This window comes from Coregonus lavaretus (assembly GCF_964263955.1).
Source record: "Coregonus lavaretus genome assembly, chromosome: 11".
Lineage (NCBI taxonomy): Eukaryota > Metazoa > Chordata > Actinopteri > Salmoniformes > Salmonidae > Coregonus > Coregonus lavaretus.
The window spans coordinates 23,898,937-24,043,115 of record NC_139998.1 but is presented as its reverse complement, the minus strand read 5'-3'; the positions used below and the strand labels follow the sequence as shown (position 1 = coordinate 24,043,115).

At 44.3% G+C, this 144,179-nt stretch overlaps 2 protein-coding genes across 2 annotated transcripts in view; both read right to left on the bottom strand.

The window, feature by feature from the left end:
* LOC311137046 (uncharacterized protein) overlaps positions 1-18,611 on the bottom strand; it is a gene marked incomplete at its 3' end in the record, with an annotated part of 50,147 nt that extends 31,536 nt beyond the window's left edge. The window contains exon 1 of the mRNA XM_084171356.1: positions 18,375-18,611. Coding sequence (XP_084027482.1) covers positions 18,375-18,441 — 67 coding nt within the window. The 5' untranslated portion in view covers positions 18,442-18,611. The remainder of the gene's footprint in view (positions 1-18,374) is intronic.
* Positions 18,612-59,990: 41,379 nt separating this feature from the next.
* On the bottom strand, positions 59,991-135,506 carry pdhx (pyruvate dehydrogenase complex component X). The gene is made up of 11 exons (XM_084171879.1): positions 135,118-135,506; positions 129,538-129,621; positions 114,281-114,381; positions 107,470-107,672; positions 106,191-106,289; positions 95,679-95,835; positions 90,614-90,761; positions 81,285-81,343; positions 74,880-75,038; positions 67,705-67,769; positions 59,991-61,061 (listed from the first exon to the last, which is right to left on the bottom strand). The coding sequence occupies exons 1-11, from the start codon at positions 135,251-135,253 to the stop codon at positions 60,806-60,808; spliced, it is 1,467 nt and encodes a 488-aa protein (XP_084028005.1). The 5' UTR covers positions 135,254-135,506; the 3' UTR covers positions 59,991-60,805.
* Positions 135,507-144,179: the final 8,673 nt, after the last annotated feature.

Below are 144,179 nucleotides of genomic sequence, written 5' to 3'. Positions count from 1 at the left end.
CACAGTGTTCTACAGGAGCACCATCGAGAGCATTCTGTCGGGCTGCATCACAGCCTGGTATGGCTACACCACCGCCGTGAACCGCAAGGCGCTAAAGAGGGTGGTACGCTCAGCCGAACATACCATTGGGTGCACACTGCCTGCCCTCCAGGACACCTACAACACCAGGTGTCACAGAAAGTCTAAGAAGATCATCAGGGATCCCAGCCACCCGAGCCATGGCCTGTTTTCCCCATTTCCATCATTTAGATGGGGGCAGTATAGGAACATCATGGCAAAAACTGTAAGACTGGCCAATAGCTTCAACCTTCCCACCCGGACATCCTTGATTATATCTTTCTTGTTTTATTTGTCTTGCATTGTTGGAGCTCGTTCAAGACTTTCACTGTACCTTGTAAATACACCTGCGCCCCTGTACATGTGACTATTAAACTGTCTAATGCAGAGGTCTCCAACCTTTTCTAGCATGAGAGCTACTTAATAAAAATGTAACATGTTGCGACCTTCTCATTTTTTTTCATATCTCTCAGAGATATCATTGTTCTCCAGAGGGAGGTGAGAAACACTGGACGCTCAAGAGAATGGGGCCTTTTAATTAAAACCTAGATCATATGTGATTCTTGACGAATCATCATCAACAGCCACACACTTAATTCTCTTTTTAATTCATTAATGTTGCGATTTGTTACAGATCTGATACATATCAATATGGAGCTAGAGAGATCATCATATCAATGACAAGGCTAACTGAGTACTCATCCCACTACAGGCACGACATAACGTCCAGTAGCTGATATTCAAATGATACTCAACTGTACCCAGAGGGGTAGGAACGCCTGAATGTTGATGCTGTTCAATAACTACAGTGGCTTGCGAAAGTATTCACCCCCCTTGGAATTTTTCCTATTTTGTTACCTTACAACCTGGAATTAAATTTGATTTTGGGGGGTTTGTATCATTTGATTTACACAACATGCCTACCACTTTGAAGATGCAAAATATTTTTTCTTGTGAAACAAACAAGAAATAAGATTTTTTTTTAACAGAAAACCTGAGCGTGCATAACTATTCATCCCCCCAAAGTCAATACTTTGTAGAGCCACCTTTTGCAGCAATTACAGCTGCAAGTATCTTGGGGTATGTCTCTATAAGCTTGGCACATCTAGCCACTGTGATTTTTGCCCATTCTTCAAGGCAAAACTGCTCCAGCTCCTTCAAGTTGGATGGGTTCCGATAGTGTACAGCAATCTTTAAGTCATACCACAGATTCTCAATTGGATTGAGGTCTGGGCTTTGACTATTCCAAGATATTTAAATGTTTCCCCTTAAACCACTTGAGTGTTACTTTAGCAGTATGCTTAGGGTCATTGTCCTGCTGGAAGGTGAACCTCCGTCCCAGTCTCAAATCTCTGGAAGACTGAAACAGGTTTCCCTCAAGAATTTCCATGTATTTAGCTCCATCCATTATTCATTAAATTCTGACCAGTTTCCCAGTCCCTGCCGATGAAAAACATCCCCACAGCATGATGCTGACACCACCATGCTTCACTGTGGGGATGGTGTTCTCGGGGTGATGAGAGGTGTTGGGTTTGCGCCAGACATAGTGTTTTCCTTGATGGCCAAAAAGCAATCTCATCTGACCAGAGTACCTTCTTCCATATGTTTGGGGAGTCTCCCACATGCCTTTTGGCGAACACCAAACATGTTTGCTTATTTTTTTCAATAAGCAATGGCTTTTTTTCTGGCCACTCTTCCGTAAAGCCCAGCTCTGTGGCGTGTACGGCTTAAAGTGGTCCTATGGACAGATACTCCAATCTCCGCTGTGGAGCTTTGCAGCTCCTTCAGGGTTATCTTTAGTCTCTTTGTTGCCTCTCTGATTAATGCCCTCCTTGCCTGGTCCTTGAGTTTTGGTGGGCGGGTCGCTCTTGGCAGGTTTGTTGTGGTGCCATATTCTTTCCATTTTTTTATAATGGATTTAATGGTGGTCCGTGGGATGTTCAACGTTTCGGATATTTTTTTATAACCCAACCCTGATCTGTACTTCTCCACAACTTTGTCCCTGACCTGTTTGGAGAGCTCCTTGGTCTTCATGGTGCCGCTTGCTTGGTGGTGCCCCTTGCTTAGTGGTGTTGCAGACTCTGGGGCCTTTCAGAACAGCTGTATATATACTGAGATCATGTGACAGATCATGTGACACTTAGATTGCACACAGGTGGATTTTATTTAACTAATTATGTGACTTCTGAAGGTAATTGGTTGCACCAGATCTTATTTAGGGGCTTCATAGCAAATGGGGTGAATACATATGCACGCACCACTTTTCCGTTATTTATTGTTTAGAATTTTTTGAAACTGGTTATTTTTTCATTTCACTTCACCAATTTTGACTATTTTGTGTATGTCCATTACATGAAATCCAAATAAAAATCCATTTAAATTACAGGTTGTAATGCAACAAAGTAGGAAAAACGCCAAGGGGGATGAATACTTTTGCAAGGCACTGTAAGTCAGATGATAGAACAGAAAATAGGAAAGTGTGCTGTTGGCAATGCAGATTCTGTGGCAATGTGAAAATACTCTTGAATACATTTGATAATGAGCTGGTAATAAATATAATAAATAAATTGTCTAGCCTTATCATTAAAAAAGAAAGTAATTATCACTCTTAGGACTGCCAGATGTGCATTCAATTCAAAGTCCACACTGACAAGTCATTGTTTTATCATTTGATATGTATGTCATTATAAGATGAACTCTGACTATCGTCAGCCACGTGACTGTTTTACTTTACTGTCATGATCTATTTGGTGTGTGTCAGCCATCTTAATAACGTTTGACCTGTCAGGTGACTCTGCAGCCATCTTGCTTGGGACTTGGGCTGCAGTCCAAACTCAAAGTAGACAGCCCTCGGCCCTAAACACTCAGACCTTAATGCCGTTTTACATCACCATATCCGAGTGTACCTTAAATGTCCCTTGCCCAAGCGAGAGAGAGTGATGATCGGAGAGACAACATCCTTGATGGAAAGTTGAGCTTAAAAACAACCAACCTAAAGCTATTAATGTACAGTGGGGAAAAAAAGTATTTAGTCAGCCACCAATTGTGCAAGTTCTCCCACTTAAAAAGATGAGAGAGGCCTGTAATTTTCATCATAGGTACACGTCAACTATGACAGACAAAATGAGGAAAACAAATCCAGAAAATCACATTGTAGGATTTTTTATGAATTTATTTGCAAATTATGGTGGAAAATAAGTATTTGGTCAATAACAAAAGTTTCTCAATACTTTGTTATATACCCTTTGTTGGCAATGACACAGGTCAAACGTTTTCTGTAAGTCTTCACAAGGTTTTCACACACTGTTGCTGGTATTTTGGCCCATTCCTCCATGCAGATCTCCTCTAGAGCAGTGATGTTTTGGGGCTGTCACTGGGCAACACGGACTTTCAACTCCCTCCAAAGATTTTCTATGGGGTTGAGATCTGGAGACTGGCTAGGCCACTCCAGGACCTTGAAATGCTTCTTACGAAGCCACTCCTTCGTTGCCCGGGCAGTGTGTTTGGGATCATTGTCATGCTGAAAGACCCAGCCACGTTTCATCTTCAATGCCCTTGCTGATGGAAGGAGGTTTTCACTCAAAATCTCACGATACATGGCCCCATTCATTCTTTCCTTTACACGGATCAGTCGTCCTGGTCCCTTTGCAGAAAAACAGCCCCAAAGCATGATGTTTCCACCCCCATGCTTCAGAGTAGGTATGGTGTTCTTTGGATGCAACTCAGCATTCTTTGTCCTCCAAACACGACGAGTTGAGTTTTTACCAAAAAGTTATATTTTGGTTTCATCTGACCATATGACATTCTCCCAATCCTCTTCTGGATCATCCAAATGCACTCTAGCAAACTTCAGACGGGCCTGGACATGTACTGGCTTAAGCAGGGGGACACGTCTGGGTCGATTTGAGTCCCTGGCGGCGTAGTGTGTTACTGATGGTAGGCTTTGTTACTTTGGTCCCAGCTCTCTGCAGGTCATTCACTAGGTCCCCCGTGTGGTTCTGGGATTTTTGCTCACCGTTCTTATGATCATTTTGACCCCACGTGGTGAGATCTTGCGTGGAGCCCCAGATCGAGGGAGATTATCAGTGGTCTTGTATGTCTTCCATTTCCTAATAATTGCTCCCACAGTTGATTTCTTCAAACCAAGCTGCTTACCTATTGCAGATTCAGTCTTCCCAGCCTGGTGCCGGTCTACAATTTTGTTTCTGGTGTCCTTTGACAGCTCTTTGGTCTTGGCCATAGTGGAGTTTGGAGTGTGACTGTTTGAGGTTGTGGACAGGTGTCTTTTATACTGATAACAAGTTCAAACAGGTGCCATTACTACAGGTAACGAGTGGAGGACAGAGGTGCCTCTTAAAGAAGAAGTTACAGGTCTGTGAGAGGCAGAAATCTTGCTTGTTTGTAGGTGACCAAATACTTATTTTCCACCATCATTTGCAAATACATTCTTTAAAAATCCTACAATGTGTTTTTCTGGAAAAAAATTCTCAATTTGTCTGTCATAGTTGACGTGTACCTATGATGAAAATTACAGGTCTCTCTCATCTTTTTAAGTGGGAGAACTTGCACAATTGGTGGCTGACTAAACACTTTTTTTCCCCACTGTACCTACTAAGCTAACGTAGCTTGCTAGCACTCCTGTCAGGTAGCTAGCTACAGTTACCCATATCTGATTAGCTAGTTTTATAGTTTGGTAAATGATTACAATAAATGTAAGAATTCCCCAAAATATGTTTATGAAGCTAGTTAAGCTTTATAGGCTCCTCACTACGAGACTAAGCCAATTTGCCAACGCTAAAATCAATGTCATCTATACAGTGACGGAAAAAAGTATTTGATCCCCTGCTGATTTTGTACGTTTGCTGACAAAGATATGAGCAGTCTATAATTTTAATGGTAGGTTTATTTGAACAGTGAGAGACAGAATAACAACAAAAAATCCAGAAAAATGCATGTCAAAAATGTTATTTAATTGATTTGCATTTTAATGAGGGAAATAAGTATTTGACCCCTCTGCAAAACATGACTTAGTACGTGGTGGCAAAACCCTTGTTGGCAATCAGAGGTCAGACGTTTCTTGTAGTTGGCCACCAGGTTTGCACACATCTCAGGAGGGATTTTATCCCACTCCTCTTTGCAGATCTTCTCCAAGTCATTAAGGTTTCGAGGCTGACGTTTGGTAACTCGAACCTTCAGCTCCCTCCACAGATTTTCTATGGGATTAAGGTCTGGAGACTGGCTAGGCCACTCCAGGACCTTACTGTGCTTCTTCTTGAGCCACTCCTTTGTTGCCTTGGCCGTGTGTTGTGGGTCATTGTCATGCTGGAATACCCATCCACGACCCATTTTCAATGCCCTGGCTGAGGGAAGGAGGTTCTCACCCAAGATTTGACGGTACATGGCAACGTCCATCGTCCCTTTGATGCGGTGAAGTTGTCCTGTCCTCTTAGCAGAAAAACACCCCCAAAGCATAATGTTTCCACCTCCATGTTTGATGGTGGGGATGGTGTTCTTGGGGTCATAGGCAGCATTCCTCCTCCTCCAAACACGGCGAGTTGAGTTGATGCCAAAGAGCTCGATTTTGGTCTCATCTGACCACAACACTTTCACCCAGTTCTCCTCTGAATCATTCAGATGTTCATTGGCAAACTTCAGACGGGCATGTATATGTGCTTTCTTGAGCAGGGGGACCTTGCGGGCGCTGCAGGATTTCAGTCCTTCACGGCGTAGTGTGTTACCAATTGTTTTCTTGGTGACTATGGTCCCAGATGCCTTGAGATCATTGACAAGATCCTCCCGTGTAGTTCTGGGCTGATTCCTCACTGTTCTCATGATCATTGCAACTCCACGAGGTGAGATCTTGCATGGAACCCCAGGCCGAGGGAGATTGACAGTTATTTTGTGTTTCTTCCATTTGCGAATAATCGCACCAACTGTTGTCACCTTCTCACCAAGCTGCTTGGCGATGGTCTTGTAGCCCATTCCAGGCTTTGGTAGGTCTACAATATTGTCCCTGACATCCTTGGAGAGCTCTTTGGTCTTGGCCATGGTGGAGAGTTTGGAATCTGATTGATTGATTGCTTCTGTGGACAGGTGTCTTTTATACAGTGGTCCTCTGTAGCTCAATTGGTAGAGCATGGCGCTTGTAACGCCAGGGTAGTGGGTTCGATCCCCGGGACCACCCATACGTAAAAATTTATGCACACATGACTGTAAGTCGCTTTGGATAAAAGCGTCTGCTAAATGGCATATTATTTTATTATTATACAGGTAACAAGCTGAGATTAGGAGGACTCCCTTTAAGAGTGTGCTCCTAATCTCAGCTCGTTACCTGTATAAAAGACACCTGGGAGCCAGAAATCTTTCTGATTGAGAGGGGGTTAAATACTTATTTCCCTCATTAAAATGCAAATCAATTTATAACATTTTTGACATGCGTTTTTCTGGATTTTTTTGTTGTTATTCTGTCTCTCACTGTTCAAATAAACCTACCATTAAAATTATAGACTGATCATTTCTTTGTCAGTGGGCAAACGTACAAAATTAGCAGGGGATCAAACACTTTTTTCCCTCACTGTATATTCTTTTTAGCAAGCTAGCTTCATTATTTTGGCTGACATGCCGGAAATACAGCCCTGTTGATTAAATTTGACACGTGACTACAGTTTGCATTGAATTGTGGCTCATATTGTATCAATCTCAGAAGTGATCAAAGTTCTTCACTCGTTCCCTCAAGCTAAATCGAGGTCCGAGGGGGCACTTAAGATGGCAATCAAACTGCATCTGGTTTTGACATGGATTCCCCGAGGGAAAGTGGCTAGCGTGAGGGCTGAGGGGGTAGAAATAACATCTTTGGACTGCAGCCTTGGCCACTTTGATAGTTGGTTTTGAGATTTAAATTGCATAATTCACAACATGTAGTCTAGGTAAGGAAAAAGGCCTGAAATTGTCCATGAACTCAAGTTAACACAGAAAAATAAGACATCAGCTGATTTTATATTGTTAAATTGCTGACAAATTACTGTACCAGAGCAAAATCGTTTTTGTAACCAGGTTTCCATCCAACCTTTTTATGCGAGTAAAGTACATGTAGATTTTTTTTTTTTTTTACACAGGCCCGATGGAAACTGTATATTTCTGGTAAACTTTCCAAAATACGCTAGATAAGGTGAGAGCTTTTTGTGTCTGTAAAATTAATTATGCGAGAAATGGTGGCCATTATCAACAAATGTTGATTTAATAACCATCATATCGAAGTAAACTTGGAGTCACGCAATGATTTGTTGTGTGGTCCTCCCACTACGACTCGGGAAAGCATGCAGTTTATTAGGCTACAGAAGTTTTGATGAACTTCACAGGATGGTGAAAGTGCATGGTGATGAGCTTGATGCTTACCTGCCTAAAAATAATCTTGCTCTTTTGTCCATAATAATCTCATCAAGTAGGTAGCCTACCCAAACTGTATCTGCAAGCTGTTGGATAGAGCGCACGTGCCAAGAATAGAGTGGGCAAATTCGCTATATAATGCAAAATATTTGTGACAAAATGATCAGAACAGTTAAAAATGCAATGGAAACCAATTTTACTTGTATGTTTTATTCGGTACATGGAAATTTAAAAGTTATTTTTATAGAAACACAACTCTGTTGGGAAAATGTGCATCTAGTTTTTATGTGGATGAACAAAGATATTTGCATGAAAATCTATCACCAATTGGATGGAAACCTAGCTGTCTGCACTATTTTACAGCTCTCTATGTTTTGATGTAATGATTCACCACAGTTCAGCCTGGTCTCATAGACTAGGCACAACATAGTAAACATAAATCCGGCACCCTCAAATTACACTGAACAAAAATATAAACGCAAAATGCTAACTTTTCACTATTTTTACAGAGTTGTAGTTCAAATAAGGAAATCAGTTAGTTGAAATAAATTAATTAGGCCCTAATATATGGATTTCACATGACTGGGAATACAGATATGCATCTGTTGGTCACAGATACCTTAAAAAAAAGAAGGGGCGTGGATCAGAAAACCAGTCAGTATCTCATGTGACCACCATTTGCCTCATGCAGCGCGACACATCTCCTTGGCATAGAGTTGATCAGGCTGTTGATTGTGGCTTGTGGAATGTTGTCCCACTCCTTTTCAATGGATGTGCGAAGTTTCTGGATATTGGCGGGAACTGGAACCAGCTGTCATACACGTCGATCCAGAGCATCCCAAACATGCTCAATGGGTGACATGTCTGGGGAGTATGCAGGACATGGAAGAACTGGGATGTTTTCAGCATCCAGGAATTGTGTATAGATCCTTGCGACATGGTGCTGTGTATTCTCATGCTGAAACATGAGGTGATGGCGGCAGATGAATGGCACGACAATGGGCCTCAGGATCTCGTCACGCTATCTCTGTGCATTCAAATTGCCTTTGATAAAATGCAATTGGTTCGCTGTCTGTAGCTTATGCCTGCCCATACCATAACCCCACCGCCACCATGGGGCACACTGTTCACAACGTTGACATCAGCAAACCGCTTGCACACACAATGCCATACATGCTGTCTGCCATCTGCCTGGTATAGTTGAAACTGGGATTAATCTGTGAAGAGCACACTTCTCCAGAGTGCCAGTCGCCATCGAAGGTGATCATTTGCCCACTGAAGTCAGTTACGTCGTCGAACTGCAGTCAGGTCAAGGCCCTGGTGAGGACTACGAGCATGCAGATGAGCATTCCTGAGACGGTTTCAGACAGTTTGTGCAGAGAATTTTTGGTTGTGAAACCCACAGTTTAATCAGCTGTCCAGGTGGCTGGTCTCAGATGATCCCGCAGGTGAAGAAGCCGGATATGGAGGTCCTGGTCTTGCGTGGTTACATGTGGTCTGCGGTTGTGAGGCCGGTTGGACATACTGTAAAATTATCCAAAATGACATTGCTTAAAGAAAAATAACTCTTATGGTAGAGAAATTAGCATTCAATTCTCTGGCAACAGCTCTTGTGGATATTCCTGCAGTCAGGATGCCAATTGCACGCTCCCTCAAAACTTGAGACATCTGTGGCATTGTGTTGTGTGACAAAACTGCACATTTTAGAGTGGCCTTATATTGTCCCCAGCACAAGGTCCACCTGTGTAATGATCATGCTGTTTAATCAGCTTCTTGATATGCCTCACCTGTCAAGTGGATTATCTTGACAAAGGAGAAATGCTCACTAACAGGGATGTAAACAAATTTGAGCACAACATTTGAGAGAAATAAGGTTTATGTACATATGGAAAATTTCTGGGTTATTTTATTTCAGCTCATCAAACATGGGACCAACGTTTACATTGCCACATGCGCCGAATACAACAGGTGTAGACATTACAGTGAATTGCTTACTTATAAGCCCTTAACCAACAATGCAGTTTAAGAAAAAAATTCAAATAACAAATAATTAAAGAGCAGCAGTAAAATAAAATAACAGTAGGGAGGTTGTGGTCCTCTGTAGCTCAATTGGTAGAGCATGGCACTTGTAATGCCAGGGTAGTGGGTTCAATCCCCAGGACCACCCATACGTAAAAATGTATGCACACATGACTGTAAGTCGCTTTGGATAAAAGTGTCTGCTAAATGGCATATATTATTATTATTGTTATATACAGGGGGTACTGGTACAGAGTCAATGTGCGGGGGCACCGGTTAGTCGAGGTAATTGAGGTAATATGTACATGTGGGTAGAGTTAAAGTCACTATGCATAAATAATAAACAGAGTAGCAGCAGCGTAAAAGAGGGGGTTGGGGTGGGGGGGCAATGCAAATAGTCCAGGTAGCCATGATTAGCTGTTCAGGAGTCTTATGGCTTGGGGGTAGAAGCTGTTAAGAAGCCTTTTGGACCTAGACTTGGCGCTCCGGTACCACATGCCGTGCGGTAGCAGAGAGAACAGTCTATGACTAGGTTGGCTGGAGTCTTTGATACGTTTAGTATGGTTACATGAGACAGATGGTTCCTTAAGGCAAAAACTAAAGTAGGGTGGTTGGTCGGGGTGGAAGGCTGGGCGTATAATAGTTAGCTTAGACCTTCTAACTGTCTGACTGCAGTTTGCTTTGCCACCCACAGCACAGAGTTGTGGAGAGTGAACGCACTCAAAGCAGTTCCCACATCAACCCGGTACGTTAACTGATGACATATCACATTTAGAAAATAAACCAACATTTAGGTCACCAGTTTAACTGCCTGGCCCAGCCCTTTGGTGTACACTAGATTCCTAGCAGAGGCAGGAAGTTGAACAGGAAGTTACTTTAGACACATGCACACACACCACGCACACACACACACACACAACCACAAACCCCTCCCCACACACACAAACATACACACACACACCACAATGTCCCTAAACTAGAGAAAAACAACCCCTGGCCTCACAGACCTGCCCAGAGTGGATCAAAGTGAACACAGCGTTTGGACAGCTGAAAAGAGAGGGAACCCATGATTCAGAGGTGTTAACATTAGCATGCAGGGAGAGTGGCCATGAGCTGCTTTGTCACTCCAAGATCCTGCTATTCCAGGCAGTGACACTAGAAAAGCTGCCATTGTCAGTTAATGGAGTTGAAAGGGCCAGAGTCCAGGGAGGGTCTGGATATACAGAGGCTGCTAGCTGGGAGAAAAGGGAGGTTTTACACAGCGCATGCCAGAACCTCCAGCTGCTCTGACTGGAAGAGATAGGCTCCTCTCTCTCCTGTAGCTACAGTGAGGGAATTAAGTATTAGATCCCCTGCTGATTTTGTACGTTTGCCCACTGACAAAGACATACTAATAACAATAATAATATGCCATTTAGCAGACGCTTTTATCCAAAGCGACTTACAGTCATGAGTGCACACATTTTTACGTATGGGTGGTCCCGGGGATCGAACCCACTACCCTGGCGTTACAAGCGCCATGCTCTACCAATTGAGCTACAGAGGACCACAACCTGCCTACTGTTATTTTATTTTACTGCTGCTCTTTAATCAGACTATAATTGTAATGGTAGGTTTATTTGAACAGTGAGAGACAGAATAACAACAAAAAAATCCAGAAAAACGCATGTCAAAAATGTTATAAATTGATTTGAATTTTTATGAGGGAAATAAGTATTTGACCCCTCTGCAAAACATGACTTAGTACTTGGTGGCAAAACCCTTGTTGGCAATCACAGAGGTCAGACGTTTCTTGTAGTTGGCCACCAGGTTTGCACACATCTCAGGAGGGATTTTGTCCCACTCCTCTTTGCAGATCTTCTCCAAGTCATTAAGGTTTCGAGGCTGACGTTTGGCAACTCAAACCTTCAGCTCCCTCCACAGATTTTCTATGGGATTAAGGTCTGGAGACTGGCTACGCCACTCCAGGACCTTAATGTGCTTCTTCTTGAACCACTCCTTTGTTGCCTTGGCCGTGTGTTTTGGGTCATTGTCATGCTGGAATACCCATCCACGAACCATTTTCAATGCCCTGGCTGAGGGAAGGAGGTTCTCACCCAAGATTTGACGGTACATGGCCCCGTCCATCGTCCCTTTGATGCGGTGAAGTTGTCCTGTCCCCTTAGCAGAAAAACACCCCCAAAGCATAATGTTTCCACCTCCATGTTTGATGGTGGGGATGGTGTTCTTGGGGTCATAGGCAGCATTCCTCCTCCTCCAAACACGGCGAGTTGAGTTGATGCCAAAGAGCTCCATTTTGGTCTTATCTGACCACAACACTTTCACCCAGTTCTCCTCTGAATCATTCAGATGTTCATTGGCAAACTTCAGACGAGCCTGTATATGTGCTTTCTTGAGCAGGGGGATCTTGCGGGCGCTGCAGGATTTCAGTCCTTCACAGCGTAGTGTGTTACCAATTGTTTTCTTAGTGACTATGGTCCCAGCTGCCTTGAGATCATTGACAAGATACTCCTGTGTAGTTCTGGGCTGATTCCTCACTGTTCTCATGATCATTGCATCTTGGCCAAGATAAAGCAAAGCAGTGCGATAAAAACAACAACACCGAGTTACATATGGGGTAAACAAAACATAAAGTCAAAAATACAACAGAAAATATATATACAGTGTGTGCGAATGTAGTAAGTTATGGAGGTAAGGCAATAAATAGGCCATAGTGCAAAATAGTTACAATTTCGTATAATACTGGAATGATAGATGTGCAAAAGATGATGTGCAAATAGAGATACTGGGGTGCAAATTAGCAAAATAAATAACAATATGGGGATGAGGTAGTTGGGTGGGCTAATTTCAGAAAGGCTGTGTACAGGTGCAGTGATCGGTAAGCTGCTCTGACAACTGACGCTTAAAGATAGTGAGGGAGATAAGAGTCTCCAGCTTCAGAGATTTTTGCAGTTCGTTCCAGTCATTGGCAGCAGAGAACTGGAAGGAATGGCGGCCAAAGGAGGTGTTGGCTTTGGGGATGACCAGTGAGATATACCTGCTGGAGCGCAGACTACGGGTGCGTTTTGCTATGGTGACCAGTGAGCTAAGATAAGACAGGGATATGCCTAGCAGTGATTTATAGATGACCTGGAGCCAGTGGGTTTGGCGACTAATATGTAGTGAGGGCCAGCCAACAAGAGCGTACAGGTCACAATGGTGGGTAGTATATGGGGCTTTGGTGACAAAACGGATGGCACTGTGATAGACTACATCCAATTTGCTGAGTAGGGTGTTGGAGGCTATTTTGTAAATGACATCGCCGAAGTCAAGGATCGGTAGGATAGTCAGTTTTACGAGGGCATGTTTGGCAGCATGAGTGAAGGAGGCTTTGTTGCGAAATAGGAAGCCGATTCTAGATCTAACTTTTGATTGGAGATACTTAATGTGAGTCTGGAAGGAGAGATTACAGTCTAACCAGACACCTAGGTATTTGTAGTTGTCCACATACTCTAGGTCAGACCCGCCGAGAGTAGTGATTCTAGTCGGGTGGGCGGGTGCAAGCAGAGTTCGGTTGAAGAGCATGCATTTAGTTTTACTAGTGTTTAAGAGCAGTTGGAGGCTGTGGAAGGAGTGTTGTATGGCATTGAAGCTCGTTTGGAGGTTTGTTAACACAGTGTCCAATGAAGGGCCAAATGTATACAAAATGGTGTCGCCGCATAGAGGTGGATCCGAGCGTCACCAGCAGCAAGAGCGACATCATTGATATACACAGAGAATAGAGTCGGCCCGAGAATTGAACCCTGTGGCACGCCCATAGAGATGGCCAGAGGTCCAGACAACAGGCCCTCCGATTTGACACATTGAACTCTATCTGAGAAGTAGTTGGTGAACCAGGCGAGGCAGTCATTAGAGAAACCAAGACTATTTAGTCTGCCAATAAGAATGCGGTGGTTGACAGAGTCGAAAGCCTTGGCCAGGTCGATGAAAACGGCTGCGCAGTACTGTCTTTTATCGATCGCGTTTATAATATCGTTTAGGACCTTGAGCGTGGCTGAGGTGCACCCATGACCAGCTCGGAAACCGGATTGCATAGCGGAGAAGGTACGGTGGGATTCGAAATGGTCGGTGATCTGTTTGTTAACTTGGCTTTCAAATACTTTCGAAAGGCAGGGCAGGATGGATATAGGTCTATAACAGTTAGGATCTAGAGTGTCACCCCCTTTGAAGAGGGGGATGACCGCGGCAGCTTTCCAATCAGGTTGAACAGGCTAGTAATAGGGGTTGCGACAATTTCGGTGGCTAATTTTAGAAAGAAAGGGTCCAGATTGTCTAGCCCAGCTGATTTGTAGGGGTCCAGATTTTTTAGCTCTTTCAGAACATCAGCTGTCTGAATTTGTGTGAAGGAGAAGCGGGGGGGGGGGCATGGGCAAGTTGCAGCGGAGGGTGCAGAGCTGGTGGCCGGGGTAGTGGTAGCCAGGTGGAAAGCATGGCCAGCCGTAGCAAAATGCTTGTTGAAATTCTCGATTATTGTAGATTTATCGGTGGTGACAGTGTTTCCTAGCCTCAGTGCAGTGGGCAGTTGGGAGGAGGTGCTCTTATTTTCCATGGGCTTTACAGTGTCCCTAAACTTTTTGGAGTTGGTGCTACAGGATGCAAATTTCTGTTTGAAAAAGCTAGCCTTTGCTTTCCTAACTGATTGTGTATATTGGTTCCTGACTTCCCTAAAAAGTTGCATATCGCTGGGGCTGTTCGATGCTAATGCAGTACGCCACAGGATGTTTTTGTGCTGGTCAAGGGCAGTCAAGTCTGAGGAGAACCAGGGGCTATATCTGTTCTTAGTTCTGAATTTTTTGAATGGGGCATGCTTATTTAAGATTGAGAGGAAAGCACTTTTAAAGAACAACCAGGCATCCTCTACTGACGGAATGAGGTCAATATCCATCCAGGATACCCGGGCCAGGTCAATTAGAAAGGCCTGCTCGCTAAATTGTTTTAGGGAGCGTTTGACAGTGATGAGGGGTGGTCGTTTGATCGCGGACCCATTACGGACGCAGGCAATAAGGCAGTGATCGCTGAGATCCTGGTTGAAGACAGTGGAGGTGTATTTAGAGGGTAAATTTGTCAGGATGATATCTATGAGCGTGCCCATGTTTACAGATTTAGGGTTGTACCTGGTAGGTTTGTTGATAATTTGTGTGAGATTGAGGGCATCTAGTTTAGATTGTAGGTTGGCCGGGGTGTTAAGCATATCCCAGTTTAGGTCACCAAGCAGTACGAACTCTGAGGATAGATGGGGGGCAATCAGTTCACATATGGTGTCCAGGGCACAGCTTGGGGCTCGTTACCTGTATAAAAGACACCTGGGAGCCAGATATCTTTCTGATTGAGAAGGGGTCAAATGCTTTTTTCCATCATTAAAATGCAAATCAAGTTATAACATTTTTGACATGCGTTTTTCTGGATTTTTTTGTTGTTAATCTGTCTCTCACTGTTCAAATAAACCTACCATTAAAATTATAGACTGATAATTTATTTGTCAGTGGGCAAACGTACAAAATCAGCAGGGGATCCAATAATTTTTTCCCACACTGTATACACAGCAAATTACACCACACACACTAGTAAACACTGTACACTGGCCACCACCACCACACACATTAGTCAATTTGCAGTTTGTGCTCTCCTGGCTGTCTTATCAGACTTGAAAGCCAAACAGCTCTTTCCCACCTATGTCTGAATTTATCTGATGCATCTCTCTCTCTCTCTCTCTCTCTCTCTCTCTCTCTCTCTCTCTCTCTCTCTCTCTCTCTCTCTCGCTCTCTCTCAAATATCAACTATGTCAGTACTGTATATGTACAGTTGTTAAAGAAATACCAGATAAATACTAAAATATTTCCATGGACAGTAGGTACAATTTAAAACATTCTCACACCTGTCTTTTTAAACGGATCAGATTACTCAAAATCCTGATGGTACAGTTTAAACACTGAGGTAAAGACTAATGCTCAGGCACTATTTAAAAGAAAGAAAAATGTTTACAATAAAAAAGCTCCATCTCCTCTATCTCCCGCCTTAGTAGAAGACGGTGCAGTCAGCATGTATGTTGTGGCTAGCCCTCACAGAGCCAATTGTGGTACAGGTGAAACATGAGATCCCCTCACACAAAACTCACCCAAGCAAAGTCACCTGAAGGACTTTATTTTTCTCTTCCCCTTCTTCCCCCCTTTCTCTGACTCTCCCTTATTCTGCCTTTCTTCTTCTCTTGCTTTTTTGAAGGCTTGACATGAAGAGGGTCTGCCTCTCAAATCTCAGTTACCCGTTCATTTGACCCCTTTAATCTTCCAAAGACTTCCAAAACCCACCTCTTACATCCAAATTGAGAAAACATTTGAGTGATTACATGATTACCGACTTGCAGTTAAAGCTCACAGAAATCTCATAGAAAAATACACTTAACTACAGCCACTGTATTGGTCCCAGATACAAAATGTAGTCTGGTTGGATATTTGGCTGGGCTTGCCTCATGCATTAAGGATCTGTATACATTACAGAGAGAGGACTTTGGAGCAGCTTTCCCTGGGCTACAAAGACTTCAGTGTATATGAGCAGAGAAGAGAAGGCAGGGGAGGGTGTACAGCCTTGCTACTGAGGAGCCTGAGACTCACAGAGAGGCTTTACAGCGTAATTAATAGGTTTAACAGCGTTCTGGGAGATACAGTAGGGCTGAAATACAAGGTGCTCCCCTGTTTAAGATCAGTTTAAATGAAGATCAGCTTCTGACTGAGGGAAGGGGCCACCAAAAGCACTGAAGAGGGAGATGAGGCCAAATGAATAAGGAAGAGAAGAAATGGCTCAATTTAGTTGTGGCCAGGCTGTGACGCCTACGGGTGGTTGGTTGGTAGAGAAAGCTAGAGGAGGGTAGGACAGGGGACAAACACGTGTCCATGCAGATCAGATGGCAGGTGACGGTAGTCCCAGCTTGCATGGGCACAAGCTCTCTTTGTGAGGCCCTAGTGCTGGTCCACAGGGGCCCCTCACCGCCACTCAACTTGAAATGTGACACCCACAGGTACGGGAGGGGTAGTTACACTAGGGGAGCAAATAAAGGCACACAGACTGGGGGCCGGCTGGCCTCGGTGGTCAGATGTGAGTGTATGTGTGTGTGTCCAGCCTGGACGGACACAGTCTGCTCTGGCCCTGTGCATACCTGTAGCCAGGATCTGATCAATCAGGCCTCGTCTAACGTGCTCTGAGGAGTGGAGTAAAGCTGGCCAATAGCCAAGTCACCCTGAGCAAACAACCCAGCGATGTGAACAGCCATCTTAATGCCTCGCTCATATTTGTTTAACATGGACATTATGCATGGGTGTTGTTTTGTGTCTAAAGCAGAACATTCTTTTGAAAAAGTGTATACATTAGGAGGCCTCATTAACCAAAATATTTTCTGAAGGTCAAATGTCAAGGTACCTCCCTATTGCTTTGGACATTTACAGAACCACATGTGGACTGGATCCACAGTCATGCGAGAGCCATTGTAAAAAACCTCCACTAATAGGATCTTGGTTTACATGGATGTCTGTACGAAACACATGTCCATGAGTCCTGCTGTTAATGATGTGCTTTAGGGGGAAAGACTGCAGCACATTTAGGGTTCAAAGACAAGGCCATGGTAGGACGAGCTGTAACCACCCCAGGACTGCACTCGCCAGACACCCAATTACTGTAAACGCGTGCGCGCGCACACACGCACACGCACACACACGCACACACACACACACACACACACACACACACACACACACACACACACACACACACACACACACACACACACACACACACACACACACACACACACACACACACACACACACACACACACACACACACACACACACACACACACACACACACACACACACACACACACACACACACACACACACAGCTATCAGCTTCTTACAACACTGCATGCCCTAAGCTTAAACCATGGGGCAAACAAATGTACAGTAGGAACACATGGGGGAAATGTGAGCACACACCCCTCTGTTTCTAAACCTTTAAACACACACACATACAACACACACACACACAAACTACCATATATTTCCTCTCTTGTTTGCCTTTAAACCGTTCATATTTACAGCTGCATGCTGGCTGTGCTTTGGCACAGAGCCAGAGAGGAGGCACAGCGAGACCCCCCCCATCCACCCCTCCCCCTCCTCCCACCCAGCCAAGTCAAAGAGAGCGAGACTAACCCAGACCTGTTTGATTCAGCACCAACTTCCCCTCCTCAAAAAGATGCCCCTTTGAGACACAAAGAGAGAGAGAGCAAGGCAGAGGTTGATTAATTTCAACCTTTGTGTTAGAAAATGCATTAAAGCACGTTGGCATTGCCCTAAGCTGTGGTCAGACAATGAATAGAGCTCTTTCGTATCCTCACATTGATTGAAGAGCAGATAGATGCTTTATGAAGGCTACAGTGGCCATACAATACCAAGATAATTGCCTGAAAGCATGAGAAAAGAGCAGCTGCTCCTCGTTCTCTTCCGTAACACATTCTCCGGTAAGTGTGTGTCTGAGTGTGTGTGTGTGTGAGAGAGAGCACGAGCGACTGTCTCCTTTGTGTCTGTGCTGTCATGAGTCTCAGACTGCCAGACGTAAGCTAGTGTAGCCTAGCGCACGTTGCTTTACCAGCATCTACTCATCCATTTGGCACTGCCTCAGCCTATCGTACCCTCTCCTTATAAACATATATACACACACACTCACACACTATACATACTCATCAACTGCTGAGAAGGAAAACAACAATACTGTCTCGCCATTAAATCCACCAACAAAGGAGAGTGTTTCCAGGCTGAAACCAGAGGGAAAAAAAACCAGACAAAGAGGCGTCCGCTGGGCAGAGAGAGGTGCAGCGCCCTCACCTTGAGCCGGTTCCGACCTGGAGAAGGCCAGTAATCCAAAGGTGACCCCCAAGAGCAAAGTCCACATCCTGGGCTTAGCGTCTGACGATGGCTGGGTGAGTGACTGGAGGAGGAGGAGGTGTGTATGGTCTCTCCAGTGGTCCTGTCTTCTCTGTGCCAGGAATGAGGGGTGGTGGGTGTGTGTGAGAGAGCGATAAAGAGAGAGAGAGGTTGTTGTGGGTGTCTGGTAGCAATTGGAGCTGAGACAGACTTTGGCCAACTTTTTTATATTCTGTGTGAGAGAGGGTTTCAGAGCTTAGTGACACACAGGCAGAAGGGGGAAGAGGGTGGTGCGTATGTGTACACACCCTTCTGCTTCTACCTCTCTTGCTTCCGACTAGATGGATTTCAGCCTTATTCATATTATAGATCAGTGGCCAATGAGAATTCAAGCTGTGCCTATATGAAACAGAACCATGAACTGACTGTACATACAGTGCGTTCAGAAAGTATTCATACCCCTTGACTTACTCCACATTTTCTTGTGTTACAGCCTCAATTAAATATATGTTTTTCTCACCCATCTACACACAATATTCCATAATGACTAAATGAAAACATGTTTTTAGAAAAAGTAGCAAATTTATCGAAAATGAAATACAGAAATATCTAATTTAAATAAATATTCACACCCCTTAGTCAATACTTTGTAAAAACACCTTTGGCAGCGATTACATCTTTGAGTCATCTTGGGTATGTCTGTATCAGCTTTGCACATCTGGATTTGAGGATTTTCTCCCATTCTTCCTTGCAAGCTCTGTTAAGTTAGATGGGGAGCGATGGTGAACAGTAATCTTCAAGTCTTTCCACAGATTTTCAATGGGATTCAAGTCCGGGCTTTGGCTGGGCCACTCAAGGACTTTCACATTGTTGTTCTGAAGCCATTATTTCGTAGCTTTGGCTGTATGCGTGGAGTCATTGTTCTGTTGGTCGTTTGCACTCTGAAGCAGGTTCTCATCAAGGACTAGCCTGTATTTGGTTCCATTCATTGTTCCTTCTATCCTTAGCGGTCTCCCAGTCCCTGCCACTGAAAAGCATCCCGATAGCATGATGCTGCGAACACCATACTTCACGGTAGGGAGGATGTTAGACGGGTGATGAGCTGTGCCTGGTTTTCTCCAGACTTAGCGCTATGCATTCAGGCCAAAGAGTAACATTTTTGTCTCACGAGACCACAGAATATTTTTGCCTCTCAGTCTTTCACATGCTTTTTTGCAAACTCCAGGCGTGCTGTCATGTGCCTTTTTCTCAGGAGTGGGTTCCGTCTGGCCACTCTCCAAAAAGCCCAGATTGGTGAAGTGCTGTAGAGACTGTTGTCCTTCTGGCAGGTTCTCCCATCTCAGCCAAGGAACTCTGTAGTTCTCTCAGAGTGGTAATTGTGTTCTTGGTCACCTCCCTGACCAAGGTCCTTCTTGCCCGGTTGCTCAGTTTGGTTGAACGGCCAGTTCTAGACAGAGTCTGGGTAGTTCCATATTTTTTCCATTTCCCAATGATGGAGACCACTGTGCTCTTGGAAACATTGAACACTCTAGAAATAGTTTTATACCCTATTCTATTTCGGAGTTCTACGGACAGTTCCTCGTGGTATAGTTTCTGCACTGACTTGCACCGTCAACTGTGGGACCTGATATGGACAGGTGTGTTTCTTTCTAAATCATGTCCAAACAATTTTTTGGCCACAGGTGGACTCCAATGAAGTTGTAGTGACATCTCAAGGGTGAGCAAAGGGAATTGGATTCACATGAGCTCAATGTGGAGTGTCGTAGCAAAGGGGTGTGAATTTGTTTGTAAATGAGATATTTCTGTATTTCAAAAAAATAAAAAGAATGTGGAATAAGTCAAGGGGTATGAATACTTTCTGAAGGCACTATAAGCATGACAGGAAATTCTACATTGATGTTCATGTAGATTTATTACAGCTCTAGTGTCAAATGTGAAGGGCCAAACAGCTTTGACTTATTGTTAGATGGAATCTACAGGTAACTGCCAAAATAAAGGAAACACCAACATAAAGTGTCTTATTAGGGCGTTGGGTCACCAAGAGCCGCCAGAACAGCTTCAATGTGCCTTGGCATAGATTCTACAAGTGTCTGGAACTCTATTGGAGGGATTCGACACCATTCTTCCACAAGAAATTCCATACTTTGGTGATTTGTTGATGGTGGTGGACATCGCTAACTCAGGCACCGCTCCAGAATCTCCCATTAGTGTTCAATTGGGTTGAGATCTGGTGACTGAGACACACACAGGAAAAGTTGGTGCTGCAGTGGATAGCTGCCGTCTTACTGGCTCCTGACCAATTCTGCTATTTTGTGTGTTTTTTTATATATAATGTTTCCGGCATAATTTCCTATGACCAAAAACAGCTTCTGGACATCAGAACGCGATCACCAACCTCGATTTGGATGATGATGTCAACTTCAACGAGTCGGCAGCAATGGATGTTATGCTTACCCCGGACCAGGACCTGATCCCAGGGACTCGAAAGAGGAAGCGGCGGCAAAAGAGAGGCCGTGTTATGACTAGACTATGTCGGTGAGCATTTAGACTGCCATTGCCCTCTGTTTTGTTGGCAAACGTACAATAACTCGAGACCAACTGGATGAGCTCCCTTCGAGATTATCCTATCAACATGACCTGAAGAACTTCAATATGTTTCTTAGAGTCGTGGCTGAACAAGGACATGGACAATATACAACCCCCGGGCTTTTCCATGCATCGTCAAGATCAGACTGCAACTTCTGGAAAATTGAGAGGGGGAGGGGTGTGTCTCTTTGTTAACAACAGCTGGTGTGCAATCTCTAATGTTAAGGAAGACCCAAGTTTTTGCTTGCCTGAGTTAGAATACCTCATGATAAGCTGCAGACCATACTATTTACAGAGTTTTAATTTATATTCTTCTTAGCTGTCTATTTCTCACCACAAACCGATGCTGGAACTAAGATCACACTCAATGAGTTGTATAGGGCCATAAGCAAACAAGAAAATGCACATCAAGAGGCGGCGCTTCTCGTGGCGATTTTAATGCAGGGAAACTTAAATTCGTTTTACCTCATTTTTACCAGCACGTCACCTGTGCATCTAGAGGCAACAAAACTAGATCACATTCACTCCACACACAGAAACGCATACAAGGCTCTTCCTAGTCCTCCCTTTGGAAAATCTGACCATAACCCCCTAGAGTCAATGCCCGCCCCTGTGGAAATCTAATTAGCATTATAAAACAATCCCCATAAAAATCTGTCATTTAAAGCTAGAGATCTTCTCATTAAATCGTCTGCAGCATCCAAACTATTATGAACCCTCTATGAAAAGATGAGATTCTCACAAACACACTGGAGTTCTCCATTTTGCTTTAAAACACAATCATCTTGGGACTCGTCTGAAGTCGGTACAGCCGATCTGCCAACTTCTGTCTGCAGCATCCGAAAAGTTTGGGCTACACACTAATATGTTGAAAGGAGAGACTCTCACGAACTAGTACATGTAAGTTGTTTCGCTTTAGGATGCACGCGGGCCTCACAAGACTCGTCTGAAGGTCACCCGGTACCAGTTGAAAAAATTAATGGAAGTATATATGGAGACTGTTAAGTGGCAAAAATAAGGAGTTAAACACGTTTTTAAAAAAGTACAAATTCCTGATCTTTCTTATATCTCTCATATATACACTACCAGTCAAAAGTTTTAAAACATCAACTCATTCAAGGGTTTTTCTTTATTTTTACTATTTTCACCTGGAATGCTTTTCCAACAGTCTTGAAGGAGTTCCCACATATGCTGAGCACTTGTTGGCTGCTTTTCCTTCACTCTGCAGTCCGACTAATCCCAAACCATTTCAATTTGGTTAAGGCCGAGGGATTGTGGAGTCCAGGTCATCGACCATGAAGGCTTGATTCACACAGTCTCCTCTGAACAGTTGATGTTGATATGTGTCTCTTAATTGAACTCTGTGAAGCATATACAGTGAGCGAAAAAAGTATTTGATCCCCTGCTGATTTTGTACGTTTGCCCACTGACAAAGAAATGATCAGTCTATAATTTTAATGGTAGGTTTATTTAAAATGTGAGAGACAGAATAACAACAAAAAAATACAGAAAAACGCATGTCAAAAATGTTATAAATTGATTAGCATTTGAATGAGGGAAATAAGTATTTGACCCCCTCTCAATCAGAAAGATTTCTGGCTCCCAGGTGTCTTTTATACAGGTAACGAGCTGAGATTAGGAGCACACTCTTAAAGGGAGTGCTCCTAATCTCAGCTTGTTACTTGTATAAAAGACACCTGTCCACAGAAGCAATCAATCAATCAGAATCCAAATTCTCCACCATGGCCAAGACCAAAGAGCTCTCCAAGGATGTCACGGACAAGATTGTAGACCTACACAAGGCTGGAATGGGCTACAAGACCATCGCCAAGCAGCTTGGTGAGAAGGTGACAACAGTTGGTGTGATTATTCGCAAATGGAAGGAAAACAAAAGAACTGTCAATCTCCCTCGGCCTGGGGCTCCATGCAAGATCTCACCTCGTGGAGTTGCAATGATCATGAGAACGGTGAGGAATCAGCCCAGAACTACATGGGAGGATCTTGTCAATGATCTCAAGGCAGCTGGGACCATAGTCACCTAGAAAACAATTGGTAACACACTACGCCGTGAAGGACTGAAATCCTGCAGTGCCCGCAAGGTCCCCCTGCTCAAGAAAGCACATATACAGGCCCTCAACGTCAGCAAGACAAAGGAAAGGAACTGTTCGTGGACTACAGGAAACGGAGGGCCGAACACGCCCCCATCCAAATTTACAAGGCTGTAGTGGAGCGGGTCGAGAGCTTCAAGTTCCTCAGTGTCCACCTCACTAAGGAATTAACATGGTCCACACACACCAACACAGTCGTGGAGAAGGCACGACAATGCTCTTTCCCCCTCAGGAGGCTGAACAGATTTGGCATGGGCCCTCAGATCCTCAAAACGTTCTACAGCTGCATCACTGAGAGCATATTGACTGGCTGCACCACCGCTTGGTACGGCAACTGCTTGGCACCCGACTGCAAGGCGCTACAGAGGGTAGTGTGTATGGCCCAGTACATCACTGGGGCCGAGCTCCCTGCCATCAAGGATCTCTATACTAGGCAGTGGTAGAGGAAGGCCCTAAAAATGGTCAGACTCTAGCCACGGAAAGCGTTACCGATGCACAAAGTCTGGAACCAACAAGCACCCTACCAATAAGACCACTATTTGGAGAGATTCACCCATTCTTCTCTGCAGATCCTTTCAAGTTCTGTCAGGTTGGATGGGGAGTGTCGCTGCACAGCTTTTTTCAGGTCTCTCCAGAGATGTTAGATCGGGTTCAAGTCCAGGCTCTGGCTGGGCCACTCAAGGACATTCAGAGGCTTGTCCCGAAGCCACTCCTGTGTTGTCTTGGCTGTGTGCTTAGGGTCGTTGTCCTTTTGGAAGATTAACCTTCACCCCAATCTGAGGTCCTGAGTGTTCTGGAGCAGGTTTTCATCAAGGATCTCTCCGTACTTTGCGCCGTTCATCTTTCCCTCGATCCTGACTAGTCTCCCAGTCCCTGCCGCTGAAAAGCATCCCCACAGCATGATGCTGCCACTACCATGCTTCACCGCAGGGATGGTGCCAGGTTTCCTCCAGATGTGAAGCTTAGCATTCAGGCCAAAGAGTTAAATCTTGGTTTCATCAGACTAGAGAATCTTGTTTCTCATGGTCTGAGAGTCCTTTAGGTGCCTTTTGGCAAACTCCAAGATGGCTGTCATGTTCCTTTTATTGAGGAGTGGCTTCCGTCTGGCCACTCTAACATAAAGGCCTGATTGGTGGAGTGCTGCAGAGATGGTTGTCCTTCTGGAAGGTTCTGCCATCTCCACAGAGGAACTCTGGAGCTCTGTCAGAGTGTCCATCGGGTTCTTGGTCACCTCCCCGACTAAGGCCCTTCACCCCCGATTGCTCAGTTTGGCCGGGCGGCCAGCTCTAGGACGAGTCTTGGTGGTTCCAAAATTCTTCCATTTAAGAATGATGGAGGGCACTGTGTTCTTGGGGACCTTCAATGCTGCAGAAATTTTTTGGTACCCTTCCCCACAACTGTTGTCGCGATCGTCTTCAAAATGAGCGGACCAAGGCGCAGCGTGATAAGCGTACATACTTTATTATAATAAAGCGCACACACGAAAATGAAACAAAAGACGATCGTAACGTCCTCAGTGACAAAAACACAGAACACTGGAACACAGGAACAACAGGAACAAAAACCCACCAACACAAGGTGAAAACACACAGAATAAATATGGCTCCCAATCAGAGATAACGAGCCGACAGCTGACACTCGTTACCTCCGATTGGGAGTCACCAGACCAATCACCACAAAACACAAACAAATGAAACACACCCATACCCAACACCACCAAATGAAATACACTCTGGCTCTAATTACACAGTCCCGGAGCCAGAGTGTGACAGTACCCCCCCCCAAAGGCGCGGACTCCGACCGCGCCTAACCCAAAAAATGGGGAGGGCTGGGTGGGTGTTACTCCACGGAGGCGGCTCTGGCACTGGTCGTGGTCCCCACCCCACCATAGTCACTACCCACTTAAGTAGCCTCCTCCTACTGACCACCCTACCACTTAACCCCACTGGATTAAGGGGCAGCACCGGACCAAGAGGCAGCACCAAACTAAGGGGCAGCACCGGACTAAGGGGCAGCACCGGACTAAGGGGCAGCACCGGACTAAGGGGCAGCACCAGGATAAGTGGCAGCACCAGGATAAGGGGCAGCACCAGGATAAGGATCAGCACCGAGCTAAGGGGCAGCACCGGACTAAATGGCGGATCCTGGCTGGCTGGCTCTGGCGGATCCTGGCTGGCTGGCGGATCCTGGCTGGACGGCTCTGGCGGATCCCGGCTGGACGGCTCTGGCGGATCCCGGCTGGACGGCTCTGACGGATCCCGGCTGGACGGCTCTGGCGGATCCCGGCTGGACGGCTCTGGCGGATCCCGGCTGGACGGCTCTGGCGGATCCCGGCTGGACGGCTCTGGCGAATCCCGGCTGGATGGCTCTGGCGTATCCCGGCTGGACGGCTCTGGCGGATCCCGGCTGGACGGCTCTGGCGGATCCCGGCTGGACGGCTCTGGCGGATCCCGGCTGGACGGCTCATGGCTGGCTGACGGATCTGGCTGCTCATGGCTAGCTGACGGATCTGGCTGCTCATGGCAGGCTGACGGATCTGGCTGCTCATGGCTGGCTGACGGATCTGGCTGCTCATGGCTGGCTGACGGATCTGGCTGCTCATGGCTGGCTGACGGATCTGGCTGCTCATGGCTGGCTGACGGATCTGGCTGCTCATGGCTGGCTGACGGATCTGGCTGCTCATGGCTGGCTGACGGATCTGGCTGCTCATGGCTAGCTGACGGATCTGGCTGCTCATGGCTAGCTGACGGATCTGGCTGCTCATGGCTAGCTGACGGATCTGGCTGCTCATGGCTGGCTGACGGATCTGGCTGCTCATGGCTGGCTGACGGATCTGGCTGCTCATGGCTGCCTGACGGATCTGGCTGCTCATGGCTGGCTGAAGGCTCTGGCTGATCCTGTCTGGCGGAAGGCTCTGGCTGATCCTGTCTGGCAGAAGGCTCTGGCTGATCCTGTCTGGCAGAAGGCTCTGGCTGATCCTGTCTGGCAGAAGGCTCTGGCTGATCCTGTCTGGCGGAAGGCTCTGGCTGATCCTGTCTGGCGGAAGGCTCTAGCGGCTCCGGTCTGGCGGATGGCTCTGATGGCTCATGGCAGACGGGCGGCTTTGCAGGCTTTGGGCAGACGGGCAGTTCAGGCCCCGTTGGGCAGACGGCAGACTCTGGCCGTCTGAGGCGCACCGTAGGCCTGGTGCGTGGTGCCGGAACTGGAGGTACCGGGCTGAGGACACGCATCTCAGGGCTAGTGCGGGGAGAAGCAACAGGGCATGCTGGACCCTGGGGACGCACATACGGCCTAGTGCGTGGTGCCGGAACTGGTGGTCCCGGGCTGAGGACACGCATCTCAGGGCTAGTGCGGGGAGTAGCAACAGGGCATGCTGGACCCTGGGGACGCACATACGGCCTAGTACGTGGTGCCGGAACTGGTGGTCCCTGGCTGAGGACACGCATCTCAGGGCTAGTGCGGGGAGCAGCAACAGGACGCACAGGACTCTGGGGACACACAGGAGGCTTGGTGCGAATAGCAGGAACGGGCTGGACCAGGCTGGCGACTCGCACCCCTGGTTTGGTGCGAGTGGCAGGAACAGGCCGGGCCGGGCTGGCGACGCATACCGTTGGCTTCGAACGTGGCACAGGAACCGGCCGGGCTGGGCTGGCGACGCACACCGTAGGTTTCCTACGTGGCGCAGGAACAGGCCGGGCTGGGCTGGCGACGCACACCGTGGGCTTGATGCGTGGAGTAACAACAGGCCGGTCCGTACTGGGAACACACACCACTGGCCTTAACCGGGGCTCAGGAACGGGCCGGACCGGACTGGTAACACACCTCAGTCTCTCACGCCGTGCCACAACAACTTCCCTCCCTCTACTCGCCAATGGCTCCCGTACTCCGGTAGCCTTCTCTCCACGTCTACCTGTGGCAGCCTCCTGCTGCCCAGCCGCCCAAGTCATGTGCCCCCCCAAAAAAATTTCTTGGGGTTGCCTCTCGTCCACGGGCTTCCAGCCTCGCCTCCGTGCTGCCTCCTCATACCACCTCCTCTCGGCTTTGGCTGCCTCCAGCTCTTCACGAGGGCGGCGATATTCTCCCGGTTGTGCCCAAGGACCCTCTCCAGCCAGTATCTCCTCCCATGTCCATGAATCCTTTACAGGTGGATACTGTTGCCGCTTGACACGCCGCTTGGTCCTTTGATGGTGGGTTTTTCTGTCGCGATCGTCTTCAAAATGAGCGGACCAAGGCGCAGCGTGATAAGCGTACATACTTTATTATAATAAAGCGCACACACGAAAATGAAACAAAAGACGATCGTAACGTCCTCAGTGACAAAAACACAGAACACTGGAACACAGGAACAACAGGAACAAAAACCCACCAACACAAGGTGAAAACACACAGAATAAATATGGCTCCCAATCAGAGATAACGAGCCGACAGCTGACACTCGTTACCTCCGATTGGGAGTCACCAGACCAATCACCACAAAACACAAACAAATGAAACACACCCATACCCAACACCACCAAATGAAATACACTCTGGCTCTAATTACACAGTCCCGGAGCCAGAGTGTGACAACTGTGCCTTGACACAATCCTGTCTTGGAGCTCTATGGACAATTCCTTTGACCTCATGGCTTGGTTTTTGCTCTGATATACAATGTCAACTGTGGGACCTTATACAGTGGGGGAAAAAAGTATTTAGTCAGCCACCAATTGTGCAAGTTCTCCCACTTAAAAAGATGAGAGAGGCCTGTAATTTTCATCATAGGTACACGTCAACTATGACAGACAAAATGAGGAAAAAAAATCCAGAAAATCACATTGTAGGATTTTTAATGAATTTATTTGCAAATTATGGTGGAAAATAAGTATTTGGTCAATAACAAAAGTTTCTCAATACTTTGTTATATACCCTTTGTTGGCAATGACACAGGTCAAACGTTTTCTGTAAGTCTTCACAAGGTTTTCACACACTGTTGCTGGTATTTTGGCCCATTCCTCCATGCAGATCTCCTCTAGAGCAGTGATGTTTTGGGGCTGTCGCTGGGCAACACGGACTTTCAACTCCCTCCAAAGATTTTCTATGGGGTTGAGATCTGCAGACTGGCTAGGCCACTCCAGGACCTTGAAATGCTTCTTACGAAGCCACTCCTTCGTTGCCCGGGCAACGAAGGAGAAAGACCCAGCCACGTTTCATCTTCAATGCCCTTGCTGATGGAAGGAGGTTTTCACTCAAAATCTCACGATACATGGCCCCATTCATTCTTTCCTTTACACGGATCAGTCGTCCTGGTCCCTTTGCAGAAAAACAGCCCCAAAGCATGATGTTTCCACCCCCATGCTTCACAGTAGGTATGGTGTTCTTTGGATGCAACTCAGCATTCTTTGTCCTCCAAACACGACGAGTTGAGTTTTTACCAAAAAGTTATATTTTGGTTTCATCTGACCATATGACATTCTCCCAATCCTCTTCTGGATCATCCAAATGCACTCTAGCAAACTTCAGACGGGCCTGGACATGTACTGGCTTAAGCAGGGGGACACGTCTGGCACTGCAGGATTTGAGTCCCTGGCGGCGTAGTGTGTTACTGATGGTAGGCTTTGTTACTTTGGTCCCAGCTCTCTGCAGGTCATTCACTAGGTCCCCCCGTGTGGTTCTGGGATTTTTGCTCACCGTTCTTGTGATCATTTTGACCCCACGGGGTGAGATCTTGCGTGGAGCCCCAGATCGAGGGAGATTATCAGTGGTCTTGTATGTCTTCCATTTCCTAATAATTGCTCCCACAGTTGATTTCTTCAAACCAAGCTGCTTACATATTGCAGATTCAGTCTTCCCAGCCTGGTGCAGGTCTACAATTTTGTTTCTGGTGTCCTTTGACAGCTCTTTGGTCTTGGCCATAGTGGAGTTTGGAGTGTGACTGTTTGAGGTTGTGGACAGGTGTTTTTTATACTGATAACAAGTTCAAACAGGTGCCATTAATACAGGTAAGTGTGGAGGACAGAGGAGCCTCTTAAAGAAGAAGTTACAGGTCTGTGAGAGCCAGAAATCTTGCTTGTTTGTAGGTGACCAAATACTTATTTTCCACCATAATTTGCAAATAAATTCATAAAAAATCCTACAATGAGATTTTCTGGAGAAAGAAATTCTCATTTTGTCTGTCATAGTTGACGTGTACCTATGATGAAAATTACAGGCCTCTCTCATCTTTTTAAGTGGGAGAACTTGCACAATTGGTGGCTGATTAAATACTTTTTTCCCCCACTGTATAGACAGGTGTGTGCCTTTCCAAATCATGTCCAATCAATTGAATTTACCACCTGTGGACTCCAATCAAGTTGTAGAAACATATCAAGGATGATCAATGGAAACAGGATACACCTGAGCTCAATTTTGAGTCTCATAGCAAAGGGTCTGAATACTTATGTAAATAAGGTTTTTCTGTTTTTTATTTGTAATACATTTGCACAAAAAAATAAAACCCTGTTTTCACTTTGTCATTATGGGGTATTGTGTGTAGTTTAGTCAATTTTTGAATAAGACTGTAACGTATCAAAACGTGGTAAAAGTCAAGGGGTCTGAATCCTTTTCCGAATGCATTGTCTCTCCTTCAATTACTTCTTACTCCTGCACATCGACTCGGTATTGGTACCTTGTGTATATAGCCAAGTTATCGTTATTCATTTTGTATTTATTCCTCGAGTTATTATTTTTAAAATATATTTCTTATTCTGCATTGTTGGGAAGGGCCCGTAAATAAGCATTTCACTGTTAGTCTATGCCTGTTGTTTATGAATCATGTGACATATAACATTTGATTTGAACACACACACACACACACACACTTTAAACCCCCTATAACCCTTTGAGACCCCTCTTTCAAAGTCACTGAGAACTCTTCTTCTAGCCATTGTAGCCAAAATAATGGTCAACTGGGCCTTTTTATACATGACCCTAAGCATGATGGAATGTTTTAATTGCTTTATTAACTCAGGAACCACACCTGTGTGGAAGAACCTGCTTAAAATATATTGAAAGTGTTTCGTTTATTTTGGCAGTTACCTGTAGATGGCATCTATGTGAAGATTTGGCAAGCTGTTTATAATGTTACTAACCACACCGTTTCTATTTCCATGAGGGCGATATCATCACTATGACATTCATATTGCGCTTCTAACTCAAAAGACCCTGGTCTTTTCAGGTCTAATGGAAAGAACTCAGACAAAATGTTTGAATATTTCCAAGTACCCACAACAGGTCAACAACATGAATGCTGTATTGTAGTTGTCTTGTTTTCTGCTCTTTTACCAAACATGCATAGGGAATGTTGTTATGGCCCAGTGTGAAAACACAATGCTGGCAAGCAGTTAAGGCCAGCACAAATGCACCCAATTGATGCTATCTGGCCCTTTCACTGGACACAGTAATTGCAATCGATGTCTAATAAGACTTCAGGGCGGCCATTTTGGACAGTCATTTTCCAGATGCTAATTTCCAGTAACCCATGGCACCTTACTTGCTTTGCTACCCTTGCTCTGGCCAAATGCTACACCACGAACACGGACGTTTGTTTTTTCTACGCAATGAGTCTCGATCTGAGTATGAGTCTTGATCTGAGTACCACCTCGACAATTTCTAGAATGAAAATACGTTTTAGACCGTCTGATTGGTCCCAGAAACCGATGGGTTGAGCCAGAGCCAGAACACGTGGGTAAAGCAACGTTTTTAAAATGTGTCATTGCCTTTGATACTCTGATTGGTTAGAGATGATCCAGTCGCTGATGACTTTGTTTTGTACAACACCCCTCCTTTTGACCTCACCATAAACGACTTCAATGATTGCAGTCTCAGACTGAATTATGTAGTGACAGTAGCGGAATAATTCAGTTTGAGTCATCAGGCAAGCGTCTTTCAGGATAATAAACTAAACACGTGTATCTAAAGTAGTCTATGTAAAACACCTTGAATATGTGAGTCTACATTAATATGATGTATATTGTATGCAACAAGCCAATATAATACACAAATCCTGTATCTGTATCTGGCTATAAGTATATCCTATCTACAGCATATTATCTATCTATATGAGGCAATAGAGAGTGCAAATATGAGACATAAAGCACTGTGTCCAGTTCATTAACCAGGGGAGAGATATAGAGAGCATTGTTATAGTTTATCTTTATCACGCCTGTAAAAGATGATGGTAAAGATAACCACAGCTGTATAAATCCCACCATCGGCGAAGATCTTCTCATCTCGATGACAGCTCTAGAGGATTTGACTTGTGACTGTGACAGACGACAGTGTGGGAGTGTTATGAATGGCAAGTTGCCATCTAGGTGTTTGCTATGTAAAAAGCCAAAGTTCACACTAACAGGAAAACAGTCTGGTTTGTGTAACACATAAAGCAATGATATGGCAATAAAACACTGTGGATATCAGCTCATGTCCTTTTGATTCATTTGTGTGTCCTATCCTATGTATTGTGACTGAAATCATCTCTATCCCAACAACACAGTAAGGCAAACGTACAGTAATCTCCTCTAAAGTATTCTGATACATATCATAGTCTCCACTCTCCTGTGGCTCTCCCTGAGCCATTCATTAAAACAGCTGTTAGACCTGTTGCTAGTGCTGACACCGCTGCTAGCTCCTGAAACAAAGCCAGCTGTAAATGAAGGAAACACCTAGCGTGGGGCAAAACAGTTACGTTCATCATCCCTCCCAACCCAAGAGTTTATTAGGAAATGCCTAACGCTGTAAATAAATACAATGTGAGTTGAATTGCGGGAATTGGTAACAATGTAGACAACACTGGGAACAATGAAGTCCCCACAGGTCACTGTCAGAGACCCTGTCCACTTCCTATTCCTCAACCTGCCTTAGCCCCATCAATGGAACGTAGTAACGTACAGGGGGTTATTACCACATATGAGATGAAGACAACTGGTTTCACAAGAGGCCTGTGAGTCAAGAGGACCAGAGGATCTGTGGATAAGTGGAAGGCTAAATACTTACTGCTGATAAGACAGAATGAGCTTGAATTGAAGAACACTGGAGGCATGAATGTGAACTAGACTGACCATCAGGCTGTGGATTGTATTTTCCTGCAAAAAACAGTTGTAATATTGTGTAATACACAAGAAGATGAGAAGAGAGTGAATAAAGTGTGAATAATGATGGGATCAACCTCAGTGAGGCATACTGGGCTGTAGGAACAGCAGGACAAACCATTAACCACAGTGACTAAAGCCCTTCCCACACTGTACGTCGGATTCATTATTTTACGATTAATACATGTCACATTGTGTGATGTTACCAAATTAAAATCTTAATATCAACCTTGCCAGATTGTGTGATTTGCTTCAGTTTTGTAGTCACATTCTGTGATTGTCTTGTGAGGCTACGTCAGCCAACATAGGCTAGGTCAACTGCAGCGGTGTATTTGGTCTGCACATATGCCAGCAACAGAAGCACAAGCCTCCCTCTATGCTTATGCACGAGTGAAGTGAGTTCAGAAAAAACTCAGAATCAAATAGGCTTCCCAAAAATAACATGGTCGATGTGGTAGAACGTTTATTTTGAGGTAGCCTGATTTCAGATTTGTCATGTAAACAAGATTATTATGGAAATCGTTCTTCCTGCAAAGCATGTAATCGTTTAAATCAAACTATTATATTAATCTGACTAGTCACAATTATCGTATTATTGTGTGTATACTCAGTGCCAGTTGTGTTCCTATTGGTCAGTCAACGGGATCGGCTCGTAACACCAGCCACACTACATGATAAAAGCTCAACATTTCTGACACTGTCAGAACGTTTTCGAAGCCTACGACCGCACGTAGTGGTATTTAATCGGCAGACCTAGACCGTCCCACTGAACGAGCCAAGATGTCTGACAATCGTTTACGACCTAAGATTTTGTCAACAACATATACAGTACCAGTCAAAGGTTTGGACACACCTACTCATTCCAGGGTTTTTCTTTATTTTTACTATTTTCTACATTGTAGAATAATAGTGAAGACACCAAAACTATGACATATAACATATATGGAATCATATAGTAAGCAAAAAAGTGTTAAACTTATTCAAATAGCCACCCTTTGCCTTGATGACAGCTTTGCACATTCTTGGCATTATCTCAACCAGCTTCATGAGGAATGCTTTTCCAACAGTCTTGAAGGAGTTCCCACATATGCTGAGCACTTGTTGGCTGCTTTTCCTTCACTCTGCTGTCCGACTCATCCCAAAACCATCTCAATTGGGTTGAGGTCGGGGGATTGTGGAGGCCAGGTCATCTGATACAGCACTCCATCACTCTCCTTCTTGGTCCAATCCATATATTTATATAATCTTATTCCATTCCTTTACTTAGATTTGTGTGTATTAGGTATTTGTTGTGGAACTGTTAGATATTACTTGCTAGATATTGCTGCGCTGTTGGAACTAGAAACACAGACATTTTGCTACACTCGCATTAACATCTGCTAACCATGTGTATGTGACCAATACATTTTATTTTATTTATATTTGAAATAAGCAAAGAAAAACGACAGTCCATCATTACTTCAAGAAATGAAGGTCAATACGGAACATTTCTAGAACTTTTAAAGTTTCTTCAAGTGCAGTCCCAAAAACCATCAAGCGCAATGATGAATCAGGCTGTCATGAGGACCGCCACAGGAAAGGAAGACCCAGAGTTACCTCTGCTGCAGAGGATAAATTCATTACAGTTAACTGCACCTCAGATTGCAGCCCAAATAAATGCTTCACAGAGTTCAAGTAACAGACACATCTCAACATCAACTGTTCAGAAGAGATTGCGTGAATCAGGCCTTCATGGTCGATTTGCTGCAAAGAAACCACTACTAAAGGACACCAATAAGAAGAAGAGACTTGCTTGGGCCAAGAAACACGAGCAATGGACATTAGACCGATGGAAATGTGTCTTTTGGTCTGATGAGTCCAAATTTGAGATTTTTGGTTCCAACCACCGTGTTGTTGTGAGACGCAGAGTAGGTGAACGGATGATCTCCACATGTGTGGTTCCCACCGTGAAGCATGGAGGAGGAGGTGTGATGGAGTGGGGGTGTTTTGCTGGTGACAATGTCTGTGATTTATTTAGAATTAAAGGCACACTTAACCAGCATGGCTACCACAGCATTCTGCAGCGATTCGCCATCCCATCTGATTTGGGCTTGTGGGACTATCATTTGTTTTTCAATAGGACAATGACTCAAAACACACCTGCAGGCTGTGTAAGGGCTATTTGACCAAGAAGGAGAGTGGAGTGGAGTGTTGCATCAGATGACCTTGCATCCACAATCACCCGACCTCAACCCAATTGAGATGATTTGGGATGAGTTGGACCGCAGAGTGAAGGAAAAGCAGCCAACAAGTGCTCAGCATATGTGGGAACTCCTTCAAGACTGTTGGAAAAGCATTCTTCATGAAGTTGGTTTAGAAAATGCAGAGAGTGTGCAAAGCTGTCATCAAGGCAAAGGGTGGCTACTTTGAAGAATCTCAAATATAAAATATATTTTGATTTGTTCAACACTTTTTTGGTTTCTACATGATTCCATATGTGTTATTTCATAGTTTTGATGTCTTCACTATTATTCTACAATGTAGAAAATCGTAAAAAATTAAGAAAAACGCTTGAATGAGTAGGTGTGTCCAAATCGTGGCATAAAACGGAATAAATCGTACAGTCTGTGCGGGCCTTTACAGTTTTTCTCAATTGCTAAAACACTAAACCCTATTGTCTGAACCAAATGCTCAGTTGCCTGAACCCACTGATTGAATCAATCACTCTTTTGGCAAAACCATAAGCACTTTTCACCTGTTTAGACATAACTTGCCAACACATTTTCATTGTGATGCACCCGTGCTGCATAATGGTGAGCACAGGTGACAAAAGTCAAACACAATTAGAGCACAGGTGTCACCACTTGAACACAACAACTCAAAATTGATCACACTTGTGGCTAATGATGTGAGGGAACATATACAGTAAGCCAGTTCAGAGAGCACTGGTTTGTGAGGCCCTACAATAGATAGAAATCTGAGAGGAAGAGTTCGTGTGAGAGGAGGTCGAGGTGGTCGAGGTGGTCAGCGAAGACAAAGAACAGTAATATCTGATGAAATCAGAGCTACTGTGATTGACCATGTTCTTGTCCATGGTATGAGCATGAGGGGAGGCTGGACAAAGGGTACAACCAAACATCAGTAGATTCACTGTGTCCACCATAATCCGAAGATTTAGAGAAGAGAACAGGTAACCTTTTTTTGACATTATAGTACAGTATGTAAATGTTGACAGCAATTACTGAATGACATACTATATACTGTACCACAGTATACTGTAAGTAAATATATGTTTCAGTACATCACTGTACCAATGTACTGTAGTATTGTAATGGAGGGTTGGTCTAACTGTTTGTAGGCCTAGTATTCCATGTATATTTTTTGTAACTCCATGTTCTCTTTTTGTAGAATTGAAAGACTGCCACATGGGGGTGGGAGGACAGGTATGTTCTCCCCACACCAAGAGACCCTAATTGTTGATATGGTCCGTGAGAACAATGCCATTAAACTGAGCGAAATTCAGCAGATCATTATTTTGAGGTGAAAGTTTGGTTTTGCAAGAATAGTCTGAGGTTTTGTGAATGTAGCTTGCAAATTGGGTTTTGTGTTCATAGTTAAGAGAAAAGGAGAGCAGCTTTCAAGAAATGTGTCTTAGCAATCGAGAAAAACTGTAAGCACCCGCCACCCCTTCCTCTCTCTCCCTCTCGCTCTCTGTCTGAATAATTTTTTACCTCACTTCTTCAACGTGTCACTTACTGTTCAGTCATTGGCATGGCAACATATTTTTGTGTTTCCTCTGCGGTGATAACAGGGTCCTTTTGAGTTTCACTCCAGAGAACGATGGCTGTCTCATTTCTCTCTGTGGGGAGACAACAGTGACCCACACTACGAAGAGAGAGAGAGAGAGAGAGAGAGAGAGAGAGAGAGAGAGAGAGAGAGAGAGAGAGAGAGAGAGAGAGAGAGAGAGAGAGAGAGAGAGAGAGAGAGAGAGAGAGAGAGAGAGACAGAGACAAACAAAGACAGACAGAGACAAAGAAGGAAGTCCTGAGCTGTCTGTAGAGGGAGAGGGAGTGCATTCTCAAAAATTTTACCAAAAGCCCAACAAATCCAACTTAGTTCTGTCCTGGCTCTCCACATGGCATAAGTGTGAGTAGAACAGGAGCACAGGAGGTTAACTTGTGTGTGGCAGGCAAGCCTAATCCCAAAATTACACAGACTGTTGAGTCATCAGGTACACACCCAGTAAGTGTTTCCTCTACTCTCATGGGTTTACTCAATATGGCACACGTACACACACACACACACACACACACACACACACACACAGTCAGACCCATGGTCGGTTCTGCTTGTGGTAAAGGCCTGGCCAACTAATGACACTTCCTCAGCATTGCTCTCCCGCGACGTGCCTTTTTTTCCCTGAGAGCAGCGCATTGAGAGGAATGTGGCTAGACGCGATCGCAAGATGTCCATGTATGTACAGAGTTCATCCTCTGGTGAGGATGAACTGTAAGTTAGAGTTGGACTAGTGGACTATACCTCTGTCACACTGTCAGTAGTGGATAGGCAGTTGATATTACCCCTAGTGGCGATTAAAACAGGCTACTCATTACCAGGATACTCATTAAACAGGTATCAGTTAATCAATTGGTTGGAATAAGGAAGGATGAAATAGCCAAGCCTCAGTGAACTCAACTCTTGAAGATACCATGAAGAGCTCTGATTCTGTGAAGTCTAAAAACCGTCAAACCTATAACTGTCAAACATTGTGCTGTCCTTATCATCTGATCTGTCTTTTCACTTTCTGGTAAAGATGTGAGCTCTAAGGACGATAGTGAAGAAATGAAATCATGGTGGTTGCAGTGGTGCAGTTTCCTGTGGGGTTTGGTTACCCTTTCTCTGCAACCACAAAAACATAATGTGATGTTTACACCCTAAACCAGAATGGTGTGTGAGTGTGTCTCTGTGTGTACTTGCATACCTCTGTGTGTGTGTGTGTGTGTGTGTGTGTGTGTGTGTGTGTGTGTGTGTGTGTGTGTGTGTGTGTGTGTGTGTGTGCGTGTGATTGTGTGTACCTCTGTTTGTGTTAAGAGGATCAAACGGGTCAGCCCTACCTCACCCCTGCTCAGTTGACGCAGCAGCGTCAGAGCCTGAATGAAGCAGCCAGGCTCGGCCGGGCCAGGCATCATGGGAGCATAACTGGGCTGCTTCAAAAGGAATGGCTTTGCGCTACAATAACAGTGAGAGCGAGGGGCTTGGTTGGTGTTTGGGTGACGGGATGGTTCGGGCAGCCAGGTGTTTGGATAGTGACGGTGTCAGAGTCTACTGTATGGACAGCTGGAATGTCCCTGTGTCATTCACCTCTGGGTCATACATAATATAGTCAGAGGAAAACAAATATAGCCATATTCTGTTACACCCCTATTTGTTGCAAATAGGTGAACCAATCTCAACAATATTTGGGCACGAAGTGCATTCGACAGGGTCACACGCAGTCATACTCATCACTAGGGCGAAATGGAATCTCCACAGAATTCTTGTAGTTTAAATGGGTTTTCCGTTACAGTGAGTCATGACCTGAAAGCCCACAGGTGCAGTGATATAGCACATAAATGCCACTGTGCATCTGGTGCCACCAAACCAGAACCGCTCTCATCCACTACCAATGAAAAATAGAAATTGTATGCTTATTCCAAGAAATGAATAAGAAGGTACACACCAATATAGAAAGATGGGAAGAAAGTAAAGGGAAAGAGGTTTATTTTAGCACAGTTTCAGTACATCCCCATTAGAACGAGTGATTCAATAGAAGGGAGCAGAAATAGTGAGGGAACGAGGGGAGGGCAGAGGAAATCCTGTCGACAATGGTTAAATAAACTTGAATGTGAGACATTGTGGATGGTACCAAGTCTGGTGATCATTCACAAAGCCTGCTCACCCAGAGCAGAGCGTGTGTGTGTGTGTGTGTGTGTGTGTGTGTGTGTGTGTGTGTGTGCGCATGTATGTTTTGAAGTGTTTAACTATACTTGTGGGGACCAGAAGTCCCCACAAGAATAGTAAACAAACAACAATTTGACCAACTGGGAACATTTTGCTTGTCCCCACAAGGTCAAATGCTATTTCTAGGGGGTTTAGGGTTAAGGTTAGAATTAGTGTTAGGGTTAGGATTAGGTTAGGTTAGGAGCAAGTGTTAGTTTTAAGGTTAGCAGCTATAGTTTGGGTTATGGTAAGGGTTAGAGTTAGGGTTAGGTTTAAGTTTAGAGTTAGGGTTTAGGGAAAATAGGATTTTGAATGGGACTGAATTGTGTGTCCCCACAAGGTTAGTTGTACAAGACTGTGTGTGTGTGTGTGTGTGTGTGTGTGTGTGTGTGTGTGTGTGTGTGTGTGTGTGTGTGTGTGTGTGTGTGTGTGACATAGCAAACTGGCCACAAGAGACGTCTAAGCAAACAATTTTTACAAAATGCACTACCAGTCAAGTTTGGACACACCTTCTCATTCAAGGGTTTTTCTTTATTTTCACTATTTTTTACATTGTAAAACAATAGTGAAGACATCAACACTATGAAATAACACATATGGAATCATGTAGTAATCAAACAAGTGTTAAACAAATCAAAATATATCTTATATTTGAGATTCTTCAAATAGCCATCCTTTGCCTTGATGACAGCTTTGCACACTCTTGGCATTCTCTCAACCAGCTTCATGAGGTAGTCACCTGGAATGCATTTCAATTAACAGGTGTGCCTTCCTAAAAGTTAATTTGTGGAATTTCTTTCCTTCTTAATGCGTTTGAGCCAATCAGTTGTGTTGTGACAAGGTAGGGGTGGAATACAGAAGATAGCCCTATTTGGTAAAAGACCAAGTCCATATTATGGCAAGAATAGCTCAAATATGGTCAGCCAATGCGGAACATTTCAATAACTTTGAAAGTTTCTTCAAGTGCAGTCGCAAAAACCATCACGAGCTATGATGAAACTGTCTCTCATGAGGACCACCACAGGAAAGGAAGACCCATAGTTACCTCTGCTGCAGAGGATAAGTTCAATAGAGTTACCAGCCTCAGAAATTGTATTCCAAATAAATGCTTCACAGAGTTCAAGTTACAGACACATCTCAACATCAACTATTCAGAGGAGACTGTGAATCAGGCCTTCATGATTGAATTGCTGCAAAGAAACCACTTCTAAAGGACACCAATAATAATAAGAGACTTTCTTGGGCCAAGAAACACGAGCAATGGACATTAGACCGGTGGAAATATGTCCTTTGGTCTGGAGTCCAAATTTGAGATTTTTGGTTCCAACCGCCGTGTCTTTGCGAGACGCGGTGTGGGTGAACGGATGATCTCCGCACGTGTATTTCCCACCGTAAAGCATGGAGGAAGAGGTGTTATGGTGTGGGGGTGCTTTGCTGGTGACACTGTCTGTGATTTATTTAGAATTCAAGGCATACTTAACCAGCATGGCTACCACAGCATTCTGCAGCGATACGCCATCCCATCTAGTTTGGGCATAGTGGGACTTTCATTTGTTTTTCATCAGGACAATGACCCAACACACCTCCAGGCTGTGTAAGGGCTATTTTACTAAGAAGGAGAGTGATGTAGTTCTGCATCAGATGACCTCAACCCAATTGAGATGGTTTGGGATGAGTCGGACCTCAGAGTGAAGGAAAAGCAGCCAACAAGTGCTCAGCATATGTGGGAACTCCTTCAAGACTGTTGGAAAAACATTCCAGGTGAAGGGTAGCTATTTGAAGCCTTTTTTGGTTACTACATGATTCCATATGTGTTATTTCATAGTTTTGATGTCTTCACTATTATTCTACATTTACATTTACGTCATTTAGCAGACGCTCTTATCCAGAGCAAACTTACAAATTGGTGCATTCACCTTATAGCCAGTGGGATAACCACTTTACAATGTTTGTTTTAGTTTTGTTTGTTTTTTGGGGGGTTGGGGCAAGGGGGGGGGGGTAGAAGGATTACTTTATCCTATCCCAGGTATTCCTTAAAGAGGTGGGGTTTCAAATGTCTACGGAAGGTGGTGAGTGACTCCGCTGTCCTGGCGTCGTGAGGGAGCTTGTTCCACCATTGGGGTGCCAGAGCAGCGAACAGTTTTGACTGGGCTGAGCGGGAACTGTGCTTCCGCAGAGGTAGGGGAGCCAGCAGGCCAGAGGAGGATGAACGCAATGCCCTCGTTTGGGTGTAGGGACTAATCAGAGCCTGAAGGTACGGAGGTGCCGTTCCCCTCACAGCTCCATAGGCAAGCACCATGGTCTTGTAGCAGATGCGAGCTTCAACTGGAAGCCAGTGGAGTGTGCGGAGGAGCGGGGTGACGTGAGAGAACTTGGGAAGGTTGAACACCAGATGGGCTGCGGCATTCTGGATGAGTTGTAGGGGTTTAATGGCACAGGCAGGGAGCCCAGCCAACAGCGAGTTGCAGTAATCTAATCGGGAGATGACAAGTGCCTGGATTAGGACCTGTGCCGCTTCCTGTGTAAGGCAGAGTCGTACTCTCCGAATGTTGTAGAGCATGAACCTACAGGATCGGGTCACCGCCTTGATGTTAGCGGAGAACGACAGGGTGTTGTCCAGGGTCACACCAAGGCTCTTTGCACTCTGGGAGGAGGACACAACGGAGTTGTCAACCGTGATGGCGAGATCATGGAACGGGCAGTCCTTCCCCGGGAGGAAGAGCAGCTCCGTCTTGCCAAGGTTCAGCTTGAGGTGGTGATCCGTCATCCATACTGATATGTCTGCCAGACATGCAGAGATGCGATTCGCCACCTGGTTATCAGAAGGGGGAAAGGAGAAGATTAGTTGTGTGTCGTCTGCGTAGCAATGATAGGAGAGGCCATGTGAGGATATGACAGAGCCAAGTTACTTGGTGTATAGCGAGAATAGGAGAGGGCCTAGAACTGAGCCCTGGGGGACACCAGTGGTGAGAGCACGTGGTGCGGAGACAGCTTCTCGCCACGCCACTTGGTAGGAGCGACCGGTCAGGTAGGACGCAATCCAAGAGTGAGCCGCGCCGGAGATGCCCAGCTCGGAGAGGGTGGAGAGGAGGATCTGATGGTTCACAGTATCAAAGGCAGCAGACAGGTCTAGAAGGACAAGAGCAGGGGAGAGAGAGTTAGCTTTAGCAGTGCGGAGAGCCTCCGTGACACAGAGAAGAGCAGTCTCAGTTGAATGACCAGTCTTGAAACCTGACTGGTTTGGATCAAGAAGGTCATTCTGAGAGAGATGGCAAGAGAGTTGGCTAAAGACAGCACACTCAATAGTTTTGGAGAGAAAAGAAAGAAGGGATACTGGTCTGTAGTTGTTGACATCAGGTTTTTTGAGAAGGAGTGCAACTCTCGCTCTCTTGAAGACGGAAGGGACATAGCCAGCGGTCAAGGATGAGTTGATCAGCGAGGTGAGGTAAGGGAGAAGGTCACCGGAGATGGTCGGGAGAAGAGAGGACGGGATAGGGTCAAGCGGGCAGGTTGTTGGGCGGCCGGCCGTCACAAGTCGCAAGATTTTATCTGGAGAGAGAGGGGAGAAAGAAGTCAAAGCATAGGGTAGGGCAGTGTGAGCAGGACCAGCAGTGTCATTTGACTTAACAGAGGAGGATCGGATGTCATCAACCTTCTTTTCAAAATGGTTGACGAAGTCATCCACAGAGAGGGAGGGGGGGGGGGGGGGGGGGGGGGGTAGGGGGAGGAGGATTCAGCAGGGAGGAGAAGGTGGCAAAGAGCTTCCTAGGGTTAGAGGCAGATGCTTGGAATTTAGAGTGGTAGAAAGTGGCCTTAGCAGCAGAAACAGATGAAGAAAATGTAGAGAGGAGGGAGTGAAAAGATGCCAGGTCCGCAGGGAGTCTAGTTTTCCTCCATTTCCGCTCGGCTGCCCGGAGCCCTGTTCTGTGAGCTCGCAATGAGTCATAAAGCCACGGAGCTGGAGGGGAGGACCGAGCCGGCCGGGAGGATAGGGGACATAGAGAGTCAAAGGATGCAGAAAGGGAGGAGAGGAGGGTTGAGGAGTTAGAATCAGGGGATTGGAGGGAGAAGGATTGAGCAGAGGGAGGAGATGATAGGATGGAAGAGGAGAGAGTAGCGGGAGAGAGAGAGTGAAGGTTGCGACGGCGCATTACCATCTGAGTAGGGGCAGAGTGAGTAGTATTGGAGGAGAGCGAGAGAGAAAAGGATACAAAGTAGTGGTCGGAGACATGGAGGGGAGTTGCAGTGAGATTAGTAGAAGAACAGCATCTAGTAAAGATGAGGTCAAGCGTATTGCCTGCCTTGTGAGTAGGGGGGGACGGTGAGAGGGTGAGGTCAAAAGAGGAGAGGAGTGGAAAGAAGGAGGCAGAGAGAAATGAGTCAAAGGTAGACGTAGGGAGGTTGAAGTCCCCCAGAACTGTGAGGGGTGAGCCATCTCAGGAAAGGAACTTATCAAGGCGTCAAGCTCATTGATGAACTCTCCAAGGGAACCTGGAGGGCGATAAATGACAAGGATATTAAGCTTAAATGGGCTAGTGACTGTGACAGCATGGAATTCAAATGAGGAGATAGACAGATGGGTCAGGGGAAAAATAGAGAATGTCCACTTGGGAGAGATGAGGATTCCTGTGCCACCACCCCGCTGACCAGATGCTCTCGGGGTATGCGAGAACACATGGTCAGACGAGGAGAGAGCAGTAGGAGTAGCAGTGTTTTCAGTGGTAATCCATGTTTCCGTCAGCGCCAAGAAGTCGAGGGACTGGAGGGTAGCATAGGCTGAGATGAACTCTGCCTTGTTGGCAGCAGAACGGCAGTTCCAGAGGCTGCCTGAGACCTGAAACTCCACGTGGGTGGTGCGTGCAGGGACCACCAGGTTAGAGAGGCAGCAGCCACGCAGTGTGAAGCGTTTGTATAGCCTGTGCGGAGAGGAGAGAACAGGGATAGACAGAGGCATAGTTAACAGGCTGCAGAAAATGGCTACAATAATGCAAAGGAGATCGGAATGAAATGAACTAAACATCTGGGAAAGGAGAGAGCGGGGCCTCCCTCACCACAACACCCAAATATAACTCTCCCAACTTCCACCTCAGAAACTATAATTGTTGTAAACTACAGCGGTTCAATGTTTTCTAGGAATAGACTAACTTCGTTTATTCAGCTAGCTAACTTGGTACAGTATTCTTCCGTGAAAATCATCCAGGTCACCTAGTCATAAGACGCCACAGCCAGCTAGCATGCCGGACTCCAACAACACGGTTTAGCACCAATACTCGGCCACAACAAACCACCAGTGTGTCAACACGCCAAGCAGATCGTTCGTGTCCGTGTCTAACGTTGTGGGTTAGTCCCGACAGCTTGAGCGAGTCCGTCGTCAACTTATTCAGCCAGTTAGTTAGCTAGAATAGTTAGCATTCTACAATGTAGAAAATAGTAAAAATAAAGAGAAACCCTTGAATGAGTAGGTGTTTCCAAACGTTTGACTGGTACTGTATATCTATACAGTATATACAGTATCTCAAAAAAGTGATACACCCCTCACATTTTTGTAAATATTTGAGTATATCTTTTCATGTGACAATACTGAAGAAATGACACTTTGCTACAATGTAAAGAAGTGAGTGTACAGCTTGTATAACAGTGTACATTTGCTGTCCCCTCAAAATAACTCAACACTCAGCCATTAATGTCTAAACCACTGGCAACACAAGTGAGTACACCCCTAAGTGAAAATGTCCAAATTGGGCCCAATTAGCCATTTTCCCTCCCCGGTGTCTCGTTAGTGTTACAAGGTCTCAGGTGTGTTAAATTTGGTGTCATCGCTCTCACACTCCCTCATACTGGTCACTGGAAGTTCAACATGGCACCTCATGGCAAAGAACTCTCTGAGGATCTGAAAAAAAAATTGTTGCTCTACATAAAGATGGCCTGGGCTATAAGAAGATTGCCAAGACCCTGAAACTGAGCTGCAGCACGGTGGCCAAGACCATACAGCGGTTTAACAGGACAGGTTCCACTCAGAACAGGCCTCGCCATGGTCGACCAAAGAAGTTGAGTGCACGTGCTCAGCGTCATATCCAGAGGTTGTCTTTGGGAAATAGACATATGAGTGCTGCCAGCTTTGCTGCAGAGGTTGAAGGGGTGGGGGGTCAGCCTGTCAGTGCTCAGACCATACGCCGCACACTGCATCAAATTGGTCTGCATGGCTGTCGTCCCAGAAGGAAGCCTCTTCTAAAGACGATGCACAAGAAAGCCCGCAAACAGTTTGCTGAAGACAAGCAGACTAAGGACATGGATTACTGGAACCATGTCCTGTGGTCTGATGAGACCAAGATAAACGTATTTGGTTCAGATGGTATCAAGCGTGTGTGGCGGCAACCAGGTGAGGAGTACAAAGACAAGTGTGTCTTGCCTACAGTCAAGCATGGTGGTGGGAGTGTCATGGTCTGGGGCTGCATGAGTGCTGCCGGCACTGGGGAGCTACAGTTCATTGAGGGAACCATGAATGCCAACAGGTACTGTGACATACTGAAGCAGAGCATGATCCCCTCCCTTCGGAGACTGGGCCGCAGGGCAGTATTCCAACATGATAACGACCCCAAACACACCTTCAAGATGACCACTGCCTTGCTAAAGAAGCTGAGGGTAAAGGTGATGGACTGGCCAAGCATGTCTCCAGACCTAAACCCTATTGAGCATCTGTGGGGCATCCTCAAATGGAAGGTGGAGGAGTGCAAGGTCTCTAACATCCACCAGCTCCGTGATGTCGTCATGGAGGAGTGGAAGAGGACTCCAGTGGCAACCTGTGAAGCTCTGCTGAACTCCATGCCCAAGAGGGTTAAGGCAGTGCTGGAAAATGATGGTGGCCACACAAAATATTGACACTTTGGGCCCAATTTGGACATTTTCACTTAGGGGTGTACTCACTTTTGTTGCCAGCGGTTTAGACATTAATGGCTGTGTGTTGTGTTATTTTGAAGGGACAGCAAATGTACACTGTTATACAAGCTGTACACTCACTATTTTTACATTGTAGCAAAGTGTCATTTATTCAGTGTTGTCACATGAAAAGACATACTCAAATATTTACAAAAATGTGAGGGGTACTTTTGTGAGATACTGTAGGTGCCTGACCACACCACAAACTTCAGTACGGAACTTACACTGATGCAAGACTTGGTAAACAACCACTTTAACACATTATGTCCCCCCATCCCATTCACAGTGTGTTTGCACACATGCTTGGTGTATGGAGTGATTTTAGTGCCAACAGAAACTGTATTTGAATTTTACAATTTTGAAATGTATTAGGACATTACATTTAATAATTTTTAATGTTTAATGCACAAATTGAATCATTGAATTAATAAATTGAACTTGTATTTCATGATTTTAAACTAAATTGAATGAATATTGCATTCAGTTCAATATTTATAAATTCACTTTGAATATGGTAGATATTGCATTCATTGTCTGTGTATGAAGTTTACAAACCTTCATTTCAAGTTAATCAAAATTGCAGATTCAGTTCCCTAAATTCAGATTCAAAACCAGAGACAACATCCTGGTACTTTGCCAGCCAGTAGAGGAGAACAGATTGAACCAAACTCTCTCTGTGGTAAACTGAAGCTTCTGGCGGATTCTGAAGCCAATGTGGCATTTATTTTCTTCGCATGAATTTGGCTCTAGTGTTTGAACCGCTTTGGCTATAAGCTATTATGACCCCATTCCTGAAAGCTAAGACTCTCTGGAGCATGGATGGTCACAGGCCGCATTAAAAGGGAGTGTCACAAAAGCCGCAATTTGGCCCCCATAAGAATAGTTGAATATCCCTGTCATAGCCCTTCAAAGAATAGTCTTTCCACACTCTATTTAATCTTTCTCTTGTGACTGACTGGGTTCAAACCAGGTCTCCTGCATGTCACTAGACTGTGTTAGCCCACTTAGATAAAGCCCATAGGGATTAGTTCAGGAAGCTAACACGTCTCTAGCAAGGTTCATCGAACCACCTCGGTTACATTTCACCCCCCTTTGACCTCATACTCAGAGATCCAATATAACTGACTGGGTTCAAAATCAGGCCTACTGCACAACAACACTTTCTGTGGCAAACAGAAGCAGAAGGATCTGTGCACCCCATTTAATGAGAGTGAAACAGAGGTGGTTTGGTGATCCATCCAGGTGATAAATAGCCTTGTAATTACCAGACTGATTACCGCGTGTAGCGAACCATTCATGTAAGCTGGCAGGATCAGGCCGCTCGCGAGGCTATGTGATGAGCAGCCTTGGCTGAGAGATGAAGACGTGTGAGTTTGACTGATGGTGTTCCAACCCAGGTCTCCTGTGCACCAGACAATGCAACTTTTCAGGTCTCAGACAAGTTACTCATCACATGAGCGTGGTCACCCGAACCACCTGTGTTACACTTCACCCCTCCTTGACCTCCTCCTTAAAATGACCCATCCAAGTCACAGGACCAATGCCTAGGCAAGTGCTGGATTTTCACCTACAGCGGCCAATCAACCATTCATTCTGATCTTAACTCCAACCCTCTGATATCCACAGATTAACCCATCTTTCCCAGGATAATGCCATTTTGCTATTTCCTTTTGCAATACATCCCTCCATTTAAACTATGATGTCTTAGGAGGGTCCTGAACCTCCCTATTTGTAACATTTCTACTGATATTGCCCTAAAAATAAATACTTTACCGAAGAGTATAATGATATTTACCATTGACTAATTGTGTTTTTTCAGATCCCCTAAGAATACAGTTTGCAGGTCTATCTGAACCCTGATATTATGACATAACCATTCCTGGACCTGACTCCAAAAGCGAGCCACCAATGGACAGTACCAGAAAATAAGTTATATTGAATCTGTTTCCTCAAGGCAGAATCTGCACAAGGTTGACTGTTCAATGCCCCATATATTGAGCATTCTTTTTTTAGCAAGTATTTTATATAATAGCTTAAATTGAAACAAACTGATTGATGTGTCAATTGTTGTTTTTTATGTCAGTTCACAGACCCAATGCCAAGATATTGGAACATCAAAAACCTGTTCCCAACTGACTTGAATTTTAAACTATACTCAGCAAAAAAAGAAACGTCCTCTCACTGTCAACTGCGTTTATTTTCAGCAAACTTAACATGTGTAAATATTTGTATGAACATAACAAGATTCAACAACTGAGACATAAACTGAACAAATTCCACAGACATGTGACTAACTGAAATGGAATAATGTCTCCCTGAACAAAGGGGGGTCTACATCATAAGTAACAGTCACTATCTGGTGTGGCCACCAGCTGCATTAAGTACTGCAGTGCATCTCCTCCTCATGGACAGCACCAGACTTGCCAGTTCTTGCTGTGAGATGTTACCCCACTCTTCCATCAAGGCACCTGCAAGTTCCCAGACATTTCTGTGGGGAATGGCCCTAGCCCTCACCTTCCGATCCAACAGGTCCCAGACGTGCTCAATGGGAATGAGATTCGGGCTCTTCGCTGGCCATGGCAGAACACTGACATTCCTGTCTTGCAGGAAATCACACACAGAACGAGCAGTATGGCTGGTGGCATTGTCATGCTGGAAGGTCATGTCAGGATGAGCCTGCAGGAAGGGTACCACATGAGGGAGGAGGATGTCTTCCCTGTAACACACAGCATTGAGATTGCCTGCAATGACAACAAGCTCAGTCCGATGATGCTGTGACACACCGCCCCAGACCATGACGGACCCTCCACCTCCAAATCGATCCCGCTCCAGAGTATAGGCCTCGGTGTAGCGCTCCTTCCTTAGACGATAAACGCGAATCCGACCATCACCCCTGGTGAGACAAAACCGCGACTCGTCAGTGAAGAGCACTTTTTGCCAGTCCTGTCTGGTCCAGCGACGGTGGGTTTGTGCCCATAGGCAACGTTGTTGCCGGTGATGTCTGGTGAGGACCTGCCTTACAACAGGCCTACAAGCCCTCAGTCCAGCCTCTCTCAGCCTATTGCGGACAGTCTGAGCACTGATGGAGGGATTGTGCGTTCCTGGTGTAACTCGGGCAGTTGTTGTTGCCATCCTGTACCTGTTCCGCAGGTGTGATGGTCGGATGTACCGATCCTGTGCAGGTGTTGTTACACGTGGTCTGCCACTGCGAGGACGATCAGCTGTCCGTCCTGTCTCCCTGTAGCGCTGTCTTAGGCGTCTCACAGTACGGACATTGCAATTTATTGCCCTGGCCACATCTGCAGTCCTCATGCCTCCTTGCTGCATGCCTAAGGCACATTCACGCAGAAGAGCAGGGACCCTGGGCATCTTTCTTTGGTGTTTTTCAGAGTCAGTAGAAAGGCCTCTTTAGTGTCCTAAGTTTTCAAAACTGTGACCTTAATTGCCTACCGTCTGTAAGCTGTTAGTGTCTTAACAACCGTTCCACAGGTGCATGTTCATTAATTGTTTATGGTTCATTGAACAAGCATGGGAAACGGTGTTTAAATCTTTTAAAATGAAGATCTGTGAAGTTATTTGGATTTTTACGAATTACCTCTGAAAGACACGGCCCTGAAAAAGGGACATTTCTTTATTTGGTGAGTTTATATGGTATTGCTGTCAAACCTTTTGACTTTAAAAAGGTGCACTATGCATAAATCACTCCGCCATTTCTTGGTTGCTAAAATTTGAATGGTTCGCCTAATTTCAGTTTATTTGACAAAACAAGCAATTATAGTGTAGAGAATAAGTGTACCATCTAAACTGCTGTTAAATATCTTTTCCATAACCAAAAATATTGTATTTTCAGCTGTTTGAAGCTGGTGTACAAAACCGAAAGTAAAAGACACAAAAAAACGAAACTTAACAATGGGAAGCATAGAAACAGCGCACATAGAACAGATCCTCCGCTTCTTAGACTTGCTGTCAATGGGAATGACCGATCTATAACTCACATTTCTATGTGAATTTGGTTGGGTCACCCAAAAAGTTTATGCCATTTATGATTTTTAATGTGTGGCAGACAGACTAAATCTTTAATTTCTTCTTTAAGTAATTGTCTCTTCCAATTTTGTGGCAGAGCCGCCATTAGTTGGTTGTAATTTTGTAGTAAGCATACACCTCCATACACTGTTGTTAGTTGCTTGTGTGACATAACTTTACCGTTCTTGTTTACAATGTCCTTCATTAATATTATACCATTCTTGTAAATTTTTTCCTAACATTTTGATTTATTTCTCTATCAATATATTGGAGTTTAGCCATATTATTTGCTGTAATATTAGATCTGCCTTTTCTGGAGGATAAAATTGAAATTGTATGACTTCATTTAAAAAGGAGGCTACTTTAAACAGACATCCATTGTCAATCCACCGAAAATGTACTGTTTTAATCGGCAAACAGGCAAAGAGCCCACTATTAAGCAGATGGGCCTCTCTTAGTAAAAAACAATTTGGATTTAGATACAATTTCAGTACAATGGAGGCTTTAAGAGAGAGGTTTAATGCCTTAATATTTAATCGTTTTAACCATCCAAAATCATGTTCATTATATAAATATGCTCGTTTAACATTATCTGGTTTGCCATTCCAAAGAAAGTGAAATATGTTTTTCTTGCATGATTTCAAAAAGGATTCTACTGGAGTCGGTAGAGCCATGAATAAATACAGTGGGGAGAACAAGTATTTGATACACTGCCGATTTTGCAGGTTTTCCTACTTACAAAGCATGTAGAGGTCTGTAATTTTTATCATAGGTACACTTCAACTGTGAGAGACGGAATCTAAAACAAAAATCCAGAAAATCACATTGTATGATTTTTAAGTAATTAATTTGCATTTTATTGCATGACATAAGTATTTGATCACCTACCAACCATTAAGAATTCCGGCTCTCACAGACCTGTTAGTTTTTCTTTAAGAAGCCCTCCTGTTCTCCACTCATTACCTGTATTAACTGCACCTGTTTGAACTCGTTACCTGTATAAAAGACACCTGTTCACACACTCAATCAAACAGACTCCAACCTCTCCACAATGGCCAAGACCAGAGAGCTGTGTAAGGACATCAGGGATAAAATTGTAGACCTGCACAAGGCTGGGATGGGCTACAGGACAATAGGCAAGCAGCGTGGTGAGAAGGCAACAACTGTTGGCACAATTATTAGAAAATGGAAGAAATTCAAGATGACGGTCAATCACCCTCGGTCTGGGGCTCCATGCAAGATCTCACCTCATGGGGCATCAATGATCATGAGGAAGGTGAGGGATCAGCCCAGAACTACACGGCAGGACCTGGTCAATGACCTGAAGAGAGCTGGGACCACAGTCTCAAAGAAATCCATTAGTAACACACTACGCCGTCATGGATTAAAATCCTGCAGCGCACGCAAGGTCCCCCTGCTCAAGCCAGCGCATGTCCAGGCCCGTCTGAAGTTTGCCAATGATCATCTGGATGATCCAGAGGAGGAATGGGAGAAGGTCATGTGGTCTGATGAGACAAAAATAGAGCATTTTGGTCTAAACTCCACTCGCCGTGTTTGGAGGAAGAAGAAGGATGAGTACAACCCCAAGAACACCATCCCAACCGTGAAGCATGGAGGTGGAAACATCATTCTTTGGGGATGCTTTTCTGCAAAGGGGACAGGATGACTGCACCGTATTGAGGGGAGGATGGATGGGGCCATGTATCGCGAGATCTTGGCCAACAACCTCCTTCCCTCAGTAAGAGCATTGAAGATGGGTCGTGGCTGGGTCTTCCAGCATGACAACGACCCGAAACACACAGCCAGGGAAACTAAGGAGTGGCTCCGTAAGAAGTCTCTCAAGGTCCTGGAGTGGCCTAGCCAGTCTCCAGACCTGAACCCAATAGAAAATCTTTGGAGGGAGCTGAAAGTCCGTATTGCCCAGCGACAGCCCCGAAACCTGAAGGATCTGGAGAAGGTCTGTATGGAGGAGTGGGCCAAAATCCCTGCTGCAGTGTGTGCAAACCTGGTCAAGACCTACTGGAAACGTATGATCTCTGTAATTGCAAACAAAGGTTTCTGTACCAAATATTAAGTTCTGCTTTTCTGATGTATCAAATACTTATGTCATGCAATAAAATGAAAATTAATTACTTAAAAATCATACAACGTGATTTTCTGGATTTTTGTTTTAGGTTCCGTCTCTTACAGTTGAAGTGTACATATGATAAAAATGACAGACCTCTACATGCTTTGTAAGTAGGAAAACCTGCAAAACCGGCAGTGTATCAAATACTTGTTCTCCCCACTGTATGTAAATATGATAATTAATCAGGGTAATCTTCCTCTATTTGGATAGGTGTTTCCCTCTCCACGGTTTCAAGATTCTATCTATTTTGCTGTTTTCGATCAAAGTTAATAGTTGCAAGATCGCTCAACTTTTCCAAGATATGTGCACCAAGCACAATGACTGGCCCATTATTTTTACACTGGCCCATTATATCATCAACTGGCCCCCACACAGGCCCATTATTTTCCTTGAGGGCCCCATTATTAGCCAGATAATGATAATTTTAGTTAGACAGGCCCACTGGGCTAAAGATGGACCAGCCCATCTGGCATTTGCCCGAAATGCCAGATGGCCAGTGTCCGCCTGCTTGAAACAAGACTATGTCTAACACAAACTAACACATGTCAAACTAACATGTCTTCAGGTCTCAGGCATGGTTCTCATCACATAAGCATGGATCACCAAACCACGCGAGTAACCTTGCTGGATCTTGAAGACTCAGTCTGAAGTGTAGCACCTTGCACAATTGCACACGTGACCGCCTTCAGGAGGGCGGTCACGTGTGTTTTCGAGGCAGAAGTCCTGAGTTCGAGTCTCCATATGAGCTAAATCAGGGGGAAGCGGTACTCGCTAAGCAGGCAGCATGACGTCCTTTACAATGGTGCCACTGGACTCGGATCTACAGTTGTACTGGTCCAACTGCTGGGGTCGCAGTGGAGTGAGTTAAGGGGGTGAATGTAGCAGATGAGGAGCTGTGAAACTCAGTCATCAGCCTGAAGTGTCGCTCCTTGCGCAATTGAAGAAAGCTTTTTTCAATAGCGCGGTGGGTTGGAACGCTTCAGGAGGGTGGTCACGTGTGTTTGCAAGGCAGAGGTCCTGAGTTCGAGTCTCGGTATGAGCTGAATCAGGCGGAAGCGCTAATCGTTAAGCAAGCAGCTTAACGATGAAATTAGATGAACTTCCTGAACTTATCCCTCTAGGCTTTAGCTAAGTGGGCTAACACAGTCTTGTGACATGCAGGAGACCTGGTTCGAACTCAGTCAGTCACAAGAGCATGATTAAATAGAGAGTGGAAAGGCTATCCTTAGAAGGGCTATGACACGGCATTAAAACAATATTCTTATGGGGGGTTTTTAGGTTTTTGTGACACTCCCTTAAAACGCAACATGTGATCATCATAGAGGGGAACAGAAGGCATGTCCATGCTCCAGAGTTGTAGCTTTCAGCAATAATAGCTCATAGCCAAAATGGTTCAAATGTAGGAGCCAAATTAATTGGAAGAAAACTAATTCAACATGCCACATTGGCTTAGAAACAGCCAGAAGTTTCTGTTTACCACAGTGAGCTTTTGATTATATCTATTTTCCTCGTCCTTCCTGGTTGGCAAAGTACCAGGATGTTGTTTCTGGTTTTGAGTTTGAATTTAGAGAACTGAATTTAAAATAATATAATCTGAAGGCATCTGAGTAGTTGAATATATGAAACTATGATAAACTTGAAATGATAGTTTCACAGACAATGAATGCAATCAAATCAAATTTTATTTGTCACATGCTTCGAAAAACAACAGGTGTAGACTAACAGTGAAATGCTTACTTACCGTCCCTTCCCAACAATGCAGAGAAAATATATAAATAATAGAAAAGTAAAACACATAATAATAAAAGTAATAGTAAATACACAATGAGTAATGATAACTTGGCTATATACACAGGGTACCAGTACCGAGTCGATGTGCAGGGAGGTAAATTAGGTATATATGTACATATAACTAGGAATAAAATGAAGATAATAAACAGCAGCAGCAGCGCATGTGACGAGACAAAAAAGTTAGTGCAAAAAGGGTAGTCTGGGTAGCTGTTTGGTTAACTATTTAACTAACTATTCAGCAGTCTTATGGCTTGGGGGTAGAAGCTGTTCAGGTTCCTGTTTGTACCAGACTTGGTGCATCGGTACCGCGTGCTGTGCGGTAGCAGAGGGAACAGTCTATGACTTCGGTGGCTGGAGTCTTTGACAATTTGTAGGGCCTTCCTCTGACACCTCCTGGTATAGATGTCCTGGATGGCAGAGAGCTTGGCCCCAGTGATGTACTGGGCTGTACGCACTACCCTCTGTAGCGCCTTGCGGTCGGATGCCAAGCAGTTGTCATACAAGCGGTGATGCGGCCAGTCAAGATGCTCTCAATGGTGCAGCTTTTGAGGATCTGAGGGCCCATGCCAAATAATTTCAGTCTCCTGAGAGGGAAAAGGAATTGTCGTACTCTCTTCCTGACTGTGTTGGTGTGTGTGGACCATGATAGATAATTAGAGATGTGGACACTGAGGAACATGAAGCTCTCGACCTGCTCCACTACAGCCTTGTAAATGTGAATGGGGGAGTGTTCGGCCCTCCATTTCCTGTAGTCCAAGATCAGCTCCTTTGTCTTGTTGACGTTGAGGGAGAGGTTGTTGTCCTGGCACCACACTGTCAGGTCTCTGACATCCTCCCTATAGGCTGTCTCATCGTCATCGGTGATCAGGTCTACCATCATCTTGTCGTCTGCAAACTTAATGATGGTGTTGGAGTCGTGTGCGGCCACGCAGTCGTAGGTGAACAGGGAGTACAGAAGGGGACTAAGCACGCACCTGAGGGGCCCCCTTGTTGAAGGTCAGCGTGGCGGATGTGTTGTTGCCTACCCTCACCACCTGGGGGCGGGCCGTCAGGAAGTCCAGGATCCAGTTGCAGAGGGAGGTGCTCAGTCCCAGGGTCCTTAGCTTAGTGATGAGCTTGTAGGGCACTATGGTGTTGAACGCTGAGCTGTAGTCAATGAACAACATTCTCACATAGGTATTCCTCTTGTCAAGGTGGGAAAGGGCAGTGTGGAGTGCAATAGAGATTGTATAATATGTGGATCTGTTGGGGCGGTATACGCATTTGAGTGGGTCCAGGTTGTCTGGGATGATGGTGTTGATGTGAGCCATGACCAGCCTTTCGAAGCATTTAATGGCTATAGATGTGAGTGCTATAGTCATTTGACATGTTACCTTGGCGTTCTTGGGCACAGGGACTATGGTGGTATGATTGAAACATGTAGGTATTACAGGCTGGGTCAGGGAGAGGTTGAAAATGTCAGTGAAGACACTTGCCAGCTGGTCAGCACATCTCGAATCGAGCATAGAAGGTATTTAGCACGTCTGTTGGGCTCACTTCACTGGGCATTTTGCTGCTGGGTTTTCCTTTGAAATCGGTGATAGAGTGCAAGGCCTGCCATATCCGACGAGCGTCAGAGCCTGTATAGTAGGATTTGATTCACTGTGGTGACAACGTCGTCAATGCACTTATTAATGAAGCCGGTGACTAACGTGGTAAAATCCTCAATGCCATCGGATGAATCCCTGAACATATTCTAGTCTGCGCTAGCGGAACAGTCCTGTAGTTTAGCATTCGCTTCATCGGACCACTTCCGTATTGAGCGAGACACTTGTACTTCCTGTTTGAGTTTTTGCTCGTAAGCAGGAATCAGGAGGATCGAGTTATAGTCAGATTTGCCAAACCAAGGGCGAGGGAGAGCTTTGTATGCATTTCTGTGTGTGGAGATCTAGAGATTTTCGCCTTTAGTTCCACACATGACATGCTGGTATAAATTAGGTAAAATGGGTTTCAGCTTTCTTGCATTCAAATCAGCAGCGCCACCACTGGATGAGCTTATGGCCCTATACAGCTTGTTGAGTGCGGTCTTAGTGCCAGCATCAGTTTGTGGTGGTAAATGGACAGCTACGAAAATAATAGACCATACTGAAACTGAATATATAAATATTGAACTTGAATATTCAATTGAATTTTAAAACGGAATGCAATATTCATTCAATTCAGTTTCAAATCATGAAATAAAAGTTACATTTATTAATTAAATTATTCAATTTGTCCATTACAAATTCAAAACTATTTAAATTCAAACACTATATTCTAACACAAATTCAAAATTATGGAATTCAAATAAAATGTATGTTGGCACTGAAATCGCTCCATATGAATGGGAACTAAAAGCAACAGCTGCAACATCTATCCATCCGTCTTCTTCATTAGATATTTTATATAAACCTAGCATGGGCTTCCTCTGAAAGGCCTGGAACTGTTAAGACATGAATGTATGGTTCACTGCTTTGATGAAGCTCAGTGGGTGGAGGACAGGGAGGGGTAAGGCGGAGGGAGAGAGAGAGGGTTGGAGTGGTAGAGCCGAGGGAGAGAGAGGGGCGTGGGGCGGTGGAGTTCATCCCTCTGTCTGTCTCCCTCTCTCTCTCCCAATGTTGAATGAAGCCCCCCCCCCCCCGTTTATTTTCCCCCTACATCACAATGAGCAGCAGGCTGTCTGCCTGGCATGCATGTTCCCCATTGGGTCTGTAATCAAACATCTCCATTCTGTTAGTCCATTATGTTAGATCCCTTCAACCAAAGCTCCAAAACACTCATGGTCACATGCACGCACGCATGCACACGTGCACACACACATCATAAGTCGGATCTGAAGGACATCTGGACGCTAGTATAACAGAAAAAACATCACACCATGACAGTATTGGCCCTCTTCTGTCTCCATGGCAACTGCCCGTGGTACTACTGATGTCACGTGACTCGCCATGCTGTGTGTCTGTAAGTCTGACCTTCAGCCCTACACCACAGCCACTACACCATGCTCTCCTTCCTTAAGACTCAGCCCTCATTTAATCAAATCCATGTCTCTTCTAAAACAGCCAATCGGATGTGTTCCTCTGCAGTGAGCGGTCCCTGACTCCAGACGTTCTGGGTAATGAGATTGGGGTGTATGACAGAGACAGGCACGGAAGGAAATGTCACTGTCTCTGGCAGAAGGCTGGCAAAATGTCTGAATCCTTTGGTCGTAACTACCCTGCTAGCACGTAACGTTCTGAGAACCATATGTTTTTTATAGCTTGGTGAGAGCATGGTTGTCTTATGGCTATTTTGTATACAACCTTCCCACAACTTTCTGGGAATGTTGCAGTATATTTATTTGGCTTTCTCAGCACATTTAAGTAACTTCAAAAACAAAATGTTGTTTTCATTACTTTAACAGAACATTTCCTACAAGTTCTAACATGGTTACATTTAATTTCAATTTTGGTAATGTTCTAGGACATTTCTCCAACTGGTTTGGCACTGGGAATGTTCTCAAATAGTTTCAGATTGATCCAGTGAAGCATTACAATACTGGACTATTTTGTATAAAGTCTGCCCAAATGTGCCGAATTGGTCAATTGATACATTTTCAAGTACATTACATTTACATCATTTAGCAGACGCTCTTATCCAGAGCGACTTACAGTGGGGAAAAAAAGTATTTAGTCAGCCACCAATTGTGCAAGTTCTCCCACTTAAAAAGATGAGAGGCCTGTAATTTTCATTATAGGTACACGTCAACTATGACAGACAAATTGAGAGAAAACATTTTCCAGAAAATCACATTGTAGGATTTTTAATGAATTTATTTGCAAATTATGGTGGAAAATAAGTATTTGGTCACCTACAAACAAGCAAGATTTCTGGCTCTCACAGACCTGTAACTTCTTCTTTAAGAGGCTCCTCTGTCCTCCACTCGTTACCTGTATTAATGGCACCTGTTTGAACTTGTTATCAGTATAAAAGACACCTGTCCACAACCTCAAACAGTCACACTCCAAACTCCACTATGGCCAAGACCAAAGAGCTGTCAAAGGACACCAGAAACAAAATTGTAGACCTGCACCAGGCTGGGAAGACTGAATCTGCAATAGGTAAGCAGCTTGGTTTGAAGAAATCAACTGTGGGAGCAATTATTAGGAAATGGAAGACATACAAGACCACTGATAATCTCCCTCGATCTGGGGCTCCACGCAAGATCTCACCCCGTGGGGTCAAAATGATCACAAGAACGGTGAGCAAAAATCCCAGAACCACACAGGAGGACCTAGTGAATGACCTGCAGAGAGCTGGGACCAAAGTAACAAAGCCTACCAACAGTAACACATTACGCCGCCAGGGACTCAAATCCTGCAGTGCCAGACGTGTCCCCCTGCTTAAGCCAGTACATGTCCAGGCCCGTCTGAAGTTTGCTAGAGTGCATTTGGATGATCCAGAAGAGGATTGGGAGAATGTCATATGGTCAGATGAAACCAAAATATAACTTTTTGGTAAAAACTCAACTCGTCGTGTTTGGAGGACAAAGAATGCTGAGTTGCATCCAAAGAACACCGTACCTACTGTGAAGCATGGGGGTGGAAACATCATGCTTTGGGGCTGTTTTTCTGCAAAGGGACCAGGACGACTGATCCATGTAAAGGAAAGAATGAATGGGGCCATATATCGTGAGATTTTGAGTGAAAACCTCCTTCCATCAGCAAGGGCATTGAAGATGAAACGTGGCTGGGTCCTTCAGCATGACAATGATCCCAAACACACCGCCCGGGCAACGAAGGAGTGGCTTCGTAAGAAGCATTTCAAGGTCCTGGAGTGGCCTAGCCAGTCTCCAGATCTCAACCCCATAGACAATCTTTGGAGGGAGTTGAAAGTCTGTGTTGCCCAGTGACAGCCCCAAAACATCACTGCTCTAGAGGAGATCTGCATGGAGGAATGGGCCAAAATACCAGCAACAGTGTGTGAAAACCTTGTGAAGACTTACAGAAAACGTTTGACCTGTGTCATTGCCAACAAAGGGTATATAACAAAGTATTGAGAAACTTTTGTTATTGATCAAATACTTATTTTCCACCATAATTTGCAAATAAATAAATTAAAAATCCTACAATGTGATTTTTCTGGATTTTTTCCCCCCTCATTTTGTCTGTCATAGTTGACGTGTACCTATGATGAAAATTACAGGTCTCTCATCTTTTTAAGTGGGAGAATTTGCACAATTGGTGGCTGATTAAATACTTTTTTCCTCCACTGTACATAAAATGTAATATGTTATGGCAATATCAGAAACAACAGCTGAACGCCACTACATTTTCAGATGGCTTTTCAGGGTTGTGTGAGAGATAGGGACAGTGGGAACAGAATAGCTGGCATTGTGTAACAACATAAACAACATGAGTCTTTCCCCTATATTGTAGCGAGGTGGTTATAACTCCAGCTGAAATGTTCAGGGGTGTTTGTCCTTTTCTCTTTCTTTAGCGCACCTTCCATCACCATGGTAACTAGGAGACAGTGGCTGGGTGCGTGTGGAAATGGGTGGAAGAACAGTGGGCGCACTGTAGAAAGCAGCTGTGTGGTGCCAATTGCCTGTATGCCCCTTGCACCCCGGCCTGCATCTCCCCCCACTCCCCCTCCCCCCAACACAGAACGCGCACACTTCTTTCCCTGCTACCAAAGCAACGGCTCCAGCCAACCTCAAAGGAAGAACAAAATGTTCTCTCACCACGGTCATTGTAGTGTGGTTGTATGCAGTGTGAGGGATGGAAACCAGCACTGTCACCGGTGAAATAGTGGGAGGGACCCTGGGTTTTGCCTTTTAGGAGGGGACTCTTAATTGGGTCCTGGTAATTGTAACCAGTATAGTTTTAGTGGATTTCATGTTTCATTTGTGTGTTATTTTCTCCTTTGAAACACATGGAATACCATAGCCTTTCTGAGATGTTAAAAATAGCTAGTGTCTGAATTTCCTGTACCTACAGTAGATAGAATCAGCAATTTCCTGAAAGACAATGACATATACACTGAGTATACAACACATTAGGAACCTGCTCTTTCCATGACATAGGTGAATCCAGGTGAACACTATGATCCCTTACTGATTAAATCCACTTCATTCAGTGTAGATGAAGGGGAGGAGACAGGTTAAAGGATTTTTAAGCCATGAGACATGGCTTGTGTAAGTGTGCCATTCAGAGAGCGGGTGAATGGGCAAGACAAAATATTTAAGTGCCTTTGAACGGGGTATGGTAGTAGGTGATACAGAATGTGAGAAACGCTTTGAAACAGGTCATACGTGGACTTGTCCAATGAGAACACTTTTCGTTACAGCACCCATACTCTCAAACTTTCCTTTACACGCTACCTACCCCTCAACACGCTACTTATCAATCAAATGTATTTATAAAGCCCTTTTTACATCAGCAGATGTCACAAAAGTGCTATACAGAAACCCAGCCTAAAACCCCAAAAAGCAAGCAATGCAGATGTAGAAGCATGAGGGAATGCCTCAGATCTCCAATCAGAATTACATAGAGCACCTCTGATGTAACAAAGGTGAGCTCTGTTAGGGCCACAGAGGGCTCTGTTGGGGTAAAGGGAAGGTGTGGGATGTTGATAATGTCATTGGACACACTGGACATTTCTAAAGTGTCTGTGTGTTTATGGAGGATACAATGCCCCTCCAGTGCTGACACACATATGTAAACAGCTGTTCTAAACTTAAGAGCGCAAACCCATCTGCCGCCGGAGGCTTAACACCCCTCTCTACCCATCAAACTATCCTAATTGGTTTCTATGCAATAGCCATGACGCAATCTTTGGCTTCAGATTCCAATTAAGCACACATAGACCCAGACACATCTGTATTTACACTGGCGAAGGTTATATAAGTCAGGATGGAGGAGACACAGGTAAATAAAACATACAGAACAGTAGGAAGCCTTTTGTGGGTTGAACAGAAAATATGCAGTTTATTGGGTTTGCTTTGTCATATGTATTTTTTGACATCTGTTTCGGGGTGGTTATGATAGACTAATTTGAATTTTAAATAAGTTAAAATCTATTATATACACAATCATGAGAGATTTCAGTAGGCTTGTTTGCTTTCGTCATAACCTAAATCAGGAGACCCAACAGAACCTACAATCACAACAGTCAGAATGTTCAGAGGAATTTCAAAGTGCCACTCACTCCGTCAGGGGTAGAATGATTAACAGAAGAAACGCAGTGCTGTCGATGGCCCATAATAAACACGTGAGAAATGTACAAAAATGTTTGCATTGTCCAGGTGAATGAATGAGAACTAATTGTGACATGGGTCATTGCATTGGGACTTGATATATGGGACTAACTAGAATAGCCACTTTATATACCAACATGTTGTGTTAGAATAGCTCCCACCTCCCACAGGTTAACTGGGATGTACCCTGCTATGGTAACATTTGTCCGGGGCTCCACTACAGAACATAAACCTCTCCAGCAATAGTACACTTACACACCTCCATCCCAAAGCCTTATGAGTGATGTTTAGGACATAGCATAGGTCATAAACAGTCAAAACAACTAAATACACTATGTATATGTACAAGCCAATAGCACACCTAACATTGACATGTTAATTTAGTTAAAATGAACTGCAAGTAACTGTCTATGACCGCTTCTCTTACAAGCATGAAATAGGCTTCATGATGGAAGTGTTTCCCTCGCTCTCCTTCACTCCCTCTCTCTCCATCCCCCTCTATCTCAGGCCAGTGCCATGCGCTGCGGCCGCTCCAGGTTGGCACGGAACTTGTCCAGGAAGCGTGATGCCAGCTCATCGTCCACAAGGCGCCCATCGCTGGACAGGGTGACGGTCATCAGCTGCTGGGTGCTCAGGGCACCGGTCTCCTCTGTCAGATGCAGCACAGCCCTTGAGGTGCCCACAGCCAGGATACACGCCTGGGGAGGGTTGATCACCGCACTGAACTCACTGATGCCAAACATTCCCAGGTTAGAAATACTGTCAGAGAGAGAGAGCGAGGGAAAGGGATTTCAACTTTCATGCCAATAAAGATAATTTGATTTGTGAGAGGAATCGGGAGGAATAAATAGGGGGAGAAGCGATAGAGAGAAGGAAGGAAGGAGAAATCAAACAGAATACAACAGAGCAGTGGAATACATTGGTGAATAAAACTGAATACAAGTGGATTCGAGAGGGAACATTTCCTCAATAGACAAATAAAGACAATGTGCCACTTCTAACAGCCTGAGGTGAACACAGAGAGAGACCATCCTAGCCCTGTGTCTGGTGAGCAATAACATCCATAGGCAATTTGCTGTGTGCCTGACAGACAGGCCTGGGGGATGGATGGATAAAGGGAGGGATGGAACGAGTGAGGTAGTATGCATACATCTTCAAGGAGAGATAGAAAGAACTCACATCCTCTGTAGGAATTAATTATCCTCCTCTCCGAGACAGAAACCCCATTTATGTCTAAATGACCCCATTAATTATAATGAGTTAAAACAGGCCGCCCTCCCCTCCACTGGAATGGATGGCCACGTAATTGATGGCTCTTGTCGTCTGGCCACATATTCTCTTCATGCCTGCATGTGATAATGTATAATATGCATAATATATGGTCTAGCTATTATGTGGGGCTGGATTATAACTAATAGTAGGACATTTAGGACTGCTTCCCTATCAGCAGCCCACTGAACTATACAGGAAATTATTACCTAATGCCTGGTGCCATGTAAAAAAATCATTCCCAGCGTGAAATCGTTCCCAATCGTTCTGATCATTTGGATTGTGTTCCGATTGTGACGGAATTTCTCCCAGCGTGAAAATGTTCCCAGTTCAATAATTGGATGGCTGAGCTCGTGCGGATGTCTCTCTCACACCCTCCCTCGACCTCAAAAAACTGTTCTGTGGGCATGCGCATTTGTGTCACATATCTGCCAATCAATGGTGGCCAGTAGTATTGACTCTGACCAATAAGAAGCTTGTTGAGACGTGAGGTCAACATATAAATACCTGGACTCGCGCGTCAAAGTGCTGAGGGTTTATGTGAGGAGAGATTTTTTGCGATTGCAAAGACTTGGGCGCTACGTTTTCGATTGACAGTGCATATATTTGTTTAATTAACTAGCTATACAAACAAGTTAAAACTGCACACCTCTGAGAACAAGCCATCTCGACCAGTTTACAGCTAATTATGCTAGTTAGCTAACTAAGTCAAGGGCGAGGGGGTGTGAGAGAAACATCTGCACGAGCTCAGCCATCCACACAGACGCACGTGCAATTATTGACTGGCAACATTTTCAAGCTGTGAAAATTTGTACAACATGTCACAAATCACAACACAATCAGAACGATTGGGAACTAATTCACGCTGGGAAGATTTTTACATGACACCTGGCACAAACTGCAGATTGTAATAATAGTGAAGTCGGCGGTGATACAGATACAGCTATTGAGTACCTTGCTGCAACACATGGTCTCCCACACCGTAGACCTGTAAGTCTCTATACTTAAATGTTGAAGACCATGTGAAGTGCTGAGTAAGAACCTGAGTCAAAGACCGATTCACACAAAAGTCGATACAGTTACAAAGAGAAACGATATATCGTATAGTATTTTGACGATATATCGTATAGTTTTTACATTATCGCAATATTATTTGTTGTGTTAGCTGGCTGTACCTGCACCAAAACTTTTGCTTCATAGCTTGTTCTCCATCTTTTTTTAAATAGGGAGCCAATTTGTTTTCAGCACTTACATTTCCATGACTGATCAAAACGTGTTTTCTCATGGCTCTCTGCAGCAGACATAGTGCCTCCAGAAAGAATTCACACCCCTTGACTTTTTCAAAATTTTGTTGTGTAACCGCCTGACTTTAAAATGTATTAAAATCAGTCACTGGCCTACACACTATACCCTATAATGTCAAAGTGGAATGATGTTTTTACAAACTAATAAAATGTGAAAAGATGAAATGTCTTGAGTCAATAGATATTAAACCCCTTCATTATGGGAAGCCAAAGAAGTTCAGGAGTAAAAATATGCTTAATAAGTCACATACATGGCATTCGGAAAGTATTCAGACCCCTTGACTTTTTATATATTTTGTTACAGCCTTATTCTAAAAGGGATTTAAAAAGATATGTCCTCATCAATCTACAAACAATACCCCATAATGACGAAGCAAAAATAAAAGTTTAGAAATTTTAGCAAATTTTTGCAAACTGAAATATCACATTTACATAAGTATTCAGACCCTTTACTCAGTACTTTGTTGAAACACCTTTGGCAGCGATTACAGCCTAGGGTCTTCTTGGGTATGATGCCACAAGCTTGGCACACCTATATTTGTGGAGTTTCTCCCATTATTCTCTGCAGATCCTCTCTAGCTCTGTCAGGTTGGATGAACAGTCACTGCGCAGCTACTTTCAGGTAACTCCAGAGATGTTCGATCGGGTTCAAGTCTGGGCTCTGGCTGGGCCACTCAAGGACATTCAGAGACTTGTCCCGAAGCCACTCCTGCGTTGTCTTGGCTGTTTGCTTAGGGTCGTTGTCTTGTTGGAAGGTAAACCTTCGCCCCAGCCTGAGGTCCTGAGCGCTCTGGAGCAGGTTTCCATCAAGGATCTCTCTGTACTTTGCTCCGTTCATCTTTCCCTCGATCCTGACTAGTCTCCCAGTCCATGCCACTGAAAAACATCCCCACATCATGATGCTGCCACCACCATGCTTCACCGTAGGGATGGTGCCAGGATTCCTCCAGACGTGACGCTTGGCATTGAGGCCAAAGATTCCAATATTGCTTTCATCAGACTAGAGCATCTTGTTTCTCATGGTCTGAGAGTCTTTATGTGCCTTTTGGCAAACTCCTAGCGGGCTGTCATGTGCCTTTTACTGAGGATGGTGGAGAGCTGCAGAGATGGTCGTCCTTCTGGAAGGATCTCCCATATCCACAGAGGAACTCTAGAGCTCTGTCAGAGTGACCAACGGGTTCATGGTCATCTCCCTGACGAAGGCCCTTCTCCCCCGATTGCTCTGTTTGGCCAGGCGGCCAGCTATAGGAAGAGTCTTGATGGTTCCAAACTTCTTCCATTTAAGAATGATGGAGGCCACTGTGTTATTGGGGACCTTCAATGCTGCAGACATTTTTTGGTACCCTTCCCCAGATCTGTGCCTCGACACAATACTGTCTTGGAGCTCAACAGACAATTCCGTCGACCTCATGGCTTGGTTTTTGCTCTGACATGCACTATCAACTGTGGAACCTTGCTGTGTGCCTATCCAAATCATGTCCAATCAATTGAATTTACCACAAGTGGACTCCAATAAAGTTGAAGAAACATCTCAAGGTTGATATATCGAAACAGGATGCACTTGAGCTTAATTTCGAGTCTCATAGCAAAGGGTCTGAATACTTATGTACAGTTGAAGTCGGAAGTTTACATACACTTATGTTGGAGTCATTAAAACTCGTTTTTCAACCACTCCACAAATTTCTTTTTAACAAACTATAGTTTTGGCAAGTCGGTTAGGACATCTACTTTGTGCATGACACACATAATTTTTCCAACAATTGTTTACAGACAGATTATTTCACTTAGAATTCACTGTATCACAATTCCAGTGGGTCAGAAGTTTACATACACTAAGTTGACTGTGCCTTTAAACAGCTTGGAAAATTCCAGAAAGTTATGTCATGGCTTTAGAAACTTCTGATAGGCTAATTCACATCATTTGAGTCAATTGGAGGTGTACATGTGGATGTATTTCAAGGCCTACCTTCAAACTCAGAGCCTATTTGCATGACATCATGGGAAAATCAAAAGAAATCAGCCAAGACCTCATAAAAAAAATTGTAGACCTCCACAAGTCTGGTTCATCCTTGGGAGCAATTTCTAAACGCCTGAATGTACCACGTTCATCTGTACAAACAATAGTACGCAAGTATAAACACCATGGGACCACGCAGCCGTCATACCGCTCAGGAAGGAGACGCGTTCTGTCTCCTAGAGATGAACGTACTTTAGTGCGAAAAGTGCAAATCAATCCCAGAACAGCAGCAAAGGACCTTGTGAAGATGCAGGAGGAAACAGGTACAAAAGTATCTATATACACAGTAAAACGAGTCCCATATCGACATAACCTGAAAGGCCGCTCAGCAAGGAAGAAGCCACTGCTCCAAAACCGCCATAAAAAAGCCAGACTACAGTTAGCAACTGCACATGGGGACAAAGATCGTACTTTTTGGTCTGATGAAACAAAAATAGAACTGTTTGGCCATAATGACCATCATTATGTTTGGAGGAAAAATGGGGGGGGACTTGCAAGTCGAAGAACACCATCCCAACCGTGAAGCACGGGGGTGGCAGCATCATGCTGTGGGGGTGCTTTGCTGCAGGAGGGACTGGTGCACTTCACAAAATAGATGGTATCATGAGGAAGGAAAATTATGTGGATATATTGAAGCAACATCTCAAGACATCAGTCAGGAAGTTAAAGTTTGGTCGCAAATGGGTCTTCCAAATGGACTATAACCCCAAGCATACTTCCAAAGTTGTGGCAAAATGGCTTAAGGACAACAAAGTCAAGGTATTGGAGTGGCCATCACAAAGCCCTGACCTCAATCCTATAGAAAATGTGTGGGCAGAACTGAAAAAGCGTGTGCGAGCAAGGAGGCCTACAAACCTGACTCAGTTACACCAGCTCTGTCAGGAGGAATGGGCCAAAATTCACCCAACTTATTGTGGGAATCATGTGGAAGGCTACCCGAAACGTTTGACCCAAGTTAAACAATTTAAAGGCAATGCTACCAAATACTAATTGAGTGCATGTAAACTTCTGACCCACTGGGAATGTGATGAAAGAAATACAAGTTGAAATAAATAATTCTCTCTACTATTATTCTGACATTTCACATTCTTAAAATAAAGTGGTGATCCTAACTGACCTAAGACAGGGAATTTTTACTAGGATTAAAAGTCAGGAATTGTGAAAAACTGAGTTAAAATGTATTTGGCTAAGGTGTATGTAAACTTCTGACTTCAACTGTAAATAAGGTTTCTGTTTTTTATTTTTAATACATTTGCAAACGCTTTGTCATTATGGGGTATTGTGTGTAGATTGATGAGGATTTTTATTTATTTTATCCATTTTAGAACAAGGCTGTAACGTATCAAAATGTGGAAAAAGTCAAGGGATCTGAATACTTCCGAATGCACTGCAAGTTGCATGGACTCACTGTGTGTGCAATAATAGTGTTAAACATTATTTATTTATGACTACCTCATCTCTGTACCCCACACATACAATTATCTGTAAGGTCCCTCAGTTGAGCAGTGAATTTCAAACACAGATTCAACCACAAAGACCAGGGATTTCCAATGCCTTGCAAAGGCCACCAATTGGTAATTATTATTATTATTTTTTATGACATTGTATATCAATTTGAGCATGGTGAAGTTATTCATTACACTTTGGATGGTGTATCAATACAAACAGTCACTATAAAGATACAGGCGTCCTTCCTAATTTGCCGGAGAGGAAGGAAACCGCTCAGGGATTTCACCATAAGGCAATGATGACTTTAAAACAGTTAAGAGTTAGGAGAAAATAGAGGATGGATCAACATTTTAGCTACTCCACAATACTAACCTAAATAACATAGAATAAAAAATATTCCAAAACATGCATCCTGTTTGCAATAAAACTGCAAAGAATTAGGCTAAGAAATTAACTTCATGTCCTGATTAAAAAGCATTATGTTTGGGGCAAATCCAACAACACATCACTGAGTACCACTCCTCATATTTTCAAGCATGGTGGTGGCTGCATCATGTTATGGGTATGCTCGTCATCGGCAAGGACTAGGGATTGTTTTATTTTTATAAAAAGAAGCGGAATAGAGCTAAGCACAGGCAAAATCCTAGAGGAAAACCTGGTTCAGCCTGCTATCTAACAGACACTGGGAGACAAATTCACCTTTCAGCAGGACAATAAACTAAAACACAAGGCCAAATATATACTGGTTGCTTACCAAGACGATGTTGAATGTTCCTGAGTGGCCTAGTTACAGTTTTGACTTGAATCTACTTAAAAAACGATTGCAAGACTTGACATTGGCTGTCTAGCAATGATCAACAACCAACTTGTCAGAGCTTGAAGGATTGTTCAAAGAATGTGAAACTTTTGTACAATACAGGTGTGCAAAGCTCTTAGAGACTTACCCAAACAGCTGTAATCACTGCCAAAGGTGATTCTAACATGTATTGACTCAAGGGTGTGAATACTTATGTAAATTAGATATTTCTGTAGTTCACTTTCAATACATTTGCAAACATTTCTAAAAACATGTTTTCATTTTCATTATGGGGTACTGTGTGTAGATGGGTGAGAATTGTTTTTATTTAATCAATTTTGAATTAAGTATGCATCAACAAAATGTGGACTAAGTAAAAGGGTATGAATACTTTCTGAAGGCACTATATGGTGAGCAATACCTTTGGAACATCAAATCACTATAAAATCACAGTATCGAATCGCAATACATATAGAATCCTGATAATCGCAATACATATCCTATCGGCACCTAAGTATCATGTCCCTGGCAATTCCCAGCCCTAATAGCAAGGCGTGTTGTGTTTACCTGAAGGAGCCTCCCTGGTACTCATGAGGAAGCAGCTTCCCATTTCGAGCCTTCTGCGCCAGTGCCTGGAGAGAAGAGATCAGCATTTAGTCAGTCATCTAATGTACAGTCGTGGTCAAAAGTTTTGAGAATGACACAAGTATTGGTCTTCACAAAGTTCGCTGCTTCAGTGTGATGACATATTTTTGTCAGATGTTACTATGGTATACTGAAGTATAATTACAAGCATTCCATAAGTGTCAAAGGCTTTTATTGACAATTACATTAAGTTTATGCAAAGAGTCAATATTTGCAGTGTTGACCCATCTTTTTCAAGACCTCTGCAATCCGCCCTGGCATGCTGTCAATTAACTTCTGGGCCACATCCTGACTGACGGCAGCCCATTCTTGCATAATCAATGCTTGGAGTTTGTCCGAATTTGTGGGTTTTTGTTTGTCCTGGAGAGAAGTGGCTTCTTTGCTGCCCTTCTTGACACCAGGCCATCCTCTAAGAGTATTCGCCTCACTGTGCGTGCAGATGCACTCACACCTGCCTGCTGCCATACCTGAGCAAGCTCTGCAATGGTGGTGCCCCGATCCCGCAGCTGAATCAACTTTAGGAGACGGTCCTGGCGCTGACTGGACTTTCTTGGGCGCCCTGACGCCTTCTTCACAACAATTGAACCGCTCTCCTTGAAGTTCTTGATGATCCGATCAATGGTTGATTTAGGTGCAATCTTACTAGCAGCAATATCCTTGCCTGTGAAGCCCTTTTTGTGCAAAGCAATGATGACGGCACGCATTTCCTTGCAGGTAACCATGGTTAACAGAGGAAGAACAATGATTTCAAGCACCACCCTCCTTTTAAAGCTTCCAGTCTGTTATTCTAACTCAATCAGCATGACAGCGTGATCTCCAACCTTGTCCTCGTCAACACTCTCACCTGTGTTAACGAGAGAATCACTAACATGATGGCAGCTGGTCCTTTTGTGGCATGTCTGAAATGCAGTGGAAAAGTTCATTTTCATGGCAAAGAGGGACTTTGCAATTAATTGCAATTCATCTGATCACTAACACATCAAAACTGAGGCAGCAGATTTTGTGAAAATTAGTATGTGTCATTCAAAACTTTTGACCACGACTGTAGTCAGATGATCCTCTTGACTTACTCTGAAATGAGATCGTCAGGGATCAACTGTGAGCCATAGGCTAATCAATGATCTACTGTCTAGAGGTGATGCTGGTTCAATCATATCTATCAAATCAGGTTTCTAGCAGTCTCAGTGATACAGTATGGACTACATGGTTCAACGATAATGTTGAAATGCTGACAACCTCCCTTCAGCCTGGCATGGTTAACACTCCAAAGGCAACCCTCACTCAGAGTTCATACTGTCAACACTCCAAATGCTTTACTAAAAGGGTTCACACCAGAGCTTCTGTTAGCATCACTTAAATAAACCCAGGCATCAACACACACAGAGCTATAGCAGTTCAATACCACTCTATTGAACCCCATCGAAGGCAACACATTGCTTTTTCATTAACACAATGAGGGCTAAATTGGCTGAGTGGGAGGAAACACTGCAGGCTATTGCTTTTAATGAAAATTCCCAATCATTTAGAGTTAAAGGCGCTGCATGGTCAATCCGTCATCTGCAGTGGACGTACAGCATTTACTGCGATACGGCCTCTGTAGAAGTCATGTCATTCATACTTCTTATGCTTTGCGGAGCTCCACATTGTTAAATTTTTTTGGATGCGCACGGCATCGCAATACGGAGCTCGATTTGGCCTCCGCAGGCTCCACAATTGCGTCACACCCTCCATACGGAGCCTCCGGACAGCATTGCAGGATCAAGCATAAATCAGCTACAGTGGGGAAAAAAAGGATTTAGTCAGCCACCAATTGTGCAAGTTCTCCCAAATAAAAAGATGAGAGGCCTGTAATTTTCATCATAGGTACACGTCAACTATGACAGACAGAATGAGAATTTTTTTCCCAGAAAATCACATTGTAGGATTTTTTATGAATTTATTTGCAAATTATGGTGGAAAATAAGTATTTGGTCAGTAACAAAAGTTTCACAATACTTTGTTATATACCCTTTGTTGGCAATGACACAGGTCAAACGTTTTCTGTAAGTCTTCACAAGGTTTTCAAACACTGTTGCTGGTATTTTGGCCCATTCCTCCATGCAGATCTCCTCTAGAGCAGTGATGTTTTGGGGCTGTTGCTGGGCAACACAGACTTTCAACTCCCTCCAAAGATTTTCTATGGGGTTGAGATCTGGAGACTGGCTAGGCCACTCCAGGACCTTGAAATGCTTCTTACGAAGCCACTCCTTCGTTGCCCGGGCGGTGTGTTTGGGATCATTGTCATGCTGAAAGACCCAGCCACGTTTCATCTTCAATGCCCTTGCTGATGGAAGGAGGTTTTCACTCAAAATCTCATGATACATGGCCCCATTCATTCTTTCCTTTACACGGATCAGTCGTCCTGGTCCCTTTGCAGAAAAACAGCCCCAAAGCATGATGTTTCCACCCACATGCTTCACAGTAGGTATGGTGTTCTTTGGATGCAACTCAACATTCTTTGTCCTCCAAACACGACGAGTTGAGTTTTTACCAAAATGTTCTATTTTGGTTTCATCTGACCATATGACATTCTCCCAATCCTCTTCTGGATCATCCAAATGCACTCTAGCAAACTTCAGACGGGCCTGGACATGTACTGGCTTAAGCAGGGGGACACGTCTTGCACTGCAGGATTTGAGTCCCTGGCGGCGTAGTGTGTTACTGATGGTAGGCTTTGTTACTTTGGTCCCAGCTCTCTGCAGGTCATTCACTAGGTCCCCCGTGTGGTTCTGGGATTTTTGCTCACCGTTCTTGTGATCATTTTGACCCCACGGGGTGAGATCTTGCGTGGAGCCCCAGATCGAGGGAGATTACCAGTGGTCTTGTATGTCTTCCATTTCCTAATAATTGCTCCCACAGTTGATTTCTTCAAACCAAGCTGCTTACCTATTGCAGATTCAGTCTTCCCAGCCTGGTGCAGGTCTACAATTTTGTTTCTGGTGTCCTTTGACAGCTCTTTGGTCTTGGCCATAGTGGAGTTTGGAGTGTGACTGTTTGAGGTTGTGGACAGGTGTCTTTTATACTGATAACAAGTTCAAACAGGTGCCATTAATACAGGTAATGAGTGGAGGACAGATGAGCCTCTTAAAGAAGAAGTTACAGGTCTGTGAGAGCCAGAAATCTTGCTTGTTTGTAGGTGACCAAATACTTATTTACCACCATAATTTGCAAATAAATTCATTAAAAATCCTACAATGTGATTTTCTGGATTTTTTTTCTCAATTTGTCTGACATAGTTGACGTGTACCTATGATGAAAATTACAGGCCTCTCTCATCTTTTTAAGTGGGAGAACTTGCACAATTGGTGGCTGACTAAATACTTTTCCCCCCCACTGTATTAGTCTTTAGAAGGATCCTAAGCAGGCCATCAGAGGTGAAATGTGACTGCACTAGACTAATGACAAAGATATTCTGCTAAATAAACATTGTTAAATTAACATTTACACACAATTGACTCATCTTGATTTATATGCTCTGAATGCATGTCCTGTAGCCTATCATCAAGTTTAACCCAGTTGACACCATTGTTGATTACAATTTCAGGGTAAACTTCAACCAAAGTAGTACCTTTGTATACTATACATTTTCCCTTTACTGGCTACAGTGGAGTGAGAGTCCAAGTTGCTGCTTCACCAAATGTATTAAGTGTGTCACCCTCCCTATTGACTTGAATTGACCTGTGGATTGGCTAGATGGCGTAAGGGAGTTGACATGACTCAGTGAGCAGAGAAGACAGGAGAGCAGTTCTTTAATGTAAGGGTGCTTTACAAACAATAACGCAAAAAACACTCCTTCATCACTCAAAAGTCAACATAATATATATGACGTACCATAATACTACATCCAACACTCATATAACGTCATGCTCATTCACATGGAAATATGCTTTATAGATATTGCAGTGACGCTGCTTTTATCTAAAACACTATGTCAAAAGACCCAGAGACACAATAGAACACATGGGGAGACATTTGCGATAAGAGCACTGAAAGGAAAAGCAATCAAGTTTTCTGTGGGTTCAGGTATGGTAGCCAGTGAGCACTCTGTGCCTGTTCCAGACCACATGTTGTATTCAATTAGCTGCTGATAAGGGGTTTACATTCTGCCCCAACTCAAACCAGGCTTCTGACTCATATTTAATGTGTAGTAAATGTACATGCGAGAGAGAACAGTCTGAGTGTGTATACATGGTTGTGTGTGTGTCCTGTTGTGTGCGCTCTGGGGATAGTAAATATTAGAGAACAGTAATCAGTTGTGGCTGGCCACAAATTGGGAGCACATGTCCACCACATCATTTGTAGGGAATTACATTGTCACTGCTGGTTACACAGCCTAATCACTAGCCTCTTGAGACAAGTCTATTTCCTAAGCTGGAACACCAGCGTGTTGTGTGTGCGCGTGAGAACGAGCAAGAATGAATGTGCATGTACATGTGTTTGAGTTCTCCCTCCCTCCCGCTCTCCCCAGCTGCAGGCAGTCACCTGAGGGTAAGGACTGACTACTGGTTCTGTACACTCCATATGTGGCCTATGGCAGCTGAGGCCTCTTTACCCACCCCCACCATAAACCTCAATATATCCCTTCTACTGATCTAGCATGGTGATCTATCATCATATCTGTATGTACATTAATTATTTATAATTATGGCATGTTCAGTTGATAGCCGGATGTTGAAATGGAGGGAACTAGTGTCTCATGTCCAATAACAGGCCGTCATTGTAAATAAGAATTTGTTCTTAACTGACTTGCCTAGTTAAATAAAGGTAAAATAAAAAAATAAAAAAACAGACATGCACAAACTATCAAACACAAGTACATTATGGTCATGTACTGTATAACATATTCACAATTCATTAAGACTTGGTTTCTTTTATCAATCCACTATAATTTGTGCAAGATTTAAGAGCTGCAAAGAATGATGCAGATGATGCTGTGGTAGAAGCCGGAAGCACAACCCTCCAGACCTGGGTTTATTGGAAATGTTTAGTTAACTACTTAGACAACATAACAAACCAATTATATGAATTATGCATGTTGTAGAATGAAATGCCTATATGCCCTTTATGCCTATGGATTAAGAACCAATTTAACAATAGTAGAGACATGTATTTAGTACAAATGCTGTGCTTCTGAGAAATGATGGTTCCCTCTAGCTCCCTGCATCTGGTCTGGGTGTGTAGTCAAGGACATGGGATGGAGATAAACTTCAGGAACAGATAGACCTGTATAGACCTGTATTATTTCTCGTTGCTTCTGAGTAACCTGGTCACACGGTCAGGACAAAGAGCCTCAGAATGACCACAGTTTTTCAGTTCATCTGTCTTTTACTATCTTCCAAGGGTGCAGCTTTGTGGAGATAGGAGTAGCAACGGAACTAACGTCATCACTTGTTTGTCCGCTAAGACCCGATACACATAGCCACATACACAGTCACAAGAAGAAACCATAGTGGCTCAAGATCCAGGGTGGGTGGCTGTTTGGATAAAGAGGGGGTTGCGGTACGATATGAAAAGGAGACCAAGCAGACATGGGAATAGACAGGAAAGAAGCCAATTTTTCAGTAGACTCCCAAGTAGACTATAAGTTAAAACTATATGTTGAACATAGTTAAATATTTTTAAACTTTAGTTAATCACAAAGACAAGCAGTAAGACTAAGGGAAACAGAGTGTGGTACACAAGGAGGGAGCCTGAGCCAGAGTCAGGACATGGCTCCTGGGAATGGGCCTGCTCATTCTTACTATGTGTGGGAAATATACACTATGCAGGAGAACTGTCCATGTCTGAGAACTGATTATACTGCTATTCATGAATCCATGCATGAGGGATGTCTTAAATGTATATGGTTGAGAATGGGTTATGGACCTGCCATGTTTAAAGCATATTTAAGTATTGATTGATATGTTTTATAATGTGTTATGGGTTAGATGGGATGTTTTACGTGCAAATGTATTTGTGGTTGGAGACTTTGTATGCAGAGGGGGCCTATCTCTGAAACTGGTGAACTGCGACAGGCTGCAGGAGTGTGCAATTCCTAATCTCAAGGCTTCTCCTGACTGATAAGAGATGGCTCTGTTCTTTTTTGAATGAGAAAGCTTGGTCCTGCCACTATTGTTTCCAAGTCTGAATACATAGGAGGAGGAGTAGTCAGATTTCGCCACTATCATATATTAAGAGAGTGGGTGGAGCGGTCAAAATATCAAGATTTGGAGACAATGGCAGAAGAACTAAACAGGGAGGGCTTAAGCTAAAAAGTATGTAAAATGTACAGTAATAGAACTGTATATAAACTGAGGGCCAAGTGTTGGGAATTCAGTTGCTCTGCAGACCAGTTCGGCTTTGTTGCGTTGTGAATTAAAGTCCATCTTGATTCTACAAAAACTCTGGAAGAACTTTGATTTTTTAGTAAGTATAGGGATAACTTTCCATGACAGGTTCAAATACTATTTAGGGTATTTACATTTAAGATATTTGGAAGTAAGTATTTTGATATTTTGTTTTTTGTTGAAAAGACAAGTAGTTATTTGAAATTACTTTCAAATACTTCCAATAGAAGTATTTGATTCAGGCCACATTACTTGAAAATTCTCAAATACACAGAACATTATTACTGGTATTTAAATAACAAATACATATGTATTTGAACCCAGGTCTGCAACACTCCCTGGACCCTGTCAAAGAAGGTAAACACCACCAACCCTGCTAATGTGTTTACCTAGAGAGCGGTTCAGAATTAGCCTTCACACTATAAGTCATTACCCAGCCTGACCTAAAAGAAAGCTCTTGAGGAATGCAGTTTCAGAGCTAGGGGCTGCTGGTGATAGTACAGTGCTACACTAATTTTAGAGAACTTTAATTTGAGTGTTTTGTTACTATTAGATAATGGAGAACGCTAATTCCATTTCAGATACTATAACATTTAATGACTTTATTCCACTCTGCCCTGGATAGTTAGCAGCTCACTGGCATGTATTTCTCCAACAGTACATAAGGCAACCATTCTGAACTGTGAGCTCAACAGTGCCCAGGTATCGGTAGTGTTAAGTGTTCCACCCTACCTTGGCATTAGCTGAGATCTCTTGCACCCCCTTGTCAGCAGCATTCGTGATGATGGGGGTGATGAGGCCCTTTGGGGTCGCCACAGCGATGGAGATGCTAATGGAGTCCAGAGCCTGAGGCCCCTCCCCCGACCAGGTGACGTTGACCTCCGGCAGCTCCTGAAGGCAAAGGTCAGAGGTCAGGTCAGATTCTGTCAGATGAGATCAGACACTGAGGACGAGAAGAGGACTGTGGGGGAGAGAGAGTGGAAGGATGGAAGAGAAGGGGCTAAAGAAAGACCGACTCAATTACTCAGAATCACCTATATTCTCCAAGTACATTTACACATTCCCGGAATTTGCCTTAGTGAGAAGGTGCTGCCAGCAATAGACAATATAAAAACAAAATACAGACACAAGTCCACATAGACATCATACAGAATATATACAATATCAGAATAGTAAATATAAAACTCCGGAGTGTAGGCTGATTACAGCGGGAATATACAGGTACCAGACAAAATAAAAGAAACACCAACAATAGGGCATTGGGCCACCACGAGCCAGAACAGCTTCAATGCACCTTGGCATAGATTCCACAAGTGTCTGGTACTCTTGTTGATGGTGGTGGAAAACACTATCTCAGGCGCCGCTCTAGAATCTCCCATAAGTCTTTATTTGGGTTGAGATTTGGTGACTGAGACGGCCATGGCATATGGTTTACATCATTTTCATGCTCATCAACCCATTCAATGACCACTCGCGCCCTGTAGATGGGGGCATTGTCATCCTACAAAGGCACATCTCAAGTGTTTCCATTATTTTGGCAGTTACTTGTACAATTTACAGCGGGGATATATCTATATAAGCAGATATACACACACACGATACCCCATAATGACAAAGCAAAAACAGGTTTTTTATATAAAGGTCCCACAGTTGACAGTGCATGTCAGAGCAAAAACCAAGCCATGATGTCGAAGAAATTGTCCGTAGAGCTCCGAGACAGGATTGTGTCGAGGCACAGATCTGGGGAAGGGTACCCAAAAATGTATGCAGCATTGAAGGTCACCAAGAACACAATGGCCCCCATCATTCTTAAATGGAAGAAGTTTGGAACCACCAAGACTCTTCCTAGAGCTGGCCGCCCGACCAAACTGCGCAATCGGGGGAGAAGGGCCTTGGTCAGGGAGGTGACCAAGAACCCGATGGACACTCTGACAGAGCTCCAGAGTTCCTCTGTGGAGATGGGAGAAACTTTCAGAAGGACAACCATCTCTGCAGCACTCCACCAATCAGGCCTTTATGGTAGAGTGGCCAGACAGAAGCCACTCCTCAGTAAAAAGGCACATGACAGCCCGCTTGGAGTTTGCCAAAAGGCACCTAAAGACTCTCAGACCATGATAAACAAGATTCTCTGGTCTGATGAAACCAAGATTGAACTCTTTGGCCTGAATGCCAAGCGTCACATCTGGAGGAAACCTGGCACCATCCCTATGGTGAAGCATGGTGGTGGCAGCATCATGCTGTGGGGATGGTTTTCAGCAGCAGGGACTGGGAGACTAGTCAGGATAGAGGGAAAGATGAACGGAGCAAAGTACAGAGATCCTTGATGAAAACTTGCTCCAGAGTGCTCAGGACCTCAGACTGGGGCTAAGGTTCACCTTCCAACAGGACAATGACCCTAAGCACACAGCCAAGACAACGCAGCAGTGGCTTCAGGACAAGTCTCTGAATGTCCTTGAGTGGCCCAGCCAGAGCCCAGACTTGAACCTGATCGAACATCTCTGGAGAGACCTGAAAATTGCTGTGCAGCGACGCTCCCCGTCCAACCTGACAGAGCTTGAGAGGATCTGCAGAGAAGAATGGAAGAAACTCCAAATATAGGTGTGTCAAGCTTGTAAATCATACCCAAGAATACTTGAGGCTGTAATCGCTGCCAAAGGTGCTTCAACAAAGTACTGAGTAAAGGGTCTGAATACTTACAGTGAGGGAAAAAAGTATTTGATCCCCTGCTGATTTTGTACATTTGCCCACTGACAAAGACATGATCAGTCTATAATTTTAATGGTAGGTTTATTTGAACAGTGAGAGACAGAACAACAACAACAATCCAGAAAAACACATGTCAAAAATTTTTATAAATTGATTTGCATTTTAATGAGGGAAATAAGTATGACCCCTCTGCAAAACACGACTTAGTACTTGGTGGCAAAACCCTTGTTGGCAATCACAGAGGTCAGACGTTTCTTGTAGTTGGCCACCAGGTTTGCATACATCTCAGGAGGGATTTTGTTCCACTCCTCTTTGCAGATCTTAAGGTTTCGAGGCTGACGTTTGGCAACTCGAACCTTCAGCTCCCTCCACAGATTTTCTATGGGATTAAGGTCTGGAGACTGGCTAGGCCACTCCAGGACCTTAATATGCTTCTTCTTGAGCCACTCCTTTGTTGCCTTGGCCGTGTGTTTTGGGTCATTGCATGCTGGAATACCCATCAACGACCCATTTTCAATGCCCTGGCTGAGGGAAGGAGGTTCACACCCAAGATTTGACGGTACATGGCCCCGTCCATCGTCCCTTTGATGCGGTGAAGTTGTCCTGTCCCCTTAGCAGAAAAACACCCCCAAAGCATAATGTTTCCACCTCCATGTTTGACGGTGGGGATGGTGTTCTTGGGGTCATAGGCAGCATTCCTCCTCCTCCAAACACGGCGTGTAGAGTTGATGCCAAAGAGCTAGATTTTGGTCTCATCTGACCACAACACTTTAACCCAGTTCTCCTCTGAATCATTCAGATGTTCATTGGCAAACTTCAGACGGCCCTGTATATGTGCTTTCTTGAGCAGGGGGACCTTGCGGGCGCTGCAGGATTTCAGTCCTTCATGGTGTAGTGTGTTACCAATTGTTTTCTTGGTGACTATGGTCCCAGCTGCCTTGAGATCATTGACAAGATCCTCCCGTGTAGTTCTGGGCTGATTCCTCACCGTTCTCATGATCATTGCAACTCCACAAGGTGAGATCTTGCATGGAGCCCCAGGCCGAGGGAGATTGACAGTTCTTTTGTGTTTCGTCCATTTGCGAATAATCGCACCAACTGTTGTCGCCTTCTCACCAAGCTGCTTGGCGATGGTCTTGTAGCCCATTCCAGCCTTGTGTAGGTCTACAATCTTGTCCCTGACATCCTTGGAGAGCTCTTTTGTCTTGTCCATGGTGGAGAGTTTGGAATCTGATTGATTGATTGCTTCTGTGGACAGGTGTCTTTTATACAGGTAACAAGCTGAGATTAGGAGCACTCCCTTTAAGAGTGTGCTCCTAATCTCAGCTCGTTACCTGTATAAAAGACACCTGGGAGCCAGAAATCTTTCTGATTGAGAGGGGTTCAAATACTTATTTCCCTCATTAAAATGCAAATCAATTTATAACATTTTTGACATGCGTTTTTCTGGATTTCTTTGTTGTTATTCTGTCTCTCACTATTCAAATAAACCTACCATTAAAATTATAGACGGATCATTTCTTTGTCAGTAGTCAAACGTACAAAATCAGTAGGGGATCAAATACTTTTTTCCCTCACTGTATGTAAATGTGATATCAGTTTTTCTTTTTGTAATACATTTGCAAACATTTCTAAAAAACAGTTTTTGCTTCGTCATTATGGGGCATCGTGTATAGATTGATGATGATTTTTTTTTTTTTATCATCCATTTCAGAATAAGGCTGTAACGTAACAAAATGTGGAAAAGTCAAGGGGTCTGAATACTTTCCGAATGCACTGTACCTACCTCAATTATTCCAGTACCACTGCACATTGTATTAATGGTACTGGATATAACTGCATTCTCGTGTTTCTCTCTTTTTATTTATTCTTTATTCTGCACTGTTGGGAAAGAGCTCGCAAGTTAACCCATTGAGTCCCACCAGGGTGATTTAGGACTTCTAACCCGTTTTAAACATTGCGTGTTTGAGCTACAGACTTCTGGATTGTACCATTGGATTCATATTTTTCTTTCACAAACATTACTATGTGTGATTAACGGGGACTGAGCTAAAGCGGTGTTAGTAAGAGAAGGGCGGATCCCGAAGGGGCCCGGGGAATACTTTTTTTAAACAAAAAATGTTCTGTAGAGTCGGAATGGTTTGAGCTACAAACTATTAAACGCTATCTACGACAAGCTGAGACTAACAAGCTACACAAGAGTCGTTAGAAGGTAAGGGGTTCTTCTACATAGAAAATCATAGGAAATCCATGGACATAGTGTCTATAATAATGTAATAAGCTTATATAGCCGCTGTCAAACTCCAAAACAGTTGTCACTGACTTGTTGGATATTAATTTCCCGCTGAGCAAACAATTTCTGAATTCAGAATTAGTTTGTATCAGGTTTTATATTGACATTTGTCAATAAAACTCATGAATGCAACTGTTTATGTCAAATTGTTTAGTTTTCTGGTTGTCATGAAAATAAAAATGGTAAAACACTTAATGGTGAGGCAAAATACAGTGTACAAAACATTAAGAACACCTCTTTCCATGACATTTCCATTTGTATTTTATTTAAACATTATTTTACCAGGTAAGTTAATGGAAAATGCATTCTTATTTACAGCAATGACCTGGGGAATAGTTACATCCCATCCGAAAGACGTCACCATACATAGGGCAATGTCCCCAATCAATGCCCTGGGTTATTAGGATATTTTTCTGGGACAAGAGGAAAGGGTGCCTCCTACTGGCCCTCCAACACCACTTCCAGCAGCACCTGGTCTCCCATCCAGGGACCGGCTAGGACCAACCCTGCTTAGCTTAGCCTGAGAGGCAAGCCAGCAGTGGGATGCAGGGTGGTATGCTGCTGGCAAAGACTGACCAGGTGAATCCAGGTGAAAGCTATGATCCCTTATTGATGTCACCTGTTACATCCACTTCAAATCAGTGTAGATGAAGGGGAGGAGACAGGTTTAATAATTATTTTTAAGCCTTGAGACAATTGAGACATGGATTGTGTATGTGTGCCATTCAGAGGGTGAATGGGCAAGACAAGATTGAAGTGCCTTTGAACAGGTTGTGGTAGTAGGTGCCAGGCACACCGGTTTGTGTCAAGAACTGCAGCAGTTTTTCACGCTCAACAGTTTATCGTGTGTATCAAGAATGGTCCACCACACAAAGGACATCCAGCCAACTTGACGACTGTGGGAAGCATTGGAGTCAACATGGGTCAGCATCCCTGTGGAGCGCTTGACACCTTGTAGAGTCCATGCCCCGACAAATTCAGTCGAACATTTTCTTAATGTTTTGTACACTCCGTGTATAAGGGCTGGACATGAAGATAAATGAAAGTCGGATAACTTAAAAGCCAATTTTTGCTGGGGTCTCGGGACTGATAGGGTTAAGCATTTCACAGTACTGTTTTACACCATGTGACAATAAAACTTGAACCTATACCCCGTCCTATCACGATTGATAAGATATGATAACATATTAAGATAAGATGTTTCCACAGAAGTAAGGGTGGGTCAGGGTGAAAGGGCCACTATTACAGTATATTCACTGCTCTGACAAAAGGCACAGCCTTTTAACAAAGCGGTGAGCCACGATCTCATCTTTTATTCACTTCTGTCCCTGTCTCCATGGATACAGTCAGTCACACAAAGGACCTATATTCATATTCAAAATGCACATTATGAAAATCAAGGCTTATCCTCTTCCCAAATTGTACTAGCCAAGGCACCCAGCTGAATCCTATGGATTTTGTTTGGTGATTACATGCCCAGTCTTCACACACACACACACACACACACACACACAGAGAGACAGAGAGAGAAAGAGAGAGAAAGAGAGAGCAAGAGAGAGGGTGTGTCATGTGTTACCTTTACCCTAGGAAGGACAGAATAAGGCATTGTAATTTTTAAGTTTAACGCAGAACATTTAAAATCTACAGACATTTCCCTAATACAGAAATGTTTTCCTTCTCTCTCTTTCCTAGCCATAAAGAACTAACTAAATTAATTTTGAAAACCTTTCTGGTTAGGGAGATGAATATTTCCTCAGAATTCCCATCAAATGGCCGAAAGAGGCGCTAGAATTAACTGGGAATTGGTGTCTATATATAAGTCTGCCCGTCAGCCAGACGATAGTAAGCCCTGTGCCTGCCTCAGCCTGCTACCAGACAGAGTCAGTTGATAAATATAAATGGGGTTGTTTGAACCAGGGACGGTTGGGGTGGAATGGCTTCAGGGGCTCTGTAATGGTGAAGGAGACATGGCTTTGTTGCTTAGGAAACTGAAAACGAATAAATTCCAGGCTGTGAGGCAACACACATTTTGCAAAGGGCTGTGCACTTTCTATTGGCACTGTAGATCTATCAAACACATTCCTATGGAAATTAACATTGACAGAATGACTGAAACATGTGGGGTAGTCAACACTTACTCTAAGCGTAGCAGCAGCGGCCTTGATGATGAAATCATTGACGGACACTTTGATCTCCGCTGGGAAAAAGAAAAAAACAGTTGTCAAACACTCCAGATCTATAATTCAAGAACTGCTAGTCAGGTAAGTTAAGTATCCAAATACCAACTGCTCCAAAGACCACGGCAGGTGACATCTGGTATGCAAGCTATAGAATGATGTGGATTGTGAAGAAGAATCATACTTACTAATCATGTGTGTTTAGGACAAATAGGCCTCCCAGCAAACCAAAATTGGTTGAGCTAAAGTTCCCAGAACATTCGTTAGCTCGCGGCAAATGTTCTTATAACACAAAATATCCAGTCGTGATGATGATTATAGAGTGTTTGTACAGTATAAAACATGTGCCAGATGTTGAACGTTCCTAGAACAAAATTAAACCGTTCTTTAAAGGTTACCAGAATGTTAGATTAGGTTGTGGGAACAGTCTGGTGAGAACATTGTGGGGACATCACAAAATATATGTTCCCGAAACACAAAAACTGTCCAGTTGGGCAATCGATTCTACAATGTTTATTTTAGTGTGCAAAAAACATTCCCCTGATGTAAAAAAAAAAGTACCTAGAACACATTGTGAAATATTATGTTAAAACCTAAAACAAATATCCTATGAACTTCATAAAAACATAGTTTTTTGGAAAAAGTGGAACATTGTGGGAATGTTCTGTGTCAACTTTGTGAATATCACAATAATATTCTTACAACATCCCAAACAACTCCCATAACTTAATTAAATGTTCTGGGAACCTTTAAATAACTTGGGGGGGGGTTGTGTATTATACAGTATGAAAATGTATGCACTCACTAACTGTAAGTCGCTCTGGATAAGAGCGTCTGCTAAATGACTAAAATGTAAATGTGTTCTGTCAACATTCTTGCAACATTAAAGGAATGTCCTGTGCTACCTAACTTAAACATTGTATGAATGTCATCACAATTGAGCATATTTTGTGTTTTGGGTACCTCCCTTGTAATGTATCCACACTGTTCCCACAACCTAATTAAATGTTATGGGAACCTTTAAAGAACTCAGAAAGGCTGTTACGTCAAAATTCTTGCAACATCAAAGGAATGTTTTGTGCACCCTAATACATACATTATCTGAATGTCAACACAACTGGACAGCTTTAGTGTTTTGGGAACCTCTCTCATCATATCCCCACAATGTTACCACAACCTATAGAAATGTGTTAGGAACTTTTAAAGAACATAAAAAATGTGTTCTGGGAACGTTCTTGTAACATCAGGTGAATGTGTTTTACACCCAAAAAGAAACATTGTATAATCATCCACACAACTGGACAGTTTTTGTGTTTTGGGAACATATATTTTGTGAGGTCCCAACAATGTTCCCACAACTTCATTAAACATTCTGGGAACCTTTAAAGAAAGGATTAAAGGTGTTCTGGGAACGTTCTTGCAACATCAGGCAAATGTTTTATACATTGTATAATCATCTGCACGACTGTTATGTTTGCTGCAACCTCACGAATGTTCTGGGACCTTTCACAGAACCAATTTTGGTTTGCTGGGAAAACATTACTGGTACATTGTGCTATTACATTACCTGGATAATGTTTGGGGAATGTTCTGTGGTGGTTAAAGAATGTTAGAACATTCCAAGGATATTTAATTAAAACATAAAAAAATAAAAATGTTTTTGGGATGTTATCATCCTAATATTAGATAAACCCCAACTAGAACTGAATGGGAATCTTGGCTAATGTTCTGGGAATGTTCCCGGTTTGCTGGGCTGATACTGTTACTATTGTAACTTGACGAGTGGAGTTGACTTTCTTTTCTTTTCTTTTCTTCAGTTGAAGTGCAGTGTTATCGAACAGGGCAGGGTGAGGCGCACACCCACCCACCCAGTACACTATACACCCACCCACATATAAATAAAACCCACCCACCCATACAATCTGTCTCACTCCCTCACAACAATTCCAGTTTTACAAACCCACCCCTTTAGAGAACACCAACAGCTTTCTATTACAGTTCTAATAAAAATAAGCTTTTCTTCTTGAACTTCCCTGACATTCTGTCCTGCCTCTCCCGTCTGTCTCATTCTCTGTCCTCCATGTTTCCTCCGTCTCTTTCTTTCTCGCCTATATACCTCTGTCTCTCCTGTCCTCAATGCAGTGCCCGTGGTGTGGTGGGCAGGGCCTGGCATGCCATTACCGGTGGGCTGTTTAAGAGTGCCCATTAGCGGCAGACTGTTATGAATGCTGTTAGCGGGATGACTAATGAGCTAATCGTGAAATCACTGTGCTCCTGAACAAAGAGAGCCAGGGAAAACAACCGGACGGAGAGAGAATCCCTCAACACACACACACACACACAACACTGAAGCTAATAGGACTGGAATGGCCACTGTCTGTTTCCTCTGCAGCACAGACACACAGGACTGAAACAGTGCTGAAGAGCTTTATACGTGTTGACCAAATGAGGCTAAATATACGGATCATTCTTTCATCCTTGAAAATGGAAATGTATTACATGCATTGTTACGGTCATCTTGAAGACCATATAAATAAAGTTGGGTTTAACTGTCAGGTTTAGATTTAATAAGGCAGCTTTGCATTGTATTCATCTCTCATCTCTTAAAGGGAATAAAGAGCTGAACCAGGAGTTTTTCCTGACCATGTAAACTGAGAAGAAACAACTCTGGGCCCTGGTGGCACCCCTTCAAAACTCCATGGAGTTTCTGGACTGTCTAAAGTAAAAAATAATACAAAAATGTAAAATAAAATATACCCTTGGGTGATAGTTATCACACGTGCAAACAATGTTCTTTATCTTTCTCTCCCTTCTTGGAGAGTAGCCTACCTGTACCTCCCTTCACTGAGAATAGCCATTAAGCAGAAGTAACATGGAACATATGTTGTGCTAAATGCCATGGCTAATTTGATTGGTGGAGAGAGATGGGATGAGAGAAGAGGTAAGGCAGTGAGAGGAGCACAGACAGGAATCCCCTGCAGGACAGAATGGGTTAGGCACCGCCAGCCCTGCCTAATCACGTCATGTCACTACAGAAACACCACCCCTCCTCTCTCTCTCCATATCCCTTTGGTTTCTCTCTCCCTCCTCATTTCCTTCTCCCTTACTGCCTCCCTCCTTTCTCTATCTCTCCCCATCCTCCATTCACTCCCTTTCTTAGGCGTTTAGCAGACATTATCCCTGCTGCGATGATATAATCACAGGACACATCAATGTGACATGCTTTGAACCTGGAATACATGATTATCCTAGCTAACTGGAGACGTTTGAGTTCCGAGTGTCCTGCAAATGAAACAGTCTCTCCTTTGCCTGTGGAACACTTCAAATGAAGACACCCAACAGTATCTGTATCTTACCCTCCTTTAAAAAAGGAAATCACCACCTAATCCCCCCCCCCCCATGGGACTTAGCGTGAATGACATGACATGCAGGGTGCACAGTACATACAGTGCATTCAGAAAGAATTCAGACCCCTTGACTTTTTCCCACATTTTGTTACTTTACAGCCTTGTTCTAAAATGGATTTATATATTTTTTCCTCATCAATCTACACACAGTACCCCATAATGACAAAGTGAAAACAGGTTTTTAGATTTTTTTGCAAATATATACAAAATATAAAACAGAAATACCTTATTTACATAAGTATTCAGACCCTTTGCTATGACACTCGAAATTGAGATCGGGTACATCCGATTTCCATTGATCATTCTTGAGATGTTTCAACAATGTGATTGGAGCCCACCCAGTGGTAAATTCAATTGATTGGACATGATTTGGAAAGGCACACACCCGTCTATAGAAGGTCCCACAGTTGACAGTGCATGTCAGAGCAAAACCAAGCCATGAGGTCGAAGGAATTGTCCGTAGAGCTCCGAGACAGGATTGTGTCAAGGCACAGATCTGGGGAAGGTACCAAAACACTTCTGCAGCATTGAAGGTCCCCAAGAACACAGTGGCCTCTATCATTCTTAAATAGTAGAAGTTTGGAACCACCAAGACTCTTCCTAGAGCTGGCAGCTCGGCCAAACTGAACAATCGGGGGAGAAGGGCCTTGGTCAGGGAGGTGACCAAGAACCCAATGGTCACTCTGACAGAGCTCCAGAGTTACACTTTGGAGATGCGAGAACCTTCCAGAAGGACAACCATCTCTGCAGCACTCCACCAATCAGGCCTTTATGGTAGAGCGGCCAGATGGAAGCCACTCCTCAGTAAAAGGCACATGACAGCCCACTTGGAGTTTGCCAAAAGGCACCCAAAGGACTCTCAGACCATGAGAAACAATGTTCTCTGGTCTGATGAAACCAAGATTGAACTCTTTGGCCTGAATGTCAAGCGTCACGTCTGGAGGAAACCTGACACCATTCCTACGCTGAAGCATGGTGGTGGCAGCATCATGCTGTGGGGATGTTTTTCAGCGGCAGGGACTGGGAGACTAGTCAGGATCAAGGGAAAGATGAACGGAGCAAAGTACAGAGAGATCGTTGATGAAAACAAGAACACTCAGGACCTCAGACTGGGGCAAAGGTTCACCTTCCAACAGGACAATGACCCTAAGCACACAGCCAAAACAACACAGGAGTGGCTTCGGAACAAGTCTCTGAATGTCCTGGAGTGGCCCAGCCAGTACCCGGACTTGAACCCGATCGAACATCTCTGGAGAGACCTGAAAATTGCTGTGCAGCGACACTCCCCATCCAACCTGACAGAGCTTGAGAGGATCTGCAGAGAAGAATGGGAGAAACTCCACAAAATACAGGTGTGCCAAGCTTGTAGCGTCATACCCAAGAAGACTCGAGGCTGTAATCGCTGCCAAAGGTGCTTCAACAAAGTACTGCGTAAAGGGTCTGAATAATTATGTAAATGTAATATTTCAGTTTCTAAAAACCTATTTTTGCTTTGTCATTATGGGATATTGTGTGTAGATTGATGAGGGGAAAAAACTATTTAATCCATTTTAGAATAAGGCTGTAACGTAACAAGATGTGGAAAAAGTAAAGGTGTCTGAATACATTTTGAATGCACTCTATAAGATCAGGAAACATTAGTAATTTTTCAAAACATGTATTTAACCCCTTATTTTTGGCACTAAAAAGTCACCATATATATTTCCATTCATTTTTTCAACTGGTACCGGGAACCTTCAGACAAGTCTTGTGAGGCCTGTGGGCATCCTAGAGCACGTACGTGTCCATGAGAGTCTCATCTTTCCATAGAGGGGTCATAGTTTGTAGAACAAACCAGTCGGACGCTACCGTCGATTTTGTGATAAGACCGATTTTCGGGATGTCTCATGGTCTGACAAACATCGCTCTAGCTCTCTCATGGTGGATGCATCCAATGCAAAAGACTAAAAAAATGCATAGTCCCTGTGCCCAAGGAAGTGAAGGTAACCTGCCTAAATGATTACCGCCCGTAGCACTCACGTCGGTAGCCATGAGGTGCTTTGAAAGGCTGGTCATGGCTCACATCAACACCATCATCCCAGAAACCCTAGACCCAGTCCAATTCGCATACCGCCCCAACAGATCCACAGATGACGCAATATCAAATCGCACTCCACACTGCCCTCTCCCACCTGGACAAAATGAACACCTATGTGAAAATACTGTTCATTGGCTACAGCTCAGCCTTCAACACCATAGTGCCCACAAAGCTCATCACTGAGCTAACGACCCTGGGACTAAACACCTCCCTCCGCAACTGGATCCTGGACCGCCCCCAGGTGGTAAGGGTAGGCAACAACACATCTGCCACGCTGATCCTCAACACTGGGGCCCCTCAGGGGTGCGTGCTTAGTCCCCTCCTGTACTCCCTGTTCACCCACGACTGCGTAGCCAAACATGACTCCAACACCATCATTAAGTTGGCTGACGACACAACAGTTGTAGGCCTGATCACCGACGAGACAGCCTATAGGGAGGTGGTCAGAGACTTGGCAGTGTGGTGCCAGGACAACAACCTCTCCCACAACGTGAGCAAGACAAAGGAGCTGATCGTGGACTACAGGACAAGGCGGGCCGAACAGGCCCCCATTAACATCGACGGGGCTGTAGTGGAGCGGGTCAAGAGTTTTAAGTTCCCTTGTGTCCACATCACCAACAGCTGCACCATCGAGCGCATCCTGACCAGTTGCATCACCGCCTGGTATGGCAACTGCTCAGCATCTGACCGTAAGGCGCTACAGAGGGTAGTGCGTACGGCCCAGTACATCACTGGGGCCAAGCTTCCTGCCATCCAGGACCTATATGCCACGCGGTATCAGAGGAAGGCCCAAAAGGCTCCTTAACAGCTTCTACCCCCAAGCCATAAGACTGCTGAACAATTAATCAAATGGCCACCCGGACTATTTACATTGACCCCCCCCCACTTTACCCCTACCTATGTACAAATTACCTCGACTAACCTGTACCCCCGCACATTGACTCGGTACCGGTACCCCCTGCAACTCCTACTGCTCTTTCCTCGTCTGACCATGTGTTCTCGCATACCCCGAGAGCATCTGGTCAGCACGGCGGTGGCACAGGAATCCTCATCTCTCCCAAGTGGACATTCTCTCTTTTTCCCCTGACCCATCTGTCTATCTCCTCATTTGAATTCCATGCTGTCACAGTCACTAGCCCATTCAAGCTTAACATCCGTCATTTATCGCCCTCCAGGTTCCCTTGGAGAGTTAATCAATGAGCTTGACACCTTGATAAGTTCCTTTCCTGAGGATGGCTCACCCCTCACAGTTCTGGGTGACTTCAACCTCCCTACGTCTGCCTTTGACTCATTTCTCTCTGCCTCCTTCTTTCCACTCCTTTCCTCTTTTGACCTCACCCTCTCACCGTCCTCCCCCCCGTACTCACAAGGCAGGCAATTTGCTTGACCTCATCTTTACTAGATGCTCTTCTTCTACTAATCTCACTGCAACTCCCCGCCAAGTCTCCGACTCCCCTCCAAGTCTCTTTCGCTCTCCTCCAACACTACTCACTCTGCCCCTACTCAGATGGTAAAGTGCCATCGCAACCTTCGCTCTCTCTCTCCCACTACTCTCTCCTCTTCCATCCTATCATCTCTTCCCTCTGCTAAATCCTTCTCCCTCTGATCTCCTGATTCTGCCTCCTCAACCCTCCTCCCCTCCCTTTCTGCATCTTTTGACTCTCTATGTCCCCTATCCTCCCGGTCGGCTAGGTCCACCCCTCCTGCTCCGTGGCTTGAAGACTCATTGCAAACTCACAGAAGAGGGCTCCGGGCAGCCGAGCAGAAATGGAGGAAAACTAGACTCCCTGCGGACCTGTCATCTTTTCACTCCCTCCTCTCTACATTATCTTCCTCTGTTTCCGCTGCTAAAGCCACTTTCTACCACTCTAAATTTCAAGCCTCTGCCTCTAACCCTAGGAAGCTCTTTGCCACCTCCTCCTCCCTGCTGAATCCTCCTCCTCCTCCCTCCCTCTCTGTGGATGACTTCATGAACCATTTTGAAAAGAAGGTTGACAACCTCCGATCCTCATTTATTAAGTCAAATGACACCGCTGGTCCTGCTCACACTGCCCTACCCTATGCTTTGACTTCTTTCTCCCATCTCTCGCCAGATGAAATCTTGCGTCTTGTGACAGCAGGCCGCCCAACAACCTGCCCGCTTGACCCTATCCCCTCCTCTCTTCTCCAGACGATTTCCGGAGACCTTCTCCCTTACCTCACCTCGCTCATCAACTCATCCTTGACTGCTGGCCATGTCCCTTCCGTCTTCAAGAGAGCGAGAGTTGCACCCCTCCTCAAAAATCCTACACTCGATCCCTCCGATGTCAACAACTACAGACCAGTATCCCTTTTTTCTTTTCTCTCCAAAACTGTAAATGTATATAGTCTCTTTATTGTTATGTAATTGTATTGTGTTACCTTTTATTTTTGACTTTAGTTTATTTAGTAAATACTTTTTTAACTCTATTTCTTGAACTGCATTGTTGGTTAAGGGCTTGTAAGTAAGCATTTCACGGTAAGGTTTACACCTGTTGTATTCGGTGCATGTGACAAATGTTGTTTGATTTAAAAACAGATCTCTAGCTTAAACTGACAGATGTCTACGGGGATTTTTTTATTATGCTAATTATATTTACACAGGGGCGTGGACATCGACTCTCAGGGGTTTTAAAGTAGTCAAAGTTTAGTATTTGGTCTCATGTTCCTTGCACACAAAGACTACATCAAGCTTGTGACTACAAACTGCTGTTTGCTGTTTGTTTTGGGTTATGTTTTGCACTAATGGTGAATGATGACTGGAGTAATTTTCTTTCTAAGTGAGTAGATAAGATGTTTCTGAAAACTAAATTAAACCTGATAATGCCATGATTAAGAAAAATCATGAATAATCATGAGTGAGATGCCGTTCAGAAAGGCTACAAAAAACATGCTCACCTCTCACCATTACCATAACAGGGGAGGTTAGCTTTTTTGGGGGGGGGTATAGTATTTGTGCCTCTAACTTCCGCACTCATCATTATTCACAATTCATTCATGATTATCCATAATCCTCGCAGAATCCACATGAATGTAGAAGTGTTCAGAAACATCTTTATTCTTACTTATAATAAAAATGGCGCAAGACATTATTCACCATTTAGTTCCTATTAGGCAAAACATAATTCAAAACACAACCGAAACAATCTGCAAATACATTCAACAAGTTTGTACTTTGTAGAGTCACAAACTTGATGTAGTCATTGCATGCAAGGAATATGGGACCAAATATTAAACATTTGACTACTTCAATACACCTTAAGTGAATTTGTCCAAATACTTTATCCAAACGGGGGGACTAGACACAGTGGTTTCTTTGTAAAACAGATATGTATCAAAATACCCTGAACTGTCATCTAATATGAAACATTCCATCTTAAATGCTGGAGTATAGAGACAGACAAAAAAAATGTAGCTTCACTGTCCAAATACACATGGAGGGGAGTGTATACTTACATTTTACATTTTAGTCATCTCTTATACAGAGCAACTTCAAGGAGCAATTAGGGTTAAGTGCCTTGCTCAAGGGCACAGACAGATTTTTCCCTTAGTTGGCTCAGGGATTCGAACCAGTGACCTTTCGGTTACTGGCCCAATGCTCTTTACTGCTAGGCTACCAATATCCCTCAGTGTTCAGCTGGGTTGTGTCATGTAGTGCTACTGTGTACTTGAACACAGCCAGCCATCATCTTTGGTCAGCTTTGTGTTGTGCTGTGTTCTGACGTGATGTGTTGTGCTGTGTTATGTTATGTTGTGTTCTGATGTGATGTGTGGTGCTGCGGCCTCACCTTTGGCCATCTCCTTGCGGAGTTGCATGACGGCACCCAGGTCACAGTCGACAGTGGCGTAGGCATGAGGGATGGTGGTCTTGGACTGCGTCAGTCTCTGGGCGATGACACGCCGCACATTAGTGGCTGGGATCTCTGTGAAGGTGCCCTGAGACAAGATAGGAGAGGAGGAAAGAGAGGACAGAACAGAGAACAGTGCAGATTTATGTTTCTGGACGAATTTATGACTCCGCTCCCATCAATAACGGCATTGCGGACATATTCACTTTCACCTACAAGTTAGAGGCTTTCATGAGGCTATAGGACCCTGTGGCAATGCTATTGACAAGCTCGTTACAAAAGATTGATTGGGATCAATTTTGTTGAACTAAAAATAGGACCAACTCTAAGGTGGTATATTACGTTATTTATTGCGACCAGCCGATGTAATGGTCTTGAAAATGCAATTAGCACTTAAGTTATTGACATGCTAGACACTATACTAGGTAGCACAAGCCCAGGGAACTCCAATATGGAAAACAAGACAAGGAAATACCTGTGCCATTTTTGCAAACATTACTAAAATAACCATTATGACTAAATCCAGCATGTCTAATAATATATTTTAATACTAACTTCCTGTATAAATATTTATTGCTGTAACCCCTTCCGCAGTAATGCTACATTTAGCATTCAACAGTCATAAAACTAAACAGGATCTCTTTCCATCCCAATTACAGTGAAAAAGAGGCAGGGATGGAAAGCAGGCTGCATGCCTGACAGGGGCCAACCCCAACCAGTCTGGGTCGTTTTTATGAGGCTGCTGTTTGGAGTGTTTGGACACGCCTGGCTCTAAAGCTTGGCCAGGGTCTGGGTTCTGTCTCAGGACAGGAGGAGCCTTCTATTCACCTCACAGTATAGAGTAGTCCAATAAACACAAGACTACTCTTTACAAGGGCATCAAGTCAGGCTTAACAAAACAAAGCTATCAATAAAAAGTACAAAATACGTAAAATAACAGCAATGACCTGATGATCATACAAAACTAAAGCAAAAGTCAAGGTGCCGTTTTTCGGCCGTTATAGACTGACAAGCCAGAGAAATGTGTGTGTGTGAGTCATCATACCACAAAATCCTATTCCCTCACATCATCAGAATACAGCAAACAAATTACCTCACTACTAAGAAATAGGATAAAGTGTTATCTTGTCACTGGAGGTGGGCTTTTTCTCTCTGAGCGAAGCTCGGTGCCCTGACACAATTACCTTGACTTATCAAGAGACCCAGGAGCCTTCCTGCCTCCCAGTCTCCTCACCAGTCGTCTGTCAGGGGAAACAGAGGTGATACTGATGCCTCATTTGGAGTCCCAGTAGTCACTGAGCAGCAGGGGTGCTTTCAGAGAGAGAAAGTGTCTGTGTCGACACTTGACACTTACATGCGACTTCTGCTGTGAGAATACGAAGATCACATTGAAAAGACAGGTATAGACGCACAAAAGTCGCATTGTGGTCAGATTGTGTTCAGATCTGGCTGACCACTTCAGGAGGTGGTAAGGGATGAATGTGTGCAAATTTCTCCTCAGTCTGGACACAATCAGGCTACCGAAAGCACATAGAGGGCAACGTCATCAACACTTCACCCACAAGTCTCCAGAAAACACGTGTTTTGGGAGCGAGAGGCACCTTTTCATTATAACATTGGAGGAAATACATTCCTAGCATGTGAGGAACATGCTTGCTGGCCTCAAATGCTAGCCAGGTAGCTAATATTTAGTTTGCAATCCCTTTAGCTTTGCTTGCTAGCTTGTTGGCAAGCTACAGAGGTTAGCTGGCTAGTAAGCTACAGTAGATACAGTTGAAGTCGGAAGTTTACATATACCTAGGTTGGAATCATTAAAACTTGTTTTTTAACCACTTCACACATTTCTTGTTAACAAACTATAGTTTTGGCAAGTCATTTAGGACATCTACTTTGTGCATGACACATAATTTTTCCAACAATTGTTTAGAGACAGATTATTTCACTTATAATTCACTGTATCACAATTCCAGTGGGTCAGACGTTTACATACACTAAGTTGAATGTACCTTTAAACAGCATGGACAATTCCAGAAAATTATGTCATGGATTTAGAAGCTTCTGATCAGCTAATTGACATCATTTGAGTCAATTGGACTGTGGATACCTTTGAAATACATCCAAGGCCTACCTTCAAACCCAGTGCCTCTTTGCTTGACATCATGGGAAAATCAAAAGAAATCAGCAAAGACCTCAGAAAAAAAATTGTAGACCTCCACAAGTCTGGTTCATCCTTGGGAGCAATTTCCAAACGCCTGAAGGTACCACGTTAATCTGTACAATCAATAGTACGCAAGTATAAACACCATGGGACCACGCAGCCGTCATACCGCTAAGGAAGGAGACGCGTTGCCTCCTAGAGATGAACATACTTTGGTGCGAAAAGTGCAAATCAATCCCAGAACAACAGCAAAAGGACCTTGTGAAGATGCTGGAGGAAACAGGTACAAAAGTATCTATATCCACAGTAAAACGAGTCCTATATATCGACATAACCTGAAAGGCCGCTAAACAAGGAAGAAGCCACTGCTCCAAAACCACCATAAAAAGGCCAGACTACTGTTTACAACTGCACATGGGGAGAAAGATCGTACTTTTTGGAGAAATGTCCTCTGGTCTGATGAAACAAAAATAGAACTGTTTGGCCATAATGACCATCGTTATGTTTGGAGGAAAAAGGGGATACTTGCAAGCCAAAGAACACCATCCCAACTGTGAAATACGGGGGTGGCAGCATCATGCTGTGGGGGTGCTTTGCTGCAGGAGGGGCAGGTGCACTTCACAAAATAGATGGCATCATCAGGAAGGAAAATTATGTGGATATATTGAAGCAACATCTCAAGACATCAGTCAGGAAGTTAAAGCTTAGTCGCAAATGGGTTTCCAAATGGACAATGACCCCAAACATACTTCCAAAGTTGTGGCAAGATGGCTTAAGGACAACAAAGTCAAGGTTTTGGAGTGGCCATCACAAAGCCCTGACCTCAATCCTATAGAACATTTGTGGGCAGAACTGAAAAGGTGTGTGCGAGCAAGGAGGCCTACAAACCTGACTCAGTTACACCAGCTCTGTCAGGAGGAATGGGCCAAAATTCACCCAGCTTATTGTGGGAAGCTTGTGGAAGGCTACACGAAACCCAAGTTAAACAATTTAAAGGCAATGCTACCAAATACTAATTGAGTGTATGTAAACTTCTGATCCACTGGGCATGTGATGAAATAAATAAAAGCTGAAATAAATAATTATCTTTACTATTATTCTGACATTTCACATTCTTAAAATAAACTGACCTAAGACAGGGAATTTTTACTAGGATTAAATGTCAGGAATTGTGAAAAACTGAGTTTAAATGTATTTGGCTACGGTGTATGTAAACTCCCGACTCCAACTGTAGCTACTGCCATCAATTTGTTGCTGTGTTATCATATTTGGCCTATTCCACCGTTTGTAGAATGCATACTGGCATTTGAATATAACGCAGAAAAGGGGAATCCGGACACAATGTGGACATGGTGGACATATTCAAATGTAAGTGTAGACGCATGATGTGTTCGGAATTCCATGATCAGAACACAAAAACTGCATTAACTGTCAAGTCTAGACACGGCTAGAGAGATAAACCTCAGGAGAACAAAGCCTATTGTCTCTCTCCGTCTCTCCTCCATGTTTTTAACAGGCAGGATGAGACAGTCGCCCGTGTCGGAGGCTGCTGGTGCCCTCTTCCGCATACAGTTACTCTCTGGGGTGTAACGACGCGCTAAGCCGAGAGGGAAGGAGAGATGGATGGATGGCTATCTGTTACTTTAGCGGACTCTTCTTACAGCACCAATGTTATGCATGGCTTAGAGACACCATACAAACATCTAAAATCAATGGCCTTTGTCAATCTGTCAATTAACTTTTACATGGTGTCTTGTTAACTCTGTGTCCTTTTTGCCAGAACATAGGGAAAGCTGTCAACAGCACGCATTCCCAAATCACAGTGAGGTTAGCGGAGTTGGTCTGGACACGGTCAGAGGCCTATGTCCTCAGCTCTCTACAGGGTCTCCACTGACCAGATGATCAGCTTTGGATACCCCCTGCATAACCCCAGGCCTCTGTCTGATGGCTCAATCTGTGTGGGAGTAAGACGATATGTTGTCATGCTCATTTTGCATGGGAGCATAGGGGCTGTGTGCAGATACGGATCTGTTCCATAGCATGGGGGCCACCAGAGCCTATTAAGATACTGCTAATGTATGCTTAGACTAATTATTCATATGCTTTGGAGCAGAATATTGATTGTGTTTCAATACTTTCTCAGAAGTTCTTCCAAACCCTGCTGGAATAGAAGCTAACTGTGTCCACTCACCGATCTCACAGACTTGCACTAACATGATTATTACTCCCAGTACATGGGAAGAGGAGCCACAACAGGAACAACAGGAGGAAATTAAGAACATGAAAGCCAAAAGTCACGCCATTCAACTACCGATAGTAGTAGTATATATTAGCATAACCTTGGCTTTCTGAATGAGTTCCTCCCCTTTAGAATGTTACATAAGGCTAGAACGAGGCTCCAACACTTACAGGCAAATTATTCATGTGAAGTCAGGAGTACATTCAATCCGTGAAAACGTGCCCTCAACTCCACCAATCATAGATCATGATACATTGTGTGTTGTGCCCATCACCTTTAGTGAATAGCAGCACTGAGAGAAGGCGATGTAAAGAGTGTGTGTGTGTCCGTGTAGAAAGTGGGGAGGGTAGGTGGCAGCTATAAGGCATCCTTTAGGAGCACATAGTGACTCATACCAACTTTGAGGTTGTCTCTGTCTCCCTTGAAGAGTTAAATCTACTCCTCCCTAAATCTGACTTGCATTTCCTACATCATTATGATATAATTCACTGTGTTGAGGTGCACGAGTCATCAAGCCATACGCTTTCTTAAAATGCTTAAAGCCCCTTGAGCACTCGATTTGGACATTTTAATGTGTTTACGGATAGTGTGTGTGTGTGTACACTCACCGGTGCTCCAGGCTTGCCAGGTATGGATTGAGGGGGGTACATGGGCCTGCTGCCTGGGGGAAGTAGGGCAGCTGCTGGGATGGCAACTGGACTCGGGGCTGCTGTAACTGGAGCTGCCTTGGAATCAGGGAACTTTTTCAGGAGATTCAGGGCATCTCTGCAGAGGAAAATAATGGCACAAGGTGGTTGAGAATAGATGAAACAAAAAGAGGGAGGCAAAAAAGACAATCCCCACCACTATTACACAGATCAATACAAACAAGTAGCCTACCATTTCAACAAGACCAAGCTAATGTACGCTATACCTACAGTATGACTCAGGGAAGGTGGATCTGAGACCAGGGCTTTGAAGCCGTATGAAAATACTTAACACTGGGCCACTCCTCTGACACCCTGACAGTCCCAACATGAATGCAGGCAAATAAAAACTGCTTTCACACACCTGTATGCAGTATTACAGCAGATACAGAAACACCAGTATGTAGGTAGGTAGCTAGGCACTAGGAAGTCATTTATCAGTGTTATGTTATTGAAAGCCTGAGAAAAGCATACATGATGTACTTTCTATCCAAGTGTAAACATCAAAATCTGGCCTTCTGTCAGTGAATGAGCCTATTGATATTGACCCTGCTTTTGGCTTGGGGGGAGGAAAAACACTAATCTCTAAATGTACCTCAACCGGAGTCGACACATCCCCTACTCCAACGTTGCCCAACATGATCAAAAATAAACATTTGAGAAAAATGGGCCCCAAAACCTGCGGAATGTAAATATTTCCTAGGGATAAGCAACATGCTTTGAAAACCCAGGTTAGGTAGTGGCTGGCCTAGTACTCAATACTCGCATAAACATTTATGCAGGCAAATGAATCCTCTCTCCATCTTCAGAGGAGAGTGTTTGTTTAGCTGAAAGCTTTTCAATGGAAATTCCCCAGGCAGGCAGACAGGACTAGGATGTCTATCTAGCTGTGTGACAGAGGTCATTGGAGAAGTTAGCCCCAACCAGGAGAGGGCTTGTTCATTGTGTGTAACATCACAGGCAGAGAGACAGAGAGAGTGAGAGAAGAACAAACTTAAAAGTGGAGGGCCAGGTATAGAAAGAAGAGGAGAAAGAGAGAAAGGGGAGAAAGAGACAGTAATCAAGCGAGAGAGCAAGAGCGAGATGGAGATAGAGGTAACTCTTATTAAATCCTCCTAGGGATAGCACAGGGACGGGGATGTGAGAATGAGAAGAGAAGCGCTCATCATTCACAAACAAATACCTCCTGACAATGGAAGCCAGGATCAGGTGTCAGATTCATTCAATTGCACATCGGACAAATGGAGCATGCATATCGCATGGGCACACTGGGCAGGCTGAACAAGTCAGGAGACACAGGGAACTAAAAGGCCAACAAAACAACTGAGCAATAAATCACGTCAACTACACATCGCTCTCCAAATCATTATCTATATCATAACTGCCTAGGGGGAAAAAAACTAAAACAAAACCTGACTGATTATCATTAGTTTCATCAAAGTGTCCCTGAAGCGTAATTAATGTGGTTTGTCAGGCAGGCACCTGGATCGGAGGTTCAAAAGGTGGCAGCCATCTCTGATGTGGGCTGAATTATCTGCTTATCAAACAGAACGGAGCGGTAAAGTGCATTCAGGTAACAGCCTCACCCTTTCTCTAGCCCAGAGCACAGGCAGATATGAGGATCAGAACTTTTCCCTAGTTATAAATATTAATAACTGCATGGCTTTGTCGTTAGTCATGACAGCCAGGACACATTGTTGTACGTTGCTTCCGCTTCACACTGAATACACTTTTCCCACAGCTTACTTTATTGGCAGCTGCAATCTACAGTAAGTGTTAATACATTGTGTTAAAATCAATAAAGGGGACCGGTATCACCTTTTTGGGGCAGTGGGGTAGGGTGAGGCAGGAATCAGGTGTGTCTGCTCAGAGCTCTCTGGTTCCACATGAGGCCTTCCTAACCCACATCTTTGTCTGGACCAGCTGCCCCTGCTGCGCTCGTCCATACAGCAGGGACAAGGCTGGGTCCCTCACTATGATCTTCCATTTCCATGCAGTCTCTCTTGCATTCCCTTGCTTCCTCCCTCTCTCACATTGTTCTTGGTTGTTGTTTGTGGGGACCTTGGCATGTTGGAATTCTCTCACGCACACTTAAAAAGACTCACACAAACCAATTAGCAGGCACGCACACACACAAACACATAATTGCAGAGCAGTGTAGGTAGTCAGGCATGCAGGCAAAAGAGTCTGGTTCCTCCAGGTCAAATTAGCTACAGGAAGCTACATGCCCTCTGAAAGACCTGAGCCCCTTTGCATGGGTGGCCCAATCACTACCTGCTACTCCTCTCTCCCTACCCGTATTGCTGATACATGCACATCTGAATTTGCATGACTGCTCCTACTCCTGTTAAGAGAACAAAGAGAGCCCAGCCAGTGAACAAGAGGAGGATATAAGATTTAGATTAAACACTGACTATGTCATTACCTCCCTGTGGAGTTTCTTTCAAAAGGGATGGGGGCTGCATGTAGAAATTTAACTTGAAAAATAACCCCACAATATATGTACAAAATTCCTCCTATTTCTTTGTATGATGGAGTGCGTTACAAATTTTCCATAAATCCCAATGCAACATGAAGTGTGTATTTTCTATGCGATGAAGAGTCAGCCCAGAGTCCCCAATGTGTTGCGATGACATCACTCACTGATAGGCTACTGTGTGTGCTGCTAGCTGGCTCACTGGCTGCCTGATCCTTCCTCACACAAGACATCTGCTTTTCACACAGGCCATTTACACTCCCACAGACAGACAAGTCAAAATACCCTCTGAAAGCCTGTGAAGAGGTGACTGGAATATTAAAGATGCATGTACACACACACACACTTCCCCCCTGACTATCTGTCTGAGTGAAACCCAGACTCTACACTGCCATCTGAGACAGGACAGAGTGAATGATGGTCATGAAAACCCCTTTGCTCCAGTGGAGAAAAGCCTCATGTTACCACAGAGAGGGAAAGATCTGAGTCCCTCAAAATCAAACACTAGGTCTGCCAGAAACCTGGTGCAGCTAGGTTGGCTTTTTGGTGTGAACTCTTGCAGATTCTAGCTAATAAAGGATACTGTGAAGGTATACTGTAAACCAGTATTTACCAACCAGGGGTACTAGGTACTTGGCCTATCCACAGGGGGTACTTAAGACTCATGAGCCCATAGGCTTACTGGTAAAATGCACATGATTGGGTACTTCAAGGGCAGAGCAAAATATACTTTGTGGTATAGTAACCGATAAAGGTTGGGAACCACTGCCGTATACAGTAATGATACGATATAATGATACTGTAATTCTACTATTATCAGTAATGATGATAAGGTTAATATCTAAAGTCACTGGGTCAAACTGAGGCTTTTCAGATTGCTTATCAGAGGGCAATAAGAAATCTACTAAATTAATGCTGCGGACAGCTTTGCATAAATCTAACGTCCAACGAAAATAAACGTAGTGTGCCTTCAAATAACTCACGACCACAGATTTCCTTGAACAAATGTTAATTTCTGAACCAACCTTTCCCATAAAAACACTATCAGTCCGAAAAAAAATAAAAAAATAAAAAAAATAAAAAACTACTCCATTTCTCTCTCCTCCGGCAGACAAACATGCAGTAGCACACTGAAATGGTGTAAGAGCCTTTAAACTGGTATTGATGTTAACAACAGGGGACGTAATTGACTAGAATACCCCTATTGTATGGAAACAATATGGCTGGCTTAGACACGTCCCTCTGAGGCCGACTTAATGTAAATGTTAGTTTATTTTAAGCTAAAGCCCACTTTATGCTTATTAGGGTTGCAAAGGGAGGGTATATCACTGGAAACTTTCAAAGTTTACCAGCAAACTAACAGAATTTTGGTATCTTTCAAGGATTTTATGTAATTTATCACAAGACATATAAATAATAATAATAAATAATATGCCATTTAGCAGACGCTTTTATCCAAAGCGACTTACAGTCATGCGTGCATACATTTTTGTGTATGGGTGGTCCCGGGGATCGAACCCACTACCTTGGCGTTACAAGCGCCGTGCTCTACCAGCTGAGCTACAGAGGACCACAGAGGACATCTAGTGGCCCCTTTGGGTACTTCAGATTATCACAGGTGACTGTAATATCTCTGGCCCTCTGCGTGGCCTTATCACATGTACAATATATGAAATAATTGAATACGATTATTTTAAAATAAATTCAATGATAAAGCTTTAAAACATCCTAAATATAACCCAACTTAGTGAATACATACCACTGGTGTTTAACATTTTTTATTTACTATGTCAATATGTATTTGTTGTCAATGTTTTGGCGTCAAACTGGTGGCAGTTGTGAAAAAAGTCAATAGTTGGAGAGTTCATTGAAAATAATGCCATTGTTGATTAGATGCTTTTTTCATTAATTAGGCTATTTTCCTCTTGAACCATATGGTCTGAGCAAGGCAGTTAACCCCCAACAACAACAACTGCTCCCCGGGTGCCGATGACGTGGATGTTGATTAAGGCAGCCCCCCGCACCTCTCGGATTCAGAGGGGATGTGTTAAATGCGGTAGACATATTTCGGTTGATTGCATTCAATTGTGCAACTGACTTGGTATCCCCTTTCTATCTACTAGAAACTCATGGACAATATGGACACAGAAATAATAAATGAAGACTATATATTAATATATATTTTTTAGTTATTCAAGTATAAATTACCAGAGTTACGATAGATTGCCATAGACTCTGTTAATTACCTGGCTAGGTTGACCTGGCTAGGGTCAGTGCCCCGAGATTGTTCTGACCGAGCTAGCTGTGGAGGCAGCACAACCTTCTTCCCTCCATGTTCCGATGCCATGGGGGGGGTCATTAATTCGCTCACCCACTGAGGTGCCACACTGCCAGGGTCCCCCCGCACAACCTGCTGTCTGGGGGGGATCCCTGATTGTGGGCTGAGATTTGTTTTGACGGCGACATTTACTCGGCTGGCTAGGCCGTGGTTCATTGGAGTTCGCACTTCCGTAGCTTTTTCTCCCTGAGTCCCCGGAATATAGGACTGGTCGCTTGACCTGACGGCGTCCGGACAAGCCCGCCGTTGATAACCCGGGTTGGTCACCCTGGACCGGTAATGGATTAGTTTCCATTACCTGGTTGATCATGCCAGTAGACATTGAACTATTTTCCAAGGTTTTAGATAGAAGTGAAGCATCTGGGCGCTCCGCCGCCGCCGAGGCGACGGGAGGGGAGACATTATACCTCCGCCTCGGGGCGCAGAGCGGTTTGCTAGGTACCTGGAGCCGCAAATGGGTCGTGGGCACGACCATTCGCTTAATATATTCACCAGCTTCCCCCAATCCCTGCCGGACCCGGCCGGGTCACCTGCCCACAGGTGCACCCTATGGCCGTGTCTTTTGGGGAGAGGGGGGATGGCGCCGGTCGGGCACATCCCAGGCAATATGGTGGTACGCTCGCGTTTTCCCTCCTTGTCTCGCTCTTCTTCTGTGGCCCCGTGCTGTCTATTCTTTACTCTCTTTTGCCTGTTATTGCTGTTCTTTCCCTTAGTGCCTATACTGCGTCTATGTGTTCTCCTTTATAGGTGTGTTTGCTGTTTTGCCTTTTAATCTGCTCTCAAGTGTGGTTCCTTTCCGTTATTGGGCCCGTTGCTGGGTTTACAGCCCTTGTTAGCCGAATAGCCTTATCCGTGTGGGAGGCAATTTTTTTGTGTACGTGTTCCCATCTTTTCCTTTCTTTAATTTGCTATTTTCCACTGATTCTGGGCTCGAGCCCAGCCCCGCCGACCCAGCCCTTAGAGCCAATCCTTATCCCGAAGTTACGGATATGACTTCCCTTACCTACCTTGTTCTAACATGCCAGAGGCTGTTCACCTTGGAGACCTGCTGTGGATATGTAGTCCCCTGTAGCTCAGTTGGTAGAGCATGGCGCTTGCAACGCCAGGTTTCCCACGGGGGGTCAGTATGAAAATGTATGCACTCACTAACTGTAAGTCGCTCTGGAAAAGCTCTGCTAAATGACAAAAAATGTAAAAATTAGTGAATATTCCTGTAACTTTTTAAAAATTACTGGTAGCTTTGCAACCCTAAAGCTTATACAAGATCATACCCTGACATAACCTATTACGTAAAGTGACATAATAGAAGGTGAATACCCAATAATATACCACCACCACCACCACTACTACTACACATGTCCATGCTACAAAAACATGTATCATAACAATTGTGGCCTCTTGTTTGTTTTTAATTACTTCCCTGCTCCATTGGATATGTATTAGGGATAGTGGTATGGTAAAGCAAGCACTGAATAACCACTGATACATAAACCTAACATCTCCTCTCCCCCTTCCACTCCTAAATTAACCCTTCCTGTGGATTTACGTAACCACTATGATCTCATCAATGGGCCATGTGTTGTTCTGTGATGTTCTATAGTGGGCCAACACAACAGAGGCCACTCCTCTTGGCCGCAGAGACAAAATGTTGCTGTTTTAAAGCACATTTTCCACAATTCTACTCATTTTGTCCCGGGCCAGAGAGAGAAAATGTTTGTTTTAAAGCTAGTTTCATGCAATTCTACACAATTTGCCATGGCCTAAGCCTTGTTCTTATGCTATCTGAGTGCGCCGCTGTTAAATTCATATAGGGGAAACATTGCTGGTTATCTACCCTCACTAAAGAAGGGTACATACTTTCCTGCAATGTCTACCTTAAGTCCAGCACATAATACAATTTTAGCCGTCTTATGCCACAATTTTGTAATCCCAGACAAAATTTCCACGTCATGGCCATGGGAAAATCTTCAGGTCGTAAACGATTGCCTGACGTCTTGGCTCGTTCAGGTCTAGGTATGACGATTAAGTACCACTACGTGCGCTCGTAGGCTCCAACAAAGTTCTGGCAGTGTCAGAAATCTGGAGCCTTTGTGTATTGTGGCTGGTGTTACGAGCCGATCCCAATGACTGAACAATAGGAACACAGCCGGAACTGAGTATGCACACAATAGGGTAAAATGATTATTGTGAATAGTCAGATTAATATAATAGTTCAATTTAAACATTTTCATGCTTTGCAAGAATAACGGTTTTCCCCAATAATATTGTTTACATGACATCTGAAAATCAGGCTACCTGATGGGATTTTGATAAATGCATAAAATCGTCTACTACTTTCTGTGCATTGTTTTACCACAACGACAATGTTATTTTTGAGAAATCTATTTGATTCGGAGTTCAGACATACACACTATATATATAGATATATATATATATATATATATATATACATACATATACACATACATACATACATACATACACACATAGGTATGTGGACACCCCTTCAAATTAGTGGATTTGGCTATTTCAGCCACACCCGTGGCTGACAGTGTGTATAAAATCGAGCACATAGCCATGCAATCTCAAAGACAAACACTGGCAGTAGAATGGCCTTACTGAAGAGCTCAGTGACTTTCAACGTGGCACAGTCATAGGATGCCACCTTTCCAACAAGTCAGTTCGTCAAATTTCTGCCCTGCTAGAGCTTCCTCGGTCAACTGTAAGTGCGGTTATTGTGAAGTGGAAACGTCTAGGAGCAACAACGGCTCAGCCGCGAAGTGAAAGGCCACACAAGCTCACAGAACGGGACCGCCGTGTGCTGAAGCGCTTAGCACGTAAAAATCATCTGTCCTCTGTTGCAACACTCACTACCGAGGTCCAAACTGCCTCTGGAAGCAATGTCAGCACAAGAACTGTTCGTCGGGAGCTTCATGAAATTGGCCGTGTGGTGCCAGGATAACAACCTCTCCCTCAACGTGACCAAGACAAAGGAGATGATTGTGGACTACAGGACAAAAAAGAGGACTGAGCACACCCCCATTCTCATCGACAGGGCTGTAGTGGAACAGGTTGAGAGCTTCAAGTTCCTTGGTGTCCACATCACCAACGAACTACCATGGTCCAAACACACCAAGACAGTCGTGAAGAGGGCACGACAAAGCCTATTCCCCCTCAGGAGACTGAAAAGATTTGGCATGGGTCCTCAGATCCTCAAAAAATTCTACAGCTGCACCATCGAGAGCATCCTGACTGGTTGCATCACCGCCTGGTATGGCAACTGCTTGGCCTCCGACCGCAAGGCACTACAGAGGGTAGTGTGTACGGCCCAGTACATCACTGGGGCCAAGCTTCCTGCCATCCAGGACCTCTATACCAGGCGGTGTCAGAGGAAGGCCCTCAAAATTGTCAAAGACTCCAGCCACCCTAGTCATAGACTGTTCTCTCTGCTACCGCATGGCAAGCGGTACCGGAGTGCCAAGTCTAGGTCCAAAAGACTTCTCAACAGCTTCTACCCCCAAGCCATAAGACTCCTGAACAGCTCATCATGGCTACCCGGACTATTTGCACTGCCCCCCCAACCCCATCTTTTTACGCTGCTGCTAATCTGTTAAGTATTTATGCAGTCACTTTAACTCTACCCACATGTACATATTACTTCAACTACCTCAACTAGCCGGTGCGCCCCCGGACATTGACTCTGCACCGGTACCCCCTCTGTGTATATATAGCCTCCCTACTGTTTTTTTTTTTTAAATTTTACTTCTGCTCTTTTTTTCTCAACACTTTTTTGTTGTTTTATTCTACTTTTTATTAAAAATAAATGCACTGTTGGTTAGGGGCTGTAAGTAAGCATTTCACTGTAATGTCTGCACCTGTTGTATTCGGCGCATGTGGCCAATACAATTTGATTTGATTTGAAATGGGTTCCCATTTCCGAGCAGCTGCACACAAGCCTAAGTGTAAAACTCGCCACCATTGGACAGTGGAAACACATTCTCTGGAGTGATGAATCACGCTTCACCATCTGGCAGTCCGACAGACAAATCTTGGTTTGGCGGATGACAGGAGAACGCTGCCTGCCCGAATGCATAGTGCGAACTGTAAAGTTTGGTGGAGGAGGAATAATGTTCTGGGGCTCTTTTTCATGGTTCGGGCTAGGCCCCTTAGTTCCAGTGAAGGGGAATCTAACGCTACAGCATACAATGACATTCTAGACGATTCTGTGCTTCCAACTTTTTGGCAACAGTTTGGGGAAGGCCCTTTCGTGTTTCAGAATGACAATGCCCCCATGCACAAAGCGAGGTCCATACAGAAATGGTTTGTCGAGATCGGTGGAAGAATTTGACAGAACCCTGACCGCAATTCCATCGAACACCTTTGGGATGAATTGGAACGCCGGCTGCGAGCCAGGCCTAATCGCCCAACATCAGTACCCGACCTAAGTAATGCTCGTGGCTGAATGGAAGTCCCCGCAGCAATGTTCCAACATCTAGTGGAAAGCCTTCCCAGAAGAGTTGAGGCTGTTATAGCAGCAAAGGGGGGACCAACTCCATATTAATGCCCATGATTTTGGAGTGAGATGTTCGATGAGCAGGTGTCCACATAAACTTTGTACACTACATGACTAAAAGTATGTGAAAACTATTTCTAAGATACATACTTTAATTTTTTACGAACTCCCTTCACTCGCGCATAAGCATAGAGGGAGGCTTGCGCTGCTGGAACTTGCGCAAATCAAATACAAAGCTGCAGTTGACATACCCTACATCGGCTGACGTAGCCTCGCAAGGCAATTGCAGAATGTGATGACAAAACTCAAGCAAATTGTACAATCTGGCCAGGTTGAAATCAAGATTTTAATTTGGTAAAAACCGCAGAGTATGACATGTAATAACCGTAAAAGACTGAATCTGACGTACAGTGTGGGAAAGCCTTTAGGTGATCTTCCTGTGTCGGGTGTGGTTCCTCATATCCCGTTACACTAGCTCTTTAACAAACACACACGTGCGACTAACGAACAGACACACAGGAACATACAGACACGCACATACGTCTCCCAAAACATATGGGCTGTGTTTCTATGGCCACCAGTAGGCCCTGGAGACTGGGTTGCCATGGAGACAGCTGTGTCTTAATGAGATTCCCCAGCAGGGTGCAAGTTGGGTAACTAGAACGTTCCATCAGACACCACGTGACAGCAGGTGGCCATTAAAGTTGTGTTGTTTGTGCGCACAGTTCCACAGCTTCCTCTGGTGTGAGCACACCCACATAACAGGGTTAAAAAGCACCTGGCAACTGCTCACTTTTTCACTCAATCAATTTCTGTCACTTCACTCACTCAATATCGTACTCTCCCCTTTCATTCACAACATCTTCTCTCGCACTTTTTTTTGTCAGTTAGTTTGTTATTTCTTCCTCAGAGAGAATTTTTTATTTTATTTTTACCTTGCTCAGTAGTGTATAACACACATACACCACCCAGTACCCCTACTCTGTAGTCACAAAACATATGATTGTATGTAGCTAGATTAGAATAGGGGAATCATGTCTGCCCTATTCATTACATTTCTATCTGCAACATTCCACCACGCCGAACACATCTCGTATGTGAACTCACTCCTTGGTGATGATGCCCCTGTGTCCCGTGGGGGTGGCCAGCTGGGGGTCCAGACCGTGTGTGTCCAGGATGTGTCTGGCTGCCGGGCTCAGCCGCAACCTGGGGGGAGAGGAAAGGACAGGACACACAGACAGGGACAGAGAGACACACAGACACGCACACAAAGTTAATCTGACCGTAATCATGTCCTGATTGGTCAGAGAACATAAAGAGTAAACATAAATGTAAACAAATATTTTCGGCTTATGTAGACCATATAGGCTACAGACAATTCACCTGTCAATGCACTCGGTTTATGTACATTCTAGACAGTTCAGAACATGCACTTGCACTACCATTCACTACCGTAAGCATTTCACTGTTAGTTTACACGTGTTGTTTACGAAGCATGTGACGTATATTATTTGATTTGATTAGATTCCCTTTCACCTAAAAAGGCTAACAGAAAAACAGCTAGGAGCGTAAATGCTTCCCTCTGTGACATTTTAATAGAGGAGCAATTCAACTGTTCTAAAGGACAGATTTAATGTCTCTGCATTTGGGCCTTAACACCCACTTAAATCCTAAAACCCTTGACATGAGACTGCTCTCATGCCTTCTCAATGTAGACTGAAGATAATGACAGTGGTACTGCACAAATTAACAAAAACGTCAAGTGCCTTTTAGAGTCCATTTCCAGTCTCACTCCTGCCTAACATCAACCTAACAGGACGCCTGTTCTTTCACAAACACAGGTAACCTTGCTTCATTTGAGCAAGCTTTGGGGAAAAATGGGAACACAAGTGGACAGTGGAAACACACACACACACAAACTCAGCAAAATGTTTGCAAATCAAATAGGCCCTGATTTGAAGTTTAGTACCAGCTCCTGTCCTATGTGTGTCAATAAGGCAGGAGAGGATCTCTTGCGTTTTAACATGGATGTGGAAAGGGACAGCAGTCTTACTCAGCGCGTTGTGTGATGGTGGAGTTGTTACATTTATTCTGAACGTTTATCTGGCCAGGAAAAAGAGGATGGGCTTCAGCTCTAGTCTAGTTCTTCTCAAGGTTTCTTCCTTACCACCGAGACATCTACTTGCTCTTTAGAGGGTCATGCCAAGGCTGTGGTCAAGCTCTTTTGACAAATGTTTGTGTATTTGTGAAAAGCACTACACAAATACCATTTGATTTACTGATTCATATATTGATTCATTGATGAAGAATGAAAGAGTAGAGCATGATGGAGTGATGTAAAAAAGAATGTAATAGTGGAAGAAGAGGAGAGAGAGGTGAGACTCACAGTCCTGTAGAGGCTGCTCTGGGGGGATGTGGTGGGGGTGCAGCCGGGGCTGCCGGAGGGGGAGGGGCTGCAGCTGCAGGAGCGAGAGGAGCTGGCGTGGCTGCCATGGGGGGCGGGATCTCCACCGTCTTCCAGTCCTCCCCTTCCTCCACCATGAGGGCGATGAGAGTCCCCAGACGCACGGCACGACTGCCCTCCTCCATCTGAGGACACACAGAGACACATTACCTTTTATAATAATAATCACTATCAGGTTGCATTTGTATTTGACTCAGACGAAGAACACTGAGGAGAGGTGGAGAAATAGAGAGAGGGGAAAAATGCACATAAGAATGAGAACGAGAAAGGAAGAAGAGCATTAGGGGGAAGGAAGAAGTGAGGAACTAGAGAGGGAGAGGCCAAATGATAGGAAGAATGGCAAGAACAACCAGGAGAGGGAGGGTTTTCAAAAGATATTACCTCGACACGTCATTTGTTACTGCTACCAGAGGGACCCATAGGCAGACCTTTCAAACAGCTGTGTGTCTGTCCCCACTGCCTCCTCAATTCACTTCATTTTCCCTAGTCGCTGTTCTGTTCTGACAAAACATACAAGGCCAAGGACTCTAATGGAGGGGAAATGGATTACTTACTGTTTCTTCACCCCCCCCCCCCCCCCCGTCGCACATCGATTCTCTCGCAATCCCTCTCCATCTTTCTCTTCATCTCAGTCTCTAACAGCGTCAATAAGGCACAGCATGGATGTCTCCACCCCCTCATAGTCAGCAAGGTGTTTTTCCTCGGTCAATATTGATTAGTTCTAAATGAGAGGCCAGGCACAATGGATGAGGCAGGGCTACAACACTCCATCTATTTCCAAATGGTATCCACTTATGGAGCTGTCATTCCTGCTAAAGGGCATAGCTCCGCTCGCCAGAAAAGAAGAGAAAAAACAGACAACACAAATAACACCCGCTGTTAGCGACGGGGAAAGCGTCATGGCGACACTGAAATTGATCAGGTAATTGGTTTCTGCATTAGATCAGAACACAAGCCCTTGCAACTGGCTGAATGTCAGATGGTTTTGAACCATAGGACTTGGAGGAAAACTCACAGCAGTTCACCCAGTCACATCCTCCCCAGTGGCTGCTAAACAATAGAGGAACTCCAATAAGACCATTGACTCCACCTATCCAGAAACAACAGCAGGATAAGACCACCTGCGCTCCCAGGCAGACCGGGCCAGTCAGCCAGCCAGGAACACACCTCTAGTCCAGTTTCACTTTAATTCACCAGGATATTCCCCTCAGTACAACAGTCAAATAGGCTTTATTACCATGTCTCACTGAGTAAAGGCAAAGGGTTACTAAAAGCAAAAAGGTAGGCTAATGTCTATTGGATAGTAGGTAGCTAGGGAGGATGTGAGACAGCTACATATAGGGCTTTGGCAGTGAGAGAAAAAAACGGTTTTGTTTACTACAAAATAGCTGCTGGCACAACATCCCTAACGCATGACACTACCAACATGGGGTCGTGCCTTGTCTGGCATGTTTGTTGTGTGACTGTATGTGGCTTCCTGTCCATTTGCTAGGAGCTACAGGTAGTATGTGTGTGTGTCCATAGTACCTCTGGCCCAGTGTGAGGTGATAGATAATGGCAGGGCTATGTTGGTTACATTCACTACAATGAGAAATGAGAAGATTACCAGGACAGTTGGATGTGACATGACACTGAACTTTAGCCATGGCTGACCCCTGACCCTAGCCTGGCTGGGTCATACAGCTGTCTGAAGGGCATGACAGATTAGTATATCCCCATCATAGTCCACATATCTTAATTTTACAGGATCAGTGCAACATTTCAGTATATCATAAACTGCCTCTGACAACCACCATCCCAATAGACATACAAGTCTATTGTGCTACAAAACAAACCCATTCAATTCCACTGTGACTGTGGTATTTTTTCCTACTCCAGATTAGAGCTTGATGTTCTGTTGGGCTGCAAATACAGGAACACATACTGACCAATGAACAAGAAAATATACAACCACAGTCTTGCACAATACTGTGCCACACAATGCATGTAACTGGGGTGTGTGTGTGTGTGTGTGTGTGTGAGTGAGAGAGAGCCCAGCGATGTTCCCTCCCCACTATTAGGCTCTCTATAAAACACCAGTTAGACAACCAGGTATTTATAGACATTTAATACAGCTCTCGAAGAAGCTGCTGCTGGGGGTCATTCACAGCCTTTACACACACACACACACCTTGTCACCGTCCCTTTTTTTTTTCACATTCACAGATGGCGTGCTGTCTTATGTGGATGTCTCCATCAAAGACGCAAGAGCACATAGGCACACATTTAGAGAGAGAGAAAGCGAGAGAGGGAACAGCGTGTAACACACTGCTAGTGTGGGGCTCAACACTGCCATCATCTGGTTGTAAAAGGACAGTGCCGGTCCTGAACCATTCCATCACATCATAACAAACACTTAACCAAATACCTGAGCAGCACCTCCCACCTGAGTTGACAGTGAAATGGCACAGGTTCAACCTGACTGCACACATTAGACTTGCCTAGCTTCAGTGAAGAATAATAGGTCAAGAGGTGGATGAGGAGGACACGGATTTCAGAAAATAACCATTGATTAGACACACCATGCTCTTGTGATCTCTGATACAATTCAAGACTCTCACACCTGGACTCCCACCCTCAACAAGGATAAGCTTCACACCCGGGACTTGTAAACAGTTCACAATTAGTCCCTCGCCTTCAGATCGAAGAGAAAGGAAGAGGTGGGGAAAAGGTTGGCTTATTTGGAGAAAAAATATACTGTATTGATTTGGTGTGTGTGTGTGTGTGTGTGTGTGTGTGTGTGTGTGTGTGTGTGAGTGCATGCCTCCGTGTGAGTGTATTGATCTGCCAGGAGAGAGAGAAAGAGGGATTTGAGGCGATATGATTGCATCCTACATCCTGCAACTTGTTACTGGGCAGAATAGTCTAATTAGAGTCCAGAGGAGGGCTTTTCCCCAGCAGCACTGTCTCCCAGGGCTTTTGATTTGGCTGCATTCTCAAATCTGACAAATTAAAGCATAGGAGGGAGATCAGAGAGTATAGTGCTCCTACGGGGTCTATCCTGAATATATCAATTAGTTCATAAATGATATAACGAAACACCCCATTTATGAGGTTAACCTATGCATTTTGTATCATTTCAAAGAACTGACTAAGTTCTGTGTTGGATGGAAACGTTATCTATAAAGGTGGTAAATTGGGAGCATATTCAGCGTGCGGGCCTTTCGGTTCTTCTCTCTTCTTTGGCCCAGGGGAGAACGACTGCCCCTTCTCATTGACGTCATGGAAGTTTAAAGCCGACTGCTACTGCAGGTATAATTAGCAGAAAACAGGATCCCCCATTATAGTGAATGGGAAAATGTCAATCTTTGTGGTCAATCATCGTGTAAATAAACATTTCCGAAAACATTCATGGTACCAATAATTGCTTCTAATACACCAGATGTATGTCCTTGAAACGATTATTTAAAGATGCTGCTAATGGCAGCATGCAGTACCCCGGTAGGCCTTTAACTTGAGTTATGCTGCGTTTAGACAAGGGATGAAAAAACCGTCATACCAGTCAGCATAGCGGGACAAGAAAGCAAGAAAGACGGTGATGGCAAAACCAAGCCAGCACGACGGGTATACGTTGCTATGGTGATTTCAGTAAACAAACAGTGCAAATCAACATCTGGTAGAAAACAATGCTTCAGCAGATGGCAAAAGTTGAAATATTTGAACTCTGGCGGCAAGTCCTGTCTACCGTGGCGGCTGACGGCATTCACTGCCAGCCTCAATGGCATTTACCGTCTTGCTCTCATTGAAAACAATGACATCCGGTTTGACGCCTACCTCGTACCATGTAAACGCAGGATTACTCAATGAGAGGGGGCAGCACTGAGCTAGCTTGCGACATCACTTCCTCGAGTAGCTCAAACTCCACGTTATGTCTCCATGAGACGCGATCTTAACGGGCTTAATTTGACTTCAATGATCTACGGAGTCTTCACATAGAAATGAATGGTGTCACGTGATGGATGGTTTGTCCATTCTTTTAACAGTCATGCTTTGGCCAGTTGTAGTGCAGGGAAGATGTCAGTTGAATTGAGACACAGCCAACAAACTCCCACCTGGAAGATTAATCTATCCTAAAATGACAGCATCCTAATGAGAAAGTATGTAGGAATGGAGGGAGGGAACCAGAGACTGATAAATTACAAGATAAGCACTGTGGACCATGTCAGGCATCTTCATCTAGCCTTTCCTTCTTCCATCCATCCATCTTGCCACTAGTTACCTCGACCGTTAAACGTTGACATACATTCTGTACACCGTATCAATCCATCTCGAAAATCCCTGCACCCCCACATCAACGTGTGGGGGATCTCTACATGTGCCATATCAGCCTTTTGTGTGTGTTTACGGATGTTACACTGGCTGCTAAACTAGAATCCTAGTGGGTACATACTTAGAGAGCACCACTACTACACCACTGTGGGCTAATCTGTGATGTGACCTACAGAGAGCAGAAACCATCCTGCCCCTTCCACACAGCCAGGAAACACGTTGCTCATACTAGTTACACCACACACACACACACGATACAAACCAGCACCCAGACACACATCCAGAGAGACTGGCATACTTCCTCTCTAATACCCCCAGTAGAGACTGGGCCTGGGTCTGCACTGGGGTATTCAGGGGTGGGGTGTTGGTCTGGATGCTGGCTGAGCCTGGGGGGCTTATCTCTCTTCCTCTTTCTGCCAGCTCCTAGCCTTCCTAAGCCCATACCCACAACTGCTGGGCCGTTGCCATGGAAACTACCTTATCCCCATGGCAGCCGAGACATGGATCGGAAGGAGAGAGATGGAGAAAGGGGAAGAGAAAGCAAACATGAAGGAGAGGATGAGAATAGAGCAAGGGCTAAAAAAGCCAGAGAGAAATTATTGTACACTGCCATGGGGATAAGGTAATACACTGCCTTTTTTAGCCCTTGCTCCAGAGCAACACTCTTGTTTATGCAAATGTAGCTATCCGTCTAGGTAATTACTCCATATCTGCTCTTTATTTAGGGTACACTCACAGACACCACCTGAACCACAGCACTAGAACAATATGGGCATGCTGTGCTGAACTATGCTACGCGGCCTGGTTTACACGGCTAATTGCCACTAGGACACTGTTCTGAATGATGTGACACTCACTGATCGGATGACTGACTGGAAGGGACCAATTGCATCAGCTGTGGGACAGGCAAGTGTGTGTGTGTGTCACCTAGCTAGTTGATGAATGCTGGGTTGAACATAAATAAATAAAAATACACTACATGGTCGGGCAATTAGCCCTGGCTCGCAGTCAGTGTTCCAATTCATCCCAAAGGTGTTCGATTGGGTTGAGGTCAGGGCTCTGTGCAGGCCAGTCAAATTCTTCCACACTGATCGACAGATCATTTCTGTATGGACCTCGCTTTGTGCACGGGGGCATTGTCATGCTGAAACAGGAAAGGGCCTTCCCCAAACTGTTGCCACAAAGTTGGAAGCACAGAATCGTCTAGAATGTAATTGTATGCTGTAGCGTTAAGATTTCCCTTCACTGGAACTAAGGGGCCTAGCCGGAACCATGAAAAACAGCCCCAGACCATTATTCCTCCTCCACCAAACTTCACAGTTGGCACTACGCATTTGGGCAGGTAGCGTTCTCCTGGCATCCGCCAAACCCAGATTCGTCCGTCGGACTGCCAGATGGTGAAGCATGATTCATCACTCCAGAGAACGCGTTTCCACTGCTCCAGAGTCCTGTGGCGGAGAGCTTTACACCACTCCAGCCAACGCTTGTTATTGTGCATGGTGATCTTAGGCTTGTGTGCGGCTGCTTGGCCATGGAAACCCATTTCATGTAGCTCCCGACGAACAGTTCTTGTGCTGACGTTGCTTCCAGAGGCAGTTTGGAACTCGTTAGTGAGTGTTGCAACCAAGGACAGACTTTTTACGCGCTATGCGCTTCAGCGGTCCCGTTCTGTGAGCTTGTAATGCCTAGGCTACCACTTCGCGGCTGTGCCGTTGTTGCTCCTAGACGTTTCCAATTCACAATAACAGCACTTACAGTTGACCGGGGCGGCTCTGGCAGGGCAGAAATTTGACGAACTGACTTGTTGGAAAGGTGGCATCTTAAGACGGTGCCACATTGAAAGTCACTGAGCTCTTCAGTAAGGCCATTCTACTGCCAATGTTTGTCTATGGAGATTGCATGGCTGTGTGCTCAATTTTCTACACCTGCCAGCAACGGGTGTGGCTGAAATAGCCGAATCCACTAATTTGAAGGGGTATCCACATACTTTTGTACATATTGTGTATGTCATTATGACTGCTGGATCATTTACCTCTGATAATTAAGGATGGAGGAAAGGAGGGTGTGTTTTACAGGTAAAGCAGTACCACACAGAGTTACCATCAATATCCTCTCTCTCTCTCGTTAGGATGTAATTGGAGGCTTTTTCCCATTGCCAGATCGATCTGACAGCGGAGGATAAACTGCTTTCATCCCTCTGTTCTGAGGGACAAACATGTGGCGCATCGTTGATGAAAGACAAGTGATCTGTCTGTCTTTGGGCAGAGTCATTAATATTCATACACACACACCACACACAGAGAGAGACAGAGAGAGAGACACACAGACAGAGGTCACGATGCACACCTCATCAGTGATGTTCTGCCAATTAAGGAGAAGAGGGAAGCCCAAAGAACTGACACACACACACACACTGTTCACTCACCAGTATCTTGGCCAGGACACCGTCATCGTTGGACTCCAGGGTAACCACGGCCTTGTCCGTCTCGATCTCACAGAGCGCATCGCCAGCCGCCACCGCCTCACCTGCAGGACACCAGCAACAGTCAGACCACTTAGAATGTCTAAGACTAATAATTTGAGAAAGGAAAAACGTACATAAAATAAAAAATAAAAAATGGTGAGCGAGAGTAGAATAGAAAGTCAATTTCTAAGGGATGCTATAACCATAGATTTAGAACTGAATTGAAGAGGGCGGATCCATAAGCGCAGGCGAAGGCTATCAACGATCTGGAAAGATTCTGTATGGAGGAATGGTCTTCTCCAATCTCATAAAACATTTGAGAAAAAGGCTCAGTGTCGTTATCCTCGCAAGGGGAGGGTGTTATAGTTTTGTAAAGAGGGGTCCAAATAATTTTGACACCCATCTTTTTAGATACAGTACCAGTCAAAAGTTTGGACACACCTACTCATTCAAGGGGTTTTCTTTATTTTTACTATTTTCTACATTGTAGACTAATAGTGAAGACATCAAAACTATGAAATAACACATATGGAATCATGTAGTAACCAAAAAAGTGTTAAACAAATCAAAATATATTTTATATTTGAGATTCTTCAAATTGCCACCCTTTGCCTTGATGACAGCTTTGCACACTCTTGGCATTCTCTCAACCAGGTTCACCTGGATGGTTTTTCCAACACTCTTGAAGGAGTTCTCACATATGCTGAGCACTTGTTGGCTGCTTTCCCTTCACTCTGCCATCCGACTCATGCCAAACCATCTCAATTGGGTTGAGGTCGGGGGATTGTGGAGGCCAGGTCATCTGATGCAGCACTCCATCACTCTACTTGATAAAATAGCCCTTACAGAGCCTGGAGGTGTGTTGGGTCATTGTCCTGTTGAAGATGGGATGGCGTATCGCTGCAGAATGCTGTGGTAGCCATGCTGGTTAAGTGTGCATGGAATTCTAAATAAATCACAGACAGTGTCACCAGCAAAGCACCCCCACATCATAACACCTCCTCCATGCTTTACGGTGGGAACTACACATGCGGAGATCATCCGTTCACCCACACCGCGTCTTACAAAGACACGGCGGTTGGAACCAAAAATCTCAAATTTGAACTCCAGACCAAAGGACAAATTTCCACCGGTCTAATGTCCATTGCTCGTGTTTCTTGGCCCAAGCAGGTCTCGTGTTATTGGTGTCCTTTAGTAGTGGTTACTTTGTAGCAATTTGACCATGAAGTCCTGATTCACACAGTCCCCTCTGAACAGTCAATGTTGAGATGTGTCTGTTACTTGAACGCTCTGAAGCATTTATTTGGGCTGCAATTTCTGAGGCTGGTAACTCTAATGAACTTATCCTCTGCAGCAGAGGTAACTCTGGGTCTTCCATTCCTGTGGTGGTCCTCATGAGAGCCAGTTTCATCATAGCGCTTGATGGTTTTTGCGACTGCACTTTCAAAGTTCTTGAAATGTTCCGTATTAACTGACCTTCATTTCTTAAAGTAATGATTGCTTATTTGAGCTGTTCTTGACATAATATGGACTTGGTCTTTTACCAAATAGGGCTATCTTCTGTATACCCCCCCCCCCCCCCCCCCACTACCTTGTCACAACACAACTGATTGGCTCAAACACATTAAGAAGGAAATTAATTCCACAAATTAACTTTTAAGAAGACACACCTGTTAATTGAAATGGATTCCAGGTGGCTACCTCATCACGCTGGTTGAGAGAATGCCAAGAGTGTGCAAAGCTGTCACCAAGGCAAAGGTTGTCTACTTTGAAGAATCTCAAATATAAAACATATGTTGATTTGTTTAACACTTTTTGGGTTACTACATGATTACAAAATGTGTACATTATCTTTGGAATGTTTGATGGTAGGCTACATCTCTAGAACGCGGTTGTATGGGAGGCTAGGAAATAGCTAGGAATACATTTACATCTGCGAAGCAATGAAAGAAGACTGCAATTAGGAAGCACTGCTTCCCTCCACCACATCCATATATGCATACATTACACCTATTATTATTATTATTATTATTATTATTATTATTATTACCTACAGACACACAGACAAACAGGAGAACAGCAGCAGTACTGGGTGTAAAGGAAGGGGTTCTGGTAGATTTGTATGTTCTTCATAATATTGCCCCATGTCTCTACATTTCCCTATGGGGCTAGAGAATCAAATCTAAAACCAGGGAGGGGTGATATGTTTTATTAAAAAGAGGCCATTTGTTATTGAGTGAAGACAAGGCAGAAGAGGAAGATGAGGTTGGGGCCTATTGGGAAGGGGTCACATTGAGTCAGTCTTTATTTTCAACAGGCGATCCTAGGGTAGAAAGGTCACCTCGGGTCAGGACAGTGACACAGGGAGAAAGAAGGTACAGTGGCTTGCGAAATTGTTCACCCCCCATGGCATTTTTCCTATTTTGTTGCCTTACAACCTGGAATTATAATGGATTTTTTGGGGGTTGTATCATTTGATTTACACATGCCTACCACTTTGAAGATGCAAAATATTTTTTGGGGTGAAACAGAAAACCTGAGTGTGCATAACTATTCATCCCCCCCAAAGTCAATACTTTGTAGAGCCACCTTTTGCAGCAATTACAGCTGCAAGTCTCTTGGGGTATGTCTCTATAAGCTTGGCACATCTAGCCACTGGGATTTTTGCCCATTCTTCAAGGCAAAACTGCTCCAGCTCCTTCAAGTTGGATGAGTTCCGCTGGTGTACGGCAATCTTTAAGTCATACCACAGATTCTCAATTGGATTGAGGTCTGGGCTTTGACTAGGCTATTCCAAGACATTTAAATGTTTACCCTTAAACCACTCAAGTGTTGCTTTAGCAGTATGATTATGGTCATTGTCCTGCTGGAAGGTGAACCTTCGTCCCAGTCTCAAATCTCTAGAAGACCGAAACAGGTTTCCCTCAAGAATTTCCCTGTCTTTAGCACCATCCATCATTCCTTCCATTCTGACCAGTTTCCCAGTCCCTGCCGATGCCACCACCATGCTTCACTGTGGGGATGGTGTTCTCGGGGTGATGAGAGGTGTTGGGTTTGCGCCAGACATAGCGTTTTCCTTGATGGCCAAAAAGCTCAATTTTAGTCTCATCTGACCAGAGTACCTTCCTTCCATGTTTGGGGAGTCTCCCACATGCCTTTTGGCGAACACCAAATGTTTGCTTATTTTTATCTTTAAGAAATTGCTTTTTTCTGTCCACTCTTCCGTAAAGCATACTTCTGTGGAGTGTACGGCTTAAAGTGGTCCTATGAACAGATACTCCAATCTCCGCTGTGGAGCTTTGCAGCTCCTTCAGGGTTATTGTTGATCTCTTTGTTGCCTCTGATTAATGCCCTCCTTGCCTGGTCCGTGGGTTTTGGTGGGCGGCCCTCTTGGCAGGTTTGTTGTGGTGCCATATTTTTTAAATATATGTTTTTAAATAATGGATTGAATGGTGCTCCGTGGGATGTGCTGCTTGCTTGGTGGTGCCCCTTGCTTAGTGTTGTTGCAGATTGGGGCCTTTCAGAACAAGTGTATATATACTGAGATCATGTGACACTTAAAGTCCACCTGTGTGCAATCTAACTAATTATGTGACTTCTGAAGGTAATTGGTTGCACCGGTCCTATTTAGGGGCTTCACAGCAAAGCGGGTGAATACATATGCACGCACCACTTTTCCGTTATTAATTTTTTAGAATTTGGTTAAACAAGTTATTTTTTTTCATTTCATTTCAACAATTTGGACTATTTTGTATATGTCCATTACATGAAATCCAAAAAAAAATCCATTAAAATAATTACAGGTTGTAATGCAACAAAATAGGAAAAAACGCCAAGGGGGCTGAATACTTTTGCAAGGCACTGTACACATCCATACAGGGAAACACCATCCTCAGCTCCAATAGCCTGCCTAGTAAAATATCACCTCAACTTTTAGGAAGAGAAAAAGGGAGAATTGTGGGAGAGAGGGTGGTGGGAAGATCGGACAGGGTGTGAGGGAAATAGTGGGCAGGGGTGGGAGTGAGTATTGACCTCAGAAGCTCCAGAGAGCCGGGAGAAGGGAGGACTAGAAAGGATATTTGTGTGTGTGTGTGTGTGTGTGTGTGTGTGTGTGGTTTTAACACCAGATGACCCAAGGGGTTAGCCGGTGTTAAGGTTTAAACAGTCAACCACCTGCCCCTTTCACCTCTTCCCCACTGGAATGGCAATAGGCTTAAGCTACACAATGACACACACTTACAATGCAAGGGGATGGGCAGGGATGTAGTGCTGCCGTACCGCAGGGGAGCGGCGCGCCCTCACTTTTTTCAATTTGAGAATACACGGAGCTGGTAAAAATACACTGCTCAAAAAAATTAAGGGAACACAAACAACACAATGTAACTCCAAGTCAATCACACTTCTGTAAAATCAAACTGTCCACTTAGGAAGCAACACTGATTGACAATAAATGTCACATGCTGTTGTGCAAATGGAATAGACAACAGGTGGAAATTATAGGCAATTCGCAAGACACCCCCAATAAAGGACTGGTTTTGCATGTGGTGACCACAGACCACTTCTCAGTTCCTATGCTTCCTGGCTGATGTTTTGGTCACTTTTGAATGCTGGCGGTGCTTTCACTCTAGTGGTAGCATGAGACGGAGTCTACAACCCACACAAGTGGCTCAGGTAGTGCAGCTCATCCAGGATGGCACATCAATGCGAGCTGTGGCAATAAGGTTTGCTGTGTCTGTCAGCGTAGCGTCCAGAGCATGGAGGCGCTACCAGGAGACAGGCCAGTACATCAGGAGACGTGGAGGAGGCCGTAGGAGGGCAACAACCCAGCAGCAGGACTGCTACCTCTGCCTTTGTGCAAGGAGGAGCAGGAGGAGCACTGCCAGAGCCCTGCAAAATGACCTCCAGCAGGCCACAAATGTGCAGGTGTGGGGTGGCATTTCTTTGGGGGGGGCCGCACAGCCCTCCATGTGCTCGCCAGAGGTAGCCTGCCTGCCATTAGGTACCAAGATGAGATCCTCAGACCCCTTGTGAGACCATATGCTGGTGCGGTTGGCCCTGGGTTCCTCCTAATGCAAGACAATGCTAGACCTCATGTGGCTGGAGTGTCAGCAGTTCCTGCAAGAGGAAGGCATTGATGCTATGGACCGCCCGTTCCCCAGACCTGAATCCAATTGAGCACATCTGGGACATCATGTCTCGCTCCATCCACCAATGCCACGTTGCACCACAGACTGTCCAGGAGTTGGCGGATGCTTTAGTCCAGGTCTGGGAGGAGATCCCTCAGGAGACCATCCGCCACCTCATCAGGAGCATGCCAAGGCGTTGTAGGGAGGACATACAGGCACGTGGAGGCCACACACACTACTGAGCCTCATTTTGACTTGTTTTAAGGACATTACATCAAAGTTGGATCAGCCTGTAGTGTGGTTTGACTCCAAATCCAGACCTCCATGGGTTGATCAATTTGATTTCCATTGATACATTGTGTGATTTTGTTGTCAGCACATTCAACTATATAAAGAAAAAAGTATTTCATAAGATTATTTCATTCATTCAGATCTAGGGTGTGTTATTTTAGTGTTCCCATAATTTTTTTGAGCAGTGTATTTCTGGAAAATAAGCTCTAAATAAATAGAACGAAAAACAAAAATATGTAAGCTATAGCCTATAGGTAGGTAACGTAAATGGTGTTTTTTTCCCTGTCTTCTCGCTCTCTGGCGGTTGTGCGAATAATGAATAACTGTTGGCGTGTGTGCAGAGGCCCGTCGGTCGGAGGCTTGACCACTTCGAGCGGGCCAAATCCGACGTAACAAGAACAGGCACAGACAGAAAACTTCACCATGGGTTGCTAAAATGGCTGTCCTCAAAACAGTTTGTTATGGACTTAGGGATCATGTACGACGCACTTGAACTCAACCCTAGTGTCCGAGTGCTTAGCTTACAGAAACGTACCACCTCGATTGCGTATGCAGACAAACTGATCCACCACATTAACCTTATCACACCAATGAGATCTAGGATCCAAATTCACAGAGTCTGCCTTGACGTTCATAAAACTCCACGGACCCCCCTTGCGCAGTGGAACCCAGAACGACGTGTGACCAAATACGGTTACGGTGCTGTCCTTTCAGCACCATGATTCGAAGGGCCCTCAAATTGCTTAAAATAACCCTCATCAAGATCTGTTGCCTACGCCTAATAGTCCTACTCAGTACTTATTATTACAAATAGAAAATTATCACTTCTCACCATGGAGTTCGTTTAGTAAAGTTAGATCAAAGCTTAATCAATGTCTCGCAAGATCACATAATGATTGATTGGAATATAATAGCATATACTGTAGCATAGTAGGCCTAGAATGTTAAAACACCTCAGTCATTTCTTATCTGAAGCTGAATAAGGAATTATATATGCTTTGATTGAAACAAAATAGGTCTACAGAAAGGCTAGTTTGTTAACACCATCTGCTTTAATTCACTCACAAAGCACTAATTCAAGAAGATCTAAATGCATATTCCCATGAAACTGATTGAGATGGGATGCCGAGTGGCGCAGCGGTCTAAGGCACTGCATCTCAGTGCTAGAGGCGTCACTACAGACCCCCTGGTTCGGTTCCAGGATGTATCACAACCGGCCGTGATTGGGAGTCCCATAGGGCGGCGCACAACTGACCAAGTGTTGTCCGGGTTTGGCCGGTGTAGGCAGTCATTATAAATAAGAATTTGTTCTTAACGGACTTGCCTAGTTAAATAAAAGGTAAAAAAAAAAGAAATATATATATATATATACACACACAAAAATAAAAATAAAATGTATCATTCACGATTGACAGTGATTATGGCCTATTTTGAAATTAGTTATGCCTAACTTGGTGTTTTAGGGTATTCAAAATAGAAAATATTCTTATGACAATATGGTTTACATAGGCAGATGTGGCAATTGGAGGATGTAGTTTATGCATAGGCCTATTCTACAATGATATTCAATAGGCTACATCTGTCAGTACTCTGTACAAACGTTAAGAAATTATGACGTCATAAAAAAAAAGGTGCTCCCTCACCTAAAAAAAGTGCACTACACCACTGGGGATGGGATAGGGTCAGAGGAAAAGCTGGATATCCAGTGACAAAGCCAACTGGGCGATTCCACGCATGCATGGTCAAAAATACTTTTGGTATCACATATTGTTCTGGCAATTCTCACATAAAAACTTTATTGCGAGGAAGGATGTTTAACATGCTTTTTACATTTGTATGACATTTTTGGGGGTTAAATCGTGATGAAAGTGGCGTTTTTTAGACCTATGCATGCCTCCTGTAAGACTCTGATCCGTGAACCGTACATGGTACAGACATCTTGGTGTCTATATTATGAAATAAAATGTTCACATGAATTGATTCAATATTAAAAATATTATTATTAAAAAGTCCCCCACCAGAGACCCTATTTCGACATAATTCCTGTCCTATAGCGGATTTTTTTATTTTTTTTGTTCCACCTCCGAAGAATTACGCAGGCTGCTAATATATATTCATGAATTAGGGGTGGGAACATTTATTGTGGTGATTTCCACATGGAGTGGACAACAAGTAGGGTACTGACAGCTGTCAAGTGTAGCTAGCTAGTATCCCGTCTGTATCTAGCTAGCTAATGTTATCTGTTGTTGCTACACAGTATTCAAAAGATTAGCCAGCTTTCCAGGTTATGGCTGGTTCTGGAGCTGGTTGTCATAATTTGGCATTTAGGGAAAAATTTGCCAAAGATGGATAGGGGAAGCCAGTATCTTTGATTTTGCCATCCAAAGTTATCTCCAAAGTTCTGGCATCTTCCATAAATTGCGACAACGAATCCACCATAGAAAAATAAAAAAGATGATGCTCTGGTAATATGGATTTCCTAACTATTGAAAGGTTTGGACTAGAGACACATTTTTCTACATTGTAATGGACACGGTGCAACCTTCGGTAGGCTGCTGGCAGACTATTCGGCTGCGCTCCAGCAATTCCAAGTCAGCACGTGCTCATGCCAGAGGAAGTGGAATGACAGGCTACAATGACTTTGCTCATGATGTACGCCGCAAATGATTAGGGCCCTATAAAATTTACTTTTTGCATAATTATGTTCTCTTTTTTCCCAAATCCCATTCTGTTTTGTTTTTCCAGCTTTCCTTTTCCCCCACTTTTTCAGGTTTTTGTTCTCAGAATCATACTTTAATAGCAAAATTGGATGTTCTAAGTCCACAACAATGCTTAAACCACATCAGGAGACTACTTTTGAGGTCTGGCAAAACAAATAAAAAATGTTGGATGTAGATACCCTTTAATTTAACTGTGCACCAGCAAGAGACTTGTTTGGTTAGCGGTGTTTCTGTAGCACACGTGATTGCAGAGTTTGCTAAACAAATAGCCACCTATTCCCCTTCAGCAGACTGAAAAGATTTGGCATGGGAACTCAGATCCTCAAAAAGTTATACAGCTGCACCATCGAGAGCATCCTGACTGGTTGCATCACCACCTGGCATGGCAACTGCTCGGCCTCCGACCGCAAGGCACTACAGAGGGTAGTGCGTACGGCCCAGTACATCACTGGGGCCAAGCTTCCTGCCATCCAGGACCTCTATGTCAGAGGAAGGCCCTAAAAATTGTCAAAGACTCCAGCCTCCCTAGTCATAGACTGTTCTCTCTGCTATCGCACGGCAAGCAGTACCGGAGCACCAAGTCTAGGTCCAAAAGGCTTCTTAACAGCTCCTACCCCCAAGCCATAAGACTCCTGAACAGATAATCATGGCTACCCGGACTATTTGCAATTGCCTGTTTATTATCTACGCATAGTCACTTTAACTCTACCCCCCCCCCCCCCCTCCCCATGTACATATTACCTCAATTACCTCGACTAACCGGTCCCCCCCACACATTGACTCTGTACCGGTACCCCCTGTATATATCCTCCCTACTGTTATTTTATTTTACTGCTGCTCTTTAATTATTTTTATTTTTTACTTAACACTTTTCTTTTCTTAAAACTGTATTGTTGGTTAAGGGCTTGTAAGTAAGCATTTCAGTGTAAGGTCTACACCTGTTGTATTCGGCACATGTGGCAAATAAAATTAGATTTGATGCAAATAATCATGATACTAGGTAGGCACTAGCTACTTTGTAGTGAACATTGAGAAGGTTTTTGGCTAATTTGTTCATTCGACATGGTGGGAACTTTTTGTGCCGGTAAAATGTATAATGCAAGAAATGGTGATGGAAACGCCTTTATGCACAAATATTGATATAATAACCATCATATCGAAGAAAACTTGTTCCTCCCACTATGACTCGGGAAACCATGCAGTTTATTAGGCTACAGATGAAATAAGTTACGATGAACTTCACAGGGTGGTGAAAGTGCACAGTGATCTTGATGCTCCTTTCCAATAAATATTGAGGGTCTTATTCTGGTGACATGACGATGGATGCTTGACTGCTGTTTGACAAGTAAAAATATTCTCACTCTTATCCATAATCATCTCATCATGTAGCCTACAAACACAGCCTACCTGAACTGTATCTGCAAATTGTTGGCTAGAGCATGCGTGCCAAGACCAGAGTAGGCACATTTACTATTTAAAAAGGCAACTAACTAAAATCGGTAAAGTTCATAATGCGATGGAAACACATTGAAAGTTGGTACATAAAGTAAAGTGTGTGTGCACTACGTCATCAAGCACTGACTTTTCTCCGCAACAAGTCCGTTTGGTGGAAACACACCATTGGTTGGAAAATTAGCATATTTTCTTTATGCAGATTTTAGAATATTCACATGACAGTCTGTCACCAATTGGATGGAAACCTAGCTACTCACGCATTTTGTTCATGTCTTAAAATAATCTTGGCCATATTCATGTTCTAATAAATTCAATACAATATGTTGATTTCCTACTAAGTTCAATACATTTGAATATTGTTTTACAGGGCACTATGATATCTAACAACACGAACTAAATTCAAATCTAACAGCACAAAATAGATAAACATGTTTGTGGAATTTTCATTTGCGGGTGCCTTTTCAATATAGGATAGACATTTACGATTTCTAGCTGCACCACTCATAGCAGTGGAGTGTGGTCAAAACTATTCATCTTGTGGCGACAGGGGAACTCAATTTGACCATTTATAAAAAGATAACGTGACACACACACACACATACACAGTTGAAGTCGGAAGTTTACATACAGATTAGCCAAATACATTTAAACTCAGTTTTTCACAATTCCTGACATTCAATCCTAGTAAAAATTCCATGTCTTAGGTCAGTTAGGATCACCACTTTATTTTAAGAATGTGAAATGTCAGAATAATAGTAGAGAGAATTATTTATTTCAGCTTTTATTTCTTTCATCACATTCCCAGTGGGTCAGAAGGTTACATATACTCAATTAGTATTTGGTAGCATTGCCTTTAAATTGTTTAACTTGGGTCAAACATGTCAGGTAGCCTTCCACAAGCTTCCCACAATAAGTTGGGTGTATTTTGGCCCATTCCTCCTGACAGAGCTGGTGTAAATGAGTCAGGTTTGTAGGCCTCCTTGCTCGCACACGCCTTTTCAGTTCTGCCCACACATTTTATATAGGATTCAGGGTCAGGGCTTTGTGATGGCCACTCCAATACCTTGACTTTGTTGTCCTTAAGCCATTTTGCCACAACTTTGGAAGTATGCTTGGGGTTATAGTCCATTTGGAAGACCCATTGGCGACCAAGCTTTAACTTCCTGACTGATGTCTTGAGATGTCCACATAATTGTCCTTCCTCATGATGCCATCTACAGTGGGGGAAAAAAGTATTTAGTCAGCCACCAATTGTGCAAGTTCTCCCACTTAAAATGATGAGAGAGGCCTGTAATTTTCATCATAGGTACACGTCAACTATGACAGACAAAATGAGAAAATATTTTTCCAGAAAATCACATTGTAGGATTTTTAATGAATTTATTTGCAAATTATGGTGGAAAATAAGTATTTGGTCAATAACAAAAGTTTCTCAATACTTTGTTATATACCCTTTGTTGGCAATGACACCGGTCAAACGTTTTCTGTAAGTCTTCACAAGGTTCACACACTGTTGCTGGTATTTTGGCCCATTCCTCCATGCAGATCTCCTCTAGAGCAGTGATGTTTTGGGGCTGTCGCTGGGCAACACAGACTTTCAACTCCCTCCAAAGATTTTCTATGGGGTTGAGATCTGGAGACTTTCTAGGCCACTCCAGGACCCTGAAATGCTTCTTACGAAGCCACTCCTTCGTTGCCCGGGCGGTGTGTTTGGGATCATTGTCATGCTGAAAGACCCAGCCACGTTTCATCTTCAATACCCTTGCTGATGGAAGGAGGTTTTCACTCAAAATCTCACGATACATGGCCCCATTCATTCTTTCCTTTACACGGATCAGTCGTCCTGGTCCCTTTGCAGAAAAACAGCCCCAAAGCATGATGTTTCCACCCCCATGCTTCACAGTAGGTATTGTGTTCTTTGGATGCAACTCAGCATTCTTTGTCCTCCAAACACGACGAGTTGAGTTTTTACCAAAAAGTTCTATTTTGGTTTCATCTGACCATATGACATTCTCCCAATCCTCTTCTGGATCATCCAAATGCACTCTAGCAAACTTCAGACGGACACGGACATGTACTGGCTTAAGCAGGGGGACACGTCTGGCACTGCAGGATTTGAGTCCCTGGCGGCGTAGTGTGTTACTGATGGTAGGCTTTGTTACTTTGGTCCCAGCTCTCTGCAGGTCATTCACTAGGTCCCCCCGTGTGGTTCTGGGATTTTTGCTCACCGTTCTTGTGATCATTGACCCCACGGGGTGAGATCTTGCGTGGAGCCCCAGATCGAGGGAGATTATCAGTGGTCTTGTATTTCCTAATAATTGCTCCCACAGTTGATTTCTTCAAACCAAGCTGCTTACCTATTGCAGATTCAGTCTTCCCAGCCTGGTGCAGGTCTACAATTTTGTTTCTGGTGTCCTTTGACAGCTCTTTGGTCTTGGCCATAGTGGAGTTTGGAGTGTGACTGTTTGAGGTTGTGGACAGGTGTCTTTTATACTGATAAGTTCAAACGGGTGCCATTAATACAGGTAACGAGTGGAGGACAGAGGAGCCTCTTAAAGAATAAGTTACAGGTCTGTGAGAGACAGAAATCTTGCTTGTTTGTAGGTGAGCAAATACTTATTTTCCACCATAATTTGCAAATAAATTCATAAAAAATCCTACAATGTGATTTTCTGGATTTTTTTCCCTCAATTTGTCTGTCATAGTTGACGTGTACCTATGATGAAAATTACAGGCCTCTCATCTTTTTAAGTGGGAGAACTTGCACAATTGGTGGCTGACTAAATACTTTTTTTCCCCACTGTATTTTGTGAAGTGCACCAGTCCCTCTTGCAGCAAAGCATCCCCACAGCATGATGCTGCCACCCCGTGCTTCACGTTTGGGATGGTGTTCTTATAACGATGGTCATTATGGCCAAACAGTTCTATTTTTGTTTAATCAGACAAGAGGACATTTCAGGTTGTTGATATAGGACTTGTTTTACTGTGGATATAGATACTTTTGTACCTGTTTCCTCCAGCATCTTCACAATGTCCTTTGCTGTTGCTCTGGGATTTATTTGCACTTTTCGCACCAAAGTATGTTAATCTCTAGGAGACAGAACGCGTCTCCTTCCTGAGCGGTATGACGGCTGCGTGGTCCCATGGTGTTTATTCTTGCTTACTATTGTTTGTACAGATGAACGTGGTACCTTCAGACATTTGGAAATTGCTCCCAAGGATGAACCAGACTTGTGGAGGTCTACAATTTTTTTTCTGAGGTCTTGGCTGATGTCTTTAGATTTTCCCATGATGTCAAGCAAAGAGGCACTTAGTTTGAAAGTAGGCCTTGAAATACATCCACAGCTACACCTCCAATTGACTCAAATGATGTCAATTAGCCTATCAGAAGCTTCTAAAGTCATGACATCATTTTCTGGAATTTTCCATGCTGTTTAAAGGCACAGTCAACTTAGTGTATGTAAACTTCTAACCCACTGGAATTGTGATACAGTGAATTATAAATGAAATAATCTGTCTGTAAACAATTGTTGGAAAAATTACTTGTCACGCACAAAGTAGATGTCCTAACCGACTTGCCAAAAATATAGTTTGTTAACAAGAAATTTGTAGAGTGTTTGAAAAACGAGTTTTAATGACTCCAGCCTAAGTTTATGTAAACCTGATGAGTCAAAAATGAGATTTTTGGTTCCAACCGCCGTGTCTTTGTGAGACGCAGAGTAGGTGAACGGATGATCTCCGCATGTTTGGTTCCCATCGTGAAGCATTGAGGTGGTGGTGTGGTGGTGCTTTGCTGGTGACGCTGCAGCGATACGCCATCCTATCATTTGTTTTTCAACAGGACAATGATCCAAAACACACCTCCAGGCTATGTAAGGCCTATTTGACCAAGGAGAGTGATGGAGAATTCATACAGTTTCCTCCAAAATATAGACCTTAAGGATAATAAGAAACATGGTTTCCATTGGAAATTATTAATTTAGGATGCTAAGGTTGACCATCGTGTGGAATCACCCACATATTGTTTGGAACAATATACTATTCAAACATCAAATTTCCAGAGTGGGCTCTCGGCTACTTTTTAAGAAATTATCCATTTTAAAACATAGAAATTGACCAATTTTACCAATCATAGCCCTTCTGCAGGATTGCATATTTATCAAATCACCAGCAGAGTTCCCTTTGAATCCATTTCCCCATTCAATGTGTTGGTGGTGCTCATAAAATGTATCTTAACAGTAGCAGAGAGCCCACTCTGGAAATGTAAAACGATATTTCTAAAAAATACCAAGAGGGGACTTTTGAGATATTCATAGTTTTAATGTTGAATACATTCGTGTAAAATTGTATTTCAGAATGTAGCAATACTACATATTTTAGAGCACACTATGGAGTATAATGACACCAAGATGTTGCTTGTATCATGGATAATTGGGTGTCACAGGGGACATGTATAGGTCTAAGAAGGGCCTCAAACGGCCACTTTCATTGTGATTTTCAACAACAAAACAATTGTGTTAGAAATGTAAAAAGCATATCAAACATCCTTCCTCCAAATAAAGGTTCTATGTGAGAATTGCCAGAACTATCAGATACCAAAAACATTTTTGGGCTATGCTGCCATCAACTCACACAGGTCATACGACTACTCACACAATGCAAGCACGCACCCAGGAAACAGTGAAAATATGTTGTGGTTTCTGCAGAATAGAATTCCTTCTCCACTTGAAATAACACATGCTCCCACACTCGCATCACACAGCAATGAAAAACCAATCATTGTGCTCTGCAAGTTCGTTCCATCTGGGCACATCACCGCACGTTGTTTTATTTCCACAAGCTTATTACAACCCAAAAACATGATCATTTTTATACCATCTCTGACGAAACACATGATGAACGTCAAAACCCAAAAGGCATTCATATTACGCCACTATATTTAGGCTACAGAGTGACAGTGAAACCTACACAAGTCTTTATAAAATGCTGATAATTATGCTCGCAATACCATGAGATACATTCCCATAGACACCACATTCCAGTGTTATAACAGCCACATGACAACTGAGGCTACACAAGTGTAAATCGACCAATAGGAGCAGGGTATGGGCTGACTGTCTCTGATGAATGGCTATGTGGCTATGGCGGCGAGGGGGAACAGCGTTGCTACCCAGTGACATAGACAATGCCAAGTTTCAGGTGCCTTCCTTTCTCAGCCTGCCTGGGCTCTGACTGCTGTGTAGAAGGATATGATGTCACATGGTCAATAATGAACACTCTGGCCCCTCCATCACTCCGAGGTGGAGAAAGGGAGAAACATGGCACTGCTTTTCTCCTCCTTAATAAATGAGAGAGTTGGCTAATCTGACCAACACTGAACTGCCAAGGCTTAATTAACTGGTCCATGGAATATTCCCAGTCATTACTCACATCTCAAAATGTAGAATATGTTTAGGGTGATGAGTGTGTCTTTATGAAGGTATATGGATGGAGATGTAAAATTTAAATCAACCATATTGGATTTGTGTAGTAGGCTGGATTATGTTATGTAGGATTGTAGTCTACATGCAATAGAGAAGCTGAGTATGTTGTGAACGTTGGCAAATGGAGGCAGGGGCTCTCTTACCTTCTTTCTTCAACCATTTGACAATGTTTCCCTCCTCCATGGTGGGAGAGAGAGCAGGCATCTCCACTTTGACTGGGGCAGCCCCTAGAGGAAAGAGAGAAAACACATCAACACCAGTCAGACCCCAAGTAGCAATACATGCTAATTTATAACAAAGAATGAAATCGTTCACTTTAGTCTACATAACTATAAAATCAAGTCAATTGAACAAAAATGCATTAATAGGTCTATGCTACACTATATATACACAAAGGTATGTGGACACCCCTTCAAATTAGTGGATTCGGCTATTTCAGCCACACCAGTTGCTGACAGGTGTATATAATCGAGCACACCACCATGCAATCTCCATAGACAAACATTTGCAGTAGAATGGCCTTAATGAAAGGCTCAGTGACTTTCAACGTGACACAGTCATAGGATGCCACCTTTCCAACTATTCAGTTCGTCAAATTGCTGCCCTATTAGAGCTTCCCCGGTCAACTGTAAGTGCTGTTATTTTGAAGTGGAAACGTCTAGAAGCAACAACGGCTCAGCTGCGAAGAGGTAGGCCACACAAGCTCACAGAACTGGACCGTCGAGTGCTGAAATCGTCCGTCCTCGGTCGCAACACTCACTACTGTGTTCCAAACTGCCTCTGGAAGCAACGTCAGCACAAGAACTGTTCCGTCGGGAGGTTCATGAAATAGGTTTCCATGGCCGAGAATCCGCACACAAGCCTAAATTCACCATGCTCAATAACAAGCGTCGGTTGGAGTGGTGTAAAGCTCGCCGCCACAGGACTCTGGAGCAGTGGAAACGCGTTCTCTGGAGTGATGAATCATGCTTCACCATCTGGCAGTCCGACGGACGAATCTGGGTTTGGAGGATGCCAGTAGAACGCTACCTGCCCCAATGCATAGTGCCAACTGTAAAGTTTGGTGGAAGAGGAATAATGGTCTGGGGCTGTTTTTCATAGTTTGGGCCAGGCCCCTTAGTTCCAGTGAAGGGGAATCTAACACTACAGCATACAATTACATTCTAGACGATTCTGTGCTTCCAACTTTGTGGCAACAGTTTGGGGAAGGCCCTTTCCTGTTTCAGCATGACAATGTCCCGTGCACAAAGCAAGGTCCATACAGAAATGGTTTGTCAAGATCAGTGTTGAAGAACTTGACTGGCCTGCACAGAGCCCTGACCTCAATTCCATCTAACACCTTTGGGATGAATTGGAACGCCGACTGCGAGCCAGGCCTAATCATCAAACATCAGTGCCTGACCTCACTAATGCTCGTGGCTGAATGTAAGCAAGTCCCTGCAGCAATGTTCCAACATCTAGTGGAATGCCTTCCCAGAAGAGAGGCTGTTATAGCAGCAAAGGGGGGACCAACACCATATAAATGCCATTGATTTTGGAATGAGATGTTTTAAGAGCAGGTGTCCACATACTTTTGGTCATGTAGCGTATATCCTACTCTGATTGGGTCTGTGTGACATCAAATAAGTACATTAAAAAGGCAAGCTAGGCTATATTCAGTCAGTCAGTCTATTGAGAAGGAAGAGGAACAGAATGTTAGAGGAGCCTAGAAATGCATGCGGGCTAACGAAGAAGAAAGAAGTGGTACAGTAGGAGGCTATAAGAGGAAAGAGGGTGAGAGCTGTGGGGCTCATGCCTCAGCACACATCCACTGACAGGGAGAGATCAAAGCCACCAGGCCACAGGAAGCGGACAGCACCCTGGCGACAGAAGAGAGAGCAGTGCAGGCAGATCAACAGTAGGCTGCGATGGCGACTGACATATTTGCCTGGGGCTGGAAGCCCTGTCGCCCACTGGGCCACCACAGCCTGAAACATAGTCGTCCACAGCAGCTGGAGCCACTCAGAGGACCACAGTTGAGCTGGCTCAGGGTCATATTAGGCACTGGGCTGGCCATGCTAGTGCCCAACTCTGTCATCTCCTTGTAATACTGAGTATTACAATGTTATGTTGACTGAGAATTACAACGGTAGAACACAGATCAGTAGATAGAACTAGTGTATTAGAAATGGCCTGCAAGGCCCGAATGATACAAGGTGATGAGCCATGGCTGTGGGAGAACCTCATGTACTGGTGCTTGTGTTGTTGTTCATGTGTTGTTTTTGCCGTTCATGTACGAAGGTCTCCTTCTGCTCTGCATGTCATGTGTGAAGAACTCAGGCCTGGATGAGCACATCACTGGACAACAACGCCCTGAAAGCACGCCCGCTGAAACCCCCATTCATAACCCTAGCTCTCTTAGTCTGAACAGGCAGGGGAAGCAAACGTGCAATTGAGTGTGTGCTGTGTGTGTTTATTGAGGTGGGGGAGGCTAGAGACACACACACAGACAGACAGACAATGTAAGGGCAGTGACCGCCATGACAGGAGCTTGCAGACCAATTCCTGTCTGTAAAACATTGCCCTCCCCGCCCCCCGTCGTCGACTGAAATCATTTTTTATCACAGACTCTATTTTTATCCCAGCCTTACAAAAGCTCTATTATCATAATCACATCCACAGATTGTCTTTACAATCCATTAAACGGCACACAGCAGAAAGATCATTAATTCAAATTAACCTTAATTATAAGCTAATTTGTCTGGTTTCTTTTTTCATTTTGGCTAGGCTTAGGCCAGGGCTCTCCAACCCTGTTCCTGGAGAGCTACCTGTAGGTTCATTCCAACCCTATTCTAGCACACCTGATTCTAATAATTAGCTGGTTGATAAGCTGAATCATGTTAGTTACAAATGGGGTTGTTCAACCTGTCAGAATTATAGTACGCTCAGATTCCCTGTCTGTATTGAATAGTTTACCATCTTGCAAATCTAATGGGAGTGACCTACTATTGGAGGCATTAATGTTACTATGGAGAATTGAGACTGAGTAGTAGTGAGATTCTCCCAGCCTATTCAGGTGTGGAAGGGAATCAAATTGTAGACCAGAGCCAAAATAGCTTTAAAACTAGATATGTGATGTAATATTCCACTGGGTACAGGTGAGGCCAAATGTAAGATCAGAGCCATTTTGATAGATGTGTGGCAGAAGAGATGGGACTGAGCCCAAGGGCTGGCATTTATATGCTCTGCAAAGAATGGTCAGTGGACCAAGATTCAAAGGTCAGATTAGGAAGGAAGAGGGGTGTTTGCTCGATTGCGCCTAGGACAATGAAATCGTCACTACATCTGATTGGCAAGCATGTGAATGGTTTGTGTCTGGAGTGTATGGTAGATGAACTGCTGGAGCATGTGTTATATTGTTGTAAGTATGTTGAAGAGAAGGAAATATTTAAGTGTAGGGTCGTTGAGGTTAGACGGGGTTGGGGGAGTTCGGAAGGGATTTTGGGTATGAGGGAGGGTCTATTAGAAGTTAGTAGGGCTCTTGTTTATTTTCTCAGAAGCACTGAATTAGGTAGGAGGATTTAGAAATGTGGAGCTAATGTTGTAATCCGCGATTGAACACACTCCAGCACAGTAGGTGGCGGCATGCACCTTTAACATTTGTTTGCAGACCGCTATTCTATAATACAAGAACAACTGGGGTTGGAGCAAAAACCTACAGGACAGTAATATGGACTTGGCCTTTTACCAAATAGGGCTCTCTTCTGTATACCTTGTCAAAACACAACTGATCGGCTCAAACGCATTAACACGGAAATGAATTCCACAAATTCACTTTTAAGAAGGCACACCTGTTAATTGAAATGTATTCCAGGTAACTACCTCATGAAGCTGGTTGAGAGAACACCAAGAGGGTGCAAAGCTGTCATCAAGGCAAAGGGTGGCAATTTGAAGAATCTCAAATATAAAATATGTTTTGGTTACTACATGATTCCATATGTGTTATTTCTTAGTTTTGATGTCTTCACTATTATTCTACAATGTAGAAAATAGTAAAAAATAAAGAAAAACCCTGGAATGAGTAGGTGTGTGCAAACTTTTGACTGGTACTGTAATGAATGATATAATGCTGCCTTCTGCTGGATACTTGTGTGAACTGCCAAAACATTGGGTCAGGGGGCATTTTTATGAGCAGTGATGGCACTGATCCAGCTAGCGACTGTACAGCATCACCAGGGGCCAGTTCAGAAAATTGAATCTTAAGTGTCATCTTAGAATTCTGCTCCCCATTAGATCATATTCCCTGTGCACTTAAAGTAAACTGAAAAGCAATAGGCTGATTTCCCTCAATTGTCATGGGATCATATTAACATGTTTTAATTGTAGCATATCATTTGATTTCAATATCATAGGCCTAGATATTTTGTTAGTCTGTTTTAAAGCTTCATCCAAAAGCAAGGCGCCACAATCTGAAGTGGGGAGCAGAATTTAACACAAATGATTTAAATCTGGATTACCCCACATTTTTTAAAACTGGCCCATTTCCATGACTCATCCGATCTAGCACAAGGTCCAGGTGGGATGAGTGAATTGGTTAAAATAGAGTAACCATGATCAACCTTACATCAGTGTATTACTGACTTAGTTACAACATAGCTACAATGTTTTGTCAGCTTTAGCAGGAACACAGAGTGGGCTATGTTGCCTTGAATGACCCTATGTAGAGAGAGACTGTGACATACAGAAAAACCAACACGATTTTCAGGTTGGTCAAATCAGGTCCTAGTTCAATTCTCTCTCATCAATAACGTTTTTTTAATGATTGTATTTATTATTTTATTTAAGATTTTCTGTGCCCCTGATCACTTTCCACCCTGTTAGTTTGTTCTATTTATCAATTTAAGAAAACAACCCCTTCCTACAATGACAACACATTCAGGAAGTGTAATGTCTTTGGTGAGAAAACAATGGTACAAAGCTAAATAAATATACACTCAGTTGTATCCATTTTTCCATGTTTTTAGTCTGTATGTCCCGCTCATTAGGCTAAATACTAGAGAAAATTAACCAAATTTCAAAATGTTAAAATATGTTTGATAGAGAAGTTAAAATCCTGTTCAAGTGTTCACCATTTTGCTAACTAAATTTTTAATCACTCACAGAGCTATGGCTAATTTAGTCTCCACATTTTCACCCTGTTAGGTTAAACCTGGTTAGGATTATGCACCTACTAACATGTTGAAAAAAAAAAAAAAGTGCCTGAGCTTGACCAACATGTTTTTCTGAAAGTCAAACGACCTTTTTCTGATAAAATACAAAATAATATATAATAATAAAATTGTATCTAAAGTTATGAGGTCCAAAACTAAGGCACCGATTTGTAGGAACGACCCAACTGGCTAACTAGCAAACTAAAAACTAAGATTTGTTATGACTTGCGTTAGCTAACTGGCTAGCTAAGCTGTGCAACCTTGACAGCTCGACTGTAACGTCTACGAGGCGAGCTAACGGATAACGAGTGTCTGATAATGTTCAGCAAACAGAAAACCCATATTTACTTCAATAAGACTCATACATGCAGTGACATCCGGCTGAAACGTATTTTTTTTAGAACTGGGGTGATGTAAAGAAAAATAAATAAATAAAGAGGTTAGCTAGCTAGCGCCAAGCTAGCAAGTTTGCTAGCGGCGCTTAGCTGAGCTGTCATCCAAAACTAGTACAATAAATGAAGTATCAACGCTTACCAAATAAATATGGCGATTGAAAGAACTGCCTGACATTATCCTGAAACGAATGTGAAGTCCATGAATTTTTTTTAAGCTTTGCAAATCTCAGGCCAAATAGAATTCCTTGACGACCCAAACGCAAGGAGGCCGCCATGTTTTCGTCCTCCGTCGGTGAGAGATGCCCAGGTTTATGCCTGACAGGTGAAAAAGGAAAGAAAACATGATCGTAAAGTGGTACCACACAAAGCCATTACGTGGGATAGTTTATATACGATATCAATTAAGCCAGGTGACTAGACATATATACATGCATCAAGAGTACTATTTTTGGTTGTAACGCTCCTTAAAAAAAAGCCAAAGACGTCCATGTTGGATCTTTGAGGTCCTTTTTTGTAATCTTCCTCTGTAGTGAATTTGTAGTTCAGCTGCAACCAGCTGATCATGTCATGTAAAAAAAAAAAGAACAGAAAAAGTCTAGCACAGCACAATTGTACGATTTTTAAAAACTTTTTTTTTAGACGTGTATTATATTTATTACATTTTTATTATATACTGAACAAAAATATAAATGCTACAATTTCAAAGATTTTACTGAGTTACAGTTCACATAAGAAAATCAGACATTTGAAATCAATTTATTAGGCCCTAATCTATGGATTTCACATGACTGGGAATACAGGTATGCATCTGTTGGTCACATATACCTTAAAAGAAAGGTAGGGGCGTGACCACCATTTGCCTCATGCAGCGCAACACATCGCCCTCGCATAGAGTTGATCAGGCTGTTTTTATTTTTAGAGGGCAGATCAGCTTTAATATTGCAGATAGATTGGAGCTTCCATCAATGTAATTGTCTGCATCATTTCCAATCCCCCATATATATTTTTTGTCTATATATATATATATATATATATATATATATATATATATATATATATATATATGCCTTCGGAAAGTATTTAGACCCCTTGACTTTTTCCACATTTTGTTACATTACAGTCTTATTCTAAAATTGATTAAATAAAACGATTTCCTCATCAATCTACATACAATACCCCATAATCACGAAGTGAAAACAGGTTTTCAGACATTTTTGCTAAATTATTAAAAACAAAAAACAGAAACACCATATTAACATAAGTATTCAGACCTGTTGCTATGAGACTCGAAATTGAGCTCAAGTGCATCCTGTTTCTGCAGCATTGAAGGTCCCCAAGCACACAGTGGCCTCCATCATTCTAAAATGGAAGAAGTTTGGAACCACCAAGACTCTTCCAAGAGCTGGCCGCCTGTCCAAACTAATTAATTTTAGAATAAAGCTGTAACCTAACAAAATGAGGAAAAAGTCAAGGGGTCTGAATACTTTCTCAAGGGACTGCACATACACATACACATACACATACATACATGCATACCCACATATATATACATATACCCACATATACACCAAGAAGCTGGGACCATAGTCACCAAGAAAACAATTGGTAACACACTACGCCGTGAAGGACTGAAATCCTGCAGCGCCCGCAAGGTCCCCCTGCTCAAGAAAGCACATATACATGCCCGTCTGAAGTTTGCCAATGAACATCTGAATGATTCAGAGGACAACTGGGTGAAAGTGTTGTGGTCAGATGAGACCAAAATCGAGCTCTTTGGCATCAACTCAACTCGCCCTGTTTGGAGGAGGAGGAATGATGCCTATGACCCCAAAAACACCATCCCCACCGTCAAACATGGAGGTGGAAACATTATGCTTTGGGGGTGTTTTTCTGCTAAGGGGACAGGACAACTTCACCGCATCAAAGGGACGATGGATGGGGCCATGTACCGTCAAATCTTGGGTGAGAACCTCCTTCCCTTCGCAAGGGCATTGAAAATGGGTCGTGGATGGGTATTCCAGCATGACAATGACCCAAAACACATGGCCGAGGCAACAAAGGAGTGGCTCAAGAAGAGGCACATTAAGGTCCTGGAGTGGCCTAGCCAGTCTCCAGACCTTAATCCCATAGAAAATCTGTGGAGGGAGCTGAAGGTTCGAGTTGCCAAATGTCAGCCTCAAAACCTTAATGACTTGGAGAAGATCTGCAAAGAGGAGTGGGACAAAATCCCTTCTGAGATGTGTGCAAACGTGGTGGCCAACTACAAGAAACGTCTGACCTCTGTGATTGCCAACAAGGGTTTTGCAGAGGGGTCATGTTTTGCAGAGGGGTCAAATACTTATTTCCCTCATTAAAATGCAAATCAATTGATAACATTTTTGACATGCGTTTTTCTGGATTGTTTTGTTGTTATTCTGTCTCACACTGTTCAAATAAACCTACCATTAAAATTATAGACTCATCATTTCTTTGTCAATGGGCAAACGTACAAAATCAGCAGGGGATCAAGTACTTGTTCCAGGGTTTTTCTTTATTTTTACTATTTTGTACATTGTAGAATAATAGTGAAGACATCAAAACTATGAAATAACACATATGGAATCATGTAGTAACCAAAAAAGTGTTAAACAAATAAAAATATATTTTATATTTGAGATTCTTCAAATAGACTTGATGACAGCTTTGCACACTCTTGGCGTTCTCTCAACCAGCTTCATGAGGTAGTCACCTGGAATACGTTTCAATTAACAGGTGTGCCTTCTTAAAAGTTAACTTGTGGAATTAATTTCCGTCTTAATGCATTTGAGCCAATTGTGTTGTAACAAGGTAGATAGCCCTATTTGTTGAAATACCAAGTCCATATTATGGCAAGAACAGCTCAAATAAGCAAAGAGAAACGACAGTCCATCATTACTTTAAGACATGAAGGTCAGTCAATAAGGAAAAAGACAAGAACTTTGAAAGTTTCTTCAAGTGCAGTCGCCAAAACGATCAAGTGCTATGATGAAACTGGGTCTCATGAGGACCGCCACAGGAATGGACGACCCAGAGTTACCTCTGCTGCAGAGGATCATTTCATTAGAGTTACCAGCCTCAGATATTGCAGTCCAAATAAATGCTTTACAGAGTTCAAGTAACAGACACTGTTGTGGAAAATAACCACTATACTTTATTACAAATAAGGTCTTACAGAGATTTTGTTGCATCAAGAAATGACTTTATTAAAGTTTCAACAAAGCCGATACCAGTCTGCAGAATGGCACACCCCCTTACAGTTTCCCCCCATGTCACGCCCTGGCTCTGGGGACTCTAGTATGTTGAGCCAGGGTGTGAGTTTTCATTTGTGTTTGTTCTGGTTTTGTATATCTATGTTGGCCAGGGTGGCTCCCAATCAGAGATGGCTGTAGCTCGTTGTCTCTGATTGGGAGTCATACTTAGGTAGCCGTTAGGCATTCATTTGGTGTGGTTTCTTGTTCCGTGTTGGTTTGTGAATGTAACCAGGGACGTCACGTTTTCGTTTTGTTGTTTTGTTCGTGTGATCATTCATTAATAAATATGTTCGCATTCCACGCTGCGCCTTGGTCCTCCTCTGTTCCCGACGATCGTGACAGAAGAAACCACCAAGATTGGACCAAGCAGCGTGTCCAGGAGCCATCGCCAGGGAGATCTCTAGCAGATCTCCTTCGCCTCCTCGACTGGGTCAAGCCGGGTGAGGAAGAGAAGGGCTGGACTTGGAAGCAGAAGGGCGAAAGTCTGGCGAGGGACATGGAGACCTGGTCCACGGGTAGGAGAGACGCCCAGCAATTTTTTAGGGGGGGGCTCACGCCGTGGACGACGGGGCAGCAGGAGGCCGCCAGGTTAAGGGAGTCACTGGTCACCAGGGGGAAGGAGGATGTAGAGGCACGGCGAGAGGTACTGGGGTGTGTTGCCAGTCCGGTCCGGCCTGTTCCTGAGCCCCGCGTGGGGCCGGTGGTGTGTGTTCCCAGTACGGTCCGGCCTGGTCCTGCCACTCGCACCAAGTCTAGGGTGCGCGTCGCCAGCTCGGCCCGGCCTTGTCCTGCTCCCCGCACCAAGCCTGTGGTGCGCGTCGCCAGCCCAGTCGGGCCCATTCCTGCTCCCCGCACCAAGTCAGTGGTGCATTTCATCAGCCCTGTCCGGCCCGTTCCTGCTCCCCGCACCAAGTCAGTGGTGCGTTTCGTCAGCCCGGCTCGGCCCGTTCCTGCTCCCCGCACCAAGTCAGTGATGCGCTTCGTCAGCCCGGCTCGGCCCGTTCCTGCTCCCCGCACCAAGTCAGTGGTGCGCTTCGTCAGCCCGGTCCGGCCCGCTCCTGCTCCCCGCACCAAGTCAGTGGTGCGTTTCGTCAGCCCGGCTCGGCCCGTTCCTGCTCCCCACACCAAGCCAGTAGTGTGCGTCGTCAGTACGGCACAGCCCGTGCCTGTTTCACCGGTGCCTGGTTCGGCACGGGTCAGCTGCGTCACGCCGGAGCTAGAGCAATCCGCTCCACCAGTGTGCAGTCCAGCTCCGGTCATCAGGGTCAGACCGGACCAGGGGTACTTTGGGGGGTTAGAGAGGGAGTGGGGATCATGCCCGGAGCCGGATCCGCCTCCAAGGCGGAGTGCCCACCCGGTCCCTCCCCTGTGGTGTTTGGTTGGCGCGGTCGGAGTCCGCGCCTTTGGGGGGGGGTACTGTCACGCCCTGGCTCTGGGGACTCTAGTATGTTGAGCCAGGGTGTGAGTTTTCATTTGTGTTTGTTCTGGTTTTGTATATCTATGTTGGCCAGGGTGGCTCCCAATCAGAGACGGCTGTAGCTCGTTGTCTCTGATTGGGAGTCATACTTAGGTAGCCGTTAGGCATTCATTTGGTGTGGTTTCTTGTTCCGTGTTGGTTTGTGAATGTAACCAGGGACGTCACGTTTTCGTTTTGTTGTTTTGTTCGTGTGATCATTCATTAATAAATATGTTCGCATTCCACGCTGCGCCTTGGTCCTCCTCTGTTCCCGACGATCGTGACACTCCAACTTCTTCCTCTTCAGTTTTCCCGCTCTTTTATTGCTCCGCCCACTTCCTTTGTCTCTGAGAGCGGCTAAACTCGACTTTCATTAAGTTCAGAGTAGTACAATCAATCAATCCTTATCTTACAAACACGCTCATGTTTAGTTTAAACTCTGTTCAACCCTGGCTCTTTTCACTGTGTTTGAAGGCCCAAAACAGTTTCAGTCTTTGATATGATAAGACAACCATGGATCTAAGTAAGAGCAAGCAATCTGAACCTAGGTCAGATTCCCTCTTTACCACCACACACACAGTGAAATGACCCCATTACATTCCTAGCCCAGTAACAAATAATTCTAACTCTATGTTCGTGATTAACCCAGTTTTATCTGATAATCCATTAAAAAATACACATCAACACATCTCAACATCAACTGTTCAGAGGGGACTGTGTGAATCAGGCCTTCATGGTCGAATGGCTGCAAATAAACTACTACTAAAGGACACCATTCTGCAGCGATATGCCATCCCATCTGGTTTGGGCGTAGTGGGATATCATTTTTTATTTTTCAAGAGGACAATGACCCAACACACCTCCAGGCTGTGTAAGGGCTATTTTACCAAGAAGGGGAGTGATCGAGTGCTGCATCAGATGACCTGGCCTCCACAATCACCCAACCTCAACCCAATTGAGATGGTTTGGGATGAGTCGGACGGCAGAGTGAAGGAAAAGCAGCCAATAAGTGCTCAGCATATGTGGGAACTCCTTCAGCAATGTTGGAAAAGCATTTCAGGTGAAGCTGGTTGAGAGAATGCCAAGAGTGTGCAAAGCAGTCATCAAGGCAAAGGGTGGCTATTTGAAGAATCTATTTTGATTTGTTAAAAAAAAAATTGATTACTACATGATTCCATATGTATTATTTCATAGTTTTGATGTCTTCACAAGTATTCTACAATATACAAAATATACAAAATAAAGAAAATCCCTTGAGTAGATGTGTCCAAACTTTTGACTGGTACTGTTGTCATGGGCCTCTCACTCCACCGGGTTACCACCTTAATTTTCTTCCACTCTGCTCACCACTCTCTCTACTCAGCCTAACTAGCTCCACCTGTCCCTGCTCTGCTCTGCTCTAATTACTCTGCCAGCTGCGCTGCATTACCCACTACCTCTCCCAGTATTTAAGGCCCTGTCTTTCAGCTCTCCGGTGTCAGATCGTCTGCAAAGCTCACACCCGGAACCTGTTTGCTCGCGCTTCTGGCTCACCCTGGTTTTGTGACCCCGGACCTGCCTGTTTTTTGGATACTCTTCTGCCTCAGGAGATCCAGACCTGCTTCTGCCATTACGACTCCTGACTACTCTTCAATCCCGGTAACTCTGACCAGCCTTCTGCCTTGCTACTACGTATTTTGGATTTCCCTTGAACTGTACTGCTGCCTGGTTTCATTCCGCCCTGTTGTGTCTGTGTCTCCCCCCCCCAGGACTTCTGGACCACCCACCACCGGCTTCATAGGACGCATCGCTGCCACTGGGGGGGGCACAGACCCAGCGCATTGGACGGGATCCCTGTTACCACTGGAGCCTTCATTCACTCCCTACTTCCCTTTTCCCTTAAGTTTAATAAACTTTCTGGTGTGACGCAATTGTGGTCCTCTGGTCGTCTGTCTGAACCGTGACAGTACGATCTGACCATTATGGACTCAGCGCACACTTTCCCCGACATGGAAACCGATGAGCATGAGCAGCAGTTCCAGCAGCAGCAACAACAACTCGCCATGATCATTCAACTCCTCACCAACCTTACCCCAGCCAGTCTGCCCACCAGCCCAGCCCCCGAGTTACCTGCCCCGGTCATTGCAGCCGCTGCTCCGGAACCCAAGATTGGAAACCCCGAGCGGTTCAACGGCGATTCAACCCAGGTCCGGCCATTCCTGACTAGCTGCCGACTTCAGTTCTCCTTGCAGCCAAGGACCTTCGCCACGGAGGGGGCTAAAGTTGGGTATGCCATCACTCACCTGACGGGCCGAGCTCGACTCTGGGGAACAGCAGAGTTCGAACGTCAAACCCCCGCATGTGCAACCTTCGACCTGTTTGCTGAGGAGATGCTGAAGGTGTTTGACCTGGATTCACCCACCGCAGAGGCGTCTCGTGAACTGTTCAGTATTCGACAAGGCAGACGTACAGTCGCAGACCATTCCATCGACTTCCGAACCCTGGCTAGACGAAGTTCTTGGAACACACCATCGTTGGTGGACGCGTTCTTCCATAGTTTGGCTGACTATATCAAGGACGAGTTGGTCTCCCATGAACTGCCTTCCACTCTTGATGAAGCCATTGCACTGACTGTCAGGATCGACAGAAGGATACAGACCCGTCGTCGTGAGAGGGGGCGCCAAGGTCCACCTACTACCGGCATTCGGAGAGATCCGACTGGGCTCCTGTCATCTACTGCCACTCACCCAGGTCAGCTTGATCAGTCTGAGCCTATGGAGATTGGGCGAGCCTCCCTCACTCCTGCAGAGCGCCAGCGCCGCTTCACCTCAAACCTCTGCCTCTATTGTGGAGGTGATGGACATCGTGTGGTAACCTGCCCTTTAAAGGGCCGAAGCTCACCGGGCATAGGGGGAGTCCGGTTGAGTTCAATGACCATCCAGTCCTCCGACCGCAAACCCCTGCTGCAAGTTCACCTCCGCCTCTCTGACTCAACTCACACCCTGGCTGCTCTGGTGGATTCTGGCGCCGAAGCCAACATAATGGACATCAAGCTGGCACGCCAACTGGGACTGGAGAACCTCCGTTTGACACCTCCTATTCCTGCCCGGGCACTGGACGGACACTTACTCGGATCGGTCACTCATGTCACGGCCCCGGTCTCGATGGGTCTGTCCGGAAACCATCAAGAAACTATCCAGTTTCACCTGCTCCCCTCTCCAGGCCAACCCCTCATCCTGGGTTACCCATGGCTCCGCCGGCACAACCCTCAGCTCGACTGGGTGACCGGGGTGATCAGGGAGTGGGGAGAGGACTGCCACCGAACCTGCCTGCTTGCTGCCGCACTACCCCCTCGGCCAGTACCTACTAACTCCGCTCCTGACCTCTCCAATGTCCCAGAATGCTACCATGGTCTCAGAGAGGTGTTTAACAAAGCAAGAGCCACATCTCTGCCCCCTCACCGACCGTACGACTGTGCCATCGACCTCCTCCCTGGAACAGCTCCTCCAAAGGGTCGTCTTTATTCGTTGTCTGCTCCTGAAAGAAAGTCCATGGAGGACTACATCAATGGCTCTCTGTCCGCAGGATTAATCCGTTCATCTTCATCTCCTGCTGGTGCTGGCTTCTTCTTTGTGGGGAAGAAGGACGGATCTCTTCGCCCCTGCATCGACTACAGGGGACTCAACGACATCACTGTGAAGAACCGTTACCCTCTGCCTCTGCTCACCTCTGCTTTTGAGTTGCTCCAGGGAGCCACTATTTTTACCAAGTTGGATCTCAGAAACGCTTACCACCTAGTGCGGATCCGGGAGGGAGATGAATGGAAAACCGCATTCAATACACCAACAGGCCACTACGAGTATCTGGTTATGCCTTTTGGCCTCACCAATGCTCCTGCTGTGTTCCAGGCTCTAGTGAATGATGTACTGCGGGACATGTTAAACAAGTTTGTCTTCGTTTACCTGGATGACATCTTAATCTACTCCAGAAACCTGTCTGAACACACCCGCCATGTCCAGCAAGTCCTTCATCGTCTTCTGGAGAATTCCCTCTACGCCAAGGCAGAGAAATGTGAGTTTCACGTCAAGACAGTGGCCTTCCTGGGGTACATAGTGGCAGAGGGAAGTATCCAAATGGATCCTGCCAAAGTATCAGCAGTCACTTCATGGCCAGTTCCGGAGAACAGAAAGAAGCTGCAACAGTTTCTGGGGTTTGCTAACTTCTATAGGAAGTTTATCCGGAACTACAGTACCGTTGCTGCCCCTCTCACTGCTCTAACCAGCACCAAGCAACCCTTCACCTGGACCCCAGCAGCCGACAAAGCCTTCAGTACCCTCAAGGTGAGGTTCACCTCCGCTCCCATCCTCCAGATGCCTGATGTGGACCGGCAATTCATTGTGGAGGTGGACGCCTCGGATGTGTGAGTTGGTGCTGTGATTTCTCAGTGGGCTGCGGAGGATAGGAAGCTCCATCCCTGTGCCTTTTTCTCACGTCGGT

What these genes read in the sequence shown, in the direction of transcription:
- pdhx (XM_084171879.1), bottom strand. Translation starts at nt 135,253, where the DNA reads ATGGCGGCCTCCTTGCGTTTGGGTCGTCAAGGAATTCTATTTGGCCTG. An exon ending in CCGCAAGGAGATGGCCAAAG is followed by an intron (nt 81,344 to 90,613) that starts GTGAGGCCGCAG and finishes TCTTTTTCCCAG; the next exon opens with CGGAGATCAAAGTGTCCGTC. An exon ending in CCGCTGCTGCTACGCTTAGA is followed by an intron (nt 75,039 to 81,284) that starts GTAAGTGTTGAC and finishes CTTTGCCTTCAG; the next exon opens with GAGCTGCCGGAGGTCAACGT.